Genomic DNA, 144,179 nt, shown 5'->3' with positions numbered 1-144,179 from the left:
GATAGATCTTGTAAGCGTCTCTGTCCTTCTGATGTTTGCTGGATATTGTTCGGTTGTACGATTAAAGCCGTAAATCACCATGGCGGTTGAGTTTTCTCCCTTTCTCTAGCACAATAATCAGTCCCAGAGTTATGATGAGCCCCTCTCAGTTCTCGCTTGAATCCTTTCAGATACATCTTGTAAGAGTCGCCTATCCTCCTGAGCTCTTCTGGATATTGTCCTTCTAAGTTCTCGTTTATATCTTCTTAGATTCATCTTATAAGCATCCCTATTTTCCGGAGCTCTGATGAACACTAACTACCCTGTCAAAGAGACAGTTTTCCCCATATTACCATTAGGTCTGTAGGCCACCATGGCGGTTTCCCCATTGGTTTTTCTCAAGGACAATAATTAGTCTCAGAGTTGTGCTGAGCCCTTTCGCAGTTCTCGCTTGTAGCCTCTCAGATTAATCTTGCAAGCGACCCCGTCCTCCGGATCTCTACTGGATATTGCCCTCTCATCTTTCCAACTCCAAGATACCAACATTTCAGTACCGCCTACAGAAAAATTTTGCCTTCTTTGCAGTACGTGACTAGTTCTGCCTTGGATCCATAAAAAGTTATGCTAAATATTGTTAATGTTAGACCCTTTTCTGATAAAGCCCCCATATAAAGCATGTCTTGGGTTCGGATTCAATATCAAAAATCCTACAAAAAATGAACTTTAATTCCTGTGTAGGTTAGGTGGTAGGCTCACTTAGATGTATCAGGCTCACTTAGACTATTCAGTCCATTGTGATACCACATTGGTTTTTCTGTGTAATAATAAACTCTCAAAGTCGCCCCATAAGATTCCTCTCGAATGATGATTCGTTTCCGTTTATCAATAACCTCCCACAAAGGGTCATTGAAACTGTGACTTCCTAAATGCATTGGGAATTTATGATTTTCCATATTCTAGGAATATGCTTTTGATATGTCATCATCGTGAATTTATGGCAAAGTCCATCATACACCATGTCACCCATTACCCTGAACTCGGATTGAATCATGAAGACATGGCAAAATAATCATTGCCTGGACTTTGATAGGGTCTACTTGTCATCACATGAACTTTTAAGAACACTTCAAACGTTTTGGGATTTCTCATGAGTATCAATGGAATACGCCGCAGAGCTGTGGAGCTTTCGGGGTAATTAAATATGAAACCGAAACCAAAATGAGATAAGATGATCTTAGTCAGCAGTTTTGAAGTCCACCATCGCGATCAGCGTGCCTGCTGTCAGGGACTACTTGGCTACACTTAGCTGGCATAAACAAAAACAATTTACTGAAATTGATTTTGTTGGTGTTGTTGACTGGGCGAGGGAATTGCTGGTCTTTGTGCCATGCAGTGGAAAATAAATCCTCCACCCCTTGTTGGCCATTTAAGGTGTCGTTGTTGTGTTTTTGTTTCGTCTTCATGTGGTAAACACAAGGTCAAGTTTTTTCGCACTTGTGTATTGTGGCTGCTGGTTTCGGATCTTGTTTACTTTTGTGGCATCTTCCTGAAACGTTGGCATCATCTACCCAACGGATTCAGGCAGCTAAGCTTATAGTGAGGGGTAGAGTACTTTAATTGCAGCAACTCCTTTGTTTCAGATTGGAAGTGGTTTCTTTATGGACCCTGTAAGTGTTTGTGTTTCATTTTTCACCTCCAGTTTTATGTCCGTATATTTTTTGTTAGTTTTTTGTTTTACTTTCTCGATTCTGTTCTTGTGGATTGATGGTGGTGGCGGGGGATTATATTCACTCACCCGTGATACATAAAAGCAAGAGGGTATAACTTCATCAGCCACTTGTGTTGTATATGCATCGTTATCTACAAATTGGTCTCAACCAAAGGGTTAACGAATGCATCACAAATAACGATAACAAGGCGGTCGAACACTTCATTCAAATCATAATAATCATTAGTGAACAGTGTTTTAATGGAGAATTTTTGGGGGATTGTCATTTCATATGGTGGGGCAAAGAGAATTTTTAGAAAAAAAAAATAAACTCTTCTATGCTTTTAAAAAGCAAATTTCAGGGAATTCAGGTGATCATGGATTCATGGTAAACAGCTTGTACCTCAAATTTTAATATCTGATTGGAGAGGGTGACATAATTTATGGTATCTATTGATTGTACATTTCATGGTGGTTAGGTTAGCTTAGTTAGGTGGCAGCCCGATGTATCAGGCTCACTTAGACTATTCAGTCCATTGTGATACCACATTGGTGAACTTCTCTCTTATCACTGAGTGCTGCCCGATTCCGTGTTAAGCTCTATAACAAGGGACCTCGATTTTATAGCCGAATCCGAACGGCGTTCCACATTGCAGTGAAATCATTGAGAGAAGCTCTCAATGAAACTCTCAGAAATGTCACCAGCATTACTGAGGTGGGATTATCCACAGCTGAAAAACTTTGGTCGGTCGAATCAGAAATCGAACCCACGACCTTGTGTATGCAAGGTGGGCATGCTAACCATTGCACCTCGGTGGTTACTTAGATATTGATGTCTTGTGACGATGGGAGCCTAAGTTCCCCCTGGCCAGACCTTTTCCGAAAACCATGGAGATATATTGAGTGATGTAGAAAATGGGAACAGTTGGAGTAAAAGAACGATAGTCTGGAGGGCCATGTGAATCATTTCCTCGCCTAGAATTATGGGGTCCAAGAGAATAAGAGAATCAGAAGTAGTGGAATAAGATGTTTGTAGAAAAAGATTCAGTAAATGGTAGGTCAATTGAAGGAGACGCTAACACTGATAGAGAAAAATCTCTAAAATTGGACGAAAAACACAAATTGAAACATAAAGGGTGATACGGTCAAAATTTGGTCAATATAAACTTGACGTATTTCTTTCAATATTGCATTTTAAAAACCTGAACCTGTAGAATGTTGCTCCTATTTTGATTTTGGAATTCACTCTTCAGTTGTCAAAATTCCGTCCAAGCAAGAAGAGCAGCGTATCAAAATTTTGCTCGCGCATCGCGAAAATCCGAGCTACTCGCACGCAAAGCTGGCAAAATCGCTAAAAGTTGCCAAATCAACCGTTACAAATGTAACGGGTTTGTGTTTGGGAAACGTTTGTCGACAGCCAGGAAGTCTGGATCGGGGGGAAATCGAAAACCGGAAGCCGCTGAGACGACAAAGAGAGTTGCCGGTAGTTTCAAGCGAAACCCTAACCTCTCTCTCCGAGATGCCTCAAATAAGCTGGGTGTATCGTCTACAACCGTGCATCGAGCCAAAAACCGAGCCGGACTATCGACTTACAAGAAGGTAGTGACTCCAAATCGCGATGATATACAAAATACGACGGCCAAAGCGCGATCCCGGAGGCTGTACACGACGATGCTGACGAAGTTTGACTGCTTGGTAATGGACGACGAAACCTACGTCAAAGCCGACTACAAGCAGCTTCCGGGACAGGAGTTTTATACGGCAAAAGGAAGGGGAAAGGTAGCAGATATTTTCAAGCACATAAAACTGTCAAAGTTCGCAAAGAAATGTCTGGTTTGGCAAGCCATCTGTACCTGTGGCTTGAAAAGCAGCATTTTCATAGCTTCCGGGACTGTCAACCAAGAAATTTACGTGAAAGAGTGTTTGAATAAACGTCTGCTGCCTTTCCTGAAGAAACACGGTTGTTCCGTACTGTTTTGGCCGGATTTGGCATCTTGCCATTACGGTAAAAAGGCCATGGAGTGGTACGCCGCCAACAACGTGCAGGTGGTTCCCAAGGACAAGAACCCTCCCAACACGCTAGAGCTCCGCCCAATTGAGAAATACTGGGCTATTGTCAAGCGGAACCGAAAGAAGACCAAAAAAACTGCTAAGGACGAGCAGCAATTCAAGGCAAACTGGCTTTCTGCGGCGAAGAAGGCGGACAAGGTGGCTGTACAAAATCTGATGGCAGGTGTCAAGCGTGAGGCCCGGCAATTCGGATTTGGAAAAGCGAAAGCCTAACTGAATATTTTTCCTGAATTTTATACTAATTGAACTTGAAAAAGAAATTTGATTTTTTAAAAAAACGATTTCACCGATTTACACGCGTTTTCCCTTGACCAAATTTTGACCATCACCCTTTATGGAACACAAGGCTGATATTTCGAAGACCAAGGCCGAAGTTCAATCTGAAGAAATCTCCTTCGAAGACCAAATCCAAAATGTAGTTTCTCGAGATATCGAACCTACTATGCAAAAGCCTCAAATTGAGGTAACTAAGACAGAAATTCAATTTTTCTTAAGCGAAATATAACAAAGTTTAATAGAAATGACCCAACAATATTGAAACTCATGGAAAAGAATCAAGCTATGATAGTCCAATGAAAGCAAACTTTAAGGATAGTTGAAAATGCACTCGAAGGACCAAAATCATCAAAGAACTTGAGATGGTACTCTTAAGGAAGAACTCTTAGAGAATGTGAAAACTAATTTGAAAATACTGCAATCCCAAGAATTTTCCTCGGAATATCACTCATATCCCAGCTATGAAGTATAAGCCTAAAATTTTGGAGATCAACGATCAACTCTTTTAAACAAAATGCCAGAATGTAAAAAATAACCCTACAGCATTGAAGGATACTCTAGTTTTGGCATAGCAAGACTGGAAGCACCGTAATAGGCTCTTATTCATCTAATTGCAAAACTTTTGAAAACTCTAAAATCAAGTTTGGAGACAATAAAAGTAGAGGAGGTCTCCCTACACCTTCAAACCCAAAACGTAATTCTTCAAGATCTTCCAGCCATAAAACAAAAAACCGAAATATCAGAAATTAAGAGTGAGGCTCAACTATTCTTAAGATAAATGCATGAAAGTCTAGTAGAATGTAATCGCAACGCTGTGAAACTTATAGAGGAAATCAAACAATAGTAAAGCATGAGATCGAAGGACCAAAATCATCAAAAGTTGCAAGTTCCTTTTATGACAGAAATTTTGGGATAATTGAAAGACAAATGAGGAGAAAATGCAATCCGAAGAACTCTCAAAAGTAAGAACTCTCAAAATCCACAAAGTAATTTCCCAAGATGTAGAATTTTCGTAGCATTACCCTGAAATTGTGGAGATTAAGACTGAAGCTCAACTCTTCCTAAGAGAATTCAAGGCAAATAACCAAGTTACGGTAGTCCAATTAACGGAAACCATAGCAAGCCATACGAGTAGTTAAAAATTCACTCGAAGCACCAACGTCATCCTGGAAAACAGAATTCAAGGATGTTCTCTGAGAGAATGTGAAATTAATTTGGAAGAAATTTCATAAGAATATCACTCACAGATGTCTCATGATGTCCAAGCTATGAAACACAAGTCGGATATTTCGGAGATCAAGGCCGAAGTTCAATCTAAAGAAATTTCCTTCGAAGACCAAATCCAAAATGTAGTTTCTCGAGCTATCGAAAGGGTGAAATTGAGGTAACTAACAGGTTGACTGATAAGTCCTCGGTCTGGCACATAGGTGGCGTCGCAAGTATTAAATGCATATTATTTTTATATGGTACCAACCTTCAAATGATTCGTGTCAAAATTTGACGGCTGTAAGTCAATTAGTGTGTGAGATAGAGCGTCTTTTGTGAAGCAAATTTTGTTATTGTGTAAAAAATTGAAAAAAGGAATTTCGTGTTTTGATAAAACACTGTTTTCTGAAGGGAAAAATTACGGTGGAAGCAAAAACTTGGCTTGATAATGAGTTTCCGGACTCTGCCCCAGGGAAATCAACAATAATTGATTGGTATGCAAAATTCAAGCGTGGTGAAACGATCACGGAGGACGGTGAACGTAGTGGACGCCCGAAAGAGGTGGTTACCGACGAAAACATCAAAAAAATCCAAATGATGAAAAAATGATTTTGAATGACCGTAAAATGAAGTTGATCGAGATAGCAGAGGCCTTAAAGATATCAAAGGAACGCGTTGGTCATATCATTCATCAATATTTGGATATACGGAAGCTCTGTGCAAAATGGGTGCCGCGCGAGCTCACATTTGACCAAAAACAACAACGTGTTGATGATTCTGAGCGGTGTTTGCAGCTGTTAACTCGTAATACACCAGAGTTTTTCCGTCGATATGTGACAATGGATGAAACATGGCTCCATCACTACACTCCTGAGTCCAATCGACAGTCGGCTGAGTGGACAGCGACCGGTGAACCGTCTCCGAAGCGTGGAAAGACTCAAGGTTAGGTTAGGTTAGGTTATGTGGCAGCCCGATGTATCAGGCTCACTTAGACTATTCAGTCCATTGTGATACCACAGTGGTGAACTTCTCTATTATCACTGAGTGCTGCCCGATTCCATGTTAAGCTCAATGACAAGGGACCTCCTTTTTATAGCCGAGTCCGAACGGCGTTCCACATTCCAGTGAAACCACTTAGAGAAGGTGGGATAATCCACCGCTGAAAACTTTCTTGGTGTCGGTCGTAGCAGGAATCGAACCCACGACCATTGCACCACGGTGGCTCCCGTGGAAAGACTCAAAAGTCCGCTGGCAAAGTAATGGCCTCTTTTTTGTGGGATGCGCATGGAATAATTTTTATCGATTACCTTGAGAAGGGAAAAACCATCAACAGTTACTAGTATATTGCGATATTGGAGAGTTTGAAGGTCGAAATCGCGGCAAAACGGCCCCATATGAAGAAGAAAAAAGTGTTGTTCCACCAAGACAACGCACCGTGCCACAAGTCATTGAGAACGATGGCAAAAATTCATGAATTGGGCTTCGAATTTCTTCTCCACCCACCGTATTCTCCAGATCTGGCCCCAGCGACTTTTTCTTGTTCTCAGACCTCAAAAGGATGCTCGCAGGGAAAAAATTTGGCTGCAATGAAGAGGTGATCGCCGAAACTGAGGCCTATTTTGAGGCAAATCCGAATGAGTACTAACAAAATGGTATCAAAAAATTGGAAGGTCGTTACAATCGTTGAATCGCTCTTGAAGGGAACTATGTTGAATAATAAAAACGAATTTTGACAAAAAAAAATGTGTTTTTCTTTGTTAGACTGGGGACTTATCAGCCAACCTGTTAAGACAGACATTAATTTTTTCTTAAGCGAAATATGTACAACAAAGTTTAATAGAAATGACCCAACAATATTGAAACTCATGGAAAAGAATCAATCTATGATAGTCCAATGAAAGCAAACTTTAGTTGAAAATGCACTCGAAGGACCAAAATCATCAAAGAACGAAAGTACCCTTAAGGAAGAACTCTTAGAGAATGTGAAAACTAATTTGGAAATACTGCAAACCCAAGAATTTTCCTCGGACTATCACTCATATCCCAGCTATGAAGTACAAGGCTGAAATCAACGATCAACGATCTTTCTAAACAAAATGCTAGAATGTAAAAAATAACCCTACAACATTGAAGGAGACTCTAATTTTGGCAGAGCAAGACTGGAAGCACCATAATTGGCTCATATTCCTCTAAATGCAAAACTTTTGTAGACTCTAAAATCAAGTTTGGAGAAAATGCAAGAAGAAGAGGTCTCCCTACACCTACAAATGCAAAACCTTCAAAGTTGCAAGTTCCTGTGATGACAAAGGTTTTTATTATTTAAAGGCGAAAAATGCAATCTGATGAAATCTCACCAGGACAAAGTAATTTCTCTAGATGTCGAACCTTCGAAGCAAAACGCTGAATAGGGCCGAATCGCAACTCTTCCTAAGCGAAATGTAAGAATTTATTATTAGAATTTATTGAATTTCGAAGATCAAGGCCGAAGTTCAATCTGAAGAAATCTCCCCAGAACACCAAATCCAAAAACTAACTTCTCGAAATATCGAAACTACGATGTAAAAAGCTGAAATTGAGGAGATTAAGACAGAAGTGAAATGCACCATTTAAAGAAAACCTGAACCGTATTCGGAAAGGCCTTCGAAGGACCAAAGTTAATTGTTAAGTAAGTACTTGCTAAATATATCCTCGCCTTCGACCCAATGTCTCTTGGATACCAAAGAAAACCTTTCACATTTGATTTAACACCTTCCAGATGCAACATTGATTATTTCTAATGATAATGACTTGAACATTTGACATCAACATTGAATATGACCAAAAACTTTGCATATTACTAAGAAGGAAATGATTTTTTTTTTTTCACTTACAGTAAATTGCTGTGTTGTATTGTAAATTGTTGTAAACCTAAATCATTGATAATGTCACATTTGTGGTGATTAATGCTTAATTTGTCAACACAATTGTCTATGGTTTGTTTTTTGTATCAAAAATGTGCCAATAAAATTTATGTTAAACACTTTGGGTGATGGGGCACTGCTCGCTCAATGGAGCTGGCACTAAAGTGATTTATCAAAGTGATTTGCTAATTTCATTGAAAGTGTCGATTTCAAATTGCCACTCATGCAAATTTTCAATATGAACTAGGCTAGTAATTGTCAATCATATAAATCAGTGTGTTCTTGGCCCGTGGTCACGCCTCTCATAAGTCACTCCTGTAATGACTGGAATAAATTTATATAATGATTGTTATAATTGGTATTTGGTTTAATTAATATTGTTTTCAAAATCAATTATTAGAGGATTTTTCGCTACCATAGATCTGACTGGACACATTCATCAATTGTAACATGGACAGAATAGTCTAACTGAGTCTGAAACTTAATCGGGCTGCCACTTTAACCTAACATGTATTAAGTTCTGACAGACCGAATCTCATGTACCCATCACAGGGAGCCACCGTGGTGCAATGGTTAGCATGCTCGCCTTGCATACATACACAAGGTCGTGGGTTCGATTCCTGCTTCGATCGAACACCAAAAAAGTTTTTCAGCGGTGGATTATCCCACCTCAGTAATGCTGGTGACATTTCTGAGGGTTTCAAAGCTTCTCTATGTGGTTTCACTGCAATGTGGAACGCCGTTCGGACTCGGCTATAAAAAGGAGGTCCCTTGTCATTGAGCTTAATATGGAATCCGGCAGCACTCAGCGATAAGAGAGAAGTTCACCAATGTGGTATCACAATGGACTGAATAGTCTAAGTGAGCCTGATACACCGGGCTGCCACGTAACCTAACCTAACCATGTACCCATCACCGTGGCTTATTTCGGAACCGATATTGACCAATTTCTGCACGGTTGTTAGAGAGCATATACAACTGACATCACGTACCAAATTTCAATCAGTTAGGATGAAATGTGCTCCTTCTGCGGGAATCAAATTTTGGAATCGGTTACTATGGGACTATATATAATTACGGACCGACGGACGAATTTTTGCATGATTGTTAGAGGGCGTACACTCACATCACTTCGCCTCGAAAAGGGTCGGGAAGTCAAATCTGGGGATTGGTTACTATGATAGCTATATAACAGGTTGGCTGATAAGTCCCCGGTCTGACACATAGATGGCGTAGCTAGTATTAAATGCATATTATTTTTATATAGTACCAACCTTCAAATGATTCGTGTCACAAGTTGACGTCTGTAAGTCAATTAGTTTGTGAGATAGAGCGTCTTTTGTGAAGCAACTTTTGTTATTGTGAAAAAAATGGAAAAAAGAGGAATTTCGTGTTTCGATAAAATACTGTTTTCTGAAGGGAAAAAATACGGCGGAAGCAAAAACTTGGCTTGATAATGAGTTTCCGGACTCTGCCCCAGGGAAATCAACAATAATTGATTGGTATGCAAAATTCAAGCGTGGTGAAATGAGCACGGAGGACAGTGAACGCAGTGGACGCCCGAAAGAGGTGGTTACCGACGAAAACATCAAAAAAATCCACAAAATGATTTTGAATGACCCTAAAATGAAGTTGATCGAGATAGCAGAGGCCTTAGAGATATCAAAGGAACGTGTTGGTCATATCATTCATCAATATTTGGATATGCGGAAGCTCTGTGCAAAATAGGTGCCGCGCGAGCTCACATTTGACCAAAAACAACAACGTGTTGATGATTCTGAGCGGTGCTTGCAGCTGTTAACTCGTAATACACCCGTCGATATGATGAAACATGGCTCCATCACTACACTCCTGAGTCCAATCGACAGTCGGCTGAGTGGACAGCGACCGGTGAACCGTCTCCGAAGCGTGGAAAGACTCAAAAGTCCGCTGGCAAATTAATGGCTTCTGTTTTCTGAGGATGCGCTTTTTATCGATTATCTTGAGAAGGGAAAAACCATCAACAGTGACTATTATATGGCGTTATTGGAGCGTTTGAAGGTCGAAATCGCGGCAAAACGGCCCCATATGAAGAAGAAAAAAGCGTTGTTCCACCAAGACAACGCACCGTGCTACAAGTCATTGAGAACGATGGCAAAAATTCATGAATTGGGCTTAGAATTGCTTCCCCACCCTCCGTATTCTCCAGATCTGGCCCCCAGCAACTTTTTATTGTTCTCAGACCCCAAAAGGATGCTCGCAGGGAAAAAATTTGGCTGCAATGAAGAGGTGATCGCCGAAACTGAGGCCTATTTTGAGGCAAAACCGAAGGAATACTACAAAAATGGTATCAAAAAATTGGAAGGTCGTTATAATCGTTGTATCGCTCTTGAAGGGAAAGGTGTTGAATAATAAAATCGAATTTTGACAAAAAACTGTGTGCTTTCTTTGTTAGACCGGGGACTTATCAGTCAACCTGTTATAATTAAGGGCTCACATTGAACTATATTGTTGGAAAGAACATATTGATAGTATGTACCAAAATCCAACCTAATCGCATGAAATTTTCACCACAAAGGGCCACCTGGAGGTAAAAATCTGCGGATCGGAATATATGGGGGCTGTTCCTAAAAGTGATCCGGTATAGCCCATTTGGAATACTATTCGATCTACAGTCATTTCATCGGTTAGTATACATCGTATATTTTTTGTTGCTCTAATATTACATCGTTTAGTATACATCGTATATTTTTTTCTAATATTTAGTGTTCAAAATTAAAGAGTCAAAATTTTAAAAAATAGTTTAGATTTGTTCAAATCGGCACGAATTATGGCCTTAAAAGTGCCGACATAGCCATCACGGGTAGCACTACGTTATTTTGGTCCTATCCCTGCGAAGCCGTCTTGAGATGACCAACACTTTGGTCTTTTTTAGTGCCAAACTCGCTCTCCAATATGACCCATACGCAAAAGTCCAACGGGTTGAGATCCGGAGATTTTGTTGCCATTGTGTGGTAGAGATGAATCAAGGAACCTCACTTTTTTTAAGCTATACTTGATTGGAGAGTACTGAGTGCGATATTGCTAAGTCCTGCATTGCCTACGATCGAGATATTTGTCTGCCCTGATTCGGCATTTACCTTGACCCCAAGGTCGATATTTATTTCCAAGACATGAGATCAGAGAAGATGAGATAGCGATACAGAAGCGCTCACAAACATCCTTGTCTGTACAACAGAGGAACTGCGAGACCCTATTTGCTTAACCAAAGGCTAAGACTATCTTATCATCAAAGGCGACCAAGCGTCGGCATCGTCGTAAAGATCTTTGTGCAAGCTGGAAAACTGTTCGAATGACTCATCAAACCAAGACTTGGGGGGTCTGTCCGCGAGACAAGGAGGACGCACCCCCAAGGATTTAGACCTGGAAAATCGACACTTGGAGCTCTTAAGGAAATATCAGATGCCGTCCAGCCGACAGAACAGGGCAGTCTCGCTTGAAGATCTACAATTCTACTGGCGACTTAGTTAAAACTGTTCAAGAGGCTTTGCAGCATATACTGAATTTTACCGTATAATTTTTTTCTTGTTTAGTTTTCTTGCTTTTGTATCGTTAACATTGAATTTTTAATCAGCTGCCAAAAAATTGGGGCATTAGAGGATTAAGAACGCTTTCTACAGCCTAAGGTGAGCAGACGTAATATACACCCTAGAGCCGATATTTCAAATACCGAAATACTTAAATATTGAAAGACTATCGTAAGGATCGAAGGAGCCACCGTGGTGCAATGGTTTGCATGCCCGCCTTGCATACACAAGGTCGTGGGTTCGATTCCTGCTTCGACCGAACACCAAAAAGTTCTTCAGCGGTGGATTATCCCACCTCAGTAATGCTGGTGACATTTCTGAGGGTTTCAAAGCTTCTCTATGTGGTTTCACTGCAATGTAGAACGTCGTTCGGACTCGGCTATAAAAAGGAGGTCCCTTGTTAACCATTGCACACAAGGTCGTAGGTTCCGTTCCTGCTTCGACCGAACACCAAAAAGTTCTTCAGCGGTGAATTAACCCACCTCAATAATGCTGGTGATATTTCTGAGGGTTTCAAAGCTTCTCTTAGTGATTTCACTGCAATGTGGAACGCCGTTCGGACTCGGCTATAAAATGGAGGTCCCTTGTTATTGAGCTTAACATGGAATCGTGCAGCACTCAGTGATAAGAGAAAAGTTCACCACTGTGGTATCACAATGGACTGAATAGTCTAAGTGAGCCTGATACATGGGGCTGCTACCTAACCTAAGGATGACCAAGAATGAAGGTAACCTCAGGTGCCGCACAAGGCTCAAGCGGAGAACCAGATCTCTGGAAAGCAACATACCAAGGAGGCCTAAGCATGTAACAACATGTTGTCAAAGCAGTACCTCTTGGGTTACCATCGAAGTTGTCATCCGAATCACCATCTTGTGGATAGACAACCTCCACCCAGGAATGTACGAGTTGATCTTCATCTTCTAGAGCCCGAGATCCAGCGTTACAAAAGAGAGCCTCTAGATCAGGCAGCATACCAGACAGGTATTAACAGGATTCATGAGTATACTGTAGCTGAAGCGGTGAGAAGCTACAAGGTTAATCCTGTTCTCGGAGTCCGAGCGCCGCCCATAGCTCCGAAGGAGAAAGACCTCCCACGGCAGACCAGGGTAGTTTTGGCCCAACTAAGATCAGGCAAGTGCAGCTGCCTCAATTCATACTTATCAGTAATTGATAGCAGCGTAGCTGACGTGTGTCCCATCTGTAATCAAGGGCCACATGACACTCGTCACCTTTTTGCTTGCCCAGCTAAGTTTACCCGACTCACTACCAGATCATTCTGGACACACCCCATCCTTGTCGCAGAGTTCCTTGATCTGGCTGCCAGCTGAACTACACAAGCATTGAACAAAATGGATGAAACTACATTAAAAACTGTTACAGCAACAACAACAACAACAACAGGACTAAGGATCACTTCAGCATACCGCATAGTATCAGGGGAAGCTGCGTTAGTAATAGCAGGAACGTTCCCAATAGACCTCCAGGTGATTAAGCGGCAAAAGGTTTTCGAGGCCAAATAACGAGGTGTGATGGAATTGATACCGAACACCCGACACGAGAGCAGAAACGATGGAGTAACGAGACAAAGGGTAGATGGACACATCGACTTATACCCTACATATAATTATGCCGAGAGAGAGGATACGGGGACTCATCACAAATACCTTCGAAAGTATCTGCACCGTATGGGGAAATGTAGGTCAGAGAACTGTATTTGCTGAGACGTCACGGATGATGCCGAGAATACATTCTTTAGATATAGCCGGCGGACCGAATGACAGACTGCGCTTGAAGATTAAATTTGACGTTCCGAAAAATATAATCCAGTAAAATAACAGGTTGGCTTATAAGTCCCCGGTCTGACACATAGATGACGTCGCTAGTATTAAATGCATATTATTTTTATATATTTAGTACCAACCTTCAAATGATCCGTGTCAAAATTTGACGTCTGTACGTCAATTAGTTCGTGAGATAGAGCGTCTTGTGTGAAGCAACTTTTGTTATTGTGAAAAAATGGAAAAAAGGAATTTCGTGTTTTGATAAAACACTATTTTCTGAAGGGAAAAAATACGGTGGAAGCAAAAATTTGGCTTGATAATGAGTTTCCGGACTCTGTCACAGGGAAATAAACAATAATTGATTGGTATGCAAAATTCAAGCGTGGTGAAATGAGCACGGAGGACGGTGAACGTAGTGGACGCCCGAAAGAAGTGGTTACCGACGAAAACTTAAAAAAAATCCACAAAATGATTTTGAATGACCGTAAAATGAAGTTGATCGAGATAGCAGAGGCCTTAAAGATATCAAAGGAACGTGTTGGTCATATCACTCATCAATATTTGGATATGCGGAAGCTCTGTGCAAAATGGGTGCCGCGCGAGCTCACATTTGACCAAAAACAACAACGTGTTGATGATTCTGAACGGTGTTTGCAGCTGTTAACTTGTAATACACCCGAGTTTTTCCGTCGATATGTGACAATGGATGAAACATGGCTCCATCACTATACTCCTGACTCCAACTGATAGTCGGCTGAGTGGACAGCGACCGGTGAACCGTCTCCGAAGCGTGGAAAGACTCAAAAGTCCGCTGGCAAAGTAATGGCCTCTGTTTTTTGGGATGCGCTTGAAATAATTTTTATCGATTATCTTGAGAAGGGAAAAACCATCAACAGTGACTATTATATGGTGTTATTGGAGCGTTTGAAGGTCGAAATCGCGGCAAAACGGCCCCATATGAAGAAGAAAAAAAGTGTTGTTCCACCAAGACAACGCACCGTGCCACAAGTCATTGAGAACGATGGCAAAAATTCATGAATTGGGATTCGAATTGCTTCCCCACCCACCATATTCTCCAGATCTGGCCCCCAGCGAGTTTTTCTTGTTCTCAGACCTCAAAAGGATGCTCGCTGGGAAAAAATTTGGCTGCAATGAAGAGGTGATCGCCGAAACTGAGGCCTATTTTGAGGCAAAACCGAAGGAGTACTACCAAAATGGTATCAAAAAATTGGCAGGTCGTTATAATCGTTGTATCGCTCTTGAAGGGAACTATGTTGAATAATAAAAACGAATTTTGACAAAAAAAAAATGTGTTTCTTTGTTAGACCGGGGATTTATCAGCCAACCTGTTACACACACAGTGAGAGGAACAGGGAGGCTATAAGGCGTTTTGTAGAACACGTCCTCCGCAGGAAAAACTTTATATGGACTCGACGACATGAGTAATATAAGCTTTAGTCTGGATGTGAGCTAAAAGGAGATGGTCATGGACCTCGTGGTAGAGGTGTGCACGTGACACGAAATTGTCATGACTCATGAAAATTTTTGTGACTCACGCGTGAGTCACGCTGACCGCAACGTCGTGAGTGTGCGTGAGCTTGATTAACCAATCAAATGTCGTGCGTGAGCCACGAAAATAATATCCTCGTGAGTGTGCGTGAGTAACGAATTTCGTAAAAACACGCTCATGAAAGGTGGTAAGAGTTTTAAAGGGTGGTTAAATTGTAAGGGTCGATGTTGAATGTGAACCACACTTAAACGCCAAGTTTTTTCCGAATTTTATTTGACATTTCTCTATGTCAGACTTACTCAATTTGAACCATGGAGAGATACACAATCCAACAACGTGTTAAATGGTTCCAAAAAATGGCAACAGTGGATGATCAATTTTCGAAGAAAATCATCTTCAGTGATGAGGCACATTTTCACCTCAGTGGATTCGTCAATAAACAGAATTGCCGCATTTGGGCGAATGAGAATCCAAGAGTGATTGTCGAAAAACCAATGCACCCACAAAGAGTGATTGTTTGGTGCGGTTTATGGGCTGGCGGTATCTTCGGGCCGTATTTTTTCCAAAATGAGTTCGGTCAGGCAGTTACTGTGAATGGTGTTCGCTATCGTGAGATGATAACGAACTTTTTATGGCCCGAATTGGAAGATATGGATATGGACGATATGTGGTTTCAGCAGGACGGTGCCACTTGCCACACAGCTAACTAAACAATGGATCTTTTGCGCAACAAATATAATGGCCGTGTTATCTCACGTAATGGCGATGTCAATTGGCCGCCAAGATCATGTGATTTGACACCGTTGGACTTTTTACTTCGGGGTTATTTGAAAGAAAAGGTATACGTCGATAAGCCAGCAACAATTCAAGAGCTAAAGGATGAGATAATTCGGCACATTAACGGCATAGAACCTCCATTATACCTCAGCGTCATCGAAAATTTGGACCATCGGATGGAGGTGTGCCACCGAGGTCGCGGCGCACATTTGGCCGATATTTTGTTCCATACATAATTGAGTAATACCAATATATCATCTATATATATAAAATTCAATCTATGTTTGTTTATTTGTTTGTGTGTTTGTTTGATTGTTTGTTTGTATGTACCGAGTTGGCTCCGAAACGGCTGATCCGATTTACTTGAAACTTTCAGAGATCGTAGGGGGCGTTCATGTGGTGAAAATAGGGTACCTCATTTTTTGACAGCTGGTCGCGTAGGGGGACCTCCCCTTTGGCGGACTTTTTGAAAATTGGACCAAAGTTGACCGATTTGCTTGAAATTTTCATTGAAGGTTGGGGTTGGTATCTAGACAAAGATCCGCTACTTTATATTTCGATATTTGGTGGCGGAGGGGGACCTCCCCTTTGTTCGACTTTTTTTAAAGTACAGTGAAAAAACTAAAATTCTCTAAATTATCTGAGATTTACAGAGAACAATCGGTGAGGTTATGGAATTAATATGGGGTACCTGATGATTTCATATGTGGACGAGGGAGGTACCCCCTTTCCCTACTTTTTGAAACTTGGAACAAAATTATGCGATTTGCTTTAAATTTTCATAGAATGTTGGGGTTGGCATCTAGACAAAAATCTGCTACATTATTTTTCGATATTTGGTCGGGGAGGGGCGCCACCCCTTTGCCCGACTTTTTTTAAAGTACAGTGAAAACAAAACTAAACTCCCCCGACTGAAATTTTACGGAACAAATGGGTGAGGTTATGAAATTTATATCAGGTTCCTGATTTTTTAATAAAAATAAAAGGGCATAGGGAGACATCCGCTTCTCTTAAGTACATACAGAGAAACAATTAAACTTTACCGAGTTACTTGAAATTTACAGAGGACTGGAGAGAGGTTACGATATTAATAGTTGATACCTGATTTTGTGATATTTGAATGGAAGAGAGGTCGCCCCTTTAGGCTTATAATTTGCTTTACATTTTCTGGGACGTTTACAAAAGATACGCTACATCACCTTTCGATATTTGGTCGGGGAGGAGGTCCTTCTCTAAAGCTACAAAAATTCTTAAGTTTTCTTGAAATTAACAAAAGCAGTGGGGGAAGGTTATGAACGAAGAGGCAACCTTCCTTGCCCCACACTTGAAGGAAAGTTTCAAGAATTTTCAGGGAAAGTTAGGGATGCTATTCACTACGGTGTTTGTCGATATTGTATCGGGAAAAGTGACGTCCCTTTAAAACAATAGAGCAAAATTTAAACATCTCCGATCTACTTGAAATTTACAGGGACGTGGGAGGAGGTGATTAAATGTATACATGATTGATGATTAGTAGGTATATGATTTTTCGATATCTGGTTGGGGAAGGGGAAAATTGAAATAAACTTTGTCGATTTACTTCGATAGAATTTATAGGGACCATTGAATAGTTTGTGAAATTAATATAGAGTACGTGATAGTTCGATATCAGGTCGGAGTAGAGCGATGGTGGGGAGAGGGTTCCCTTTTGTCCGTTTTTTTTTCTTAAACTGAAAGTAGAGGGTTTTCTGTAAATGGGAACTCGATACATAATTTTATGACATATTTTATGCACAGGCTTCTGCCTGACTTTTTTTGGTAAAGAACTCAAATTTACATGAAATTGGCAGCCAACGTAGAGGGTGCATCATTTTCCAACATTTTAGCAAATATTAATGTGGTAAAATTTTTTACTACTTTTGCTTTTTCCGATTTATTGGATGGGAAACAGTAATTCTTTATATGTTATTATAATGTAGTGCTCAATTTTCAGATATGTTGAGAAGAAGGATACCTTTCCTTGACAAACCACACTTAAAATTCACAAGAAATATAGAAGATTGTCCAACTACTTGAATACAGAACATTATTTAAAAAAATTGGAGGAAAGGGTACACCCTCTCCCCGACATTTTTTAAGACGAACCGTTTTACATATGCATATCCGTCGTATTTGTACCTATAAACGAAAAAGCACGTAGTCGGATTTGTTTGAAAGAATTCAAATCTTTTCGAATTTGTTTTCAGCACGAAGGATATGGTTGACTAACTTAACGCAAAATATTCCTACAAATACGCTTTGGAAGGCGTAGCGAAGCGGGCCGGGTTACGCTAGTAATAAAATAAAATTACTATAATTTCCTAAATAGTTTTGTGTTTTATTCAAAATCAACATCGGCCCTTGAAATTTTAAACACCCTTTATAACGCACTCGATTTTTACCATACTCATGTTTTCAATCAGGTTCTATAGGTATATCACCCATACAATTATTCGTGAGTCACGAGGTTTTTCGTGAGTCACGACATTTAAAAGATTTTCGTGCGTGAGTACAAATTTTCTTTTCGTGAGCGTGAGTCCTACCAAAAAATATCGTGTGCGTGAATAAGATTTCTCCGTCGGGAGTGTGCGTGAGCGTGACCAAAATATTACACACGTGCACATCTCGTGGGGTCCATCTCGAAGTAATGCGAAAGCGGATCCGAGGTAGTAATCATACCCCGAGGGAAAAGGGATGGGTTTTAGCCGGTATAATCCATTGTGATGAGATTCCGGTGCACTGTCCACAAAGCATTTCCCACCCTAACCCAAGTAAACCTGATCACTTTTTTCACAAACTTCTCAATTTGGAATGTCTTTTCATGCGAGAAAGCCAAATACGTTAACTAGCCCCTTTCGTACAAGCAAAGGAACATCTTGGCTCATTCCAGCCTAACTTATTTTATGCAACGATGAACTCTTACACTTCTTGCATCCGTTCACGAGAGATATTCAGCCAACGAATAAGTTTTCTACCACAGCCTCGAGTTTTGGATTTATTGCTGGTGTTGTTACCGTTTTGTTTTTTGAACACTATGCAACACTGTCAGTATTACAGTAACGAGCAATGGTGGGAGAAACTAAGACAAATTTACTATACTTCCATGACCATCTTAAAGGAGGAATATGTTTGTTTGTTTGTTTTATTGCACTCAAATTTCTGCTTGTTGAAAATTTACAAGATGACAAGAAGGGTTCTTATAAAAACTCACTGCAGAAGCTAATAATTTTTATTGATTTAATTGCAAACAAAGTAATTTCCACTGCATGCCACCACAATGGCGTATTGAATTTAATTATTCTTTCAATAATCACTCATCCTTTGATTTTGTTTTTGTTGTTTATGCCTTTGTTTCAACTGGAATTGGAGCGTGTATGGCCTACAACACCACCTGATGACTACCACCCCATAAGGTCGCACGTTCGCAACAAGTGATAAACATCTTTAATAATGAGAATTTGCATGAAATTGGACATCTTTTGCATACTTCCGTGCCGCAGACCTAAGGTCCAGTGAAGATAATACTTCAGATATTTCCATAACAAAAAATAAACAGCCCATATCCAACCATACATTATGGAAAATTTATATTGAATTACAATTTGTTTGATGGCTTTTGATTGTTACCTATTTCATTTGTCTTTATTGTCCTCCAGAATATTTCCGTAATTCTTAAACGTATTCCCAGTCCAAGCTGGCAATGATTGTTCTTTTGTTTCGCTTTTATTTTGTTTTCTTTTTGCGCGATTTTATTCTACCATTTATTAGCCATATTTGTCGATGACAACTCATTGGAATGCATTTATGGCAATAGCAGATCATTTCAATTTAGCCATTGTTGTGCTTTGTATGAGACATAATCAGAGTCTTTTGGGGTAGAAGTTTGAACGATGTAATTATATGGAACTGCGTTAAAATCTAGAGATGACAAAGAGACTCTTCCATTTGGCTATGTTAGGTTAGGACGTTATGTGGTGTAATGGTCACAATCTCGAGACAGACACATAGAAAATCATTTTTCAGGGGTAGTTAAATCCATTAATAATGCCAGGTTGATGTGTAAAAGTCTCATCCACAACTATAAACTCTCGTCTATAAATATTAGCTAACTTGTCATTTTTATTTAATTTTATTATTTATAAAGCCCTAGACATACATTATTCCCACCATCATAGGATGACAGTGCGGGTATAATAAGATTGCCATTCCATCGAAATAACGATAACGATAGAAATTCTAAGAAGATTCTACGTAACGATGTCCGTATGTCTGTCTGTCTGTCGATTTTAATCACACTCTAGCCTTCAATAATGGAGCTATCGCTCTGAAATTTGGCACAGTTTTATTGTTTGTCTGTGTGAAGGCAAAGTTGTTTTTTTTATATAGCCCGCCATAGTAACAAACCCCCGATTTGATTTCTAGAGTATTGAGCAGCCACCTTAATTTGTATACGAAAATCGGTCCATGTTTTTGTATATCCGCCATATAGATCCATCTCCCGATTTGGTTTCTTGAGCTTCGAGACATCACATTATTTTCCTATTTGTCTGAAATTGGCAGTGGAACTGGGATAGTGCATATGTTTGCATTATCAAAAAAAAGAAGAGATGGACACATTGTGGTGTGACACATGCTCAGGACCGACTCCTAAGCACGGTTGCCACACCCAGCAAAAAAAGCGTACCCAAAAAGGTAGTGAAAATGTGATTTTTGGATTCGGAAGTTGTGCAAAATTGGCACAGAAGCGATGCATTTAACATGGGCTTATCATAGAACGGATGTCCACCATTTCCACAGCCGTTGCACTGAATTTGCATCACTTCTTAGGGTGTGATCCGAATTAAGTGTTTTGGATGTGAATTAGAAAAAATTGTGATATTTTGCCAAATAAATAATTTTTTATAATTTTTTATGCTGTTTAAAATGCACTCTAACGCTTGCCTGAAACATTTGACATCAAATGTTTTCACAAATTCCCAATTTTTCTAGAATGGATTTTTTTTTTTGACAAAATTTAAATATTTTGTACCATTTTATTAAACCTTACTCTGTTTTTAACATATTTGAAACAAAAAAAGTTAAACTTACCCTTTAAAACTACGAAAACACGAGTTATAAAAAATTGAATTAAAAGATCTTCCTGAGTAGTTCAAATAAAGAACATCTTTGGATGACATTTTTTGGAAGTGCTTTTAAAGTTGTGCTCTTAGAAGTACTTCCAAATTTTTTGCTGGACAGTTGGTAAAATTCGACCAAAAATGGTAGATTTTTTACTGTTAGGGTAGATTGGTAGAATTCTTGATGTTTTGGTAGATTTTACAATTTATTCCTCTCCAACTAAGAGGTACTTCACAAATTTTCTATAGAAATAAAATTTTGACAAAATTTTCTATAGAAATAAAATTTTAACAAAATTTTCTATAGAAATAAAATTTTGACAAAATTTTCTATAGAAATAAAATTTTGACAAAATTTTCTATAGAGATAAAATTTTGACAAAATTTTCGAATAGTAGCAGAAGAGGATGATGCATGTTGGACGTGTTTTAAGGATGTTGAGACCTTGGAATACTACCTTTGTCAACACCTTGCCTTAACTAGGCAAAGATGTACCCTTATCGGTGTAGAGACGATATCTTTAAATCCAAAATGTACTTCGGAAAATTTTACTTCCAATTTTATTTCTGTAGAAAATTTTGTCAAAATTTTATTTCTGTAGAAAATTTTGTCAAAACTTTATTTCTGTAGAAAATTTTGCCAAAATTTTATTTCTATAGAAAATTTTGTCAAAATGTTATTTCTATAGAAAATTTTGTCAAAATTTTATTTCTATAGAAAATTTTTGTCAAAATTTTATTTCTGTAGAAAATTTTGTCAAAATTTTATTTCTATAGAAAATTTTGTCAACATTTTATTTTTATAGAAAATTCTGTCAATAATTTATTTCTATAGAAAATTTTGTCAAAATGTTATTTCTATAGAAAATTTTGTCAAAATTTTATTTCTATCGAAAGTTTTGTCAAAATTTTATTTCAATAGAAAATTTTGTAAAAATTTTATTTCTATAGAAAATTTTGTAAAAATTTTATTTCTGTAGGAAATTTTGTCAAAATTTTATTTCTATAGAAAATTTTGTCAAAATGTGTTTTTTATAGAAAATTTTGTCAAAATGTTATTTTTATAGAAAATATTGTCAAAATTTTATTTCTGTAGAAAATTTTGTCAAAATTTTATTTTTGTAGAAAATTTTGTCAAAATTTTATTTCTGTAGAAAATTTTGTCAAAATTTTATTTCTATAGAAAATTTTGTCAAAATGTTATTTTTATAGAAAATTTTGTCAAAATGTTATTTTTATAGAAAATTTTGTCAAAATTTTATTTCTATAGAAAATTTTGTCAAATTTTATTTTTATAGAAAATTCTGTCAATATTTTATTTCTATAGAAAATTTTGTAAAAATTTTATTTCTATAGAAAAGTTTCTATAGAAAATTTTGTCAAAATTTTATTTCTATAGAAAATTTTGTCAAAATTTTATTTCTATAGAAAATTTTGTCAAAATTTTATTTCTATAGAAAATTTTGTCAAAATTTTATTTCTATAGAAAATTTTGTCAAAAATTGTATTGCTATAGAAAATTTTGTCAAAATTTTATTTCTATAGAAAATTTTGTCAAATTCCAGGTGCCCGGTCATTATACCAACTATCCTCCTAAATTTTGTACTACTCTGCTTGTCGACTTATTTTCTTATCTGGATCACCGTATAGTATTTTCGTCATCCATTCGACTGTTGCATTGGCCCACACGTTTTATGTGTCTCGCGTGTCCTTTTATCCAACTCGGTCAGCGTCGCTACTATTGATTTTGCGTGCTCCAAGTTCACATCCGCCTTAACGTTTTCTCTTACTCCGGCATGTCCCGGCGCCCATATGATGCGGATACTACCGTATTTCGAGTATTTGTTGATCATGCTCTTGTATACGGTTCGCGATCAAAACGTAATGTCTGCTATGGCCTTAATGCCCTCCGGCAATCTGTGCAAATGTTTATGTTATGTGGCTTCATGTTATTTCAAAGCCATTCAACACATTCCGCTATGACACGCACTTCTGCCTTCAGAATTGTGCTGTGCTGTCCGGTAATCGGAATAGGATCTCGGTGTCTGGGTCCTGGGTCCACATATGTCCCCAGTCTCGTTATCTCATCCATCTTCGTTCTCTCACCCTTCCTCCGGGATACACCGAGAAAAAAGTGAACTGTTTTATAGGAACAATGAACTACCTCGTACGAAAATTGAACTAAATTTTACTCCACATTTTGAGATTTCCACAAAGCGTTGTTAAAATCAGGAATTTTTAATGCTCTGTTGTTCTTTTTAATTGCAGTTCACGAAATTACATCATCTCATAGAAGAAAAAATTAACTAAAAGTAAGGAAGAAAATCATTGGCGCCAAATCATGATCATTTTAACCATACAGTAGTTCATTCTTACTATTTTTGCGAATCGTACGAAAATCTTCTTTCGCTTTAGTTCATTTTGAACTGATGTGTACGATCATTGAACTTTATACTCACGTTTAGTTCATAAAACTTGTGAGACATACTTAAAAAAGTACGATTTCATTAAACTGTGGAAAATTTCGATAAAAATAATAAAATTTAACTACAAGCAAATAATTTTTTTCCAATAAAAATAAGTTACATTTAGCGTTAGTTTAACTACGGAAATTTTTTTCTGTGTACGATCATGAATTGTTGCAGCATCCGCCATTTCTCCCACTGTCTCTCCTATTATCCTTTGATAATTGGAGATTCGTGAGGTTTCGAGCTTCCGTCCATTCTCCCAACATATTAAATCTCATCGCAACCATGGTGACTACGCTTTTGACCTGAACCACTATAGGTCTTAAGTCCATTATCGTCTCTAAGGCACTGTTTGACCTGGTCTTCATTGCCCCAGTTATGTTCAGCAAAAATTTCCGTTAGACCCTTTGTAAAATTTCTATTTTGCACTTCTTCTCCACTTCCGCCCACCTTATATGTCAAGATTGGCCTTATTATGTACGCTCTCATACAACCAATACGTAACCTTTGGATTCAAGCCCCATTTAGAGCCCACCGCTCTTTTGCATGGTTAGGTCAGGTGTAGTGGTAACCCGATATTTCAGGCTCATTAAGACTATTCTGTCCATTGTGATGCCACAATGGTGAATGGCGCTCATCTGCATAGTGTCCAACTTCTTTGGGCTTTTGCAGTCCTTTCTTTGATGTGGATCTTCCAATTCCGTTTCCTGTTCAAGGTTACTCCTAAGTAATTTATTTTAACATATCAGACACTTGTATCGTCTTGCTCAAAAACTCGGTTCGATATATTTGGCAATTTTAGTCCTTCTAGTGTCTTTACCGGTTTAACATTCAGGACCCATATTCGCTTACTTCACATCTTAAGTTCATTTGTCTGCTATGAATTCTTTGAATTTTCTTATACCTAGGGGATGTTATTGTATTGTAATCTTCAAATATTAATACAATATTGTGATAATCTGCATTAGCATAACAAGGCAAATATATAATTCCTGAATAATTACTTAACAATAATGTCAAGGATGATAAATCATTAAAATTGTTATGGAGATGAATGGAAATGCCAAAAAAATAATTAACATCTGCATTGAACTAGAGAGAGTGAGAGAGAGAGAGCAACGAGCGAGAGATAACTAACGATAAACACATAACGACATACACAAACCATCCCAGTAAAACGCTTAGTTGAATTCTCATGTCTCCTTATTAATATTTATTATTATTCCATGTTTTTGTCATTTTTTCGCATATTTCTTTTCGTTTTCGTTTATTTTCCGCATATTTTTCATGTAATAATTCTACAACAACAAAAAAATAAAATACAATAAGATAGATGACATCTTCATTCAGCCATGCTGCCATGATGATTGGTTGGGTGTTATGGGAGAGCGAGAGTGAGTGATTTGTAGACTGAGAGGGAGAGCATAAATATTTCCCTCAAATCTCCATACACTAACTACCTCAATAACCAAGGAAATTAAAGCCGCATAGCAATTTATCCGGTCGCCGAATACGCAAGATACCAAATTGAAAGACAGACATATCATCGGCCACATTCATATCCAATGCCATTAATTTCTCTGCAGCCAAGGGATGCCAAGCACCAAATGTACAGGCCGAATTGATCTGTCACCGGAGTATGGGATGAAAAAATCCAACAGAAATGGTCATATAAAAACCAATAAAATTTGGAGGGAGAAAAAAGAAAAATAAGAAAATTCAAATAATTAATAATGTATGAGAACAGCCAAGAAATAATGTGAGCGGAGATAAATATGTATGTGAGGAATTTGTGCTTGTATGTGTATGCAGATGAAAGGTCATTCATTGCCAAAGATAAGAGCAAGCTAATCATTGCAACACTCAGGTTGGGGGGAGTACAAAGAGTTTGTCGCGTCGTTTGTCATATCTAGAAATATGGATTTTGGTCATTTATTCCCCGGCTGGGCCGATAGCCTCTAGTAGTTAGTGCCCGTATAAATAAGATTATTATAATTTGTAATTATAAAAAATAAATAATTTCTAGTCAGGACCAGACGATTAAATTGATAATTGTTTTTATTTTTCATGTGAAATAGCCTGTTATTTCGTATGAAATTAACAATGTTCCATGAAATTTCTGACAACATAATAATGTGCAAAAACAACTTGATCTTTGCCTTAAGCTTTTTCCTGGAATGACCCATACCAAAAGCTCAATGGCATTCAAGATCCATGTTTCGCAAGTATTTCAAAACTTTTGGGGCAGCTGCCTATGTCCCATGGATAATATTAAAATCAGGCTATTAATTATAATTGAAATAACTTTAGAGACCACCCACCACGAAGCAAATAGGCTATCATCCAATCATGAGAAATACATTTAAAAGAAATCACTGACTGATATCAAATACTGATATGGCAAAAGGACCTTTGACTGTGGGTCTGTGTGCATGTAGATGCTGGGTGTGCTTGTGTGTGTGTGTGTGTGTGGGGGGTTATAATGTAATTTATTAATGATGATAGGGGAGGCTTAACTTACCTCCTTGCTATAGTAATGGCAACGTCCATTGAGACGTGTCGATGGCATATATTCGATAAAATCCACCACGGGACAATGAGGTAGTAGTAGGGCCAATCCTATAAAGCAATCAAAAGAGAAAGAAAAAAAGAGAAAAAGGAGAAGAGAACGTTATAAAAAAAAAAAAAATACATTGTAAACCAGTCAAGTTAGGTCGATGAGTTTTGTGATAAATTTATTGAGGCAATCCAAAACAGATATTTGCGGTAATTAATGACCACAACTTAATATGTTCATTGATGGCCTAATGAGGCGCTGTTACCTCATAAAGGCTATGAGCAAAGGGTGAACCTAAATAAATGCGCGATAAGAAAATAATTTATAAGGACAGCGTTTAAAATTTATCTTTTTGATTGGCTCATTTAAAAAATTTAATTGATTGGGTATGGAAAAATGCAATTATTTTTTTTTATTGAGGTTACCAATAATTTATTATATTATTTATAATTATTTCTCATTTGAATAATATAATTTTTACAAGAGTTTGTACATGTAACATATTATGCATTTTCCCGTTATAATTATGTCGAATGAATCTAACTATTTTGGAATCAAATTTTCAATTATTTTTTAATTGGAAATAATTTTTTTATTTAATTGAAATGTTAATTGAGACAACCAATATTTTAATTAAAAATGTAAAAATATTCAATAATTAGCTTAAATGAATTTTAATTTGATTTAGATTTAAATTTGTTTAAAAATTACAACTTTAACTTTAATTAACTTTTTAAGTGGAAATATTTTGGAGATGTTTTTTTGTGTATGGGTGAGTATTAAGTTCGAGTTTAGCCGCTAATTTTCACAAAGGGAAAACTAAATCAGTAAAAAAAAGTCATAAAATTATACATATTTGTTGCAGATTTCATTATAACTTAATGGGAATATCCCAAAGCAAATTTTCACAAAGTTTGTATTCATTAAAATGGATTATTAAAGAAAATTAATCGTGAAAAAATGACGATTTTAGTGGCTAAACTCGAACTTAATACCCACCTTATGGGTGAAACCATTTAGAGGAAGGAGCCTGGTAATACCATTCGACTTTTGCAAACGTCGCTTTTTCGACTATTCACAAGATTGTAAATGTTGGCGTTTGGACTTTGTAAAACTGTTGAGAATTTTAGTTTCGACTCTGGGGATTATTAAAGGGCGATTTTTGTTTTGATGTTTGAAGAGTAAGCATAAAAATATCTATCAAATTTTCAATTTATTTCAAAGTCGACTTTTTGTTTTCGTAAAAGTCAATTAGACGATTTTGGTCACTATTAACTCTCACAAAAATGTCAACGAAAATTTCTACAACAAAATTAGCTCAATTTATTTAAATTTAAATTGAAGAATGTTTTTCTTATTTTCCAATTTCCAAGAAAATTGTTCAGAATTTCCTAAACTTTGTAAATTTTACGAAACCTGTGCCCATCTTGAACTTCGTACGACGCTAAAGACATTTTTGCAATTTTTTCTCTAACTTTTTACTTTAGAATTTGAAATTTTCTTTAACAATTGAAATTGGTTAATTTACTTTGATCAAATTTCTTCAATATGTCGAAAACAATTTAATTATATTTATCATATTGGGGTTTGTAATAATGTAAATGGCTAATATCTATTGCTACCAACTTCAGGTTGCTACCATTTCTTTCGCATCCAAAAAGTGGTACGACCTTGTTGTATTTTAAATGTTTGCGCGATATTAGCTTGCCACAAAAGAGAAAGTTACTATGTCTACCAAAAAGGGAGAACTTATTCACAACGACCTTCAATAGTATGACCTTACACGAAAATATAAATTTTTAAAGATATTGAGAAAATGTTGTCAAAATTTTATTTCTATAGAAAATTTTTGTAAAAATTTTATTGCTATAGAAAAGATTGTCACAACTGTATTTCTATAGAAACTGTTTTCAAAATGTTATTTCTATAGAAAATTTTATCAAAATTTTATTTCTATAGAAAATTTTGTCACAATTTTATTTCTATAGAAAATTTTGTCAAAATTTTATTTCTATAGAAAATTTTGTCAAAATCTTATTTCTATAGAGAATTTTGTCAAAATTTTATTTCTATAGAAAATTTTGTCAAAATTTTATTTCTATAGAAAATTTTGTCAAAATTTTATTTCTATAGAAAATTTTGTCAAAATTTTATTTCTATAGAAAATTTTGTCAAAATGTTATTGCTATAGAAAATTTTGTCAAATATTAATATTATGAGCTGACACGAAAATATAAATTATTATTTATATTGAGAAAATGAGAGAAAATGTTTTCAAAATTTTATTTCTGTAGAAAATTTTGTCAAAATTGTATTCCTATAGAAAATTTTGTCAAAATTTTATTTCTGTAGAAAATTTTGTCAAAATTTTACTCCTATAGAAAATTTTGCAAAATTTTATTTCTATAGCAAATTTTGTCAAAATTTTATGTCTAAAGAAAGTTTTGTCAAAATTTTATTTCTATAGAAAATTTTGTCAACATTTTATTTCTGTAGATAACTTTGTGTAATATTTATTTCTATAGAAGATATTGTTACAATTTTATTTCTTTAGAAACTTTTGTCAAAAATTTATTTCTATAGAAAAATTTTTAAAATTTTTATTTCTATAGAAAAATTTGTCAAATTTTTATTTCTATAGAAAATTTTGTGAAATTTTTATTTGTATTGAAAATTTTGTCACAATTTTGTTTTTATAGAAAATTTTGTCAAAATTTTATTTCTATATAAAATATTTATCAAAATTTTATTTCTATAGAAAATTTTTGTCAAAATTTTATTTCTATAGAAAATTTTGTCAAAATTTTATTTTATGTAGAAAATTTTGTCAAAATTTTATTCCTATAGAAAATTTTGTCAACATTTTATTTCTATAGAAAATTTTGTCAAAATTTTATTTCTGTAGGAAATTTTGTCAAAATTTTATTTCTATAGAAAATTTTGTCAAAATTTTATTTCTATGGAAATTTTTGTCAAAGTTTTATTTCTGTAGAAAAGTTTATATATATAGGAAATTTTGTCAAAAATTTTTTTCAGTAGAAAATTTTATTTATATAAAAAATTTTGTCACAATTTTATTTCTATAGTAAATTTTGTCAAAATTTTATTTCTATACATAATTTTATCAAAATTTTATTTCTATAGAAAATTTTGTCAAAATTTTATTTCTATCGAAAATTTAGTCAAAATGTTATTTCTATAGAAAATTTTGTCAAAATCTTATTTATGTTCAAAATTTTGTCAAAATTTTATTGCTATAGAAAATTTTGTCAAAATTTTATTTCTATAGAAAATTTTGTCAGGATTTTATTTCTATAGAAAATTTTGTCAAAATTTTATTTCTATAGAAAATTTTGTTACAATTTTATTTCTATAGAAATTTTTGTCAAAATTTTATTTCTATAGAAAATTTTGTCACAATTTTATTTCTATAGAAAATTTTGTCAAAATTTTATTTGTATAGAAAATTTTGTCAAAATTTTATTTCTATAGAAAATTTTGTCAAAATTTTATTTCTATAGAAAATTTTGTCAAAATTTTATTTCTATAGAAAATTTTGTCAAAATTTTATTTCTATAGAAAATTTTGTCAAAATTTTATTTCTATCGAAAATTTTGTCAAAATTTTATATCTTTTTTTGTTGATATTGTTGACCTTTTATTTTAGTTTTTATGATTTTTATCTCATAATCTCCAAATTTGTAGCCTTGAAAACGGTCTGACGAAGTCAACCGAAATATCGGAAAAAAAAAAAACTAGAAACCAACAATTTCGAGTTTAATTTATAGACCTACAGCCGAGATTATGTGATAAAAAGCATAAAAATTTTATATCTATAGAAAATTTTGTCAAAAATATGTTTCTATTGATAATTTATTCTACCAATCTGTCAACTAGTAAAAAATCTAAAATTTTTGGTAGTATTCTACCAATTGCGGCAACCGTGATCTAAATCCGTAGGACTTTTGCACCTAGTGCATTTCGTTTGTGTGCTAAATTTTAAACGTCGGCTTTTTGACTTTCTACAATTTTGGAAAAGTCGACGTTTCCAATTAATTTCTAACGTTGTATTTTGGTCACTATCAATCTTCAAAAAAAAATTTATGAAAATTTCTTTAGCTGATTTAACTTTATTTTAGTTCATGAAAATTATTTGATTTTATTTAAATTTTGCCATAGCTAACATTTTCACTTTCACATTTGACATATTTTAGGTATGTAGTTGATTTATTTCTCTTACTTTTTTGACTATCTAAAGTGACCAACTAAACTAGCAAAAAATTGGAAAAACGCTTTTTGAAATCGAAGTGAACAATTGCACTAAATTCGAATAAAATATTTTTCTAAAATTATTTACTAATTTAATTAAATGGTGTCTATCGTCGTGTAGAGCTAAAAACAATTTAAAAATGTGTAACTGCAAAAATTGTATTATTTTCAATTTGTTTTATTCAATTTTTCCTTCCCAATATGAATTTTTATTATAATACAAAAAAATAAATAATAATTAAAAATAAATAAAAATAATTTTTCATAATTTATTATGGTTTTAAATTCTTTAATAAATAAATAGATAAATACATAAATAAAAAAAATATTAACTTTAATAACGTTTTTTTTTTTTTTTAGTTTGAAGAAAATTTAGTACTGAGATTTTTTTAAATTTTTCGATAATGAACCTACATTTCCACCACGTAGGTGGTTTACCTTTTTTTAGGTAAAAAGCTACCAACATAAAAATATCAAATTAGGCGTTTTTTTTGCCCTATTTTCAAAAAAAAAAAAACTAATCAACAGTCGATTAGTTAAATTTAATTATTAAATAAAGACGATTTTATATTTTTTAGAAAACGTAGAGTTAAAGTTAATTTTCGAGTTTTGAACATTTTCTTATCGATTCCTTATTTTATTTTTTTTTATTATTTTCCTATTTTTTCAGTGTGCAATTTTATTAATCGAACTTCGACTTCACTTGTTTTCCAAAACAGAACTTTGTCAAAATTCCTTATTACATATTTGAAATTATTGACAAGCGTTATCTTACCTATAAATCCCGAACTGGGTGGATTTTTCCGTAATGGACGATTGCCAGCGAACATTTGTAAACTTTGCCATAGACGCCATATCGAATGCGGATCGATTAGAAAGGCACGTGATTTTGGATAACGCCGCCTATAAATTTCATAATTCGTAAATAAATCATAATCCGATGTTGTCAACCAATCCTCCAGAGTTCCATTGTATTTGCCGGGATCCCAAGCGGCAATGGTGACATTTTGAAATATGGGTGCATGAGTGAAATCAAATTCAGGCTTTGTGACAACCTAAAAGGAAGTGAAAAATAAATCTTTTGTTATGCATTAAAAACAACAAATGGATATAGATGGATGTATGCTTGGATGGATTGATGAACACAATAAAAAAACAGGTAAGAGAAAAATGACGAATATAAAAAATAATTCAAGCGTAAAAAAATACAAAGGAAATTAAAAAAACAAATAATAATAAAATGATTGTAATGACCAAAACTAAAGGAAATATAATAAAATAATTTTTATTTGCATATTCGGTAGGATTTCATTATTTTCACTCAGTAGGCTAACATTTAGTCTACCACTTGCTTCAGAGCCACTCAATTTTTTCCATTGGCTTGCAGTCGGTAGTCACAAACGACTCTGTGTTATACTTACTTGTGAATTCACCACACGTATGGTTGTTTTGCTGCCCACATCAACTTCATATCCCTCAGTTGGAGCATGATTAAATCTCATTACGATGTCATGACTGTCTAAATAACGAAATTAGAGTAGAAACAAAATGATAGTTATTAAAACGAGAGTACACCCATTTAAAAATAGAGGAAGAGAGAGAGAGAGAGCATGAGATCAAGAGATGGAGACAGTTATAGGGGTCTATAAAAATTAAGGATGCTCAAATGAGCAATACAGTTAATGAAACTTAAATGATGTTCTCCCATGAAATGAAACAAAGCGAACGTCAATACGTGAATATTTTAAAATGTTGTCGTTCCATTTTGGGGATTGTCCTTACAAACACACACACACACACACAAGGAAATAAAACAAGTCATGGAAAATTAAAATGAAAACCTGATTTGCAAATGAGAAACGTGTTTCAACATTTAATTTTAAACTGGGTTGAAAATAATTGTCCAAAAATGTAAATAACAACCTTTGAGCAATTATAGACCCATTGTTTAAGGACATGAATTAAAACTAGGTTATATATTAAGATGGATGTTCTAAATGTTCCTTTTCGGGAGTATGCTAGATACGATTCTTTGGCACAGTGATTTCTAAGATACCAAGGACATAGAGTTCCTATAATAGGATGACATTAAAAAGAAAGGACAACATAGAGCTCATAACAAGCAGAAATTGAAGTAGACAGCTGAATTGATTTTCCCATTTAGAAAACTAAATTAATAAATGAATACATACTGCCACAGCAAATATATTTTAAAGAAGTCCATGGGCAAGTTAAGGATTCGGATGGAAAAGAAAAATATAGCGTTTTTTTTTGAAGAGTTTTATATTGAAAGAGTATTTCATAGTGAATTTTTTATAAATGTTTTTGGGGATTTTTTTCACTTTTGGAGAATTTTTATACCCTCCACCACAGGATGGGGGTATATTAACTTTGTCATTCCGTTTATAACACATCGAAATATTGCTCTAAGACCCCATAAAGTATATATATATTCTGGGTCGTGGTGAAATTCTGAGTCGATCTGAGCATGTCCGTCCGTCCGTCTGTTGAAATCACGCTAACTTCCGAACGAAACAATCTATCGACTTGAAACTTGGCACAAGTAGTTGTTATTGATGTAGGTCGCATGGTATTGCAAATGGGCCATATCGGTCCACTTTTACGTATAGCCCCTATATAAACGGACCTCCAAATTTGGCTTTCAGACCCTCTAAGAGAAGCAAATTTCATCCGATCCGGCTGAAATTTGGTACATGATGTAAGTATATGGTCTCTAACAACTATGCAAAAATTGGTCCACATCGATCCATAATTATATATAGCCCCCATATAAAACGATCCCCCGATTTGGCTTGCGGAGCCTCTAAGAGAAGAAAATTTCATCCGATCCGGCTGAAATTTGGTACATGGTGTTAGTATATGGTCTCTAACAACTATGCAAAAATTGGTCCACATCGGTCAATAAATATATATAGCCCCCATATAAACCGATCCCCCGATTTGGCTTGCGGAGCCTCTAAGAGAAGCAAATTTCATCCGATCCGGCTGAAATTTGGTACATGGTGTTAGTATATGGTCTCCAATGATCATGCAAAAATGTGTCCACATCGGTGCATTATTATATATAGCCTCCATATAAACCGATCCCCAGATTTGACCTCCGGAGCCTCTTGGAAGACCAAAATTCATCTGATTCAGTTGAAATTTGGTACGTGATGGTAATATATGGCCTCAAACACCCATGCAAAAATTGGTCGAAATCGGTCAATAATATATATAGGCCCCATATAAACCGATCCCCAGATTTGACCTCCGGAGCCGCTTGGAAGAGCAAAATTCATTCGATTCGGTTGAAATTTGGTACGTGATGTTAGTATATGATATCCAACAACCATGCAGGAATTGGTCCACATCGGTCCATAATTATATATAGCCCCCATATAAACCGATCCCTGGATTTGACCTCTGGTGCCTTTTGGAGAAGTAAAATTCATCCGATCTGGTTGAAATTTGGTTAGGTTAAAGTGGCAGCCCGATTAAGATTCAGGCTCACTTAGACTATTCAGTCCATTGTGATACCAGATTAACTAAAAGTACCTATTACATATGGGCACTTCTAGTTTTAACCGCTGAACCTTCTCGATTATTTTTCTTCGCTGAACCAACCAGATTGTTCCAAAAACATTAGCAGACTGCTTCAGTTAACGTTTTCCAGATCCACCAGTAATCTGAAGCTATATGCTCCTAAAAGTTACTTGCGCTTTACACAAAATGCAGTACACTCACACAAGAGGTGTTTAATTGATTCCTTTTCCTCCGCATCATTACAGCTCATACAATAGTCATTATACTTCGCGCCAATAGTTTTTGCAAAATCGCCTATCAGGCAGCGACCCGTTATAGCAGATATCAGGAGTGATATCTGACGTCTCGAGAACATTAGCATATCTAGTGTGCGGTTTAAGTTTAAATGGGGCCATATTTGCTTGGTGTCGTTACAACCCTTGCAATTCTCCCATCGAACATTTGCCATCATAACAGCCTTCTCACGCAGTATGAGCTTGCAGGTAGCTAGGGGCATACTAGCAAATTCTAGTTCCCTTGGAATATGTAAGGTAGTCCCTAGCCTTGCCAACTCATCCGCTTCGCAGTTCCCCGGTATGTTCCTATGGCCAGGCACCCATATTAGGTGAATGTTGTACTGCTCAGCCATCTCATTGAGAGATTTGCGGCAGTCGACGGTACGTGGTGGTAGTATATGGTATTTAACAACCATGCCAAAAGTGGTCCATATCAGTCCATAATCATATATAGCCCCCATATAAACCGATCCCTAGATTTGGTTTTGGAGCCTCTTGGAGGAGCAAATTTCATCCGAGTCAGTTGAAATTTGGTACATTGTGCTAGTATATGGCCGTTAACAACCATGCCTAACTAGGTCCATATCGGTTTATAGTTATATATAGCCCTCAGATAAATCGATCGCCAATCACACAAAAACTGGTCCATATGAAGTTCATTATTGTATATAGCCCCCATATAAGCGACCCCCATATTTCAATTCTGGCTCTCTACGTACCGTGCAAAAATCCATATCGATTCGTAATTATTTGTAGACCTACCTATACATACCTTTTTTGTCTAATATATATCACGTATGGACTAACTAACAATTTAGAAAACGATGTTAAGAAGTTTTAAGATACCACAACCCAATTAATTCGATTGTAGATGACAGTCTTTCGTAGAAGTTTCTACACAATCCATGGTGGAGGGTACATAAGATTCGGCCTGGCCGAACTTACGGCCGTATATACTTGTTTGGGACTATGTTAGATACGATTATTTGGCACAGTGATTTATATGATGCCAAGGGCACAGAGCTCCCCTCTAATAAGAAAATTTAAAAAAAAAGAAAAAACAAGTTATAGCTAATAACAAACAGAAAATAAGTCTAGAGAGCTGAACTGAAATGAAAAATCCTTTTATACGTCTAGATTTTCCCATTTAGAAAATAAATAAATAAATAAATGATGACATGGAGCCCCAAAAAAAAAATCCATGGACAAAATAAAGATGAAGAATCGGATGCAAACGAAAAATCTTTACATTATATCGGGGCAATATTTCATAGGGGATTTTTATACCCTTCACCACTATGTGGTACAGGGTATAATAAGTTTGTGCATTTGTATGTAACGCCAAGAAGGAGTAATCATAGACCAACCTTTTATATACGGATCGGCTTAGAATTAAATTCTGAGTCGATTTAGCGATGTCCGTCTGTCTGTCTGTCCATCTGTCTGTCTGTCTGTTGATGTATTTTTGTGTGCAAAGTACAGCTCGCTGTTTTAGTCGGATTGTCCTAAAATTTTGTATAAGGTCCTGTTTCGGCTCAAGGACGATCCCTATTGATTTTGGAAAAAATCGGTTCAGATTTAGATATAGCTGCCATATATATTTTTCACCGATCTGGTCATAATTGGCGTGTATATCAACCGATCTTCCTCAAATTCCGTACATCCGAATATTTTATGAGTCTCGAAAAACTTGCACAATATCAGCCAAATCGGTTCAGATTTAGATATAGCTCTCATATATAGCTTTCGCCCGATTTACACTCAATTGCCCACAGAGGCCAATTTTTTGCTCCGATTTAGTTGAAATTTTGCATATGTTTTTTTCGCTTAGGGTTTTCATAGTAGATCCACTTTTCATTACGTAGTAACGATGCGGGAGCCACCGTTGTGCAATGGTTAGCTTGTCCGCCTTGCAAACATAGGGTTGTGGCTTCAACCCCAGTTTCGACCGAACACCAAAATAATGTTTTCAGCTGTGAATTATCCCCTCTCAGTAATGCTGGTAACATATCTGAGTATTTCAATAGCTTCTCTAAGTGGTTTCACCGCAATGTGGAACACTGTTCGGACTCGGCTATAAAAAGTAGGTTTCTTGGCATTGAGCTTAACATAGAATTGAAGAAGTTCACCACTGCAATATTATAATGGACTGAATAGCCTAAGTGAGCCTGAAATATCAGTGTTGCAAACATATTTTTCTTTGGAGCAGCTGATTGCAAGTGAAAACACGTAAGGAAAGTCTAAAGTCGGGCGGGGCCGACTATATTATACCCTGCACCAATGTTGGTATTTTGACCATTTTTGTCGAAATCAGAAAAACATAAAGGGTGATACGGTCAAAATTCGGTCAATATAAACTTGACGTATTTCTTTCAATTTTGCATTTAAAAAACCTGAACACCCCTCATTTTGAAGGTGTGTGTGTAGAATGTTGCTCCTATTTTGATTTTGGAATTCACTCTTCAGTTGTCAAAATGCCGTCCAAGCAAGAAGAGCAGCGTAACAAAATTTTGCTCGCGCATCGCGAAAATCCGAGCTACTCGCACGCAAAGCTGGCAAAATCGCTAAAAGTTGCCAAATCAACCGTTACAAATGTAATTAAAGTGTTTCGGGAACGTTTGTCGACAGCCAGGAAGTCTGGATCGGGGGGAAATCGAAAACCGGAAGCCGCTGAGACGACAAAGAGAGTTGCCGGTAGTTTCAAGCGAAACCCTAACCTCTCTCTCCGAGATGCCGCAAATAAGCTGGGTGTATCGTCTACAACCGTGTATCGAGCCAAAACAAAACGAGCCGGACTATCAACTTACAAGAAGGTAGTGACTCCAATTCGCGATGATAAACAAAATACGACGGCCAAAGCGCGATCCGGGAGGATGTATACGACGATGCTGACGAAGTTTGACTGCGTGGTAATGGACGACGAAACCTACGTCAAATCCGACTACAAGCAGCTTCCGGGACAGGAGTTTTATACGACAAAAGGAAGGGGAAAGGTAGCAGATATTTTCAAGCACATAAAACTGTCAAAGTTCGCAAAGAAATATCTTGTTTGGCAAGCCATCTGTACCTGTGGCTTGAAAATCAGCATTTTCATAGCATCCGGGACTGTCAACCAAGAAATTTACGTGAAAGAGTGTTTGAATAAACGTCTTTCCTGAAGAATCACGGTTGTTCCGTACTGTTTTGGCCGGATTTGGCATCTTGCCATTACGGTAAAAAGGCCATGGAGTGGTACGCCGCCAACAACGTGCAGGTGGTTCCCAAGGACAAGAACCCTCCCAACATGCCAGAGCTCCGCCCAATTGAGAAATACTGGGCTATTGTCATGCGGAACCTAAAGAAGACCAAAAAACTGCTAAGGACGAGCAGCAATTCAAGGCAAACTGGCTTTCTGCGGCGAAGAAGGTGGACAAGGTGGCTGTACAAAATCTGATGGCAGGTGTCAAGCGTGAGGCCCGGCAATTTGGATTTGGAAAAGCGAAAGCCTATCTGAATATTTTTCCTGAATTTTATACTAATTGAACTTGAAAACGAAATTTAATTCGATTTTTTAAATAAACGATTTCACCGATTTACACACGTTTTCCCTTGACCAAATTTTGACCGTATCACCCTTTATATATGGGAGCTATATCTAAATCTGAATCGATTTCAATCAAATTTTTGCACACATGACTATATTACTAATTGTACTCCTAGTGCAAAATTTCAACCAAATTGGGCCAAATCTCTGGCTTCTGGGGCCATATAAGTCCATATCGGGCGAAAGATATATATGGGAGCTATATCTAAATCTGAATCGATTGCAACCAAATTTTGCACGCATAGCTACAATGCTAAATCTACTCCCTGTGCAAAATTTCAACCAAATTCGGCCAAAAATCTGGCTTCTGGGGCCATATAATTCCATATCTGGCGAAAGATATATATGGGAGCTATATCTAAATCTGAACCGATTTCAATCAAATTTTGCACACTTGACTATACGACTAAGTATTATGTTTGTACAAAATTTCAAGCAAATCGGTATAAAACTCTGGCTGCTGGGTCCATATTAGTGCATATCGGGCGAAAGATATATATGGGAGCTATATCTAAATCTGAACCGATTTCTTCCAAAATCAATAGGGTTCTATTCTGACCAAAATTAGGAACATCTGCCAAATTTGAAGGCGATTGGACTTAAATTGCGACCTAGACTTTGATCACAAAAATGTGTTCACAGACAGACGGACGGACGGGCAGACGGACATGGTTATATCGACTCAGGGACCCACCCTGAGCATTATTGCCAAAGACACCATGTGTCTATCTCGTCTCCTTCTGGGTCTTACAAACATATGCACTAACTTATAATACCCTGTTCCACAGTGTGGCGCAGGGTATAAATATCATTTGAAGTCTCTCGGCTTCAATCCGTACGGTATCAAATGGCCTTGCTTTTGCATCATTCCAAGTTCTTCTTTAATTTGATAGGAGTCCTCATCGAGTACTACATCCAATTCTGTATCTTCAAACTTATTCGGCTGCCATGAACGTACTTTGCGTTCCGTATCAAAATCATAGCTTCTGAAACGCACAAAACCACTTGTCGCACGTTGAAGTGGAAAGAACCCATTCCGGATAAGCTTCGGGGAGTAATCGATACGATTCAGCTGCACTTTTCTTTAAGCTAAAGAGGTAAATCAAAACTTATTGCTGTCCCATGGGAAATAGATAAAACCCAGGACCGGCACAAGCCTGGTCCCTGATCAAAACGTATGGAAGCTACCGGTAACTTCACCATTTGTTTGTCATTGACGGATTAAATTAACTCTTTAGGACACGACTAGGACTCATTCCAAAGGACATGTCCTAAGACGACTTAGTTGGACTACCTATAGAACCCGTTTCAATTTGAGCATTCGAATCGCACCAGAAAGGAAAAGATTTTGAGATACATTGAACAATAGATTATTTTGATAATTGTATTTTAGTAAAATCTAAAAAGTTTTTAATATCAAGATAGTATAGAAATCAATAAATTATATATAGAAATTGCAACTATACTGTGACAGATCCGTTAGTGGCAATTTGCATTAATTTCCCGTACGGTGGTTTGTGGGACTAAAACTGGACATATTGAGAGCAAAAGAAAAACTATGTTGTATATAATTCGAGCCAATGACACATATTAAAAATAAAAACTATAGAATGAGGTTATGGCAGGTACAGTGACCCACATAAGTATTGGCACACCAAACAATTTTGTTTAAAACCCATATTTTAAAAGTGATATGAAGCTATTTTAAATTAAAAAATATTTTTATTTGGATTAATCTATCATCATTTCCTATCATTTTTTAATCTAGATGATTTTTATACCCTCCACCATAGGATGGGGGGTATATTAACTTTGTCATTCCGTTTGTAACACATCGAAATATTGCTCTAAGACACCATAAAGTATATATATTCTGGGTCGTGGTGAAATTATGAGTCGATCTGAGCATGTCCGTCCGTCCGTCCGTCCGTCTGTTGAAATCACGCTAACTTCCGAACGAAACAAGCTATCGACTTGAAACTTGGCACAAGTAGTTGTTATTGATGTAGGTCGGATGGTATTGCAAATGGGCCATATCGGTCCACTTTTACGTATAGCCCCCATATAAACGGACCCCCAAATTTGGATTGCGAGGCCTGTAAGAGAAGCAAATTTTATCCGATCCGGCTGAAATTTGGTACATGGTGTTAGTATATGGTCTCTAACAACCACGCAAAAATTGGTTCACATCGGTTCATAATTATATATATGGCCCCCATATAAACCGATCCCCCGATTTGGCTTGCGGAGCCTCTAAGAGAAGCAAATTTCATCCGATCCGGCTGAAATTTGGTACATGGTGTTAGTATATGGTCTCTAACAACCACACAAAAATTGGTTCACATCGGTCCATAATTATATATAGCCCCCATATAAACCGATCCCCCGATTTGGCTTGCGGAGCCTCTAAGAGAAGCAAATTTCATCCGATCCGGCTGAAATTTGGTACATGGTGTTAGTATATGCTCTCTAACAACCATGCAAAAATTGGTCCACATCGGTCCATAATTATATATAGCCCCCATATAAACCGATCCCCCGATTTGGCTTGCAGAGCCTCTAAGAGAAACAATTTTCGTTCGATCCGGCTGAAATTTGGTACATGGTGTTAGTATATGGTCTCTAACAACCAAGCAAAAATTGGTTCACATCGGTCCATAATAATATATAGCCCCTATATAAACCGATCCCCCGATTTGGATTGCGGAGCCTCTAAGAGAAGCAAATTTCATCCGATCCGGCTGAAATTTGGTACATGGTGTTAGTATATGGTCTCTAACAACCATGCAAAAATTGGTTCACATCGGTCCATAATAATATATAGCCCCTATATAAACCGATCCACAGATTTTACCTCCGGAGCACCTTGGAAGAGCAAAATTCTTCCAATGATGTTAGTATGGGGTATCCAACAACCATGCAGGAATTGGTTCCTATCAGTCCATAATAATATATAGCTCCCATATAAACCGATACCCAGATTTCACCTCCGGTGCCTTTTGGAGAAGCAAATTCATCCGATCTGGTTGAAATTTGGTACGTGGTGGTAGTATATGATATTTAACAACCATGTGAGTTGAAATATGTGGATGACAGTCTTTCGTAGAAGTTTCTACGCAATCCATGGTGGAGGGTACATAAGATTCGGCCTGGCCGAACTTACGGCCGTATACACTTGTTTATTTTAGAAAAATTGTTATTCTTTCAATATTTAAGTTATAAACAATTAAAACAAGGCACTTTTTTGAGGAACAAAAGTATTGGCACATGTGGTACATTTAAATTAGTTTTTTGGTACATTTAGTACTTTTGGATGGGGGGTATATTAACTTTGTCATTCCGTTTGTAACACATCGAAATATTGCTCTAAGACCCCATAAAGTACATATATTCTGGGTCGTGGTGAAATTATGAGTCGATCTGAGCATGTCCGTCCGTCCGTCCGTCCGTCTGTTGAAATCACGCTAACTTCCGAACGAAACAAGCTATCGACTTGAAACTTGGCACAAGTAGTTGTTATTGATGATGTAGGTCGGATGGTATTGCAAATGGGCCATATCGGTCCACTTTTACGTATAGCCCCCATATAAACGGACCCCCAAATTTGGATTACGAGGCCTGTAAGAGAAGCAAATTTTATCCGATCCGGCTGAAATTTGGTACATGGTGTTAGTATATGGTCTCTAACAACCACGCAAAAATTGGTTCACATCGGTCCATAATTATATATAGCCCCCATATAAACCGATCCCCCGATTTGGCTTGCGAGGCCTGTAAGAGAAGCAAATTTTATCCGATCCGGCTGAAATTTGGTACATGGTGTTAGTATATGGTCTCTAACAACCACGCAAAAATTGGTTCACATCGGTCCATAATTATATATAGCCCCCATATAAACCGATCCCCCGATTTGGCTTGCGGAGCCTCTAAGAGAAGCAAATTTTATCCGATCCGGCTGAAATTTGGTACATGGTGTTAGTATATGGTCTCTAACAACCACGCAAAAATTGGTTCACATTGGTCCATAATTATATATAGCCCCCATATAAACCGATCCCCCGATTTGGCTTGCAGAGCCTCTAAGAGAAACAATTTTCATCCGATCCGGCTGAAATTTGGTACATGGTGTTAGTATATGGTCTCTAACAACCATGCAAAATTTGGTCCATATCAGTCCATAATTATATATAGCCCCCATATAAACCAATCCCCCGATTTGGCTTGCGGAGCCTCTAAGAGAAGCAAATTTCATCCGATCCGGCTGAAATTTGGTACATGGTGTTAGTATATGCTCTCTAACAACCATGCAAAAATTGGTCCACATCGGTCCATAATTATATATAGCCCCCATATAAACCGATCCCCCGATTTGGCTTGCAGAGCCTCTAAGAGAAGCAAATTTCATCCGATCCGGCTGAAATTTGGTACATGGTGTTAGTATATGGTCTCTAACAACCATGCAAAAATTGGTTCACATCGGTCCATAATAATATATAGCCCCTATATAAACCGATCCCCCGATTTGGATTGCGGAGCCTCTAAGAGAAGCAAATTTCATCCGATCCGGCTGAAATTTGGTACATGGTGATAGTATATGGTCTCTAACAACCATGCACAAATTTGTCCATATCGGTCCATAATTATATATAGCCCCCATATAAGCCGATCACCAGATTTGACCTCCAGAGCCTCTTGGAACACCAAAATGTATCTGATTCAGTTGAAATTTGGTACTTGATGTTAATATATGGCCTCAAACAACCATGCAAAAATTGGTCGATATCGGTCCATAATTATATATAAGCCCCCATATAAACCGATCCACAGATTTTACCTCCGGAGCACCTTGGAAGAGCAAAATTCTTCCAATGATGTTAGTATGGGGTATCCAACAACCATGCAGGAATTGGTTCCTATCAGTCCATAATAATATATAGCTCCCATATAAACCGATACCCAGATTTCACCTCCGGTGCCTTTTGGAGAAGCAAATTCATCCGATCTGGTTGAAATTTGGTACGTGGTGGTAGTATATGATATTTAACAACCATGTGAGTTGAAATTTGTGGATGACAGTCTTTCGTAGAAGTTTCTACGCAATCCATGGTGGAGGGTACATAAGATTCGGCCTGGCCGAACTTACGGCCGTATACACTTGTTTATTTTAGAAAAATTGTTATTCTTTCAATATTTAAGTTATAAACAATTAAAACAAGGCACTTTTTTGAGGAACAAAAGTATTGGCACATGTGGTACATTTAAATTAGTTTTTTGGTACATTTAGTACTTTTGGATGGGGGGTATATTAACTTTGTCATTCCGTTTGTAACACATCGAAATATTGCTCTAAGACCCCATAAAGTACATATATTCTGGGTCGTGGTGAAATTATGAGTCGATCTGAGCATGTCCGTCCGTCCGTCCGTCCGTCTGTTGAAATCACGCTAACTTCCGAACGAAACAAGCTATCGACTTGAAACTTGGCACAAGTAGTTGTTATTGATGATGTAGGTCGGATGGTATTGCAAATGGGCCATATCGGTCCACTTTTACGTATAGCCCCCATATAAACGGACCCCCAAATTTGGATTGCGAGGCCTGTAAGAGAAGCAAATTTTATCCGATCCGGCTGAAATTTGGTACATGGTGTTAGTATATGGTCTCTAACAACCACGCAAAAATTGGTTCACATCGGTCCATAATTATATATAGCCCCCATATAAACCGATCCCCCGATTTGGCTTGCGAGGCCTGTAAGAGAAGCAAATTTTATCCGATCCGGCTGAAATTTGGTACATGGTGTTAGTATATGGTCTCTAACAACCACGCAAAAATTGGTTCACATCGGTCCATAATTATATATAGCCCCCATATAAACCGATCCCCCGATTTGGCTTGCGGAGCCTCTAAGAGAAGCAAATTTTATCCGATCCGGCTGAAATTTGGTACATGGTGTTAGTATATGGTCTCTAACAACCACGCAAAAATTGGTTCACATTGGTCCATAATTATATATAGCCCCCATATAAACCGATCCCCCGATTTGGCTTGCAGAGCCTCTAAGAGAAACAATTTTCATCCGATCCGGCTGAAATTTGGTACATGGTGTTAGTATATGGTCTCTAACAACCATGCAAAAATTGGTCCATATCAGTCCATAATTATATGTAGCCCCCATATAAACCAATCCCCCGATTTGGCTTGCGGAGCCTCTAAGAGAAGCAAATTTCATCCGATCCGGCTGAAATTTGGTACATTGTGTTAGTATATGCTCTCTAACAACCATGCAAAAATTGGTCCACATCGGTCCATAATTATATATAGCCCCCATATAAACCGATCCCCCGATTTGGCTTGCAGAGCCTCTAAGAGAAGCAAATTTCATCCGATCCGGCTGAAATTTGGTACATGGTGTTAGTATATGGTCTCTAACAACCATGCAAAAATTGGTTCACATCGGTCCATAATAATATATAGCCCCTATATAAACCGATCCCCCGATTTGGATTGCGGAGCCTCTAAGAGAAGCAAATTTCATCCGATCCGGCTGAAATTTGGTACATGGTGATAGTATATGGTCTCTAACAACCATGCACAAATTTGTCCATATCGGTCCATAATTATATATAGCCCCCATATAAGCCGATCACCAGATTTGACCTCCAGAGCCTCTTGGAACACCAAAATGTATCTGATTCAGTTGAAATTTGGTACTTGATGTTAATATATGGCCTCAAACAACCATGCAAAAATTGGTCGATATCGGTCCATAATTATATATAAGCCCCCATATAAACCGATCCACAGATTTTACCTCCGGAGCACCTTGGAAGAGCAAAATTCTTCCAATGATGTTAGTATGGGGTATCCAACAACCATGCAGGAATTGGTTCCTATCAGTCCATAATAATATATAGCTCCCATATAAACCGATACCCAGATTTCACCTCCGGTGCCTTTTGGAGAAGCAAATTCATCCGATCTGGTTGAAATTTGGTACGTGGTGGTAGTATATGATATTTAACAACCATGTGAGTTGAAATTTGTGGATGACAGTCTTTCGTAGAAGTTTCTACGCAATCCATGGTGGAGGGTACATAAGATTCGGCCTGGCCGAACTTACGGCCGTATACACTTGTTTATTTTAGAAAAATTGTTATTCTTTCAATATTTAAGTTATAAACAATTAAAACAAGGCACTTTTTTGAGGAACAAAAGTATTGGCACATGTGGTACATTTAAATTAGTTTTTTGGTACATTTAGTACTTTTGGATGGGGGGTATATTAACTTTGTCATTCCGTTTGTAACACATCGAAATATTGCTCTAAGACCCCATAAAGTACATATATTCTGGGTCGTGGTGAAATTATGAGTCGATCTGAGCATGTCCGTCCGTCCGTCCGTCCGTCTGTTGAAATCACGCTAACTTCCGAACGAAACAAGCTATCGACTTGAAACTTGGCACAAGTAGTTGTTATTGATGATGTAGGTCGGATGGTATTGCAAATGGGCCATATCGGTCCACTTTTACGTATAGCCCCCATATAAACGGACCCCCAAATTTGGATTGCGAGGCCTGTAAGAGAAGCAAATTTTATCCGATCCGGCTGAAATTTGGTACATGGTGTTAGTATATGGTCTCTAACAACCACGCAAAAATTGGTTCACATCGGTCCATAATTATATATAGCCCCCATATAAACCGATCCCCCGATTTGGCTTGCGAGGCCTGTAAGAGAAGCAAATTTTATCCGATCCGGCTGAAATTTGGTACATGGTGTTAGTATATGGTCTCTAACAACCACGCAAAAATTGGTTCACATCGGTCCATAATTATATATAGCCCCCATATAAACCGATCCCCCGATTTGGCTTGCGGAGCCTCTAAGAGAAGCAAATTTTATCCGATCCGGCTGAAATTTGGTACATGGTGTTAGTATATGGTCTCTAACAACCACGCAAAAATTGGTTCACATTGGTCCATAATTATATATAGCCCCCATATAAACCGATCCCCCGATTTGGCTTGCAGAGCCTCTAAGAGAAACAATTTTCATCCGATCCGGCTGAAATTTGGTACATGGTGTTAGTATATGGTCTCTAACAACCATGCAAAAATTGGTCCATATCAGTCCATAATTATATGTAGCCCCCATATAAACCAATCCCCCGATTTGGCTTGCGGAGCCTCTAAGAGAAGCAAATTTCATCCGATCCGGCTGAAATTTGGTACATTGTGTTAGTATATGCTCTCTAACAACCATGCAAAAATTGGTCCACATCGGTCCATAATTATATATAGCCCCCATATAAACCGATCCCCCGATTTGGCTTGCAGAGCCTCTAAGAGAAGCAAATTTCATCCGATCCGGCTGAAATTTGGTACATGGTGTTAGTATATGGTCTCTAACAACCATGCAAAAATTGGTTCACATCGGTCCATAATAATATATAGCCCCTATATAAACCGATCCCCCGATTTGGATTGCGGAGCCTCTAAGAGAAGCAAATTTCATCCGATCCGGCTGAAATTTGGTACATGGTGATAGTATATGGTCTCTAACAACCATGCACAAATTTGTCCATATCGGTCCATAATTATATATAGCCCCCATATAAGCCGATCACCAGATTTGACCTCCAGAGCCTCTTGGAACACCAAAATGTATCTGATTCAGTTGAAATTTGGTACTTGATGTTAATATATGGCCTCAAACAACCATGCAAAAATTGGTCGATATCGGTCCATAATTATATATAAGCCCCCATATAAACCGATCCACAGATTTTACCTCCGGAGCACCTTGGAAGAGCAAAATTCTTCCAATGATGTTAGTATGGGGTATCCAACAACCATGCAGGAATTGGTTCCTATCAGTCCATAATAATATATAGCTCCCATATAAAACGATACCCAGATTTCACCTCCGGTGCCTTTTGGAGAAGCAAATTCATCCGATCTGGTTGAAATTTGGTACGTGGTGGTAGTATATGATATTTAACAACCATGTGAGTTGAAATTTGTGGATGACAGTCTTTCGTAGAAGTTTCTACGCAATCCATGGTGGAGGGTACATAAGATTCGGCCTGGCCGAACTTACGGCCGTATACACTTGTTTATTTTAGAAAAATTGTTATTCTTTCAATATTTAAGTTATAAACAATTAAAACAAGGCACTTTTTTGAGGAACAAAAGTATTGGCACATGTGGTACATTTAAATTAGTTTTTTGGTACATTTAGTACTTTTGGATGGGGGGTATATTAACTTTGTCATTCCGTTTGTAACACATCGAAATATTGCTCTAAGACCCCATAAAGTACATATATTCTGGGTCGTGGTGAAATTATGAGTCGATCTGAGCATGTCCGTCCGTCCGTCTGTTGAAATCACGCTAACTTCCGAACGAAACAAGCTATCGACTTGAAACTTGGCACAAGTAGTTGTTATTGATGATGTAGGTCGGATGGTATTGCAAATGGGCCATATCGGTCCACTTTTACGTATAGCCCCCATATAAACGGACCCCCAAATTTGGATTGCGAGGCCTGTAAGAGAAGCAAATTTTATCCGATCCGGCTGAAATTTGGTACATGGTGTTAGTATATGGTCTCTAACAACCATGCAAAAATTGGTTCACATCGGTCCATAATAATATATAGCCCCTATATAAACCGATCCCCCGATTTGGATTGCGGAGCCTCTAAGAGAAGCAAATTTCATACGATCCGGCTGAAATTTGGTACATGGTGATAGTATATGGTCTCTAACAACCATGCAAAAATTTGTCCATATCGGTCCATAATTATATATAGCCCCCATATAAGCCGATCACCAGATTTGACCTCCAGAGCCTCTTGGAAGACCAAAATGTATCTGATTCAGTTGAAATTTGGTACTTGATGTTAATATATGGCCTCAAACAACCATGCAAAAATTGGTCGATATCGGTCCATAATTATATATAAGCCCCCATATAAACCGATCCACAGATTTTACCTCCGGAGCACCTTGGAAGAGCAAAATTCTTCCAATGATGTTAGTATAGGGTATCCAACAACCATGCAGGAATTGGTTCCTATCAGTCCATAATAATATATAGCTCCCATATAAACCGATACCCAGATTTGACCTCCGGTGCCTTTTGGAGAAGCAAATTCATCCGATCTGGTTGAAATTTGGTACGTGGTGGTAGTATATGATATTTAACAACCATGTGAGTTGAAATTTGTGGATGACAGTCTTTCGTAGAAGTTTCTACGCAATCCATGGTGGAGGGTACATAAGATTCGTCCTGGCCGAACTTACGGCCGTATACACTTGTTTATTTTAGAAAAATTGTTATTCTTTCAATATTTAAGTTATAAACAATTAAAACAAGGCACATTTTTTGAGGAACAAAAGTATTGGCACATGTGGTACATTTAAATTAGTTTTTTGGTACATTTAGTACTTTTTGGTTATTCTTTTTTGTTTGATAACATCATCAAGCAGTGTAGACAATGAATGGACTTATTTTTTGTTTTATTTTTACCTATATTCCCCCTTTCTTCCATCAACACTGTACCAAATTTCATCAAAATCGGTTAATAATAGTAGCCTGAATACTGCAAACAACAAATACATGGTCAGGCGGACGGACACCAAGGGCTAAACTGACTCAAGAGGTGGTTCTGAGTCGATCAGTATATATATTATAGAGCTTAAAATCAATACTTCTGTTAGGCACATTTTTTCGCAGATACCCTGCCCACTATGTGGTTTAGGGTGCTGTGTCAATACTTATGTGGGGCACTGTATATAGCTTAAGTATTGTCTGATGAATATAGGTCGTCGAACTACGCCATATGTAGTCAATTCTGTCATCATCAATTTGTCCCCTCTAAATAATTTAATTTATTCACAAGTTCATTCAGTAAAAGTCCAATTTACTTACCTATAAATCTTCCCAATTTCGATCCGGCCATAGAACCAGCACTTGAAACTATCGCACATGTCTTTATGTTCTTCTTTTGCCGGAAAAGTTTCTGTTTGGGAAATAGTTTGCCAAATTGCAACTGATCAAATGGAGAATCTCTGCGCTTTAATACTTTAACACCTGCCTCCATAACCAAACAGGTGGATGGATAATATTGCTCTTCAAAACTATCACCAAATACCGGTTTAAAATCCACATTATAATAATTCGATTCATTGACCGATTCCAATAGAGATTTTTCGAAATTCTTTAGAATACGCTCTTTAAAAGCCAACGTCTTATTAGCACATATTGGTGAGAGTTTATCATGGCAGAGATAATGTTTGGCATTTAAATTAAGTTTAGTGTTCTTCGATACTTTCAAGCGGGGATGTGGGGCAAGTTTGGAAGAATTTATAGCTGGATTTTCATTCGATTCAACAATAAAACGTTCATTGGGATTCCAACGCACGTGGAAAACACTACGTCTTTGACGATAAGTGGCTATAGGTTAACGAAGAGAAAACAGAAAAGAGCAAGAGAGAGGAGAGAGAGAAACAATAACATTTATGAGAAAAGTAAAAATTTTCCAAATAACAGGCCACTTGTTGCATATGAGTGGCTAGTTTACATTTCATATCAATGTTATTAAAAAAGAGTTGTTTATGTTATTTTATTTTAACATAATTCCAAACCACCTACCTTTATCATGTTTTCGTAAATTCACCACATCTCTGTTATTGCTTTGCTCTTGCTGTTGCTTTTGCTCTATTGCCTTTAGTGTTGGTGAGAAATGTTGATATGGTTGTGAACTTAACTGAGCTTTTTTATTGGCTTGGCTGTTAACATTGACCTTAACATTATACTGTTGTTGGCGTCGTTGTGTTGTATGAAACTGCAGTTGCTGCTCTTGGTGCTGCTGCTGCTGTAGTTGTTGTTGCTGTTGTTCTCTACGTATGAATAACTGTTGATATGCATTGATGTTATTATTATCGTTGTTATTGTTGCTATTGCTCTGGCTATGGTCTTGGCTATTGCTTAGGGTTTTAATGTTACGTTTGTTAAGCTGTCTCTTGATTTCTGTGATTGTTTTGGCGCAATTTGGTTGAATTTGAATTTGAAGTACGGCAATTAGCAATGTTAAGTATTTAAGCGTTTTCATAGACGGTTTTAGCATTTTAAGTGTTTTTAAGCACACTAATGGCAGCTTTTGGATCTCTTTTTATATGTTTCGAACGCTTATTATTTTTTTCTCGTTTTTCGTTTGCTTTCTTTTTATTTTCTATATTTATAATTATTTCTCAAAAAGGTCATATTTAATTAAAGTTTCCAAGTTTGTTATTTTTTTGTGTGTTTTCGGGTTGTTTCCGTTGTGTTTCCGTTGTGTTTTGTACTGAACATTTATAGTTGATTGTGCGCTAAAGAAGAAGAACAAGTTAATTGGTAATGTGGAACAATTCGAAAAAGAATTAAATTCGACAGTTGGGTTGAAGTTTGTGTATAATAGGGTGGGTCGTTACAATTGGGATACAAAAATATCTTTTATTGGGAGCTTGGGAGTATTGGAAGTGGGAATTGCTTAATGAAAATAACATAATGAACTCAAATGATAAATGTTTTGCTACCACAGGGTAGATGACACAAATCGCTTCTAATTTCAATGAGTATTGTTTTTGGTGGTTATAGCCTTTTTATTGATTTTAATGCCATAAATGCAAGGCCGTAGCCAGGATTTTAATTCGGGGGGGGGGTTCAACTTTAAAATAAAATATTCATACACCCTCAAAAAAAATCGCCTCTCTAACATATGTTCCAAACATATTTTGCAGGAAGCACATATATTATTGGATACTGCCGAAACATTAATATGTTTGTTTTATGTGAACATATTCTATTTTTGGAAGCATTTTGAGCCAAAAATATTATATGCTTGGAAGAATTTTCCCCAAAGAAGATTGTGCTCATTCCCTAACATAATTTTCACTTCCACGAAATTTTTTAGTTCTTGGCACCTTTTTCTGTAATACAAATAATGTTGAAGAAATTATTCAATTTTATAATTTTTTTAAATTTTACCTTTCGCCTGGACGGAGAATCGAACCGAGGACCATACAGTTTGTAAGCCAACACACTACCACTGAGCTACGTAGCTGTTATAGTCACCAGAAGACAATTATCGTTATAAGTTACATTTATATAGCATAGTTTGCAGCGCCCACGAGCCCATGCAAACATAACATTATTTAACAGAAACATACATGTGTTGGCAACGTGGAGCAGTGGTTAGCATGTCTGCCGTACATGCAAAGGGTCGTGGGTTCAATCCCTGCTCCGACCAAACACCAATTGTTTTTTTTTTTTTAATTTACGCATTTATATTTATATTATATTAAATTTTTATAATGAAACTTCGAAATGTGGTTTATTAAAGATTTACAGTCAGAAACAGTGCTTGATATAAACGAAATGGACTGAGCTTTTGGATAAAATATGATTTTTTTATTGCAAAAATAACAATTTTGTAATAAAAAACTGGTTTTGGTATAAAAGTTTGATATTTTGGAAGGAATTCAAAAACTCTAACAAAGGAAGAACGTGGGGTCGAGTATAAACATACATAAATAATTTTATAATATACACAAATTAAATAATATTTAGAATTAATTTAAATAATATTTAGACTTAAGCGTATAAACTTTTTGTCCTTATCATAAAGCAGTTTCCGAAACAACATATAAGCGGTTTCACAGAAATTGCTCTCTTTCGATTCTCTCGCTGTGTTAATTTGATATCTTTCGTCAACCCTCCCGGTTTTTATCTCTATTTCTTTCTCTATACTCTCTCTCTCTCTCTCTCTCTCTTTCGCTCTCTGAATAAAATATCACAACATATATATGTTTACTCGAAATTTGTAAATTTATATATGTTTACATTCACACATATAATTTTTATGAAACATGCATGCCCCAAACATAATATATTCTAACATATTAACATATGTGTTCCAAACATTTAGTGTTAGTTTGAGAACATTACATGTTTGCACTTAAATATATTGTGTTTAAAAATTGTGCCCGAAACACATTTTGTTTATATCGAAACATATGAAAAACATATTTTTCTAACAGTGTATAATCTCATGTGTAGAAAATTTTATTTATGCATAGGTATGTATACAATATTTTTATACCCACCACCATACCCACGTCTTTTGTCTGCAGCAGGTCAAGTTAGAAGATGGGCTATATCGGTCCAGGTTTTGATATAGTCCCCATATAAACCGACCTCTCGATTTGGGGTCTTGGGCTTATAGAAATCGAAGTTTTTATCCAATTTGCCTGAAATTTGAAATCTGGAGGTATTTTATGACCATAAAGAGGTGTGCCAAAAATGTTTTGGTATAGCCCCCATATAGACCGATCTCCCGATTTTACTTCTTGGGCTTATAGAAACCGCAGTTTTTATTCAATTTACCTGAAATTGGAAATTTAGAGGTATTGTAGGACCACAAATACGTGTGCCAAAAATTGTGAGTATCGATCCATATTTTGGTATAGCCCCCATATAGACCGATCTTCCGATTTTACTTCTTGGGATTATAGAAACCGCAGTTTTTATTCAATTTACCTGAAATTGGAAATCTAGAGGTATTGTAGGACCACAAATACGTGTGCCACAAATTGTGAGTATCGGTCCATGTTTTGGTATGGTCTCCAATAAAACGACCTCCCGATTTGGGGTCTTGGGCTTATAGAAACCGTAGTTTTTATCCAATTTGTCTGAAATTGGAAATCTAGAGGTATTTTAGGACCATAAAGAGGTGTGCCGAAAATGGTGAGTATCGGTCCATATTTTGGTATAGCCCCCATATAGACCGATTTCAAGATTTTACTTCTTGGGCTTCTAGAATCCGAAGTTTTTATCTTATTTGCCTGAAATTGGAAATCTAGAGGTATTTTCGGGTCAATAAGAGGTGTGCCGAAAACGGTGAGTATCGGTCCATATTTTAGTATAGCCCCCATAAGAACGATCTCCCGATTTAACTCCTTGGGTTTCTAGAAACCGTAGTTTTTATCTGATTTGCCTGAAATTGTAAATGTTCTGATATTTTAAGCTCACAAAAACGTGTATCGGATTAAGTTTTTATCGGTCCATTTGGTAATGCCTCCATATAGACCGACTTCACTTCTTGAGGGTGTAGAAGGCGCACTGATCATGAAAATTGCTTGAAACTCAATGTAAAATTTCCAAATTTTACTTCTACAGATTTAAGATTTCAAATCAAGACTTTATTTTATAATTTTCTTGTACACTTACAAGAGATGTTAATGATTCCTTTAAAACTCAAACAAAAATGGTTCTTATAAATCCAGAATCTGATATAGTCCTCATAGGTGAAATCTTTAAATTTATCTTCGGGAATATCCTCAAGTCCTCAAGCCCTCCTGAAATTTCAAAGGAAACCGTAATATTTGGTTCATGGTGGTGGTGGTTCACCTCATAGGTGAAATCTTTAAATTTATCTTCGGGAATATCCTCAAGTCCTCAAGCTCTCCTGAAATTTCAAAGGAAACCGTAATATTTGGTTCATGGTGGTGGGTATTTATGATTCGGCCCGGCCGAACTTAGTGCTGTATATACTTGTTATAATATTAAATTGAGCCGACGGGCTTTTTGGGCAGCAAATAAATCAATGACTTCTTCAGTCGGCACATTTATTCGGCGATGAACCGACATTAATGCTAATCCTTTGAGTCTACTCTCACTAGTCGAATTTCTAAGATACGTCTTTAATCTCTTCATTGTTGAAAATGAACGTTCGGATGAGCACGTAGTAACTGCAGGGATGGAAAATGCAGTACTATAGTACTTTTTTCAAACCTTTTTCACCCCGGTCAGTACCGTAGAACCCCCGCGAATGATTTTGTACCTTTTGTGTAGACATTTTTGAGTCGATATCAGATTTATGGTACAATAGCTTTGACAAAATATTTTAATATTTTGAGAATGTCTTTATCAACCTTATTTGCTAATAGTCTTTTACAAATATGGCAAAACAGACATGTTCATGTGGGAAGAAAATCTCGATTTTGTAAAAGACATAGTCAAAAACAGGATTTTATTGAACTTCAAGAAAGTTTTAGTCGAAAAAAGAATGCGATTCTATATTATCGATTTTTTATTTTATTTATTTTTATTTTTTTATTTTGTAAAAATTTTATTTCAATTGAAAATTTTGTAAAAATTTTATTTCTATAGGAAATTTTTGCAAAATTTTATTTCTATAGAAAATTTTGTCAAAATTTTATTTTCTTTAAAATTCAGTCTCTTGGCAATAATCTTCCAGTGAAATTTTTGTTGAAATTTAGTAAAAAGTACCTTTCCGCTCAAAAAATACCTTTTTTGTACTTTCTTAAAAATTGTATTTTCCATCCCTGAGTAACTGGCAAAGTGACCAAAATTTTTAAAAGAATATGCACGTTTGGAAAAATCTCTTTATTGCTACCATCGCTGATTTAGGCAGGTTCTTTTCGCAGGTTTTGCGCCATTTCATTTACACATGTGTGTTTGGCTGTTTCGTTGTTGAACAACAAACACACATAAAAAGCAGAAATATATTTTCCAAAAATGAAATTTGTGGTGCGAGAACAAAAATCGTCGTTTGACGGGCTTTTCAACTAGTATTCTATGATTTGTGCAAGTTTTATAGGCAAGCGTTTTTCAAAATAAAACCTCCAGCTTTTCTTCAACATCTTCGATAAGATTTTTCTATGCAGCTAAAAATATATATTTATTTATATAAAAATATTCATTCATTTCGGGGGGGGTTTGATCCCCCTCATCCCCCCCCCCCTGAATACGGCCTTGCATAAATGTATGGTAGTATTTTTATAACTGTTTTTAACTGTAGTGTTGAACTCTAGACATTCAGTCATTCTTCGTCAAAATGACGACGCGTAATTTCATTTTTGATCTACAATGTATTTTAGTCGATTGGGAAATGATAAATTAAAATTATACTAATTCAACCATTTTATGAATTTTTGTTTTAAACAAAATTCATAAAAAAAATCATAAATGAATAGGAAAATAAACACAAGTTTGGTTATCACTTTTGCTCACAATGCAAATTATAGCGTCTTGAAATACACCGTAGTGTACAATATTTTTGGAGAAATTTTCATATTAGTGGTGTTCCTTTCAGGGATCCGGAGCGGTCCATTTTTTTCGCTCCGCTCCGCTCCCGCTCCGGAGAAAAAAAAAACCGCTCCGCTCCGAGAAAAAAAAATCGCTCCGCTCCACGCTCCGCTCCGCTCCTCTTCGAGAAAATTATAGTACAAACATTGTATTATTTGTTCAATTGAGTTTTATTTTATTTAGAAAAATCGGGCGGTACATATATGGGAGCTATAGCTAAATCTGAACCGATTTCGATGATTTTTTGCACATATAGTTAGTGCTATAGAAGATTACATTTCGCCAACTTTGAGTAAGATCGGTTGATAAATAAGGGTTTTATGACCTAATTTGACAAAATCGGGCAATACATATATATGGGACCTATATCTAAATCTGAACCGATTTCGATGAAATTTTCAGACTTAACGGCTGATACAGAAGATTATTTTGTGCTAAATTTGACGACGATCGGTTAGTAAAAAAAGTGCAACGTGACCCCATTTGTCGAAATCGGGCAATACATATATATGGGAGCTATATCTAAATTTGATCCGATTTCTTCCAAATTCAATAACGTTCGTCCTTGTGCCCAAAAAAAAACTCCCTGTACCAAATTTCATCAAAATCGGTTAATAATTGCGACCGAAATCCTGTGAACAACAAATACATGGACAGACGGACGGATGGACGGACGGACGGATGGACGGACGGACGGACGGACGCCAAGCGCTAGATCGACTCAGGAGGTGATTCTGAGTCGATCTGTATATATTTTATGGGGTCTAAAATCAATATTTCTTGTAGGCACATTTTTTGGCAGATCAAACTTATTATACACTAACCACTATGTGGTTTAGGGTATAATGACTTTAAAACAATGTGTTGAAATATTTTATTAATTTTGAAGATATTTTCAGAAATATTAAATCCATTTTGACTTCATTAAAACGAAATTTGCATTCATGTTAGGAATGCAAACAGACTTCATTGAAAAGTTTAGAGACTTTTAGACAAGGAAAAACTTTTTTTCAGAGAAATACGTCTTCTATTCTAAGCAAAATTCGTATTCGTATTTTAAGCATGTGAAATATTTGGCCTCCCGACAATATACTTTGCGGTGCACCATCTACTATTTAATATGTGATAGAAACCAAATTTATGAAAATGGACCAAATTTAAAAATTAGAAATCTTTTGGACCAATTTTGGACCGATCGGACCAAAACGGCAACGCTGATTGGAATTGAAAGTCTATACACAGAGAAAGAAGTAACTACTCTCCGAAAGTTTTTTTTGTTTTTCAACAGACGTAGAGAAGAGGTTTTGTTATATTTGTAATGTGTGTGTGTATGTTTATGTTTGCAACAACCTCCATCGACATCAGTCCGTGGTATACCTACGAATATTCTTACTCAGATCTAGTGTTACCTAATTTCGCTTTTCTCCTATATTGTATAATAAATGTATATGCGCACATTTTTCAACCAAAATTGAAACTATCCATAATTTTAATTAAATTTTCGAGAACTAATATCAGAAATAAGAGAATGCTAGGTATAGTACAATAGTAAAGCAAATGTGAATGGAAAAAAGCATGCCCGGTTCCAAAGATTTTGTCTTTACTTTAACAGTATGGGTATTAATTCCGAGCCAAAGAAGCGGAGAATACAATTAAGGATACTTTAAAGACGTAATTATCTTTTAAATTTGGGGGTTATGTACTTGCTTCTAGGAAGCAAATGTTAATTTTTAATTTTTTTAGATTTTTTCGTCAGTTGTTATCAAAATCCTTTAAAAACGAGTTATTTTTTTTTTCCATATTAAGACTCAACTTCCAGTAGAAATTATGCTATGTTTCAAGTAAAAAGCGTCTTTAAAATAAAGTGTCTTATTTTTTAACGATTTTCTGTTTTGTAGGCAAGATGCAAAAAGGAAACAAATTTAAAGACAATTTTATTAATTTTAAAGAATTTTTCTTAATTATTAAAGTCACGTTGACCTTACCTCAAAAATTTTATCTTTCATGTTATGATACACATTTTTAAGTAAAATCACTTAATTATAAGGACATTACAACTTCATTCAAAAGTTTATTGCCTTTTGGACAAGAAAAAAAACTTTATTTTAGAGAAATGCGTCTTCCATGTTAAGTAAAATTTGCATTCTTATTCTAAGGACATGGAATCTTTGACTTCACGACAATATTTTTTTCAGTGTAGAAAACTAAAAAATTAAATATAAATAAGATCGTTTAATTGCATTTATTTGACGTTCATTACAAACATCTTTGTAGTAATACGGGATGAAATTGATCGAAAGTACTGTTGTTACTTTTACAACACATACTAGATATATATTTTGACATTTGCCGTTTTTGAAAAAAATTACTAAAAAACACGTTGTGTTTTCCCCAATGTACGTACGTACAAAAATACATATCGTACATTTTAAACGTTTGCTAGCTAAATTTGAAATTACCTACACAGTGTAATTTCAAAGTTACACATTTCATTCAAGTAATATTTTATTCGGAGCGGAGCGGTTTTTCATTTGGAAACCGCTCCGCTCCCGCTTTTTAATGGATTAAGATATCATCATAATTTTTTCTTTGTGCCAAAGCTGAAATGTTTTTCTGTATATTTAGAGGTTTGTAGGTCCCTAGTGGATTCACGGGCTGGTCTATAGACGTTGGAAGTTGGACACCTCGGATGTATGCAATTTAGTGTTACTTGGCAAACGCGCAATTATGCACCGATTTTCATGATTTTTGCTTTGCTGGATAGAACTTATAAACTACCATAAAAAGATTGTGTATGTGTGCGAATATATATAATATTTGCGAGATAGGGCCTTACAATTTATTTTTTTGCAAAATTTGAACAAAGTGGGGTCTGTATTTTGAGAACGTGTAGACTCGACAATTTGGAATTTCAAAACAATGCCGAACCAATACCACTTGTTTCGAAAAAAGTACCAAAACATTGACCGACTCACACCAAATTCGGCACACCCTTTAATGGACCAAAAGTACCTCTACGTTTTGAATTTCATGCAAATCGGATAAAAGTTTTAATGTCTATGTCATGAAGACCCCAATTCGGGGGTCGGTTCATATGGAACCAAAATCGAAACTTAGGCCGAAGTAGTCCCATCTTCAAAATTGACCTGCATGTAGAAGAAAAACGTGTCTGTTAAAATTTCAGCACTATAGGTTCATTATTAAAGGAAGTAGCCTGATTACAACAGATAGCCAGACAGAGAGACATCGTCTTATAATTCCTCCCTGATCAAGACTATATATACTTTCTATAGTCAGAATTCGTTATTTGTATGTGTTACAAACGGAATGAAAAACCCCACCTTATAAGATACTGATAATATGCGCTATTACTATACTTTATGGCCCAGAAGCCAGAGTTTTACTTTGATTAAAAATTTTGCAAACGTATAACAAAGTAAAAACCATAGTTTCTTTCTATCGTAATAAGTTTCTTGCAAAAAATCTGCCATTTGTCAAAAAAAATTTTTCGATATAAAAGTATTTAATTTACCTACATGTTTTGAAAATATGCTGAAGAAAAATGCCCTTGTTTTCGTTGATTTTTTCATCGGTGTTAGGGGTATACTTCATTAGGGATTTTTACATAAATGATTCTAAAGAGATTTTAATACACCAAGCAAAAAACGAGCTTCCAAACAAGTAAAGGGTGGTTATATTGTAAGGGCCGATGTTGAATGTGAACCACACGTAAACGCCAAGTTTTTTTTCCGAATTTTATTTGACATTTCTCTATTTCAGACTTACTCAATTTGAACCATGGAGAGATACACAAGCCAACAACGTGTTAAATGGTTCCAAGAAATGGCAACAGTGGATGATCAATTTTCGAAGAAAATCATCTTCAGTGATGGGGCACATTTTCACCTCAGTGGATTCGTCAATAAACAGAATTGCCGCATTTGGGCGAATGAGAATCCAAGAGTGATTGTCGAAAAACCAATGCACCCACAAAGAGTGACTGTTTGGTGCGGTTTATGGGCTGGCGGCATCATCGGGCCGTATTTTTTCCAAAATGAGGCCGGCCAGGCAGTTACTGTGAATGGAAGTTACTGTGAATCGCGAGATGATAACGAACTTTTTATGGCCCGAATTGGAAGATATTGATGTGGACGATATGTGGTTTCAACAGGACGGTGCCACTTGCCACACAGCTAACGAAACAATGGCTCTTTTGCGCAACAAATTCAATGGCCGTGTTATCTCACGTAATGGCGATGTCAATTGGCCGCCAAGATCATGTGATTTGACACCGTTGGACTTTTTTCTTTGGGGTTACTTGAAAGAAAAGGTGTACGTCGATAAGCCAGCAACAATTCAAGAGCTAAAGGATGAGATAATTCGGCACATTAACGGCATAGAACCTCCATTATGGAGGTTGGACCATAGGATGAAGGTGTGCCACCGAGGTCGCGGCGCCCATTTGGCCGATATTTTGTTCCATACATAATTGAGTAATACCAATATATCATAATAAAATAAAATTACATTAATTTCCCAAATAGTTTGTGTTTTATTTAATATCAACATCGGTCCTTGAAATTTTAACCACCCTTTAGTTTGAATACCCAATTTGAGATCCGGAAGTAATGCAAACTTGGATCATCTTCAATGAATTTTACATGGGCTTGTCATAAGACGAAAGTACTCCATTTTGCATTCTTTGCATTGCTTTAGAAGTTGTGCCTTGGAAGTTCATTTGGATGACGAAATAAAACAAAAAAAAATAATTAACAAAAAATAGAAATAAAATTTTAACAAAATTTTCTATTGAAATAAAATTTTGACAAAATTTTCTATAGAAATAAAATTTAACAAAATTTTCTATTGAAATAAAATTTTGACAAAATTTTCTATAGAAATAAAAGTTTGCCAAAATTGCCTATAGAAATAAAATTTTGACAACATTGTCTATTGAAATAAAATTTTGACAAAATTTTCTATGGAAATAACATTTTGACAAAATTTTCTATAGGAATAAAATTTTGACAAAATTTTTTATAGAAATAAAATTTTGACAAAATTTTCTATAGAAATAAAATTTTGACAAAATTTTCTATAGAAATAAAATTTTGAGAAATTTTTTATAGAAAAAAAATTGTCGTAAAATTTTCTATAGAAATAAAATTTTAACAAAATTTTCTATTGAAATAAAATTTTGACAATATTTTCTATAGAAATAAAATTTTCTATAGAAATAAAATTTTGAGAAATTTTTTATAGAAAAAAATTGTCGTAAAATTTTCTATACACACAAAAAATTATCACCAAATTTTTTTCAATTAAACATTTAACTGAATTTGGAAACGGATTCAATTAATATGTTAATTGATTTAATTAATTATTTAATCAAATCCGAATAAAAACCAATTAAAAAAATGATTGATATTTGTTACGTTTCCAATTAAAATATTAATTGATTCAATCAATTCGTTAATCAATTCGGAAATAATTTTCAATTACAAACGTGATTGAAAAATTTTCCGTATCCAATTACACATGTGATTGATCCAATCACCTTTGTGATTGAAATTGAATAATTTTGAGCAATGGAAAGAGCGAAAAGAGAACAAGAGAATGGGTATTTATAAAAAAATGTGTGATGGAGAGATTAGTCTGTGGAAGTAACTCGTAACGAACGGTTGGGTTTTTGTTTTTCGCATAAATTGAAAAACATGATTGGCGACATTCTGTCTGCTGCATTCAAAATGTGTGCATAAATATTTTCAACGCAACAACAAATCATAGCAAAGGGTTGAAATAAATAAAGTGTGCAACAACAAATGGTCACGTGGTAAACGTTTGAAAAAATATATGAGAGATCGCATTAGAAATTACCTGTGTTTGTGTTTTGTGGTATTGTAAAAATGGAAAACAATCAACGTTTATTGAAGGTAAGACATTGTGAAATGTGAATACCGTTTTCTATTGAAGCCTGTTTACATTAAACAAACTAAAATAATATATTTTTTATTCATTTATTTTAGTGAGCAATTTTATTTCGTGAAATTGGTCAATCAATCAACTCCATCATTTTATCAAATATATAAGAATATAAGAATATGTTTGCAATCAAAAGGTGGGTACCATATTGATCTTTTAAAATTACTCCTAGTTTTCTTAAAACCAAGAGCGGTATGGGTTTGTTGGGTCTTGTTGTTGTTGGGTCTTGAAGTTGCGAAGTAGCGTTGGCATTAGATTGAATTTTTGTTTTACCTGCCTTTTTCAGTTTGAACCCAAGTAGATAGCAGTATATCTGATATATAAACTAATGAGCTGAATTATGTAATGGTAAAAAAGTTCTTTCTTTTGAATTTAAAAATATGAAAAATATCCGAAAATAATAAAAAATATGTATTTTCCATTTATATTTTTTCTATTTCCAGAATTTGCAAAGTATCATCAATATAATACCAAATATTACATTGCTTTCCAATTATTTTTGTCTTTGATTGGTTCAAATTTTAATAGACGATTTTAATGTGTGGAAATTTTGGAAAGGAATTGTTACTAAAATTAAATTACCTTAATACACCTTTTTATGCTAAAAGACTACAACTGCAAAAGAAGATTATAAATCTGCAACCTGGAACTAAGAATTGAACTTGATATTCTATGCACACGGATGAAAAAGGCTGTTTTTCATATGTTTGGCTATAAACATTATATGTTTGGAACACAAATTTTTAAACACAATATTTTTGAGTGCAAGCATATAATGTTCATAAACTAGCATAACATGTTTGGGACATATATGTTAATATGTTAGAACATATTATGTTTGGGACATAAAATGTTTGTAAATATAATATGCTTGGATGCAAACATATATTAATTTAGAAATAGCCTATAAACATATATGTGTTTAGTAGCTTGGAGCGCTATTTAACAGGGAGCGATATTGAATTAAGTTGGTGGTTGTTGCTTGTTATTACAAAATTAACATTTTATTTTTCCTTGGGCAATTGATCAGCTACTTCTTTGATCCTTACAAATTGTGTGGTCCGCTGTTCGAATCCCCGTCCGGCAAAACGTAAAATTAAAATAAAAAAAAATCATACAATTGAATAATTTCTTCTACAATGTTTGTATTACAGAAAAAAGTGCTAAGAACTAAAAAATCTCGTGGAAGTGAGAAAGATGTGGGGGAATATACAATTGGGCAGAAACAAAATTTTGAGCATTCAGGTCGAAAACCTATGTTGTTAGCACCTATATTACCTGTTTATTTTCATAATTCATTATGATTGTAAATATATAAATAAATAAATAAAATTTTGAGCACAATATTGCTTGGGAGAATTTTTTTTAAGCATATAATATTTTTGGGTGCAAAATGCTTCCAAACATATTATATGTTCACATAATAACATATTGTTTTGTGGAAGACAACATTATTGAATTTGGATGCAAAAATACAAAATGTTTGGAACTTAGACTACCCAAACATATATTGTTTAGACCAATATGCTTTCAAACATATTATATATTGGAAGAGATCAAACATATAAATGTTTGGGCAATAGCCAAAAATGTATATGCTTGAAGCAAAATATGTTTGGGAGTATATGTTACAGAAGCGATTTTTTGTGAGCGTGCAGGTAATGTTTAACAAAATTAACTTTTAATTGAACAAAATTAAATTCGAATTATTCTGTTTACTTTCAGAAAAACTAATTTAGCTTACAGGCTGCTGAATTATTGGAAATCTAGGCGCATCTACATATTAGAAGGAACATGCTAACATGGTTATTATTATTAGGAAGGTAATGATTTATATAATTTATTTTTTCACCCTATAGTTGTTATTGATAGTAGTTGTATTTGTAAGTTATGCTAGAACAAAACACAAATGACAAGAACCAAATTTATTTATCTATTGCATAATTCAAAAAATAATGTTTTATAAGAAACACATATTTTCTTTTATTTCAAAAGAAAAAAACTAAATACGATTTTGTGTTCGCAATATATAAATTTTTTGATCGAAATTTATAGCCAATTTCAATTAATTATTTAATTTTTAATTTTTTTAATTTTTTTTTAAATTATTTAATTTGATTCAAATAGTTGATTGATTTTTGTCGCGAAATTAATTAAAATTTTAATTGATTCAATTAAAACTGTGATTGAATTTTATGTTAAAAATCAATCACGTTTTTAATTGATTCAATCACACAATTAATTGATTCCGTGACAAAAGTCAATTAAATTTTTAATTAAAAATCGTGTTGGTTTTCAAACAAAATGGGTGATTGATACTATCATTTTCGTGATTGAAGACATTTCAATTAAAAAAATGATTGAATCCGCGATTTTCGTGATTGAAATCAAAAAAAAATTTTTTTGTGTGTAGAAATAAAATCTTGACAAAATTTTCTATGGAAATAACATTTTGACAAAATTTTCTATAGGAATAAAATTTTGACAAAATTTTTTATAGAAATAAAATTTTGACAAAATTTTCTATAGAAATAAAATTTTGACAAAATTTTCCAAAGAAATAAAATTTTGAAAAAATTTTCTATAGAAATAAAATTTTGACAAAGTTTTTTATAGAAAAAAAAATTGAGAAAATTTTTTACAGATATAACATAAAATTTTGAGAAAATTTTTTACAGAAATAAAATTTTCATAAAATTTTTTACAGAAATAAAATTTTGACAACATTTTCTATAGAAATAAAATATTGACAAGCTTTTCTATAGAAATAAAATGTTGACAAAATTTTTCGTAAAAATAAAATTTTGACAAAATTTTCTATAGAAATAAAATTTTGGCAAAATTTTTCTATAGAAATAAAATTTTAACAAAATTTTCCCAAGAAACAAAATCTTGACAAAATTTTCTATAGAAATAAAATTTTGACAAAGTTTTTTATAGAAAAAAAAAATTGAGAAAATTTTTTACAGATATAACATAAAATTTTGAGAAAATTTTTTACAGAAATAAAATTTTCATAAAATTTTTTACAGAAATAAAATTTTGACAAAATTTTCTATAGAAATAAAATATTGACAAGCTTTTCTATAGAAATAAAATGTTGACAAAATTTTTCATAAAAATAAAATTTTGACAAAATTTTCTATAGAAATTCAATTTTGAGAAAATTTTTACAAAATTTTCTATAGAATTAAAATTTTGACAATATTTTCTACAGAAATAACATTTGGACAAAATTGTCTATAGAAATTCAATTTTGAGAAAATTTTTGCAGAATTTTCTATAGAAATAAAAATGTTGACAACATTTTCTGTAGAAATAAAATTTCGACAAAAATTTCTAAATAAAATTTTGACAAAATTTTCTATGGAAATAAAAATTTTAAAAAATTGTCTAAACAAATACAATTTTGAGAAAACTTTGACAAACTTTTCTAAAGAAATAAAATTTTGACAAAATTTTCTACAGAAATAAAATTTTGACAAAAATTTTTATAAAATTTCCTATAGAAATAAAATTTTGAGAAAAATTTTTATAGAAATAAATTTTTTATAAAATTTCCTATAGAAATAAAATTTTGAAAAAATTTTCTATAGAAATAAAATTTTGACAACATTTTCTACAGAAATAAAACTTTGACAATCTTTTCTATAGAAATAAAATTTTGAAAAAATTTTATATAGAAATAAAATTTTCATAAAATTTTCTATAGAAATAAAATTTTGACAAAATTTTCTATAGAAATAAAATTTTGACAAAATTTTCTACAGAAATAAAATTGTGATAAAATTTTCTATAGAAACAAAATTTTGACAAAATGTCCTATACATATACAATTTTGAGCATATTTTCTACAGAAATAAAATTTTGACAAAATTTTCTATAGAAATAAAATTTTGAAAAATTTTTCTATAGAAATAAAATTTTGATAAAATTTTGACAAAATTTTCCATAGAAATAAAATTTTGACAAAATTTTCTATAGAAATAAAATTTTGACAAATTTTTCTATAGAAATAAAATGTTGACAAAATTTTCTATAGAAATAAAATTTTAAGCATTGTTGTTTTTTATATTGCAGCTTAAAACCATACATTGACTAAACTACAAGTGTAGCTTAACCAACAGAGGAAAAGAATGTTTGTCAAATTTTTTTTTGGGCAAAGTCCTATAGACTGCAAGATGGTTGGATGGACGCACGTTTCGGAATTACCAAATTCCTCATCAGCATCCTCTACTTGCAGTAAAACTATCAACCAATTATCAGAATAAATTCAGGCAGTTCATTAAACCCAACAATGAACCACACTTGAACCCTCCGAAAAAAGGTTTTGTATGATAAAATTTTCACAAAATTTTCTATAGAAATGAAATTTTGAAAAAATTAAATTTTGACAAACTTTTCTATAGAAATAAAAATTTTGACAAAATTTTCTATAAAAATTAAAATTTGACAAAAATTTCTCGAACTTGACTAATCATTTCATTATATATTGATAAAAGGTCGAATAAAAAGAAAATTAATAAATTGAAATAAAATTTTGACAAAATTTTCAATAGAAATAAAATGTTCATAAAATTGTCTATAGAAATACAATTTTGAGAAAATTTTGATAAAATTTTCTATATAAATAAAATTTTGACAAAATTTTCTATAGAAATAAAATTTTGACAAAAATTTCTAAAGAAATAAAATTTTCATAAAATTTTTCTATAGAAATAAATTTTTGACAAAATTTTCTATAGACATGAAATTTTGACAACATTTTCTAGAGACATGAAATTTTGACAAAAATTTCTTTAGAAGTTAAATTTTGACAAAATTTTGTATAGAAATAAAATTTTGGTAAATTTGGTAAAAAAATGGTAAAATAAAATTTTGGTAAAATTTTCTATAGAAATTTTTATTGTTTCTAATTTAAACAGTTTCTAAAGTTTGATAATATTCTCAACAATTAATTTGTTTCTTTATGTTTCTGTCCTTATTGAGTCGGAAATCGATATTTCCGTGTGTTACAAACTATCCTCTGGTTGTTTGGTATAAAAGGTTTATAAGCTTCAGTACTATGTTTTGAATTTGATTCATGCTAAATTACAAGCACGCAAGTTAAATTAATTATTGTATTGCAACAAAAGTAAAACTTTCGCTACGATTAATGCCTACAAAAAAGCTATAGAAAAATTATATGTCAAACACATACTAATGAATAAGTTTCAGACATGTTCTAAATGAAGCCTATTCTTTTCTTTGGTTCTATTTTAAGGAAATTCTACATCAGCTTTGTATATATCGTAAGGCATAATGTAGGAAATATGTCCTTTAACTAAATGAAAATCTATGCTTAGTGTTAAGAAAATCTAAGTAATTCACAATTTCAAGCGAAATGTAAATCACTTGGTGTGCTCTTTGTTTGTGTAGTCTTTGCTGTTTGGGGTCATATTAAAAAGGGTCCTTAACAAAAATTTGCTAAATGAGACATAATGGTATTATATTACACAAAGCAATTATGTAGATCAGGCTTAAACAAAACAAAATATATTCACAAATATGCCATGTGGAAATGAAACCAAAGTTTCATTATTTCGAAAATGACATTCCGTAATGTCTTCATTACTTGCTGGTGGTGTTCATTAAATGACATCTGACATTGGATTATTCATGGTTTACCCATGCAGATATGAAAACAATATACACACAAACACACACGCATACACTTTATATTCCTATATATGAATAAAGAAGCAAACATATAAGCATGTGTGTGTGTGTGTGTGTGTTTGTATTAACCACACTTATTATGATACTCGTACTCAAGGATATTATTACATGTATTGTGTGTGTGTGTGTATGTGGGTTTTTTTGGTGTGTACTTGTCTTTGGCTTTGTACATGTTCTTGTTATCGAGATGCTTGCTCTCGGTGTATGTATGTGCTTGAGTGTTGAAGCCTTTTTTCCTCTCTCTCCCCCAAAATTCAACTCTTCTCACAATGTTAAGCCCCCTCAAAAGATTTTAGGCTCCATTGAATGATTGTAATTTAATCGAACATTAAGTCCTGGGATATTCTGGGATACTCTTACGTGTAGATCACATCTTCCATTTCTCAACCAACTGAAATGCAATGCCACGATGATGAGCTCTCTTTGAGTGAAGTTCCCAGAGAAATTATGAGAAAAGCTCTCAGGGGAGTTTTGAAGTGTGCAGAGAGATGTTGAATGTGCAGTAGTAATAAAAGTGAAGTACGTGCCATGAAGCAGTGTTTTTGCACAGCAATATAATATTAGGGTGGTGCTGACCAAAAGAAAAGCTAACAATGAAAGTCGAAGAAAAAATTTAAATTTCCCCTTTGTAAGCCAAGTTTATACTTTTAGGGAAATTTTTGGTTACGGGTTCAATCGCAATTTCGACCAAATACCAAAAAGTTTTTCAGCGGTAGGTTATCCCCATCTCAGTAATGCTGAGGACATTACCGAATGTTTCAAAGCTTCTCTAGGTAGTATTTACAGTATTTTTCCAACTCTAATCCTTAAACTGGGACCCTTTTGGCCCAAAAATTCCCAATTTAAATTAACATTTTATATCATTTTTTTATGAAAAAAACATATATATAGAAATAGGCTCTGCTGTAGAAAATCAGGGATAATTTAAAAAATTAACACAACATCTTTTGGTATCTGTTCTGGGGTCCCATTCTCAGAGAACCATCTTACTTTGAATAACATAAAATCAAATATCATATGCAGGAGATCAATCCAATGTGTCTATTATAGAAAAATTTCTTTGCATACTTTTAGGCATCGAATGAAACTGAGAAAAGCGAAAGCTGTTTCGGAAAAGAGCGACACTTCCTCACATATATAGTAAACAGGACTCGTAACCACGATTGCCACTCAAGCCAAATATAATCTACCAAAATGTGGAGAAAATTCTACTAAAATTTGGAGGAACTTATACCAAAACACTACCAAACAACAAAATCTATAGTCAACATTTTATTTCTATAGAAAATTTTGTTAAAATTTTATATCTATAGAAAAATTTTATTTCTATAGAAAATTTGTAAAAATTTTATTTCTACAGAAAATTTGTCAAAATTTTATATCTATAGAAAATTTTGACAAAATTTTATTTCTATAGAAAATTTTGTCAAAATTTCATTTCTATAGAAAATCTTGTCAAAATTTTATTTCTATAAGAAATGTATTTTTATAGAACATTTTTGCAAATTTTTATTTCTATTGTAAATTTTTGCAAAATTTCATTTCTATAGAAAATTTTGTCAAAATTTTATTTCTATAGGAAATTTTGTCAAAATTTTATATCTATAGAAAAATTTTATTTGTATAGAAAATTTTGTCAAAATTTTATTTCTATAGAAAATTTTGTCACAATTATATTTCTATAAAAATTGTATTTTTATAGAACATTTTTGCAAATTTTTATTTCTATAGAAATAAAATTTTGACAAAATTTTCTATAGGAATGAAATTTTGCAAAAATTGTTGTCAAAATGTTATTGCTATAGAAAATTTTGTCAAAATTTTATTTCTATAGAAAATTTTGTTAATATTTTATTTCTATCGAAAACTTTGTGATCACTTTATTTCTATAGAAAATTTTGTTAACATTTTAATTCTATAGAAAATTTTGTCAAAATGGTATATATAGAAAGTTATGTCAACATTTTATTAATATAGAAAATTTTGTCAAAATTTTATTTCTGTAGAAAATTTTGTCAAAATTTTATTAATATAGAAAATTTTGTCAGAATTTTATTTCTGTATAAAAGTTTGTCAAAATTTTAGTTCTATAGAAAATTTTGTCAAAATGTTATTGCTTTAGAAAATGTTGTCAAACTGTTATTGTTATAGAAAATTTTGTTAAAATTTTATTTCTATAGAAAATTTTGTCAAAATTTCATTTCAATGGAAAATTTTGTCAAAATTTTATTTCTATAGAAAATTTTGTCAAAATTTTATTTCTATAGAAAACTTTATCAATATTTGATTTCTATAGAAAATTTTGACAACATTTTATTTCTATAGAAAATTTGGACACAATTTTAAATCTATAGAAAATGTTGTCAAAATGTTATTGCTATAAAAATTTTTGTCAAAATTTTATTGCTATAGAAAATTTTGTCAAAATTTTATTTCTATACACAATTTTGTCAAAATTTTATTTCTATAGAAAGTTTTGTCAACATTTTATTAATATAGAAAATTTTGCCAAAATTTTATTTCTGTAGAAAATTTTGTCAAATTTTTATTAATATAGAAAATTTTGTCAGAATTTTATTTCTGTAGAAAAGTTTGTCAAAATTTTAGTTCTATAGAAAATGTTGTCAAAATGTTAGTTCTATAGAAAATTTTGTTAAAAGTTGTCAAAAGAAAATGTCAAAATTTTATTTCTATACAAAATTTTGTTGAAATTTTATTTCTATAGAAAATTTTGTCAAAATGTTATTTCTATAGAAAAGCTTGTCAATATTTTATTTCTATAGAAAATTTTGTCAAAATTTTATTTTTGTAGAAAATTTTGTCAAAATTTTATTTCTATAGAAAGGTTTGTCAACATTTTATTAATATAGAAAATTTTGTCAAAATTTTATTTCTGTAGAAAATTTTATCAAAATTTTATTAATATAGAAAATTTTGTCAGAATTTTGTTTCTGTAGAAAAGTTTGTCAAAATTTTAGTTCTATAGAAAATTTTGTCAAAATGTTAGTTCTATAGAAAATTTTGTTAAAAGTTGTCAAAAGAAAATGTTTTCAAAATTTTATTTCTATACAAAATGTTGTTGAAATTTTATTTCTATAGAAAATTTTGTCAAAATTTTATTTCTATAGAAAATTTTGTCAAAATTTTATTAATATAGAAAATTTTGTCAAAATTTTATTAATATAGAAAATTTTGTCAAAATTTTATTTCTGTAGAAAATTTTGTCAAAATTTTATTTCTATAGAAAATTTTGTCAAAATTTTATTTCTATAGAAAATTTTGTCAAAATTTTATTAATATAGAAAATTTTGTCAAAATTTTATTAATATAGAAAATTTTGTCAAAATTTTATTAATATAGAAAATTTTGTCAAAATTTTATTAATATAGAAAATTTTGTCAAAATTTTATTTCTGTAGAAAATTTTGTCAAAATTTTGTTTCTATAGAAAATTTTGTTAAAAGTTTATTTCTATAGAAAATTTTGTCAACATTGTATTCCAATAGAAAATTTTGTTAAAATTTTATTTCTATGGAAAAATTTGTAAAAATTTTATTTCTGTAGAAAATTTTGTCAAAATTTTATTTGTATAGAAAATTTTGTCAAAATTTTACTTCTATAGAAAATTTTGTCAAAATGTTATTTCTATAGAAAATTTTGTTAAAAGTTGTCAAAAGAAAAAGTTGTCAGAATTTTATTTCTATACAAAATTTTGTTGCAATTTTATTTCTATTGAAAATTTTGTCAAAATTTTATTTGTATAGAAAATTTTGTCAAAATTTTATTTGTATAGAAAATTTTGTCAAAATTTTATTAATATAGAAAATTTTGTCAAAATTTTATTTCTGTAAAAAATTTTTTTAAAAATTTTATTTCTATAGAAAATTTTGTCAACATTGTATTCCTATAGAAAATTTTGTTAAAATTTTATTTCTATGGAAAAATTTGTAAAAATTTTATTTCTGTAGAAAATTTTGTCAAAATTTTATTTCTATAGAAAATTTTGTCAAAATGTCAGTTCTATAGAAAATTTTGTTAAAAGTTGTCAAAAGAAAATGTTGTCAAAATTTTATTTCTATACAAAATTTTGTTGCAATTTTATTTCTATTGAAAATTTTGTCAAAATTTTATTTGTATAGAAAATTTTGTCAAAATTTTATTAATATAGAAAATTTTGTCAAAATTTTATTTCTGTAGAAAATTTTTTTAAAAATTTTATTTCTATAGAAAATTTTGTCGACATTGTATTCCAATAAAAAATTTTGTTAAAATTTTATTTCTATGGAAAAATTTGTAAAAATTTTATTTCTGTAGAAAATTTTGTCAAAATTTCATTTCTATAGAAAATTTTGTCAAAATGTTATTGCTATAGAATATTTTGTCAAAATTTTATTTCTATAGAAAATTTTGTCAAAATTTTATTTCTATAGAAAATTTTGTCAAAATGTTATTACTTTAGAATATTTTGTCAAAATGTTATTACTTTAGAATATTTTGTCAACATTGTATTCCAATAGAAAATTTTGTTAAAATTTTATTTCTATGGAAAAATTTGTTATTACTTTAGAATATTTTGTCAACATTGTATTCCAATAGAATATTTTGTCAAAATTTTATTTCTATAGAAAATTTTGTCAAAATTTTATTTCTATAGAAAATTTTGTCAAAATGTTATTACTTTAGAATATTTTGTCAAAATGTTATTACTTTAGAATATTTTGTCAACATTGTATTCCAATAGAAAATTTTGTTAAAATTTTATTTCTATGGAAAAATTTGTTATTACTTTAGAATATTTTGTCAACATTGTATTCCAATAGAAAATTTTGTTAAAATTTTATTTCTATGGAAAAATTTGTAAAAATTTTATTTCTGTAGAAAATTTTGTCAAAATTTTATTTCTATAGAAAATTTTGTCAAAATTTTATATCTATAGAAAATTTTGTCAAAATGTTATTACTTTAGAATATTTTGTCAACATTGTATTCCAATAGAAAATTTTGTAAAAATTTTATTTCTATGGAAAAATTTGTAAACATTTTATTTCTGTAGAAAATTTTGTCAAAATTTTATTTCTATAGAAAATTTTGTCAAAATTGTATTTCTATTGAATTATTAAAGGCTAGTTATACCATCCCTGCTATCCTTAATCTGAGGTTAATCTCTGTCTTACATTTCAAAATTCTTATCTTATTTCTAAAGGTTCTTCTTATATTCTTGTCATTGTTGTGCTTCATTTTTTCCACCTTGCTTATTAAATTGCTAACAATGGTGTTATCTTTTCCACTTTATCCGTATGAGAATTTATTTTGGATTTTTTAGTTGGTTGTGTCATGCTGTCGATTCTTTTTAAATGCAGGTTTCGTTGGAATTAACTTTAGCTTCAGTTATGTAAAAAAAATGAAAAAATAATTTGTAAGTGTAGGTTTTCTAATTTTTAAAGAAGTCGTAAAGTCGTTTTCCTGCAAGAAAAATCCCTCAGTGCGACCGTTCTACGACAATCCCAAGGTAAATTCATCGCTTCTGCACCATTTAAAGACCATAAAAAATTATAAAAATTATTCATTTGTAAAAATATCACAAAATTGTTTAGTTCACATCCAAAACACTGAGTATGGATCACACCTTAAGAAGTAATGTGAATTCAATGCAACGACTGTTGTAATGGTGGACATCCGTCCTATGACAAGCCCATATTAAAGTCATCGCTTCTACGTCAATTTAGCTCCACTGCGGGATACACACAGATAATTTTCACTACCTTTTGACCACTTTTTTTTTGTTTTTGTTTTTTGTTTTTTTTTTTTTTTTTGGAAATATTAAGCCCTAAGACTCAATTATTGCCACTTTGTTAATTAAATTGCCAACAATTTGAACTGGGTCAAATTTTAATGGCCAAATATTTTCTACGATCAATATGACTGCTATAATCTTCAACTTTATTCAATGAAAGTTATAGAAATTTGTCAAACATTTCTTTTTTATCCAACATTTTGGATATTATTTCAAGGGCATTGTCTTACATTTCACGATTTTTATTTTAGCATTATGTTCTAATCTCGAAGGATTCTTAACAAATTTATGTAGTTGCCATTGTTGTGCTCCACTTTTGTCACCTTGCTAATTAAATTGACAACAATGGAATTTTTGTCAGTTTATACTTATGAGAATTTGTTGACGATGATGCAGTTGTTAGCGATGTAACATACACAGAAAAAATTTTCACGAAAATTTTTCCAATTAAAGTCTTAATTGAGTTTAAAAACTAAAAATTTAATTGAACCAACAAATGTTTTAATTGAAATAAAAATCAATCACACAAATTAATAGTATCAATTAATTTTTTAATTGAATCAATTAATTTTTTTAATTGACTGTCAATTAATTTTTTAATTGATACTATCATTTCTGTGATTGAAGACATTTCAATTAAAAATTAATTGGATCAATTAATTTCGTGATTGAATCACAAAAAAATTTTTTGGTGCGTGGTTGTTCTGTGTAAATCGGAATTTCATTTGTATTAACTTTATCTGTAAATGGCAAAGCCAAGATATCGTAAAAATGGTATGAAGAGGTCGGTTCTCGTTGCGCAGTAAATGCTTAATAAAAGGGAGGACCTGAGAATTTTACCAGAAAGTCAAATCAATCAAATTTTCTAAATGAAATATCAAATATCGATTTTTTTAAAACATAAATTTGATCTCGATATTAAATCTGAAAGACCCAAAAAACATAGATTTGAAATTACAGTGAAATCTCTTTAACTTGACCGCTATGAAAACCGGTCACCTATCAAATTTGGGCAATTGTCGTGAGACGTTGCCTATCCCAGCACAAAAAAAGCGTCGTCAAAAACGAAGTGAAAATTATCTTTTTGGATCCGGAAGTTGGCGTCGAAGCGATAAATTTAACATGGGTTTGTCATAGGACGGATGCACAGTTGCCACAGTTAGTACACTCAAAAAAAAAAGTTTACTTCTATCCAAAGATTTTGACCTTCCTTTAAGGATTTTGGTATTGATTCCGAGCCAAAGATGCGACTTCTTTAAAATAAAGACATTTTTTAGGGACCTCCCTGGCTTTAAATCTAGGAATCGTAAAATTAAAATTGGATACAGATCTCATTCATCGAATTTGTATTCGATGTATTAATAAAGGTATTCATGTAGAAAGAAATTCCAGTTTCAAAATCCAAATTATGCCAAGTACTTCAAAGTAAAAACTGTTTTCTTAATGCTAAAAAAAAAAAAACTTTAAACCAAAGATGCAAATCCTTAAAATAAGTCTTAGCCTATATTTGAAGCATTTGTATCTTAAATTTAAAAATTCTATATGTCAGTTGAGTTAAAGACGATTTCTTTAAATTAAAAATGTTTTTCTTTATTTTAAGGAACATTTGCCTTACTTCAAAGATCTACAACTTCAACAGAGGGACGCAAAATTTCAAGATTTGTGTCCTAAATTTAATGAAAATTATAAACTTTTTTTTAAGTAAAATGTCATTATTGTAAAGAATTTTGTCTTTAACATTGCGTAAATTTCGAGTCCTAAAATTTAAGTTGCATAATCTTCCATATTAGGTCAATATTTTTTTCAGTGTAGAACTTTACCAAAAATGGTAGATTTTTTACTGTTTGGTAGAAATCTTCATGTTTTGGTAGATTTTGCAAAGTATTCCTCACCAACTAAGAGCTAATTCATAAATATTATCTAGATATAAATTGTTGACTAAATTTTCTATAGAAATAAAATTTTGACAAAATTTTCATTAGAAATAAAATTTTGACAAAATTTTCATTAGAAACAAAATGTTGACAAAATTTTCTATAGAAATAAAATTTGAACAAAATTTTCTATAGGAATAAAATTTTGACAAAATTTTCTATAGGAATAAAATTTGAACAACATTTTCTATAGAAATAAACTATTGGCAAAATGTTCTATAGAAATAAAATATTGACACAATTTTCTGTAGAAATAAAATTTGAACAAAATTTTCTATAGAAATAAAATTTGAACAAAATTTTCTATAGAAATAAAATTTTGACATAATTTTCTATAGAAATAAAATATTGGCAAAATGTTCTATAGAAATAAAATATTGACACAATTTTCTGTAGAAATAAAATTTGAACAAAATTTTCTATATAAATAAAATTTGAACAAAATTTTCTATAGGAATAAAATTTTGACAAAATTTTCTATACAATTTGATTTTGATAAGTATGTTATTTCTATAGAAAGAAAATGTTGACAGAAATTTCTATAGAAATAAAATTTTGACAAAATTTTCTACAGAAATAATATTTTGACAAAAATAGAAATAAATTTTTGATGAAAAACTAAACTGTTGACAAAATTTTGGGAAAATTTTCTATAGAAAAAAATTTGAACCAAATTTTATTTCTATAGAAAATTAAAGAAATAAAATTTTGACCAATTTTTCTACAGAAATAAAATTTTGACAACACTATCTATAGAAAAAAAATTTTGACAAAATTTTCTATAGAAATAAAATTTAAAAAAAAATTTGATTAAATTTTCTATAAAAAATTAATTTTGACAAATTTTCTATAGAAATAAAATTTTGACAGAATTTTCATTAGAAATAAAATTTTGACAAAATTTTCTGTTGAAATAAACTTTTGGCAAAATTTTCTATAGAAAAAAAATTTTGACAAAATTTTCTATATAAATAAAATTTTGACAAAATTTTCTATATAAATAAAATTTTGACAAAATTTTCTATATAAATAAAATTTTGACAAAATTTTCTATATAAATAAAATTTTGACAAAATTATCTATGTAAATAAAATTTTGACAAAATTATCTATGTAAAAATTTTGACAAAAGTTTCTATATAAATAAAATTTTGACAAAATTTTCTATAGAAATAAAATTTTGACCATAGAAATAAAATTTTAACAAAATTTTCTATATAAATAAAATGTTGACAAAATTTTCTATATAAATAAAATTTTGACAAAATTTTCTATATAAATAAAATGTTGACAAAATTTTCTATATAAATAAAATGTTGACAAAATTTGCAATAGAAATAAAATTTTGACAAAATTTGCAATAGAAATAAAATTTTGACAAAATTTTCTATATAAATACAATTTTGAAAAAATTTTCTATAGAAATAAAATTTTGACAAAATTTACTATATAAATAAAATGCTGACAAAATTTTATATAGAAATAAAATTTTGACAAGATTTTCTATAGAAATCAACTTTTCTATGGAAAGAAAATTTTGACAAAATTTTCTATAGAAATAACATTTTTATAAAATTTTCTATAAAAATAAAATTTTGACCATAGTTTCTATAGAAATAAAATTTTGACCATATGTTCTATAAAAATAAAACTTTGACAAAATTTTCTATAGAAATTTTCTATAGAAATTTATACAAAATTTTCTATAGAAATAAAATTTTGACAAATTTTTCTAAAGAAATAAATTTTTGACAAAATTTTTTCTAGAAATAAAAGTTTGAGAAAATTTATTATAGAAATAAAATTTTGACAAAAATTCCTATAGAAATAAAAGTTTGGCCATATTTTCTATAGAAATAAAATGTTACCCATATTTTTTATAGAAATAAAATTTTGACAAAATTTTCTATAGAAATAAAATTTTAACCGTATTTTTTATAGAAAATTTTCTATAGAAATAAAATTGTGAGAAAAAATCCTATAGAAATAAAATGTTGACCATATTTTCTATAGAAATAAAATGTTGACCATATCTTCTATAGAAATAAAATTTTGACAAAATTTTCTATAGAAATAAAATTTTAACCATATTCTTTTATAGAAAATTTTCTATAGAAATAAAATTTTGACAAAATATTCTAAAGAATATTTTGTCAAAAAAAAAAAATCTAAAGAAATTAAATTGTGACAAAATTTACTATAGAAATAAAAGTTTGAGAAAATTTGTTATAGAAATAAAATGTTGATAAAATTTCCTATAAAAAAGTATTGTTAAAATAGAATCTATATTCTATTGAAAATTCTATAGAAAAAAATCTATAGAAAAATAATTTTGACAAAACATTATATTTTTGTTTGGTAGTTTTTTGGTAAAATTTTTCCTAAATTTTGGTAGATTTTTTTTTTGATGGAGTGGCAAGCGTGGACGGATGCCCACCATTTCGACAGCGGTTGCACTGACCATCAATCAGTTCCTAAAGTTTGATCCGTATTCAGTGTTTTGTATGTGAATTAAAAAAAATGTGATATTTTGTAATAAATGATTTTTATATATTTTTTAGGATTTTTAATGCATTGTTATGCTTGTCTGAAACATTTGATCACAAGTAATTTCAATTCGCAATTTTTCCAAAATTAAATTAGCATTTTGTTTGTATGACAAAATGTAAATATTTTATACCATTTTATTAATTCTTACCTATTTTAAATAAAAAAATTACCCATTAAAAATATGAAAAAGCGATTTCTAAAACAAATATATTCACCCTTATTCCTGAAGTCGCCCTCGCTCTCGCCGTCGCTTTTTGTCGTCTGTCGCTTTTAAGTCGTCTCGTCATTCATTTTGTATTCCTGTGGAGTGGCGACGGCGAGACGACGATTACATTTTGTACCAATTACAATACTCGGTAATAAAAGGCCGATATCACTAGAAAACAATCAGCTGATGTGCAAAAAATGAATTTTAATTTTTATTTTTAAAATATTTTTATTTCTGACGCAATTCTGTGCCGGCAAATCAAGAAAAAATATTTAATTTGACGCGGGAAAAAATGTGGATATATATTCAAGGACAGTAAAAGCTTCCAAAACTATAAAAATGGCGACGACGCTGAGATCAATGGCACAAGGATCATCGTGAAAGAAAGCAATCAGCTGATGTGCAAAACTGAATTTTAATTATTTGCTTTTAAAAATAATAAATGATAAATTTGACTCGGGAAATGATTTACATTATCTAAGTTTGGTGCTAAATAAAATATATTGGCCTTGAAGGGTTTCTATTAAAACTAAATGGAAAAATCAACACGTTTACTTTAATTGTGCAGTTGTCTTGTCTATGATGTGAATGTGATGACCATAATTAGTATATATACAGATCAATTTGGTATAAATAGCTCATTTTTATATCAATAGATTTGTAATCGTGGTCAGCTCAGAAAATGAGACCCTCAAAGAGTGGAAACTGGAATAAATACTTGAACAGTATAGATTTTTTTTTAATAATAGTTACAGCTTTTCTATCATTTGTTACAATTTTTCTCTAAAGTTCAAAGACATTAAACTACAAACCATTTGTTCCAACCGGTTTTAAATCGTTGGAGTCAGTCTAGCTCATCTAATGGCTGATCTCTAGTTCCTTTTATTCCCATTTTTTTGTAAGTGTTGAAGATTAGTCACTTTACCTCTTACAAATTTCCATTTATTAAATTTATTTTTCAATTATTCGATTAATAAAGTCTAAAAAACTTCCTCAAAAATTAATCACTAAACTCACCGATGGTAAATTTAACGGCGACAAAAAGCGACGATATTGGCGACAAAAAGTGACGCCAAGAATACCGATTTTCGTCGATAGCAGAATATATCGACGAACGGAATACCAATTAGTGGCGACAGATGAAAAGCGACAAAAAGCGACGGCGAGGGCGACTTCAGGAATAAGGGTGATTAAAATAACTTCCTGTTTAGTTACAATGAATAACATCTTTGGGAGGACATTTTGGGAAGCGCTTTTAAAGTTGTGCCTTTAGAAGAACTTCCACATTTTTTTTTCTGGGCTATTAAAATTAACCTCTCATAGCTGGACACATCCCATATGTGGTCCCAATTTGGGGAACTGTGGTTGTCCACTCCTGAAAGGTTTGTCAGTAGACAAAGTCCGAAATGCTGCATTGACCACCACAATATACAAAACATTGTCTAGATTTTAGTTTTAATTATCAGATAAATGCTGTGATTTAAGTTTCTTAAATTTTTATACCCTTCACCACTACTGTGGTACAGGGTATAATAAGTTTGTGCATTTGTATGTAACGCCAAGAAGGAAAAGTCTGAGACCCATTTAGTATACCGACCCGTTTAGTATACCGATCGTCTTAGAATTAAATTCTGAGTCGATTTAGCGATGTCCGTCTGTCTGTCTGTCTGTCTGTCTGTCCGTCTGTCTGTCTGTTGATGTATTTTTGTGTGCAAAGTACAGCTCGCAGTTTCAGTCCGATTGTCCTAAAATTTGGTATAGGGTCCTGTTTCGGCTCAAAGACGATCCCTATTGATTTTGGAAAAAATCGGTTCAGATTTAGATATAGCTGCCATATATATTTTTCACCGATCTGGTCATAATTGGCGTGTATATCAACCGATCTTCCTCAAATTCCGTACATCCGAATATTTTATGAGTCTCGAAAAACTTGCAAAATATCAGCCAAATCGGTTCAGATTTAGATATAGCTCCCATATATAGCTTTCGCCCGATTTACACTCATTTGCCCACAGAGGCCAATTTTCTGCTCCGATTTAGTTAAAATTTTGCACAGGGAGTAGAATTGGCATTGTAGCTATGCGTGTCAAATTTGGTTGAAATCGGTTCAGATTTAGATATAGCTCCCATATATAGCTTTCGCCCGATTTACACTCAAATGACCACAGAGGCCAATTTTTTGATCCGATTTAGTTGAAATTTTGCACAGGGAGTAAAATTAGCATTGTAGCTATGCGTGCCAAATTTGGTTGAAATCGGTTCAGATTTAGATATAGCTCCCATATATAGCTTTCGCCCGATTTACACTCATATGACCACAGAGGCCAATTTTTTGCTCCGATTTAGTTGAAATTTTGCACAAGGAGTATAATTAGCATTGTAGCTATGCGTGCCAAATTTGGTTGAAATCGGTTCAGATTTATATATAGCTCCCATATATAGCTTTCGCCCGAGGCCAATTTTTTGCTCCGATTTAGTTGAAATTTTACACAGGGAGTAGAATTAGCATTGTAGCTATACGTGCCAAATTTGGTTGAAATCGGTTCAGATTTAGATATAGCTCCCATATATATGTTTTTCTGATTTCGACAAAAATAGTCAAAATACCAACATTTTCCTTGTAAAATCGCCACTGCTTAGTCGAAAATTTGTAAAAATGACTCTAATTTTCCTAAACTTCTAATGCATATATATCGAGCGATAAATCATAAATAAACTTTTGCGAAGTTTTCTTAACCACCATGTACCAAATTTCGGTTGAGATTTAGATATAGCTCCCATATATATCTTTCGACCGATTTGGACTTATATGGCCCCAAAAGCCAGAGTTTTGCGCTCATTTGCTTCAAATTTTGCACAACGAGTACGTTTAATAGTATCGTTAAGTGTGCTTAATTTGGTTAAAATCGGTTCCGATTTAGATATAGCTCCCATATATATCTTTCGTCCGATTTGGATTTATATGGCCTCAAAAGCTAGAGTTTTGCCCTGAGTTGCTTGAAATTTTGCACAAGGAGTACGTTTTATAGTATCGTTAATTGTGCAAAATTTAGTTGAAGTCGGTTCAGATTTAGATATAGCTCCCATATATATCATTCGCCAGATTTGGACTAATATGCCCACAGAGGCAAAAGTGCTACTCTGATTTACGTGAAATTTTGCAGAGGAAGTAGAATTGAACTTGAAACTTTGCACAGGCAGTAGAATTAAGGTTCTGCATAGGCGTGTTTATTTTGGTTGAAATCGGTTCAGATTTTGATATAGCTCCCATATATATCTTTCGCCCGATTTTCCGTCATATGACCACAGAGGTCAAAGTTGTTAGACGATTTACGTGAAATTTTGCACAGGGAGTAGATTCAACATAGTAACTATGCATGTGAAATTTGATTGCAATCGGTTCAGATTTCGATATAGATTCCATATATATGTTTTTCCTATTTAGGCAAAACTGGCCGAAATACCTACATTTTCCTTATCAAATCGCCACTGCTAAGTCGAAAACTTATCAAAGTGACTCAAATTTTCCTACTACTCTATTACACATCTATCGGCCGATAAATCATAAATACACTTTTGGGAAGTTGCCTCAAAATTGGTTCATATTTAAATGTTTCCTATATTTTTTTACTAACATTTTGTTCCACCTCAGCGCATTAGCCGACTTAAATGTAAAATCTATAAGTATGGTAGAACTCTGTACAGATCTGCTCAGATATACAGAATATATGTGTATGGATTCATATAGCATCCAACACATTGGACGAATTTGATATGGTATCGAAAATGTGGACTTACAAAGTGGTGAAGGGTATAATATAGTCGGCCCCTCCCGACTTTGGACTTTCCTTACTTGTTTAAATAAAGGGATGTTCCTACTAATATGCACCATCTATGTTGACTTTTCCTTCTTTATTTCTGCTTATAAAAATATGTATTTTTTGTTTAAACTAAACAATTAAACAAATTAAATTTAAATTTCGTTCAGCCATATATTTACTATTCCACCGGCATTCTTCGCTAGCAGTTGAGACCCCGTTGCGTATACGTAATGTGTGTTCTAATGACGTTGTTCATGCTGAGTTATTATGTGTGCACTTTCACCATAACCTGTTATCCTTAATCATACATTTAAATGAAAATGGGAGAAAGAATAGAGCTAAACTTTTGGGTTATATGAGGTTTTAGAAGTAAATTAAATGTCTTGGGTATTACAAGCATCCCCTTTTCAAATATCGAGAAATTTCTAAGGCTTCTTCTTAACAAATTTATATTGTTGTCATCGCTGTGTTCCATTGTTGTCACCTTGCTAATTAAACTGAATTTTCTTTGTTACTTTACGCTTATGAGAATTCGTTTTTTTTTTGCGATAATTCAATTGATATTCATTCGTTCGATTCTCTTTAAATGTGGGGTTTCAATTGAATCAACATTAGATTTAGGAAGAAAGGAGACAAAAGGTTCATAGACACAGCTTTCAATGGTTTTCCATTAATATGGTTCACTATGAAATATGTTGATAGTTTTAAAATAAATAAAAAAAGTCCCACTTTGAAAATTTGTTGATTTTTTTTTGGTTTTTAAACAAATAAGAAATTAAAATATTTGTTCGTCTAACCTAATGCCAAATACCAAACCATAGCAAAGCGTTTGCTATTCCATTTCCTCCATCCAGCATTAATAGAGACTCCGTTACGTATACGTAATTTTTATTCAAATCAAGTTGTTCATACGCCTATTTGTACTGTATTGAGTTTTAAAGGTCACTTATACATAATAATAAACTCATTAAGGATGGTAGGGATATCCTTAATATGAGTTTATTATTAACATCCCTGGCTTAGATTTCAAAATTATTATATTATGCTTTATTTTTAAAGGTTCTTAAATTTAAATTTATGGTTTTGTCATTGTTGTGTGTTGAAGCATAAATCGAGTTTTAATAATTAATATTTGTTTTTGTTCTCTCATCCCGAAATATAAAAGGCAACCTTCCTAGTCATTATTACGTGATGACTCCTCATATTCATCTCCACTAATCAACGCAATATGTCCAATTCTTTTAACATATATAGTAATATTTTATGTAAACTAATATGAAGAAATTAGTAATATTTTATGTAAACTAATATGAAGAAAATTTTCCGTACTATTTTCCCGGAAAAGTGGGATTGAAAATATAGCAAAATTCTAGGATTTTGTTTTTTCTATAGAAAATTTTGTCAAAATTTTATTTCTATAGAAAATTTTGTCAAAATTTTATTTCCATAGAAAATTGTATCAAAATTTTATTTCTATAGAAAATTTTGTCAAAATGTTATTTCTATAGCAAATTTAGTCAAACTTTTATTTCTATAGAAAATTTGGTCAATATTTTATTACTATAGAAAATTTTGTCAAAATTTTTATTCCATATAACATTTTTCACAATTTTTGCTTCTATAGAAAATTTTGGCAAAATTTTATTTTTATAAAAATTGCGTCAAAATTTTATTTTTATAAAAATTTTGTCAAAATTTTATTTCTATAGCAAATTTTGTCAAAATTTTATTTCTATAAAAAATGTCATCAGAATTGTATTTCTATAGAAAATCTTGTCAATATTTTATTACTATAGAAAATGTTGTCAAAATTTTTATTCCTAGAACATTTTTTCAAAACTTTTGTTTCTATAGAAAATTTTGGCAAAATTTTATTTTTATAAAAAATTTTGTCAAAATTCTATTTTATAAAAATTTTGTCAAAATTTTATTTCTATAGCAAAATTTTATTTCTATAAAAAAATTTTATCATAATTGTATTTCTATAGAAAATTTTATCAATTTTTTTATAGAAAATGTTGTCCAATTTTCATTTCGATAGAAAATTTGTATTTCTGTAGAAAATGTGGCCAAAATTTTATTTCTATAGAAATTTCTATAGAAAATTTTTTCAAAATTTTAATTTTATAGAAAATTTTGTCAAAATTTTATTGTTATAGAAAATTTAGTCAATATTTTATTACGAAAGGAAATTTTGTCAAAATTTTTATTCCATAGAACATTTTTTCAAAATTTTTGTTTCTATAAAAAATTTTGGCAAAATTTTATTTCTATAGAAAATTTTGTCCAAATTTTATTTCTATAGAAAATCTTGTCAAATTTTTATTGATATAGAAAATTTTGTCAAAATTTTTGCTATAGAAAATTTTGTCAAAATTTTATTTCTATATAAAATTCTGTCAAAATTTTATATCTATATAAAATTTTGTCAAAATTTTATTTCTAAACAAAATTTTGTCAAAATTATATTTCATTCGTTTTGTTTGTTATTGTTGGCTTCTCTTCAATCGTTATTGTTGTTTTTTTTTTTTTTTTTTTGATCTCAGCTTAAAGCCATGCATTGACTAAACTACAAGTGTAGCTTAACCAACAGAGGAAAAGTATGCTTGTCAAATTTATTTGGGCAAAGCCCTATAGACTGCAAGATGGTTGGATGTACAGCTGTTTCGGAATTACCACATTCCTCATCAGCATCCTCTACTTGCAGCAAAACTATCAACCAATTATCAGAATAAATTCGGGTAATTCACTCAACCCAACGTGAACTACACTTGAACCTCCCGAAAAAGGGTTTGATAGTCGGCTACTGCCGACTATCGGGAGGTTCAAGTGTAGTTCACGTTGGGTTGAGTGAATTACCCGAATTTATTCTGATAATTGGTTGATAGTTTTGCTGCAAGTAGAGGATGCTGATGAGGAATGTGGTAATTCCGAAACAGCTGTACATCCAACCATCTTGCAGTCTATAGGGCTTTGCCCAAATAAATTTGACAAGCATACTTTTCCTCTGTTGGTTAAGCTACACTTGTAGTTTAGTCAATGCATGGCTTTAAGCTGAGATCAAAAAAAAAAAAAAAAAAAAAAAAAACAATAAAATTATATTTCTATCGAAAATTTTGTCAAAATTTTTTTTCTATAGAAAATTTTGTCAAAATTTTATTTCTATAGAAATTTCTATAGAGAATTTTTTCAAAATTTTATTTCTATAGAAAATTTTGTCAAAATTTCATTTCTATATAAAATGTTGTCAAAATTTTATTTCTATATAAAATTTTGTCAAAATTTTCAATAGAAATAAAATTTTGTCAATATTTTATTTCTAAACAAAATTTTGTCAAAATTTTAGTTCTATTGAAAATTTTGTCAACATTTTTTTTCTATAGAAAATTTTGTCAAAATTTTATTTCTATAGCAAAGTTTGTCAAAATTTTATTTCTATAGCAAATTTTGTCAAAATTTTATTTCAATGGAAAATTTTGTCAAAATTTCATTTCTATAGAAAATTTTGTCAACATTTTATTTCTATAGAAAATTTTGTCAAAAATTTTTTTTCTACAGAAAATTTTGTCAAAATTTTATTTCTATAGAAAATTTTGTCAAAATTTTATTTCAATGAAATATGTTGTCAAAACAACAACAATTTTCATTTCTATAGAAAATTTGGTCAACATTTTATTTCTATAGAAAATTTTATTCAAATTTTATTTCTATTTCATCACCTCTACTTGCAACAAAACTATCAACCAATTATAAGAATAAATTCAGGCGGTTCACTAAACCCAAAGTGAACCACACTTGAACCTTTCGAAAAAAGGTTTATGATAGCCGCCCTTTGCCGAAATAAATGTGTACAAAATATCTCTTTTCCTTTGCCACTGAAATTTCTGTAGAAAATTTTGTCAAAATTTTATTTCTATAGAAAATTTTGTCAAATTTTTATTTCTATAGAAAATTTTGTCAAAATTTTATTTCTATAGAAAATTTTGTCAAAATTTTATTTCTATAGAAAATGTTGTCCAAATTTTATTTCTATAGAAAATGTTCTCCAAATTTTATTTCTATAGAAAATTTTGTCAACATTTTATTTCTATAGAAAATTTTGTCAAAATTTTACTTCCATAGAAAATTTTGTCAAAATTTTATTTCTATAGAAAATTTTGTCAAATTTTTATTTCTATAGAAAATTTTGACAAAATTTTATTTCTATAGAAAATTTTGTCAAAATTTTATTGCTGTAGAAAATTTAGTCATAATTTTATTTCTGTAGAAAATTTTGTCAAAATTTTATTTCTATAAAAAATTTTGTCAAAATTTTATTTCTATAAAAAATTTTGTCAAAATTTTATTTCTATAGAAAACTTTATCAATATTTTATTTCTATAGAATTTTTTTTTCAAAATTTTATTTCTATAGAAAATGTTGTCAAAATTTTATTTCTATACAAAATTTTGTCAAAATTTTATTTCTATTCAAAATTTTGTCCAAATTTTATTGATATAGAAAATTTTGTCAAAATTTTATTGCTATAGAAAATTTTGTCAAAATTTTATTTCTATAGAAAATTTTGTAAAAAATTTATTTCAATAGAAAATTTTGTCAAAATTTTATTTCAATAGAAAAATTTGTCAAAAATTTATTTCTATAGGAAATTTTTTAGTTTACTAAACTAGGGTACTGAGTACTGAGTACAACATTTGTGAGAGTTGATACCTCTCGTTACGCTGGTGGTGTAAGCCCTATCGTTACGCTGGTCTTACACCACCAGCGTAACGAGAGGTATCAACTCTCACAAATGTTGTACTCAGTACTAAACGAGAGCCACCGTATTAATGGCCAATTTCATCACTCAGCTGTTACTGATCTGAGTTTAAAATGAGATAGAATGTTAGTAACAGTAAAAGTAAGAGATGTATTGTTCTAGTGGGAGCGTTAAGGAGAAGGTCCATTGTAATATATTGGATTTTATGAAAATCCCTGCCTCGCATTTCGTGATTTTTATCTTAGACATAATTTTCTAAATCTAAGGATTCTTTTTAACAAATCTATTTCGTTGTCATTGTTGTACTCCATTTTAGCCACCTTGCTAATTAAATTGAGAACAGTGACAGTTTATTTGGCATTTTATGCTTATGAGAGTTTGTTTAGGACAATGCAGTTTATAGTGTTGCTGTCGATTCTCTTTAAATGGGGTTCTCATTTGAATTAACCTTAGTTTCATTTAATAGCAAAGTTATGATAAGAATGAAGGGATGGGTCTTGGCGCGCGAAGGGTTTGGGACATACGTATATGTCCTGGGAAAATAGGGTAAGCACCTAACCATTAAACGAAGTTTTGTTTTTTGTATTCTTTGTATAGCAAAACAAAATAGTAAAAACAACAACAACAACAACAGCTACGAAAATAGAAACAAAACAAACAATCGGATCTTTATCATTTCTCCTTAATGTCTGTGTGTGGCGTTTTTAACCTTTTTTGCGTGTAGTTGTTTGTGTGAGCTTGTCTTGTATGGTTTGTGTTCTAGAATGATGATGATGGTTGTTGTTGTTGCTGTTGTTGTCGTAGGCAATGCTTAAACGTGCTTAGGCATAAGACCTTCTTGTTTTACATTGACATTGCCAAGAAACTGATGTTAACCCCCTTAGGACAACCTTGTTGTTTTTTGTATTTTTTTTTTGCTTGCTGGCTTTCTTGTTTCTTCCTCCATTTCCATTTGAGTTAACATTAATTATTTATTGGATAACTTTTGTTTTTGTAATGTTGTTGTTTTTTGGTTTGTTGCTGATGTCGCTGTATCTTAAGTGTTGTGTTGCTACTGATGCTGATGATATTTTGACATTATTTTTAATCCAAACATTGTGTTTTTTTTGTGTTAAAAGCTTTTTTTTAGCTGACTTTTGCATGTGTGGGTTTTAAGAGTGGATTAAATACAGTGGACTCAATTAAAAGGTTTTGTTAGTTCCATTGATGTTAAAAGGGCTTGGAAAATCATCCATCACAACGACACATCAATTTTTGAGGGACATATACTTCATGTATTCCAAACCAATGCATGATATTTGGTATGAAAATGGTGATTGAGTATTGATGACTGACCCAATAGAAAATATTCAGCATTGCTAATGGAATCCCAATCCAGTTGCTAGTTGAATATTTTGTAGAACATTTTGGTTGTATGTTATACAACCTAACCAATACCAAAAACAAGTATATACGGCCGTAAATTCGGCCAGGCCGAAGCTTATGTACCCTCCATCATGGATTGCGTAGAAACTTCTTCTAAACACTGCCATCCACAATCGAATTACTTAAGTTGCGGTAACGCTTGCCGATGGCAAGGTATCTTAAAACCTCCTAACACCATCTTCTAAATTGTATGTAAGTCCATACCACATATATTAAATCAAAAAAGATCGATCTAATACGTATATAATTCAGTTTGACAAAGTAGACATAAAATTTTGACAAAATTTTCTACAGAAATAAAATTTGAACAAAATTTTCTATAGAAATAAAATTTTCACAAAATTTTCTATAGAAATAAAAATGTTGAAAGAAAGAAAATTTTGACAAAAATTTCTACAGAAATAAAATTTTAACAAAAAAATAAAATAAAATCTTGGTAGATTATTTTTGGCTCGAGTGGCAACCATGATTATGAACCGAATAAAATTTGAACAAAATTTTCTATAGAAATAAAATTTTGACAAAATTTTCTATAGAAATAAAATTTTGACAATGATGAAAATTTTATTACGAACGGAATAAAATTTTAACAAAATTTTCTCTAGAAATAAAATTTTGACAAAATTTTCTCTAGAAATAAAATTTTGACAAAATTTTCTATAGAAATAAAATTTTGACAAAATTTTCTATAGAAATAAAATTTTGGTAGATTATTTTTGGCTCTAGTGGCAACCATGATTATGAACCGATATGGACCAATTTTTGTGTGATTGGACCAATTTTAGTATGGTTCTTAGCGACCATATACTAACACCACGTTCCTAATTTGAACCGGATCGGATGAATTTTGCTCCTCCAAGAGGCTCCGGAGGTCAAATCTGGAGAACGTTTTGTATGGGAGCTATATGAAATTATGGACCGATATGGACCAATTCTGGCACGGTTGTTAAAGATCATATACTAACACCATGTTCCAAATTACAACTGGATTGGATGAAATTTGCTTCTCTTGGAGACTTCGCAAGCCAAATCTGGGGATCGGTTTATATGGGGGCTATATATAATTATGAACCGATGTGGACCAAATTTTGCATGGTTGTTAGAGACCATATATCAATATCATGTACCAAATTTCAGGCGGATCGGATGAAATTTGCTTCTATTTGAGGCTCCGCAACCCAAATCTGGGGATCGGTTTATATGGGCGCTATATATAATTATGGACCGATGTGGACCAATGTTTGCACGGTTGTTAGAGACCATATACCAATACCATGTACCAAATTTCAGCCGGATCGGATGCAATTTGCTTCTCTTTGAGGCTTCGCAAGCCAAATCTGGAGATCGGTTTATATGGGGTCTATATATAATTATGGACCGATGTGGATCAATTTGTGCATGGTTGTTAGAGACCATATACCAACATCATGTACCAAATTTCAGCCAGATCGGATGAAATTTGCTTCTCTTTGAGGCTCCGCAAGCCAAATCTGGGGATCGGTTTATATGGGGGCTATATATAATTATTGACCGATGTGAACCAATTTTTGCATGGTTGTTAGAGACCATATACCAACACCATGTACCAAATTTCAGCCGGATCGGATGAAATATGCTTCTGTTAGAGGCTCCACAAGCCAAATCTGAGGGTCCCTTTATATGGGGGCTATACGTAAAAGTGGACCGATATGGCCCATTTTCAATACCATCCGACCTACATCGATAACAACTGCTTGTGCCAAGTTTTAAGTCGATAGCTTGTTTCGTTCGGAAGTTAGCGTGATTTCAACAGACGGATGGACGGACGGACGGACGGACGGACGGACGGACGGACGGACGGACGGACATGCTTAGATCGACTCAGAATTTCACCACGACCCAGAATATATATACTTTATGGGGTCTTAGAGCAATATTTCGATGTGTTACAAACGGAATGACAAAGTTAATATACCCCCATCCTATGATGGAGGGTATAAAAAATATATTAGGTAGAGATTTTTCTAAGATTTTTCATGGAATTTTTAACTATTAGACATGTTAACATCCTCTTCGCTGCAGGACATATATTCGTGGAATTTTTGAATATTTTGAATAGCCTTTACCGAAACGAGGTAAAGATAAAGATTTTTTTGAAGATTTTTCATAGAAATTTTGACTATGACATTTTAACCTTCTTTACGCTTTCGGGCACATATTCGGGGAAATCATTTTAACCGAATTTTCGCTTTAGGGCACATGTTCAGGGAAATATGAACTGTTAACGTAAGAAAAAGACAATGTTATTTAAGTAAAAGTATTGGAGACACTGACGGCATTAAAATGTATTGTGTGAAGTACAATTCAGGAGCATTTCTTTCACCTGTAACAGTTAGCTTTTAAGAATCTCTTTAAGTGGGTAACTACGATATAATCCCATCCCTATGTAATGAAATCTCGTCGCAGAATTTAATGTATTGTTTTCGATATTATCTGATATCCACTAGTCCAGACTTGGGGTCACGTTAGCATATTTGCTCAAAGTGTCATGGGCTCTCCATATATGTAACGTACACATACCAATAAGAAAATTAATCTAAAATATATCTGTCCCTATAGGTGGTAAAGGGATTTGGGATTCCCGCAAGGATTAGGGGAACCATTGAATTAAGCTAGCAAGCAGTTGTCGCGGGGTTCGAATCATTTCCTTGGGTGGATTATTTACCAGTACAACATATGAATATTTTTGTAGACTCCCGAGTTTATTTAATCTAATAGTAACAATGGATGAACAATAGTCTGAAAAAAAATTAAAAAATACCCCGAAATAAAATAAAACGTTCTGATGACGATCAAAATTGCCTAGAGGAATCCTTGATGTACTAGATGTCCCCAGTGTTACCAGGGAAATTTTTCGGTTTACCCTACAAGAACAAAAAGAGTCCCCTACTTTCCCCTACAATCCCATAAAATTTTCTCTTCAATTTCCCCTACAATGTTTCCGTTAAATTTAAACAATCATTACAAAACAAAAATGCACTTTATTATCTGAAAACATATGAAAATGGAACGTATATTACGTAAAAATTTGTATTACCACCACGGCTGGTAGAATTCTACCAAAAATAGTATATTCTTTCTGTTGGGAGATTGGTAGAATTCTTAATGTTTTGGTAGATCAAATTTCTATAGAAATAAAATTTTGGAAAAATGAAATAAAAAAAGCTGACAAAATTCCTATAGAAATTAAATTTTGACAACATTTTCTATGGAAATACAATTTTGACAAAATTTTCCATAGAAATAAAATTTTGACCAAATTTCATATAAAAATTAAATTTTAACAAAATTTTCTATAGAAAAAAAATTTTGACAAAATTTTCTATAGAAATTAAATTTTGACAATATTTGCTATAGAAATAAATTTTTGACAAAATTTTCTATAGAAATAAAATTTTGACAAAAAAAAATTCACAAAATTGTCTATAGAAATAAATTTTTGACAAAATTTTATACAGAAATAAAATTTTGAACAAATTTTCTATTTTTTTTTTATAGATATTAAATTTTGACAAAATTTTCCATAGAAATAAAATTGTGACAAAATATTCTATAGAAAAAATTTTTGACAAAATTTTCTTTAGAAATTAAATTTTGACAAAATTTTCTATAGAAATAAAATTTTGACAAAATTTTCTATAGAAATAAAATTTTGACACAATTTTCTATAGAAATAAAATTTTGATATAATAAAATTTTGACAAAATTTTCTTTAAAAATAAAATTTTGACAACATTTTCAATAGAAATAACATTTTGACAAAATTTTCTATAAAAATAAAATTTTAATATAATTGTCTATAGAAATAAAATTTTGTCAAAATTTTCTGCAGGAATAAAATTTTGACCAAATTTTCTATAGAAATAAAATTTGAACAAAATTTTCAATAGAAATAAAATTTTGAGAAATTTTTCAATAGAAGTACAATTTTGACCAAAATTTCTACAGAAATTAAAAAATAAAATTTTGACAAAATTGTCTATAGAAATCAAATTTTGATATAATTGTCTACAAAAATAAATTTTTGACACAATTTTCTACAGATATAACATTTTCACAAAATTGTCTATAGAAATAAATGTTTGACAAAATTTTCTATGGAAATAAATTTTTGACAAAATTTTCTATAGAAATAAAATTTTGAGATAATTTTGAAACATTTTTGCAAAACTAAAATTTTTACAAAAAAAGTGACAAAAATTTTTATAGAAATAAAATCTTGACCACATATCCTACAGAAATTATGTTGTGACAACATTTTCTGTACAAATTAAATTTTGACAAAATTTGCTATAGAAATAATTTTTTAACAAAATTTTCTATGAAATAAAATTTTGACAAAATTTTCTATAGAAATAAAATTTGGACAATATTTTCTACAGGAATAAAATTTTGACATAATTTTCTGTAGGAATAAAATTTTCACAAAATTTTCTATAGAAATAAAATTTTGACGAAATTTTCTATAAAAAGGAAATTTTGACAAAATTTTCTATAGAAATACAATTTGAACAACATTTTCTACAGGAATAAAATTTTGACAAAATTCTCTACGGGATTAACATTAAAATAGATTTTTTTTTTGGCACAAGTGGTAACTGTGGATACCACACATTGTTAAAGATCAAGCCTTGCCGGCTTCTAATTTCCTCCTCTGGAGCCACCAAAATGTAAAAATTATTAACAATTGTGTTTTGTGAAAAAATCCCTGCAAGATGCTAAATATTAGAAAAAACCTACTTTTGACAACACTGGCTCAAATGGGATTGTGCTTTGCATATGTTATAGATAGGGCGGTGGGTGAGTATAGTGGGGGATGGGCTGTTAAAATTATCAAACGTTTGTAAAGTCATTAAAAATAATAATTTGATTCACGAAGATTATATTGTTGCTGCCTTTTAAGTCACTGTGAGTGATTGAAATTGCAGGGATTAAGCCAAATTGGCGAATTTTCCTCCATGGACTACAAACGTTTAATGTCATATTGCCCAGCACCACAACGTATTAATTGCTCAATGCTTTCGGGGTTTTTTGTACTCAAAAATTCAGTTATTCAAGACGAGATTTGTGAGAGCTCGCATTGTCTTGATGAAGAGAGATCTGCCTTGGGCATTTGATTTTCCTTATTTTTTGGAAGTCAACGGCCAAACAAATGGTTGTATACCACTCAGAATTAACTGTTCAGCGTTGTTCCACACAGAAAAAAATTCATGAAAAATTTTCCCATTAAAGTCTTTATTGGCTTTTAAAAAATATTCAATTAAAAATCTAATTGATTCAATAAATTTTTTAATTGAAACAAAAATCAATCAGAAAAGTTAATAGTATCAATTTTTTAATTGGATCAATTAATTGACCTTCAATTAATTTTTTAATTGATACTATCATTTCTGTGATTGAAGACATTTCAGTTAAAAAATTAATTGGATCAATTAATTTCGTGATTGAATCAGATATTTTTTGTGTGTGTAGTGGTACGATTGTAACGTGTCCTTGTTTTCAGATCATTTGCTCAGAAGTGCGCGAAATTCACATGATCTACCCTTACTTCTGCTGGAAAAGATTCCTGTCATCGATTCTTTGTGGATGATACCTAAATCTCGTCTTTGCCCAATACCATCATTTGTGTAAAAAAAATCATAAATGTAGGTATGATGATCTCCTGATTACAAATCAATAAATTTTCTCCCTTTCTGGAGAGCTGGGAATAAATCAATAAATTTTCTCCCTTTCTAGAGAGCTGGTTCAGTGTAACTTTTCTCTCTTTTAAGGAAGAAGTGCTAATTTATGAGCTCTCTTTTTCTCGCCTCTGAACCCAATGTCTCAATCTACATTTTGCAACAATAACAAAAAAATAAAACTTCAAACTGTCACTACCATTAACTGACGATTGTTAGTTTATCAAAATCGCATCCTCCATTAGCTGAAATGAACTTCGAGCACATACCCCGACAGTATGAGTGTGGTTACGATTGACTGTGGTTGTGTTTGATTTTCCAGAACTCTGTTTAAACAACCTGTCCGAGAGAACAAGAGAAACACTCATCACTGTGAAGGAGAAAAAAATAAAAACACACACACATTCACGTACTCCCATTCTCCCCACTCATAGCAAAGTTCACATTTACTCACATGTAAACAAGTTAAGATTTCTTCATGAAAAATTCTTTGAGAGGTAGTTTTGAAAAAAAAAAAAAAAAACAAAAATGAAAGGAAATTAGGCCATTCCCCACGGATGATTTCTAGCCGACCATTACGAAAAAAAAAATGATTTTTTTGTTTTTGTTTTCTTTATATTTTCAGCTATAGGCCATCAATGTCTATGAAAGGTCATTTAAAGACATTTATTAGCACGAAAAAAATAACCAAACGATTAATCAAACTGAGAAGTTTTGGGTTTTTTTTCGATAACCTAGACAGGCTTGTGTAGATGTGGGGAAAATAAAAATCACGATAATAGAAATTGAGCTGACAGGATAATGTGGAAGGAAATGGAATTTCTGAATTGAATGAAGAAATTCTTTGCCAAAATATCTTTATAACAGGCAATGGAATTTGTAACTTAAGTTTATAAGTAATCCAATCGAGGATTAATTTTCTAAAAGGCTTTAAATATAAATAAGCCTATTGCGATATAGTGTAAATAAGTCTATTGCGATTATATTTAAAAGTATTTGTGTTGAACATCTGTGCAAGATTGAAGGTAGTTAAGAGAGGCGTTTGCGAGGAAACAATGTGAAAAGAATTTATTCATAAAATTCGTGGAAACTTTTTGTCAATAATAGGCTTTGATAGGCAAAACAACAGAAGGTGATAAGGGGTAAAACACTTAGCCTACGTTACGGAGAAACAGGCAAAACCACTCGTGTAAAAATTGGGAAATCTAATTAGATACGATTAGATTTCAAAATTGGCCCCTTCAAAAGTAAGCAGAAATACCCAATTATGATAAGATCATAAGCGTAGGAAGGCCTCTGGGGAGGGGGCTTAGACCCCCCCAGAAAAAATTTAGCCCCCCCCAGAATTTGAAACTCTTTTTATGATTTTCCATTTTTCAATAAATGTCAATAGTTTTTTTAATTTTTATAAAAATTAAACAAGTATATACAATCGCACAAAGTTCCGCTAAAGACTTTCATGAACAATCGAATTACTTGGGTTGTGGTAGCAGTTGTCGATGGCAATGTTTGAAATCAGATATTTATGAAATAAAGCTGTGGTTGAACTTATGACTGATTTAGTTTAGTCAATTTAATTAAAAAAATAGTAATTGATATTAAAACTATTCTTTCATAAATTAATATCTTAATAATGCGGCGAGAAAGCGTCGCCAAAAAAGTAGTGAAAATGTTCTTTTTGGGTCTAGAAGTGGTTCAAAATTGGCGGAGAAGCAATGAATGTAATATGAGCTTGTCATAGGACAAATGTCCACCGTTTCAACAGCCGTTGCAATGAATTTGCATCACTTCTTAAGGTGAGATCCGAATTCAGTGTTTTGAATGTGAATTAAAAAATTTTGTGATATTTTACCAAATAAAAAATTTTTATATTTTTTTATGATTTTTAATGCATTCTGACGCTTGTTTGAAACGTTTTTCGTCGAATAATTTCCAAAATTATCGATTTTTCTATAATGGATTTAGCAGTTTTGTGGCAAAATTTGAATGATTTGTACCAATTTATTTATTCTTACTCTTTTTTTTAAACTATTTGAAAAAAAAGAAACAACAAATTACACATTAAAATATGAAAAAAGAAAAAATGAAGTAAAAAAACTTTCTGTGTAGTTAAAATAATTGAGGACATTTTTGGAAGTACTTTCAAAGTTGTACCTTTAGAACAACTCACATTTTTTTTGCTGGGAAAAGTGTGGAACTACTTTTAGTTGCTTTATTATAAATTAATTGTCGAGTTATTTTTATGTCTAATTTTTTATTCAATTTTATGAAATAAAACATTAATTGAACCTATAAGTTCAGTCTATAAATTTTTAGCTAGGGGGGCTATAGCCCCCCCTAGGAAAATTGTCTAGCTACGCTAATGGATAAGATGGAATCAGACATAATTATATATAATTTCAAGTATGACAAGGCCTAACATCATATCCAACTATATATACAGTGATAAATATAATTATGATTATATCGAAGAATTTCCATCTAGATCTAATTCCTTACAATTTTTCGAATCTATTTAAATCTAATCGTATCAAATTAAAACCCTCAATTGTACTTGGTCAGTGATAAGTTTTGACTACCTAGGAATTGTAATGGGCACAAAACATTCGACATTTTCAAAATTTTGAAAATTTCTTTTTCTACAAGATTTAAAAAAGTCCACATTTCGACTTTAGTTAAGTTTTCGACTTCACTATTTGTTAAAAAATTTGAAATTTGGAATTTCGATTTTTACGATGACAAAAAAATTCATCGTTAGACTTTGCGACTTTCGACATTTTTATGAATTTATCCTTATAAGAGAAAACAACTATAACAAACAAAAGAAAACTCGAAAGCTTCGATTCCCAGAAAAGCAATTAATTTTAAACGTGTATTTCACAGTCAAAAATTCAATTCATTAGAAAATTTATTTTGAACCCTATGAACGATGAATACGACCATCGGCGATTACGGCTGCCCACCACAATTGCCACAGTGGGCTGAATTGATTGTAGATACATGGTAGATTTTTTATTGTTTGTTAGATTGGCAGAAATAAAATTTTAACAAAATTTTCTGTAGAAATAAAATATTGACAAAATTTTCTATAGAAATAAAATTTTGACAAAATTTTTTATAGAAATAAAATCTTGACAGAATTTTCTATAGAAATAAAATTTTGACAAAATTTTCTATAGAAATAAAATTTTGACAAAATTTTCTATAGAAATAAAATTTTGACAAAATTTTCTATAGAAATAAAATTTTGACAAAATTTTCTATAGAAATAAAATTTTGACATAATTTTCTAGAAAAATAAAATTTCAACAAAATTTTCTATAGAAATAAAATGTTGACATAATTTTCTAGAAAAATAAAATTTCAACAAAATTTTCTATAGAAATCAAATTTTTACAAAATTTTCTATGTTAACCAAATTTTCTAGAGAAATAAAATTTCAACAAAATTTTCTATAGAAAAAAAATTTTGACAAAGTTTTCTATAGAAAAAAAAATTTGACAAAATTTTCTATAGAATTAAAATTTTGACATAATTTTCTATAAAAATAAAATTTTGACAAAATTTTCCCTAGAAATAAAAATTTGCCAAATTTTCTGTAGAAATAAAATTTTGACAAAATTTTCTATAGAAATAAAATTTTGACAAAATTTTCTATAGAAATAAAATTTTGACAAAATTTTCTATAGAAATAAAATTTTGACAAAATTTTCTATAGAAATAAAATTTTGACAAAATTTTCTATAGAAATACAATTTTGACAACATTTTCTATAGAAATAAAATTTTGACAAAATTTCCTATAGAAATAAAATTTTGACAAAATTTTCTATAGAAATAAAATTTTGACAAAATATTCTATAGAAATAAAATTTTGTCAAAATTTTCTATAGAAATAAAATTTTGACAAAATTTTCTATAGAAATACAATTTTGACAAAATTTTTTACAGAAATAAAATTTTGATAAAATTTTCTATAGAGATGAAATTTTGACAAAATTTTCTATAGAAATAAAATTTTGACCAAATTTTCTATGGAAATAAAATTTTGAAAAATTTTCTATAGAAATAAAATTTTGACAAAATTTTCTATAGAAATAAAATTTTGACAAAATTTTCTATAGAAATTAAATTTTGTCAACATTTTCTATAGAAATAAAATTTTGACACAATTTTCTATAGAAATGAAATTTTGTCAGAATTTTCTATAGAAATAAAATGTTGACAAAATTTTCTATAGAAATAAAATTTTGACCAAATTTTCTATGGAAATAAAATTTTGAAAAATTTTCTATAGAAATAAAATTTTGACAAAATTTTCTATAGAAATAAAATTTTGACAAAATTTTCTATAGAAATTAAATTTTGTCAACATTTTCTATAGAAATAAAATTTTGACACAATTTTCTATAGAAATGAAATTTTGTCAGAATTTTCTATAGACATGAACTTTTGTCAGAATTTTCTATAGAAAGAAAATTGTGACAAAATTTTCTATAGAAATAATATTTTGACAAAATTTTCTATGGAAATAAAATTTTGAAAAATTTTCTATAGAAATAAAGTTTTAACAAATTTTTCTATAGAAATGAACTTTTGTCAGAATTTTCTACAGAAATAAAATGTTGACAAATTTTTTCAAATTTTTCAGATTAGTAGTTGAGTTTTGCTTCTATGACAATGCGTAAACGCCGATTCGTGAGATTATTAAAAAATGGGGGATACACATTTTTGTCTATAGTACCCGTTGCTTCGTATGTTTTTAACAAACCTAGTTTACCCCGAAAACCAAAATAACTTTAACAGGAAAAAAATTTTGGTGGTCAACAATTTTGTTGTCCATAGAAGAAATTAAATTCCAGCTTCTATGTCAAAGCCAAAAAACGGATTATTTAGATTATTTAAAAATTTTTACAAAATAATGGCATAAAAAATTTTATTTATAGTAGCCCTTGCCTCGTTTGTTTTCAAAAAACTTTGTCCTGAAAAAAAAAAAACAAAACAACAAAAGAAAACGTCGCACAGTGCTTCGAAGGCCGCAAAAATAAAGGGTGATTTGTTAAGAGCTTGATAACTTAAAAAAAAAAAAAACGCATAAAATTTGCAAAATCTCATCGGTTCTTTATTTGAAACGTTAGATTGGTCCATGACATTTACTTTTTGAAGATAATTTCATTTAAATGTTGACCGCGGCTGCGTCTTAGGTGGTCCATTCGGAAAGTCCAATTTTGGGCAACTTTTTCGAGCATTTCGGCCGGAATAGCCCGAATTTCTTCGGAAATGTTGTCTTCCAAAGCTGGAATAGTTGCTGGCTTATTTCTGTAGACTTTAGACTTGACGTAGCCCCACAAAAAATAGTCTAAAGGCGTCAAATCGCATGATCTTGGTGGCCAACTTACCGGTCCATTTCTTGAGATGAATTGTTCTCCGAAGTTTTCCCTCAAAATGGCCATAGAATCGCGAGCTGTGTGGCATGTAGCGCCATCTTGTTGAAACCACATGTCAACCAAGTTCAGTTCTTCCATTTTTGGCAACAAAAAGTTTGTTAGCATCGAACGATAGCGATCGCCATTCACCGTAACGTTGCGTCCAACAGCATCTTTGAAAAAATACGGTCCAATGATTCCACCAGCGTACAAACCACACCAAACAGTGCATTTTTCGGGATGCATGGGCAGTTCTTGAACGGCTTCTGGTTGCTCTTCACTCCAAATGCGGCAATTTTGCTTATTTACGTAGCCATTCAACCAGAAATGAGCCTCATCGCTGAACAAAATTTGTCGATAAAAAAGCGGATTTTCTGCCAACTTTTCTAGGGCCCATTCACTGAAAATTCGACGTTGTGGCAGATCGTTCGGCTTCAGTTCTTGCACGAGCTGTATTTTATACGGTTTTACACCAAGATCTTTGCGTAAAATCTTCCATGTGGTCGAATAACACAAACCCAATTGCTGCGAACGGCGACGAATCGACATTTCACGGTCTTCAGCAACACTCTCAGAAACAGACGCAATATTCTCTTCTGTACGCACTGTACGCATTCGTGTGGTTGGTTTAATGTCCAATAAAGTAAACTGAGTGCGAAACTTGGTCACAATCGCATTAATTGTTTGCTCACTTGGTCGATTATGTAGACCATAAATCGGACGTAAAGTGCGAAACACATTTCGAACCGAACACTGATTTTGGTAATAAAATTCAATGATTTGCAAGCGTTGCTCGTTAGTAAGTCTATTCATGATGAAATGTCAAAGCATACTGAGCATCTTTCTCTTTGACACCATGTCTGAAATCCCACGTGATCTGTCAAATACTAATGCATGAAAATCCTAACCTCAAAAGAATCACCCTTTATGTGCTCCAGTGTTTATTCTAATTTCTGGTTTTATTAATCTATAATATCGAGCATCGAAAACAAAAAAAATGCTATAATTGACTAGAACTATTTTTAAACAAGTAAGGAAAGTCTAAAGTCGGGCGGGGCCGACTATATTATACCCTGCACCACTTTGTAGATCTAAATTTTCGATACCATATCACATCCGTCAAATGTGTTGGGGGCTATATATAAAGGTTTGTCCCAAATACATACATTTAAATATCACTCGATTTGGACAGAATTTGATAGACTTTTACAAAATCTATAGACTCAAAATTTAAGTTGGCTAATGCACTAGGGTGGAACACAATTTTAGTAAAAAAATATGGGAAACATTTAAATCTGAAGCAATTTGAAGGAAACTTCGCAAAAGTTTATTTATGATTTATTGCTGGATATATATGTATTAGAAGTTTAGGAAAGTTAGTGTCATTTTTACAACTTTTCGACTAAGCAGTGGCGATTTTACAAGGAAAATGTTGGTATTTGGACCATTTTTGTCGAAATCAGAAAAACATATATATATGGGAGCTATATCTAAATCTGAACCGATTTCAATCAAATTTGGCACACATGACTATATTACTAATTGTACTCCTAGTGCAAAATTTAAACCAAATTGGGCCAAAACTCTGGCTTCTGGGGCCATATAAGTCCATATCGGGCGAAAAATATATATAAAAGCTATATCTAAATCTGAATCGATTTCCACCAAATTTGGCACGCATAGCTACAATGCTAAATCTACTCCCTTTGCAAAATGTTAACTAAATTGGGCCAAAACTCTGGCTTTTAGGACCATATTAGTCCATATCGGGCGAAAGATATATATGGGAGCTATATCTAAATCTGAACCGATTTCAATCAAATTTTGCACACTTGACTATACTACTAATTGTGCTCCTAGTGCAAAATTTCAATCAAATTCGGCCAAAAATCTGGCTTCTGGGGCCATATAAGTCAATAATGGGCGAAAGATATATTTGGGAGCTATATCTAAATCTGAACCGATTTCAATCAAATTTTTCACACTTGACTATACGACTAAGTGTTATGTTTGTACAAAATTTCAAGCAAATCGGTATAAAACTCTGGCTACTGGGTCCATATTAGCGCATATCGGGCGAAAGATATATATGGGAGGTATATCTAAATCTGAACCGATGTCTTCCAAAATCAATAGGGTTCTATACTAACCCAAATTAGGAACATGTGCCAAATTTGAAGGCGATTGGACTTAAATTGCGACCTAGACTTTGACCACAAAAATGTGTTCACAGACAGACGGACGGACAGACGGACATGGTTATATCGACTCAGGGACCCACCCTGAGCATTATTGTCAAAGACACCATGTGCCTATCTCGTCTCCTTCTGGGTGTTACAAACATATGCACTAACTTAAAAGACCCTGTTCCACAGTGTGGCGCAGGGTATAAAAATATTAGAATTTTACGCTATTTTGGTGTAAATTGAAACTAAATTATGTGGATGGTGTAAAAGAACGGATGCCAAAAAATTAAATCTCTCAATTTTGTTCTCAGTTTTTTTTTTGAATTCTTGTTGATTAGAAATATTTTTGAAAATATTTTTACTTTTGGAGTATATATTTGGAAGAAATCCCTCATTTATAACAACGAAAGGAGTTTGAATGAATGGTTTGTTATTAACTGTCATCCACAAAAGTAAACTTATGTGAGCTTTAGAAATATACTTTGTTTTGATTGTTTTTTAATTTTAACACATTTACCTATTTGGCCAATTTGGTGGTACATTGAGGACTTGAAGCAAAAAACTATAATTCTGAATTTCATTTTCTTTTATTTTGTTTTGTATTTGTTACATAAAACAAATATTTTTTGCTAATTTTAAAAAAGTAACGTTTTGAAAAGTAACAAAAAAAAATTAAAAATTTCAAATATTTTACAAATTTCTGAAAATAAATTTTTTTAATGTAAAACTTATAACAAATACAAAATGAAATCAATGATAGGAATGAAGTTCGGAGATAAATATTTTTGTAAAAGTCCTCAAAGTACGACCAAGATGGACAAAAGGAAAAAAATGAAATTTTCACCTGCTTTGTCTTGCAAAAATTTTACTTTTTTTTTTTTTTTTGAATGGAAAACTAACCACAAATATAAAACAAATTTATTTAACAAAACGAGTCAAAATTCAAAAAAGAAAAACAAAAATTGAAAAGTTGATAAACTTTTCCAATAGCCGAGGGACAACTTTGGAGGCTTATCAGTCAATTTCCGGTCCGCCACATAGGGTCTCAAAATTTGGCTCACTACTTGGTCAATATCTTGGCTCTAACCATACAAAATTTCAAAGAGTGTTCTATAACCGTTCCCACATGATAGGCATTTTGTTATTTCATCTGATGGCAGATATTTTTGATCCCTTTGTATTGGAGATACGTCAAGGAGTGGTCCGCTTATAACGGAACCAAACCAAAGAACCAAACAAGGCCCTTCAACGTTTCGCTTTCTTACGATGCCTCCTTTTACTTTTGTCCATTCGTTGTATGGGATCAATGCACTGTGCGTCGGTGGTCTAAAATTTCGTTGCTCAGAAAAGAAATAATTTTTTTTTGCTTTTATGTCAAAGTCAAAAATTCGATTATCTATATTATAAACAATTTTAAAATTTATTTATTTATTTTTTTAATTTTAAAGTAAAATTTAAAACGTTTTTAAATTTTGCTGTCAATTTCTAATCCCCAGGGCTCAATTTTTTAATTTTCTCTCATTGTCAAAAGTTACTTTGAAATACATATATAAATTGCTGCTAATTTCAATTCAATTTTCCTCAAAATATCACACACAATTTTTTTTTAATTAAAATCATATTTGCTTGAGGATATTCCCTCATAAAGATGGCAATATGGTTCATATGCTCGTAGGACTTTATTGTCACCCATAAACTTTATGATAGCCCAAACGAAATTATGAAATAAAATGTCTTTTACGTGGTCAAGGGGTTTCTGCTGTGTTATGGGTCCTTATTGTCGAATATTTAGAGAATTTTATAAAAACCATGTTGTGTTTGGGATCACTTGACTGAAAATGGCTAGAAACCGAAATTCACAGACAATTTCAAACACTCTTACAAACAACAAAAACTTGACCATTTCATTGTTCAACATGCCAACCCAAAGACCACAATAATAGCAAAGGAGACACACACACCAATACACTTGTATATATTTCCATGTACATTGATTCAGTGAAAACCCAAATATTAATGAAATCTCAAACGAATTTTAAATGAGTTCACGCTAAACCGATGAAAACGAAAACAAGTTCGTTATTATTTTGAAACGTTTTTTTTTCAGTCCATGGGGGGTAAAGTGGCAACAGAAGAAATTATTTCAGTTGTTTGGGTTTTTTTTTTAGTTTTGTATTATTGCTGTTGTTGCTTTTATTTTCATATTAATACAATAACATCACTTGTATATAGTATGGGTTTTTTTTTAATATACTAGGCACGTACTTTATTTTCATTTTTTTTTTGTTTTTTTTTTTTTTATATTTCTATGTATTGTGTATAAAAAATGTGTAATTATTATAAAGGCATATTCATTCACACAACGGCCCAAAACCACGGTTGCCATTCAAGCCAAAAAAATCAACCAAAATTGGGAGAAATTGTTACCAACAATCTCCTAAACAAAAAATCTCAATTTGCAAAATTTTATTTCGATAGAAAAATTGTATCAACATTTTATTTTTACAGGAAATTTTGTCAAAATTTTATTTTAATCGAAAATTTTGTCAAAATTTTATTTCTATAAAAAATTTTGTCAACTTTTATTTCTATAGAAAATTTTGTCAAAATTTTATTCTTACAGAAAATTTTGTCAAAATTTTATTTTTATAGAAAATTTTGTCAAAATTTTTATTTTATAGAAAATTTTGTCAAAATTTTATTTCCATAGAAAATTTTGTCAAAATTTTATTTCTATACAAAATTTTGTCAAAATGTTATTTCTATAGAAAATTTTGTTTCAATGTCAAAATTTAATTTTTATAGAAAGTTTTGTCAATTTCTTATTATTTTCAATAGAAATTTTTGTCAAAATTTTAATTTCTCTAGAAAATTTTTTATTTCTATAGAAAATTTTATAAAAATTTTATTTCTATAGAAAATTTTGTCAAAATTTTATTTGTATAGAAAATTTTGTCAAAATTTTATTTCCATGGAAAATTTTGTCAAAATTTTATTTCTATAGAAAATTTTGTCAAAATTTTATTTTTATAGAAAATTTTGTCAAAATTTTTGTTTCTATAGAAAATTTTGTGAAAATTTTATTTTTATAGAAAATTTTGTCAAATTTTATTTCTATAGAAAATTTTGTCAAAATATTATTTCTAATGAAAATGTTGTTAAAATTTTATTTCTATAGAACATTTTTTTTTCAAAATTTTGTCAATATTTTATTTCTATAGAAAATTTTATTTGTATAGAAAATTTTGTCAACATTTTATTTCTACAGAAACATTTGTCAAAATTTTATTTCCATTGAAAATTTTATCAAAGTTTTCTTTCAATGTCAAAATTTTATTTTTATAGCAAATTTTGGCAAAATTTAATTTTTTAAAGAAAATTTTGTCAACATGTTATTTCTATAGAAAAACTTGTATTACTATAGAAAATTTTGTCACAATATTACTTTTATAGGAAATTTTGTCAATTTCTTATTTTTTTTATAGAATATTTTGTCAAAATTTTATTTCCATAGAAATATTTTGTCAAAATTTTATTTTTATAGAAAATTTTATTGTCATAGAAAATTGTTTCAAAATTTTATTTCTATAGAAAGTTTTGTCAAAATTTTATTTCTGTCAAAATTTTATTTCTATAGAAAATTTTGTAAAAATTTTATTTTTATAGAAAATTTTGTGAAAAATTTATTTTTATAGAAAATTTTGTGAAAATTTTATTTTTATAGAAAACTTTGCCCAAAGTTTTTTTTTTTTATAAAAAATTTATTTCTATAGAAAATTTTGTCAACAATTTAGTTCTATCGAAAATTTTGTCAAAATTTTATTTCTATAGAAAATTTTGTCAAAATTTTATTTCAATAGAAAATGTCAAAATTTGATTTCTATAGAAAATTTTGTCAAAATTTTATTTCTATAGGAAATTTTGCCAATATTTTATTTCTATAGAAAATTTTGTCAAAATTTTATTTGTATAGAAAATTTTGTCAAAATTTTATTTCCATGGAAAATTTTGTCAAAATTTTATTTCTATAGAAAATTTTGTCAAAATTTTATTTTTATAGAAAATTTTGTCAAAATTTTTGTTTCTATAGAAAATTTTGTGAAAATTTTATTTTTATAGAAAATTTTGTCAAAATTTTGTTTCTATAGAAAATTTTGTCAAAATTTTATTTGTATGGAAAATTTTATCAAAATTTTATTTGTATGGAAAATTTTGTCAAAATTGTATTTCTATAGAAAATTTTGTTAAAATTTTATTTCTATAGGAAAATTTTGTCGACATTTTATTTCTATATAGAAAATTTTGTTAAAATTTCATTTCTATAGAAAATTTTGTCAAAATTTCATTTCTATAGAAAATTTTGTTAAAATTTTATTTCTATTGTCAAAATTTTATTTCTATGGAAAATTTTGTCAAAATTTTATTTCAATAGAAAATTTTGTCAAAATTGAAAATTTTGTGAACATTTTTTTTCTATGGAAAATTGAGTCAAAATTGTATTCCAATAGAAAATTTTCTCAAAAATTTAAATAAATTTTGTCAACATTTTATTTCTATGGAAGATTTTGTCAAAATTTTATTTCTATAGAAAATTTTGTCAAAATTTTATTTCAATAGAAAATTTTGTCAAAATTTGATTTCTATAGAAAATTTTGTCAAAATTTTATTTCTATAGAAAATTTTGTCAAAATTTTATTTCTATAGAAAATTTTGTCAAAATTTTATTTCTATAGAAAATTTTGTCAACATTTTATTTCTATGGAAAATTTTGTCAAAATTTTATTTCTATAGAAAATTTTGTCAAAATTTTATTTCAATAGAAAATTTTGTCAAAATTTTATTTCTATAGAAAATTTTGTCAAAATTTTATTTCTATAGAAAATTTTGTCAATATTTTATTTCTATAGAAATTTTTTCAAAATTTTGTTGCTATAGAAAATTTAGTCAAAATTTTATTTGTATGGAAAATTTTGTCAAAATTGTATTTCTATAGAAAATTTTGTTAAAATTTTATTTCTATAGAAAAATTTTGTCGACATTTTATTTCTATATAGAAAATTTTGTTAAAATTTCATGTCTATAGAAAATTTTGTCAAAATTTCATTTCTATAGAAAATTTTGTTAAAATTTTATTTCTATAGAAAAATTTTGTCGACATTTTATTTCTATAGAAAATTTTGTCAAAATTTTATTTGTATAGAAAATTTTGTCATAATTTTATTTCTATGGAAAATTTTGTCAAAATTTTATTTCAATAGAAAATTTTGTCAAAATTTTGTTTTTATAGAAAATTATATCAAAATTTTTATTTTATAGACAATTTTGTTAAAATTTTATTTCCATAGAAGAATTTTGTCAAAATTTTATTTCTGTAAAACATTTTTATAAAATTTTATTTGTACAGAAAATTTTTATAAAATTTTATTTGCATAGAAAACTTTATCAAAATTTTATTTCTATAGAAAATTTTGTCAAAATTTTATTTCTATAGAAAATTTTGTCAAAATTTTATTTTTATAGAAAATTTTGTCAAAATTTTATTTCTATAGAAAATTTTGTAAAATTTTATTTCCATAAAAAAAATTTGTCGACATTTGATTTCTATACAGAAAATTTTGTTAAAATTTCATGTCTATAGAAAATTTTGTCAAAATTTCATTTCTATAGAAAATTTTGTTAAAATTTTATTTCTATAGAAAAATTTTGTCGACATTTTATTTCTATAGAAAATTTTGTCAAAATTTTATTTCTATGGAAAATTTTGTCAAAATTTTATTTCAATAGAACATTTTTATAAAATTTTATTTGTATAGAAAATTTTTATAAAATTTTATTTGTATAGAAAACTTTATCAAAATTTTATTTCTATAGAAAATTTTGTCAAAATTTTATTAAAATTTTATTTCTATAGAAAAATTTTGTCAAAATTTTATTTTTATAGAAAATTTTATCAAAATTTTTATTTTATAGACAATTTTGTCAAAATTTTATTTCCATAGAAGAATTGTGTCAAAATTTTATTTCTATAGAACATTTTTATAAAATTTTATTTGTATAGAAAATTTTAATCAAAATTTTATTTGTATAGAAAACTTTATCAAAATTTTATTTCTATAGAAAATTTTGTCAAAATTTTATTTCTATAGAAAATTTTGTAAAATTTTATTTCCATAAAAAAAAATTTGTCGACATTTGATTTCTATACAGAAAATTTTGTTAAAATTTCATGTCTATAGAAAATTTTGTCAAAATTTCATTTCTATAGAAAATTTTGTTAAAATTTTATTTCTATAATAAAATTTTGTCGACATTTTATTTCTATAGAAAATTTTGTCAAAATTTTATTTCTATGGAAAATTTTGTCAAAATTTTATTTCAATTGAACATTTTTATAAAATTTTATTTGTATAGAAAATTTTTATAAAATTTTATTTGTATAGAAAACTTTATCAAAATTTTATTTCTATAGAAAATTTTGTCAAAATTTTATTAAAATTTTATTTCTATAGAAAAATTTTGTCAAAATTTTATTTTTATAGAAAATTTTATCAACATTTTTATTTTATAGACAATTTTGTCAAAATTTTATTTCCATAGAAGAATTGTGTCAAAATTTTATTTCTATAGAACATTTTTATAAAATTTTATTTGTATAGAAAATTTTAATCAAAATTTTATTTGTATAGAAAACTTTATCAAAATTTTATTTCTATAGAAAATTTTGTCAAAATTTTATTTCTATAGAAAATTTTGTCAAAATTTTATTTCTATAGAAAATTTTGTAAAATTTTATTTCCATAAAAAAAAATTTGTCGACATTTGATTTCTATACAGAAAATTTTGTTAAAATTTCATGTCTATAGAAAATTTTGTCAAAATTTCATTTCTATAGAAAATTTTGTTAAAATTTTATTTCTATAATAAAATTTTGTCGACATTTTATTTCTATAGAAAATTTTGTCAAAATTTTATTTCTATGGAAAATTTTGTCAAAATTTTATTTCAATTGAACATTTTTATAAAATTTTATTTGTATAGAAAATTTTTATAAAATTTTATTTGTATAGAAAACTTTATCAAAATTTTATTTCTATAGAAAATTTTGTCAAAATTTTATTAAAATTTTATTTCTATAGAAAAATTTTGTCAAAATTTTATTTTTATAGAAAATTTTATCAACATTTTTATTTTATAGACAATTTTGTCAAAATTTTATTTCCATAGAAGAATTGTGTCAAAATTTTATTTCTATAGAACATTTTTATAAAATTTTATTTGTATAGAAAATTTTAATCAAAATTTTATTTGTATAGAAAACTTTATCAAAATTTTATTTCTATAGAAAATTTTGTCAAAATTTTATTTCTATAGAAAATTTTGTCAAAATTTTATTTCTATAGAAAATTTTGTCAAAGTTTTATATCTATCGAAAATTTTGTCTCTATAGAAAATTTTGACAAAATGTTATCTCCTCCTATCTACCAAACAGTAACAAATCTACCATTTTTGGTAGAATTCTTCCAATTGTGGCAACCGCGTTCAAAACACGCACGCACACACTTCTTCATATATACCGCAAAATGTTTAAGGATATTTCTGACTGATGTATATTTGTATTTATATTTGAATGGGTTTGTGTATATGAGTTTGTATGTTGTGTTTGGACATCTACAATATGAAATGTGATTTTATAATTAGCATCGCGTGCCGTTTGACTTCACCACCAATCATTTTTCACTTTTTCTATTCCATTAAAACTAAGTACAAATAGCGATTTGTGTTGGTTCTATGTGGATATTTCTTTGTTGTATTGGTGTTAGTGTATTGGCCCAGCACTTGACCAAGTCTCAATTAGATGGTCAAGAGTAACATTGATTCTAAGCTTCTTGTAGTGTTGATGTTTGCTTTGGGGTTTAATTTGATTTGTTTGTTTTTGTTTTTACTTTTTTTTAGCGGTTTTCACTTTCTCATCACACGTTCACATTGTTAATATCGGTTTAAATGAATTTTTCTTTAACCGTTCACCGTTCGTTTAGACTTAGTTTTTCTCGATGCGCACCCGACAACTTTCCCTTTCGCCAGCCGAAACGTGTCTGAGAAAATTCTAACGATATGGAGATAACTTCGTAAGCAAATAACATAGACCTTTGCACAGAAATGTTAATGTAAAGCTATTAACAGAACTGTTTTGTTGTACACACAAATAACATACCTATGAAAATATCCTTTGGATAACAGCACAGTAGGATAAAAATATAGAAAACATAAAAAAGGTCAAAGACCAAATTTTCTATAGAAATAAATTTTTCACAAAATTTTCTATAGAAATAAAATTTTGAGAAAATTTACTACAGAACTAAAATTTTGGCAAAATTTTGTATAGAAATAAAATTTTGATAACATTTTCTATAGAAATAAAATTTTGATAAAATTTTCCATAGAAATAAAATTTTGACAAAATTTTCTATAGAAATAAAATTATGACAAAATTTTCTATAGAAACAAAATGTGCAAACATTTTCAATAGAAATAAAATTTGCAAAAATTTTCTATAGAAATAAAACTATGACAAACATTTTTATAGAAATAAAATGTTGACAAACTTTTCAATAGAAATAAAATGTTGAAAAAAATTTCTTTAGAAATAAAATTTTGGCAAATGGTTAGGTGCAATGGTTCGTGGGTCGTGGGTTCGATTCCTGCTTCGACCTAATACCAAAAAGTTTTTCAGCGGTAGATTATCCCACCTCTGTAATTCCGGTGACATTTCTGAGGATTTCAAAGCTTCTCGAAGTGGTTTAACTGCAATGTGGAACGCCGTTCGGACTCGGCTATAAAAAGGAGGTCCCTTGTCATTGAACTTAAAACAGAATCGGGCAGCACTCAGTGATAAGAGAGAAGTTCACCACTGTGGTATCACAAGGGACTGAATAGAGTCTAAGTGAACCTGAAACATAGGGCTGCCACCTAACCACACCTAACCTTATAGAAGTAAAATTTTGACAACATTTTCTATGAAAGTAAAAATTTGACAACAGTTTCTATAGAACAATATTTTGACAAAATTTTCTATAGAACATATTTTGACAAAAATTTCTTTAGAAATAAAATTTTGACAAAATTTTCTATAGAAATAAAATTTTGACAAAATTTCCTATAGAAATAAAATTTTGACAAAATTTTCTATAGAAATAAAATTTTTACAAAATTTTCAATAGAAATGCAATTTTGACAAATATTTATTAGAAATAAGGGAGCCACCGTGGTGCAATGGTTAGCATGCCCGCTTTGTATACACAAGGTCGTGTGTTCGATTCCCACTTCGACCAAACACCAAAAATTTTTCAGCGGTGGATTATCCCACCTCTGTAATTCTGGTGACATTTCTGAGGGTTTCAAAGCTTCTCGAAGTGGTTTAACTGCAATGTGGAACGCCGTTCGGACTCGGCTATAAAAAGGAGGTCCCTTGTCATTGAACTTAAAATGGAATCGGGCAGCATTCAGTGATAAGAGAGAAGTTCACCACTGTGGTATCACAATGGACTGAATAGTCTAAGTGAGCCTGAAACATAGGGCTGCCACCTAACCTTATAGAAGTAAAATTTTGACATTCTCTATAAAAATAAAACTTTGACAACATTTTCTATAGAATTATATTTTGACAATATTTTCTATAGAAATAAAATTTTGACAAAATTTTCTATAGAAATAAAATTTCGTTTTGTTTGTTATTGTTGGCTTCTCTTCAATCGTTATTGTTGTTTTTTTGTTTTATGATCTCAGCTTAAAGCCATGCATTGACTAAACTACAAGTGTAGCTTAACCAACAGAGGAAAAGTATGCTTGTCAAATTTATTTGGGCAAAGCCCTATAGACTGCAAGATGGTTGGATAGGGGAAGCACGCTCAAAAACAAACCCAGCCAAATACATACAAATCGATGATTTGAGTTTGGCAAAGGAAAAGAGATATGCTGGCAAATTTGTTTAGGCAGTAGCCGACTATCAAACCCTTTTTCGGGAGGTTCAAGTGTAGTTCACGTTGGGTTGAGTGAATTACCCGAATTTATTCTGATAATTGGTTGATAGTTTTGCTGCAAGTAGAGGATGCTGATGAGGAATGTGGTAATTCCGAAACAGCTGTACATCCAACCACCTTGCAGTCTATAGGGCTTTGCCCAAATAAATTTGACAAGAAATAAAATTTTGACAAAATTTTCTATTGAAATGAAATTTTGACAACATTTTCTTTAGAACTAAAATAAAATTTTGACAAAATTTTTTATAGAAATAAAATTTTGACAAATTTTCCTATAGAAATAAAATTTTGACAAAACTTTCTATAGAAATCGAATATTGCCAAAATTTGCAATAGATATAAAATTTTGACAAAATTTTGTATAGAAATCGAATATTGACAAAATTTCTATAGAAATCGAATATTGACAATATTTTCAATTTTCATAACATTTTGACAAAATTTTCGATAGAAATCGAATATTGACAAACTTTACAATAGAAATATAATTTTGACAAAATTTTCTATAGAAATCGAATATTGACAAAATTTGCAATAGAAATAAAATTTTTACAACATGTTCTATAGAAATCGAATATTGACAAAAGTTTCTATAGGAATAAAACTTTGACAAAATTTTCTATAGAAATAAAATTTTCTATACGAATAAAATTTTGACAAAAGTTTCTATAGAAATAAAATTTTGACAAAATTTTCTATAGAACTAAAATGTTGACCAAATTTTCTATAGAACTAAAATTTTGACAAAATTTTCTATAGAAATAAAATTTTGACAAATTTTTTTATAGAAATAAAATTATCCCAAAATTTTCTATAGAACTAAGTTTGGGCTAAATTTTCTATAGAAATAAAATTATGAAAATATTTTCTATAGAAATAAAATTTTGACAAAATTTTCTATAGAAATAAAATTTTGACAAAGTTTTCTATAGAAACCAAATGTTGAGTAAATTTTATATAAAAGTAAAATTTAGAGAAAGTTTTCTGGGCAAAGCCCTATAGACTGCAAGATGGTTGAACGGACGCACGTTTCGGAATTACGTCATTCCTCATCAGCATCCTCTACTTGCAGCAAAACTATCAACCAATTATCAGAATAAATTCAGGCAGTTCATTAAACCCAACAATGAACCACACTTGAACCTCACGAAAAAAGGTTTTGTATGATAGCCGGCTTATGCCGAAATAAGAGGAAAAGATATATGTATGGTTTAAATTTATTTCGGCATAAGCCGGCTATCATATCATAGGAATAAAATGTTGACTACATTTTTGATTGAAATTCAATTTTTACAAAATTTTCTATAGAAATAACATTTTGACCAAATTTTCTATAGAATTAAAATTTTGTTACAAAATTCTAAAGAAATAAAAATTTTGACAAAATTTTCAAAAGAAATAAGATGTTGGCATAATTTTCTATAGAAATAAAATGTTGACAAAATTTCTTATAGAAATTAAATTTTGACAAAATTTTCTATAGAAATAAAATTTGACAAAATTTTCAATAGAAATAAAATTTTGACAAAATTTTCAATAGAAATAAAATTTTGACAAAATTTTCTACAGAACTAAAATAAAATTTTGACAAATTTTTTTATAGATATAAAATTTTGTCAAAATTTTCTACAGAACTAAAATAAAATTTTGACAAATTTTTTTATAGATATAAAATTTTGACAAAATTTTCTATAGAAATAGAATTTTGACAAAATTTTCTATTTTCATAAGATTTTGACAAAATTTTCCATAGAAATGAAATTTTGACAAAATCATAGATATAGAAATCGAATATTGACAAAATTTGCAATAGAAATAAAATTTTTACAAAATTTTGTATAGAAATCGAATATTGACAAAATTTTCTAAAGAAATCGAATATTGACAAAATTTTCAATTTTCATAACACTTTAACAAAATTTCGATAGAAATCGAATATTGACAAAAGTTTCTATAGGAATACAACTTTGACAAAATTTTCTATAGAAATAAAGTTTTGACCAAATTTTCGATAGAACTTAAATTTTGACAATATTTTCTATAGAAATAAAATTTTGACAAATTTTTTTATAGAAATAAAATAGTCCCAAAATTTACAATAGAACTAAATTTGGACGAAATTTTCTATAGAAATAAAATTATGACAATATTTTCTATAGAAATAAAATTTTGACAAAATTTTCTTTGAAAATAAAATTTTAACAAAATATTCTATAGAAATAAAATTTTGACAAAGTTTTCTATAGAAAGCAAATGTTGAGAACATTTTATATAAAAGTAAAATTTAGAGAAAATTTTCTAAAGGAATAAAATGTTGATTACATTTTTGATTGAAATTCAATTTTCACAAAATTTTCCGTAGAAATGACATTTTGACAAAATTTGCTTTAGAAATAAAATTTTGACCAAATTATCTATAGAAATAAAATTTTGTCACAAATTTCTAAAGAAATAAAAAATTTGACAACATTTTCAAGAGAAATAAGATGTTGGCATAGTTTTCTATAGAAATAAAATTTTCACTAAATTTCCTATAGAAATAAAATTTTGACAAAATTTCCTATAGAAATAAAATTTTGACATCATTTTCTATAGAAATCAAATTTTGACACAAATTTCTATGAAATAAAATTTTGACAAAATTTTCTATAGAAATCAAATTTTGACGAAATTTTACATTGACATAAAATTTTGACAAAATTTTCCATAGAAATAAATTTTTGGGAAAATTTTCTACAGCAATAACATTTTGACAAAATTTTCTATAGAAATAAAATTTTGAAAAATTTTCTATAGAAGTAGAAATTTTGACAAAATTTTCTATAGAAATAAAATTTTAACATCATTTTCTATAGAAATAAAATTTGGACACAATTTTCTATGAAATAAAATTTTGACAAAATTTTCTATAGAAATCAAATTTTGACAAAATTTTACATTGACATAAAATTTTGACAAAATTTTCCATAGAATTAAATTTTCAGAGAATTTTCTATAGAAATAAAGTTTTGACAAAATTTTCCAAAGAAAAAAAATTTAAAGAAACTTTTCTATAGAAATACGATTTTGACAAAATTTTAAATATAAATAATATTTTGACTATAGGATAGAAATTTTGAAATAAATAAAATAAATGGAAATTTTGACAAAATAACATTTTAACAAAATTTTCTATAGAAATAAAATTTTGACAAAATTTTCTATAGAAATAAAATTTTGACAAAATTTTCTATAGAAATAAAATTTTTACAAAATTTCCTATAGAAATAAAATTTTGACAAAATTTTCTATAGAAATAAAAATTTTTACAAAATTTTCTATAGAAATAAAATTCTGACAAAATTTCTCTTACCAGTGTGCAATAACTCACCGCCCTAGTGATTGACATCGAGTAACATTGGACTTTGTTAACATTTCGTGTAAACCATAGAACTCAACAACATTTGCGGTAGACCTAACATTCACCAATACCGGATATGAAAGAAAGAAGAGTACAACTTGGCACAGGAATTGTGGTAGGTTTCGAAGGAAGAGCTTTCAGTTTTTTGTTATTCCCATTTTCCATTACTTTAACGGCAATTGGATAACAAATAACTGAGTGCTATGCAATTACCGATGAGTTTACTGTTCTTTGGCTAGCAAACTTTGGCTTGGTAACTTTTTTCTGTTTGGTATTGGTTTTTGTGGTAACAGAAACACCATTATCGGTGGTCTGCAAGCAAAGAAGTTGAAAAACGAATTGTATTGAGAATGCTGCACCATTATCATGCGGCATGTGTGCATGACATTTTCTATGGTGAACTTTTATATGTTATTTTTTGTTTATTGCATATGAAATTTTAGTGGTTTTATGGAGCATTTAAGTTTCTACTCAAAAACATTTCAACATTTATTTAAAAATTAACAATAATACCATGAGTCGATTAGTGTAAGGGTTAATGAAAGTATTACAACGTTGTGTGTGGTAATAACATAGATCTATTCGAGAGAAGAAGATCGGCTCAAATGAAACGTTTCTCGAAATTTAAGTTGAAATAGGAAATATGGATGGTGCATCCACAAACATTGCTTTCCAATGCACAACTTCTAAAACAATGCCATGGCATCGAAAACGAAGTACTTCCGTTCTATTACAAGCCCATGTAAAATTCAATTTGGAGATCCAAACTATTTTTTTTTAAATTTAAATTCTCGAACGAGAACTCGAAAAACCGGAATTTTATTTAAAAATTATAAATTTCTAATTTTAGGTAAATCGGCTAAAATTTGATACAAACAAATTAATTGATACAATTAACTTTTTAATCTAGGTAGAAACATTAACTTAATTAAATCAATGATTGAATTTTTAATTAAAAAATTATTTGATATAATTAACTTTTTAATCAAACTCGGAAGACCAAGTCAGTTCAAAAAAAAGTAATGGATCAACCCCTACATTCCTGGGTGGAGGTTGTCTATCCACAAGATGTTGATTCGGATGACAACTTCGATGGCAACCCAAGAGGTACTGCTTTGACAACATGTAATTGTGTCGACGCACTGGGATGATCTTGGTCTCCACATAAAGGTGATCCAGGGGTGTACTGCGGAGACATCCTATTGCGGTTCTAAGGGCAGCGTTCTGACAGGTCTGTATGTTATTCCACTGCGTATCGCTCGTTTGAGGTGTCCACACTGGCGCTGCATAGTTTACCACTGACCGGCCAATTGCCTTATATGTAGTGAACAAGGTTTCTTTGTCCGCACTCCAAGTGCTGCCGGCAAGCGACTTGAGGACCTTGTTTCTACCGCGGAACTTATCACAAATTGCAGTGGCATGAGCGGACGACTTAAAAAGGCTGTCGAATGTGACCCCGAGAATCTTGGGGTAATTTGTTGTCGGAATCGTTTCGCCATCAACTCTGAAATTCAACTGCCTGCGTACTTCCGCCGTCCATGTAGTGAATAGTGTGGCTGAGGATTTAGTGGGAGATATCCTCAAATTCCTAGCAGTGAAATAACTGATAAGATCAGCGAGGTAGACATTCAATCGATCGCAAATGTCATCAACAATGGGCCCGGATGCCATGATTGTGCAATCGTCTGCATATGACACCATTTCGACGCCGTCAGGAGGGGGTGGAATCGAGGACAGGTAGAGGTTAAACAGTGCCGGAGATATCACCCCGCCCTGGGGAACTCCCTGTTTAACTCTACGGGGTTTTGACTTCCTGTCCCTGAGTTCCACGTACGACTGGCGTCCACACATATAATTCAGAACCTAACGCTTCGTTCCTGCCGGTAGGGACGTATACTCGATGTCCTCGAATAATGTGGCCTGAAGTGTCTTGGCTACTGGCGAGAGAAGGTATATCGGTCTGTACGATTCACCTTTACTCGAATCTTTGCCTGGCTTCAGTAGTGGAATCACTCTTCCCATCTTCCAGACATCGGGTAAAATGAGTGATTCCAAGGACAAATTGGGGAGTCTGGTCAGGTACTCAGCTCCCAGTATTCCCAGATGCTTCAGCATTAGCATTGAAATTCCGTCGGGGCCCAGTGACTTGGATGGTTTCGCGCTGTTGATGACATTGGTAACTTCGGCTGCGGTAAATTGTGGTGTGTCGTCGGCTCGGAGACCACGTATGCGACGAGGGGCTCTCCTTTTCGCTCTATCACTCTCGGGATGCTCGACAAACTGTCGGTTGAAGTATTTGGCGCATCTCTTCGGTTCAGTCACGTCGCCAAAGGTGACTGAAATCCCATCATCCTTTGTAGCGGGGTTCGAGAGGCTCTCACTGTTGACCACAATTTACCAGTTCCTGTGCCTAAGTTACATTGCTTCAGGTGCTCTAACCAAGTGTTCCGCTTGTGCTCGTCGACTATCTTACTAATCTCTGGATTAAGTTCTCCGATTCTAGGATCAGCAGGGTTAGCACGACGACGTTCATCACGCTCCTCTGCGAGTCCCGCCGCTTCGGCTGGGAAGTTGGGCCTCATTTTGGCAAATGGCGGGTATGAAGCGAGCGGCTGCTGCGTTGATGATGTCCCGGAATGCCCTCTGGGCAACATGAACATGAGAGGGGGACGGGAGCTCACTGAAACGGCGATCGGTGTATTCTCTGAAGTCTTCCCAGTTGGCTTTCTTTTGATTGATAAACGTCCGGCGTTCAGAGGTTATGAAATCGGAGGGTCGTTTTATGGTGAGAATTATGGGGAGGTGGTTCGATCCCAATGAAATGACGGGTTGCCAGGAAACGTCGTTTATCAGACCAGGCGATGCTAAAGATAAATCTGGCGAACTGCTGCAGTTACTCATAATTCTCGTGGGCCTCTTCGTTCACCTTGCAAAATGTGGAGTCATCTATCTACTCTGCCAAAGCTATGCCTCTCTGGTCATTACCTGGGAGTGAATGCCAAAATTCATGGTGGGCATTAAAGTCTCCTAGAACCTATCGGTTATGCCCGCACAACAGCCACTCGTTGTTTGGCTATAACCTGAAGCACAGCTACCAACCGGCAGTACATACACATTGTATAGCTCTATCTCGGCAGTCCCAGACTTCACTGCTACCCCCATACATTCCATATACGGGTCACTAGTGTCGGGATAGGTCTATACTGCACGGAACGGTGTATTATAAAAGCCAGGCCACCACCTCCACTTCTTCTGCGATCCTTTCGAAGCACATTGTATCCATCAAAATGGCGTAGGCTGCAGGTGGAATTCAGCTTAGTCTCCTGGATCGCCGCGACCCCTATCCTTTTCCGATGGGAGCCACCGTGGTGCAATGGTTAGCATGCTTGCATACAGAAGGTCGTAGGTTCGATTCCTGCTTCGACCGAACACCAAACGGTTTTTAGCGGTGGATTATCCCACCTCAGTAATGCTGGTGACATTTCTAAGGGTTTCAAAGCTTCTCTAAATGGTTTCAATGCTAACCTACACAGAAATAAATATCACCAAAAAATTTCCAATTAAAAAGTTAATTGAAGTTGAAATTTGGGGTCGCATAGTCAGACGACCCACTGCTGCTATCGCTGGCACAGCATCCTGCCACGTAGTCAGTATGACTATATTCCCGCAGCGATGTTAAGCCGGAGCAGTTCCGGAAGTGCACCCACTCCAAGCACCGGTTACACCTGACCGAAACCGAACGGTGATGGATCAGGTTTCGGCAGACTGAACAATACCGGTGTTCTCCTCTATCCCGACTCGGACCAACAGCAATCGGAGAAGGCTCTTCGGGATGCACCTTCTCCAACACAAATATACGGACGAAACAACACGTACACTAATGTGGCAGCCGCTGGCCAATGGTTGGGGTCCATCAGGTCAATCCGGTACACAGAACCCGCCGCCGTGGGATTGGATTAATTTTTGTGATTGATTTTTGTTGCAATTAAAAAATTTTTTGAATCAATTAAATTTTTAATTGAATATTTTTAAAAACTCAATTAAGAATTTAATAGGAAAAATTTTCGTGAATTTTTTTTGGTGCACAAAAACTAATAATATCAATTATTTTTTTAATTGAAATGTCTTCAATCACAGAAATGATAGTATCAATTAAAAAATTTATTGACAGTCAAATCAAAAACAAGTATATACGGCCGTAAGTTCGGCCAGACCGAAGCTTATGTACCCTCCACCATGGATTGCGTAGAAACATCTTCTAAACACTGCCATCCACAATCGAATTACTTAAGTTGCGGTAACGCTTGCCGATGGCAAGGTATCTTAAAACCTCGTAACACCGTCTTCTAAATTGTATGTAAATCCATACGTGGTATATATTAAATCAAACAAGATCGATCAAATACGTATATCAAATACGTTTGACAAAATTTTCTATAGACATAAAATTTTGACAAAATTTTCTATAGAAATAAAATTTTAACAAAATTTTCTATAGAAATAAAATTTTCAAAAATTTTTTTATAGAAATAAAATTTTGACAAAATTTTCTTTAGAAATAAAATTTTGACAAAATTTTCTTTAGAAATAAAATTTTGACAAAATTGTCTACAGAAATAAAATTTTAACAAAATTTTCTATAGAAATAAAATTTTAACAAAATTTTCTATAGAAATAAAATTTTGACAAAATTTTCTATAGAAATAAAATTTTAACAAAAATTTTCTATAGAAATAAAATCTTGACAAAATTGTATATAGAAATAAAATTTTGACAAAATTTTCTATAGAAATAAAATTTTGGTAGATTATTTTTAGCTCGAGTGGCAACCATGATTATGAATCGATATGGACCAATTTTTGTGTGATTGGAGATCGGCTATATATAACTATAGACCGATAAGGACGAATTTGGTATGGTTGTCAGCGGCCATATACTAACACCACGTTCCACAATTGAATCGGATCGGAAGAATTTTGCTCCTCCAAGACGCTCCGGAGGTCAAATCTGGAGAACGGTTTATATGGGGGCTACATTATGGACCGATGTGGACCAATTTTTCATGATTGTTAGAGACCATATACCAACACCATGTACCAAATTTCAGTCGGATCGGATGAAATTTGCTTCTCTTTGAGGCTCCGCAAGCTAAATCTGGGGATCGGTTTATATGGGGGCTATATATAATTATGGACCGATGTGGACCAATTTTTGCATGATTGTTAGAGACCATATACCAACACCATGTACCAAATTTCAGCCGGATCGGATGAAATTTGCTTTTCTTTGAGGCTCCGCAAGCCAAATCTGGGGATCGGTTTATATGGGGGCTATATATAATTATGGACCGATGTGAACCAATTTTTGCATGGTTATTAGAAACAATATACCAACACCATGTACCAAATTTCAGCCGGATCGGATGAAATTTGCTTCTCTTTGAGGCTTTGCAAGCCAAATCTGGGGATCGGTTTATATGGAGGCTATATATAATTATGGACCGATGTGGACCAACTTTTGTATGGTTGTTAGAGACCATATACCAACACCATGTACCAAATTTCAGCCGGATCGGATGAAATATGCTTCTGTTAGAGGCTCCACAAGCCAAATCTGAAGGTCCCTTTATATGGGGGCTATACGTAAAAGTGGACCGATATGGCCCATTTGCAATACCATCCGACCTACATCAATAACAACTACTTGTGCCAAGTTTCAAGTCGATAGCTTGTTTCGTTCGGAAGTTAGCGTGATTTCAACAGACGGACGGACGGACATGCTTAGATCGACTCAGAATTTCACCACGACCCAGAATATATATACTTTATGGGGTCTTAGAGTAATATTTCGATGTGTTACAAACGGAATGACAAAGTTAATATACCTCCATCCTATGGTGGAGGGTATAATTAATTGATCCAATTACAAAATTAATTGATACTATTAACTTGTTTGAAATTTTGTTTCAATTAAAAAATTCTTTCAATCAATTAAATTTTTAATTGAATGTTTTTAAAACTCAATTAAGATTTTAATTGGAAAAAATTTCGTGAATTTTTTTTTCTGTGTAAGATATTTTAAATAACTATCTCATTAGTCTAAAAATCATTCTTTCCAATTTACTCATTAATTTGCCAATTTTCTAAACTTAACAAAATATTCAAATATAAATCTAAACTTGTATACAAATGTCAAAAAATGAAACAAAAAAAAAACGTAAATATTAAATTAAATAAATTTGTCACTAATGAAATTAAATAACAACCTAAGTAATAACTGCCAAGTGGCATTCAACTTCTGCTTATTCATATGTAAAATAAAAAAAAAAAATCCCAACTAATTGTGCGGCCATATAGAGTGAAGTAGTAAAGAGGTAGAGTGTGATAAACAACTTGACTTAATTTTAGTTAAAACCCTGAGTCCTTTTCTGCTTAAAAGTGAGGATAAATAAATTACGACCCACCAACTTTTTCGTGGTTAACACATTTCATCAGCATAATCAACAGTATTGCCACTACCGGCAATGGCAGTGGCAAAGAGCTGTTGTAAAAGTGAAAGTAAAAACGAACATAAAACTTGCATGAGTTAATAGTTTCATGGGATTTAGCTACAATCTCAGCCGCAAAATGAGTCTGTAATGGAAGGGTTTGTGTTTTTTGGTTTATGTTGTTAGACTCGACAACTAAATTAACATGTAAGTTGTTGGAGAATATAAAATTTATATGCAGAAAAAAAATTGATATAAACAAAATACAGTGGGTCTATAGAGGGTATCAATCTGGAAAAACGAAAAAAAAAACAAACTTGGAAGTTGTTCCCTGAACATTGCTTGTTAAGTACATCCAGGGATCTCCTGTTCGTGTACTGCATATTCTATGAAGCTTTTTGTGCATTTTTGCTGTTTTAAGCAAAAAATTAAATGTTTTTTATTTGAATCTCAAAAATATAGGAAAACAACTTCAGGTTGGTATCATTTCACATTTTCATATATATTTTTTCTGTTTTTTTTTTTTTTTTTTTTTTTTTTTTTTTTTTTTTTTTTTATAAATATATTTTCTTTTTTCTGCATTTTTCTTTCACAGAGACTATGTTTGGACCCTCGGAAAATATATTTTGAAACAGTCAATTCCGATGCAAAAGAAAAATGTCGTTTTTTCTTGGAATTTTTCATTGGTAAGTTTTTTTTGTAACTGATCTTAAAAAGCTATTTTTTGTGGAATTTTTTTTTCATACTACCCTGAAACAAGAGTTTCATTTCGGATAAACGAATTTCTACATAAAAAAAATTTCTTTTGATTAAAAATATTTTTTAAGGGAATAAATAAAATTAGAGATGATTGCCATAAATTCAAATTGTCATGCTCTTTCCAGAGGAAAGCATTTTTTTGTGTAGGTTTTTGGAGAATTTTTCCAATTTTTTTTGTCAATCTTCGTCAAAGTTTAATGACATTAAATATCAGGAAATAGATTTTGAATAATGCTAAAGATAAGTATGAAGATTCCAATATAGAAGAAAAATGTCCTGCTTTTGGTGTTTTTCTAATTTTTTTTTTGTTCGGGCAAATGATTTTAAAGAGTTGTTTTTATAATTTCCGGAATATGAACCTCCGCAAAATTAAGCATCCTTTACGTTGCCTGTAAAAACCATTTTTTAATTAAAAAAATTTGGCAAGGAGAAGCTTCCCCCAGAGATGGCAAATACAATTTTTAAGAATGTACAAAAAGGGTATTTTTTTCAGCGAAAAAGTACTTTTCACTAAATTTCAACAAAAACTCCATTGGAAGATTATTGTCCAGAGCTCCTTTCGCCAGAATTTTAAAGAAAACAAAATTTTGTTTGTCAAGACATGGTACTTCATAAATTTTCTGTAGATAAATAAAAATAAAATTTGAAAAAAAAAAATCTATAGACAAAATGTTCTATAGAAATAAAATTTTGACAAAATTTTCTATAGAAATAAAATTTTGACAAAATTTTCTATAGAAATAAAATTTTGAGAAAATTTTCTACAGAAAAAATTTTTTGACTAAATTTTCCATTTAAATAAAATTTTGAGAACATTTTCTATAGAAAAAAAAAAAAATGTTTACAAAATTTTCTATAGAAATAAAATTTTTCAAAATTTTCTATAGAAATAAAATTTTTATAAAATTTTCTATAGAAATAAAATTTTGAAAAAATTTTCTATAGAAATAAAATTTTTATGAAATTTTCTATAGAAATAAAATTTTTACAAAATTTTCTATAGAAATAAAATTTTGAGAAATTTTCTACAGAAGTAAAATTTTGAGAAATTTTTCTATAGAAATAAAATTTTTAACAAATTTTCTATATTAATAAAATTTTGAGAAAATTTTCTATATTAATAAAATTTTGAGAAAATTTTCTATAGAAATAAAATTCTAAGAAAATTTTCTATTGAATTAGAAGAAAATGAGAAAATTTTCTATAGAAATAAAATTTTGACAAAATTTATAGAAATAAAATGTTGAGAAAATTTTGTATACTAATAAAATATTGAGAAAATTTTCTATAGAAATAAAATTTTGACAGAATTTTCTAGTGAAAAAAAAAAAATTTGACAAAATGTTCTATAGAAATAAAATTTTGAGAAAATTTTCTATAGAAATAAAATTTTGAGAAAATTTTCTATAGAAATAAAATTTTGAGAAAATTTTCTATAAAAATAAAATTTTGACAAAATTTTCTTTAGAAATAAAATTTTGATAAAATTTTGAGAAAAAATAAACTTTTGACAAAATTTTCTATAGAAGTAAAATTTTGAGAAAAATTTCAATAAAAATAAAATTTTGAAAAAATGTTCTATAGAAATAAAATTTTGAGATAATTTTCTATAGAAATTAAATGTTGAGAAACCTTTCTATAGATATAAAATTTTGACAAAATTTTCTTTAGAAATAAACTTTTGACAAAATTTTCTATAGAAATAAAATTTTGACAAAATTTTCTACAAAACTAAAATTTTGAGAAAATTTTCTATAGAAATACAATTTTGACAACTTTTTCTATAGATATAAAATTTTGACAAAATTTTCTTTAGAAATAAACTTTTGACAAAATTTTCTATAGAAATAAAATTAAAAAGAAAAAATCTAAAGAAATAAAAGTTTCACAAAATTTTCTAGCGAAATAAAATTTTGACAAAATTTTCTATAGATATAAAATTTTGACAAAATTTTCTATAAAAATAAAATTTTCAGAAAATTTTCTATAGAAATAAAATTTAGACAAAATTTTCGATAGAAATAAAATTTTCAAAAAATTTTCTATAGAAATAAAATTTTGAGAAAACTTTCTATAGATATAAAATTTTGACAAAATTTTCTTTAGAAATAAACTTTTGACAAAATTTTCTATAGAAATACAATTTCGAGAAAATTTTCTATAAAAATAAAATTTAAACAAAAAATTCTAAAGAAATAAAAGTTTGACAAAATTTTCTAGCGAAATAAAATTTTGACAAAATTTTCTATAGATATAAAATGTTGACAAAATTTTCTATAGATATAAAATTTTTACAAAATTTTCTATAAAAATAAAATGTTGACAAAATTTTCTATAAAAATAAAATTTTGACAAAATTTTCTATAAAAATAAAATTTTGACAAAATTTGCTATAGAAATAAAATTTTCAGAAAATTTTCTATAGAAATAAAATTTTGAGAAAACTTTCTATAAATATAAAATTTTGACAAAATTTTCTTTAGAAATAAACTTTTGACAAAATTTTCTATAAAAATACAATTTTGAGAAAATTTTCTATAAAAATAAAATTTAAACAAAAAAATTTTAAAGAAATAAAAGTTTGACAAAATTTTCTAGCGAAATAAAATTTTGACAAAATTTTCTATAGATATAAAATTTTGACAAAATTTTCCATAGATATACAATTTTTACAAAATTTTCTATAAAAATAAAATTTTGACAAAATTTTCTATAGAAATACAATTTTGACAAAATTTTCTATAGAAATAAAATTTTGAGAAAATTTTCTATAGAATTAAAATTTTGAGAAAATTTTCTATACAAATAAAATTTTGAGAAAATTTTCTATATAAATAAAATTTTGAGAAAATTTTCTATAGAAATAAAATTTTGACAAATTTTCTATAGATATAAAATTTTGAGAAAATTTTCTATATTAATAAAATTTTCTATAGAAATAACATTTTGAGAAAATTGTCTAACAAAAATGAAAAAATTTCCAATAGAAATAAAATTTGGACAAAATATTCTATAGATATAAAATTTTGAAAAAAATTTCTATTGAAATAAAAGTTTGACAAAATTGTCTAGCGAAATTAAATTTTGACAAAATTTTCTATAGAAATAAAATTATGAGAAAATTTTCTATAGAAATAAAATTTAGATAAAATTTCTTATAGAAATAAAATTTTAAGAAAATTTTCTATTGAAATAGAAACAAATGAGAAAATTTTCTATAGATATAAATAGTTGACAAAATTTTCTTTAGAAATAAACTTTTGACAAAATTTTCTATAAAAATAGATTTTTCACAAAATTTTCTATAGAAATGTAATTTTGACAAAATTTTCTGAAGAAATAACATTTTGAGAAAATTTTCTATAGAAATAAAATTTTGAGAAAATTTTCTAGAAAATAATGGGAAAATTTTCGATAGAAATAAAATTTTGACAAAATTTTCTATGGATATAAAATTTTGAAAAACATTTCTATTGAAATAAAAGTTTGACAAAATTTTCTAGCGAAATTAAATTTTGACAAAATTTTCTACAGAAATAAAATTTTGAGAAAATTTTCTATAGAAATAAAATTTTGAGAACATTTTCCATAGAAGTAAAATTGAGAAAATTTTCTATAGATATAAATAGTTGACAAAATTTTCTTTAGAAATAAACTTTTGACAAAATTTTCTATAAAAATAGAATTTTGACAAATTTTTTTATAGAAATAGAATTCTGACAAAATTTTCTATAGAAATAAAATTTTGAGAAAATTTTCTATAAAAATAAAATTTTGAGAAAATTTTCTATAGAAATAAAATTTTGAGAAAATGTTCTATAGAAATAAAATTTTGACAAAATGTTATATAGAAATAAAATTTTGACAAAATTTTCTATAGAAATAAAATTTTTAAAAATATTTCTATAGAAATAAAGTTTTGGCAAAACTATCTATATAAAATTCTGCAAAATTTTCCATAGAAATAAAATGTTATTTATTGTTTTGATCTCAGCTTTAAAACCATTGTGTTGACTAAACTACAAGAGTAGCTTATACAACAGAGGAAAAGAATGTTTGTCAAATTTATTTGGGCAAAGCCCTATAGACTGCAAGATGGTTGGATGGACGCACGTTTCGGAATTACCACATTCCTCATCAGCATCCTCTACTTGCAGCAAAACTATCAACCAATTATCAGAATAAATTCAGGCAGTTCACTAAACCCAAAGTGAACCTTCCGAAAAAAGGTTTATGATAGCCGGCTTATGCCGAAATAAATTCATACAAACATTTCTCTTTTCCTTTGCCACCATTAAATCATCGATTTGAGTGGAGCTGGCTGGGTTTATTTTGAGCATGATTCCTCTTACTTCATTCGTGTTTTGTTTTTTATTGTGGGTTTGTACTTCATTCATATTTGTTGTTTTGATCTCAGCTTTACAACCATTGTGTTGACTAAACTACAAGAGTAGCTTATACAACAAAGGAAAATAATGTTTGTCAAATTTATTTGTATCACTTCTTAAGGTGTGAGGTGAATTCAGTGTTTTGGATGTGAATTAAGAATTTTTGTGATATTTTGAAGTTTTGAAGTTTTCAAGTAAATATTTTTTTTTTCAAAAATTTTTATGATTTTTAATGCATTATAACGCTCGTCTGCAATGTTTGTCATCAAATTTTTCGAAATTTTTCTAGAAAGGATTTAACATTTTTTTTCGGATAAATTTCAATAATTTGTACCATTTTATTAATTCTTAATTTATTTTAACCTATTTGAAACAAACAAAAAATAAATTTCCCATTAAAAATATGCAAAAAGCGGGTTATAAAAAAATTGAGTCAAATGAAGTTCCTGTGCAGTTAAAATCAAGAACATTTTTGGGAGGGCATTTTTGAAAGTTCTTTTAAGGTTGTGCCTTGAGAAGAACTTCCAACTTTTTTTGCTGGGCAGGTGTATGGTATTTATTAAAATAAAGTTTAAAAAATAAAATCGATTGTTCGAAATGTTTCAAATAAATTGTTATGGTGGGCAATAAAATGGATCGATTGAGCCCATTTGTTAGTCTAACATAACATTCTAGGAAACGTCAAAATTATATCCATAATTGTCATACATAACAGTCATACCGTACATTGATCGAATGAATAACGCAATGGAAACTAATTTGCGTAAAAACTTGTTTAGTTACAAAAATGTGAAAAGTTTTAAAAAATTTAGTTTAGCCGAAGTCGGAGTCAAGCTAAATTTTTAGGACTCCGACTCCAGCAAAATCTTCAGACTCCGACCCCACAGCCTTGAAGCAAATGTGGGGTGAGCATATTCCTTCTGTTTGAAGTGAAATTTAAGTCCATATCCATAAGAGCATTTTTGGATGTACATTAGGTAGAACTTCTTCAGCAGGACATTTGAATATTCGTCTTTTTCTACGAATACATAGCGACAGTATCTTTCCTCTATGTTTAATCATAAAAGCTAAAAACTTTGGAGTTTTAGTAGCGAATATAATACTCTTCCGTTGTTGGTTTCCTTTTATGTTAAGCCTTTAACTTTGACTGTAGATGACTGTCCGTCTCATTGTCATAGCATGGAAGCAAAAATTCCAAAGAAATTCTTGTTTAGTTTGCGTGTATAAAAATTAATTGATGTTGTAAACGCACTCTTAGATTATAAGCGTACACATAGTGTGTAATGTCCATTATTTGGAGAAGAAGCAGCAAAAAGCCTCATGAACATGAACCCTAAACATTGATGATTTTATACAAAAACCCCATCGAGTAACAAGAAAATACCGAGTGAATAAAAAGACGAAAAAGTAAATTACAAAAAAAAAAAAACTACAGAATTAATCATATTCCGCAAGAGAAATGAGAAATGTTTGCACCAGAGAAAATTCTGAAGAATGAAATTAATCGTATTCGAAAAGATATTTAAGGAGATATAAGCAACAGCCCTTTGCGCTGTATCAAAAATATTTATGGTGTTATGATCAAAATATGCATGGGATTTTTTTTACTTATAGGGGGTGTTGAAGAATTAATGTCCTTTTTGCACTTTTAAAAAGCTTATTACGCAGATATGAAAAAATTAAATTGTTCGTAAATATATATATATATATATATATTTATATAATTTTTATTATAATTTTTATAGAAATTATTTAAGGAGATATTGTATTTTTTCTAATTTTTTTATGGGTGTTCACAAATTTCCCTCAATTTTTTTTTGACAGTTTTCTTTGAAATTTTTTGGGGGTGATAACGAAATCGTTTTCGCCCTAGAAATAATGTTAGGGAGTTATGGGATCCAAATAAAGATTTTAGATTTAAAGATTTTTTGTTGGAATTTTCATTTCGATTTTTTAGAAATTTCATAAAATTTGGTAGGTTCTTGCAGATCAAGAAATAACAGCGTTTTTGTTCAAGGATGCATATTTAAACAGATTTGGATAAATTATTTTTATACCCTAAACAACATAGTGGTCAGGGTATAATAAGTTTGATCGGCCAAAAAATGTGCCTACCAGAAATATTGATTTTAGACCCCATAAAATATATACCGATCGACTCAGAATCACCTCCTGAGTCGATCTAGCGCTTAGTGTCCGTCCGTCCGTCCGTCTGTCCATGTATTTGTTGTTCACAGGATTCCGGTCGTAATTATTAACCGATTTTGATGAAATTTGGTACAGGGAGTTTTTTTGGGAACAAGGACGAACGCTATTGAATTTGGAAGAAATCGGATCAAATTTAGATATAGCTTCCATATATATGTATCGCCCGATTTCGACAAATGGGGTCACGTTGCGTTTGTTTTCAAACGGATGGTCACCAAATTTAGCAAAAAGTAATCTTTTTCATCGTACTTCAAGTCTGCAAAATTTCATCTAAATCGGTTCAGATTTAGATATAGCTCCCATATATATGTATCGCCCGATTTTCCCAAATTTGGCCATAAAAACCTTATTTATTAAGCGATCTTACTCTAATCTTTTGTGGTACTGACAATATGTGCCAAAAATAATCGAAATCGGTTCAGATTTAGATATAGCTACCATATATATGTATCGCCCGATTTTGCCAAATTTAGCCGTAAAACCCTTATTTATCAACCGATAGTGCTCAAAGTGGGCTAAATATAATTTTCTATACCTCTAACTGTATGTGCGCAATTTCCTCGAAATCGGTCCGATTTGGTCAAATTTGGCCGTAAAACCCTTATTTATCAACCGATCGCACTCAAAGTTGGCTAAATGTAATGTTCTATAGATCTAACTGTATGTGCGAAATTTCATTGAAATCGGTTCAGATTTAGACATAGCTCCCATATATATGTATCGCCCGATTTTGACAAATTTGGCCGTAAAACCCTTATTTATCAACCGATCGTAACCAAGGTTGGCTAAATATAATCTTCTATAGCACTAACTGTATGTGCAAAATTTCATCTAAATCTGTTCAAATTTAGATATAGCTCCCATATCGCCCGATTTTGAAAAACTTTCCCCTAATAACCTTATTTTTGACCATAGGGGCCTCATTTATTAACTGATCGTACACAAATTTTACACAAGGTAACCTTCTGGGGTATCATTCATACCTGCAAAATATTATACAAATTGGTTCAGGTTTAGATATAGGTCCCATATATATGTACCGCTCGATTTTGTCATATTTGGCCATAATACTCTTATTTATTAACCTATGTTATTCAAATTTTGATGTACTAGCTGTTCGTATTTAGACTTACATGTAGCTCTTACATAAATATATTGCCCTATTTGCAGAAATTTGGATTTATTACCCACAAATAATTGACCGGTTTCCTCTTTGTTAATAGTGGACTCAATATTAGTGGCTCCTAATATTAGACATTTCTGCTCAGATTGTGACAAGCCACCCATAAACATGTACCCCCCTTTATATTCTCCAAAACCTATACCAATGATACCCCACAAATGCTTATGTTTACTAATTCAGTAGGGGTTGTTTAGGGTATGATATAGTCGGCCCCGCCCGACTGTCTACTTTACTCACTTGTTTTCATATAGTTTTTTGGAATTTTTAGGAGTTTCATAGACATTTTAATTTTTTGGGGTTGGTTATATATTAACACATTTTTCTCTACCTACACTGAAAAAAATATTTACGTGATATTAAAGATTACGCAACCTAAATTTTAGTATGCACAATATACAAAATATTAACAAGTTTCTTTAAAATAATTAATTTTTAATTAAAATAAATTATTTTTAATAATAGTTTCGTATGCAAATTTGAACTGGATAGCTATGATAATTTTAATTTTTCTGTAATGGTGATAAATTAACGTTCCTTTCGTGTTAAAATGCATCTTTGAAGATATGTCGGCAAAAAAAAAAAATTTACGGGTAGCTGGACAAATTAAGGACTTTTCATAATAGGACGTATAGTTAAGGAGTTATGGACACAACGAATTAACGTCCTTATCGCTCTAGGACACATTTAAATAAATTTGGGAAAAAATAAATTTTTATAAATTGTTTTATTTTTATACCCTCCACCATAGGATGGGGGGTATATTAACTTTGTCATTCCGTTTGTAACACATCGAAATATTGCTCTAAGACCCCATAAATTATATATATTCTGGGTCGTGGTGAAATTCTGAGTCGATCTGAGCATGTCCGTTCGTCCGTCCTCCGTCTGTTGAAATCACGCTAACTTCCGAACGAAACAAGCTATCGACTTGAAACTTTGCAGAAGTAGTTGTTATTGGTGTAGGTCGGATGGTATTGCAAATGGGCCATATCGGTCCACTTTTACGTATAGCCCCCATATAAATGGACCCCCAAATTTGGCTTGCGATTGCTCTAAGAGAAGCAAATTTCACCCGATCCGGCTGAAATTTCATACATGGTGTTAGTATATGGTCTCTAACAACCATGCAAAAATTGGTCCACATCGGTCCATAATTATATATAGCCATATAAACCGATATATATATAGCCCATATAAACCGATCCCCCGATTTGACTTTCGGAGCTTCTAAGAGAAGCAAATTTCATCCGATCCGGCTCAAATTTGGTACATGGTGTTAGTATATGGTCTTTAGCAACCATGTAAACATTGGTCCATATCGGTCCATAATTATATATAGCCCCCATATAAACCGAACCCCAGATTTGGCTTGCGGAGCCTCTAAGAGAAGAAAATTTCATCAGATCCGGCTGAAATTTGGTACATGGTGTTAGCATATGGTCTCTAACAACTATGAAAAAATTGGCCCACATCGGTTCATAATTATATATAGCCCCCATATAAACCGATCCCCCGATTTGGTTTGCGGAGGCTCTAAGAGAAGCAAATTTCATCCGATCCGGCTGAAATTTGGTACATGGTGTTAGTATAGGGTCTCTAATGGCCATGCAGAAATTAGTGCACATCGGTGCATAATTATATATAGCCCCCATATAAATCGATCCCCAGATTTGACCTCCGGAGCCCTTTGGAAGAGCAAAATTCATCTGATTGATATTTGGTACGTGGTGTTAATATATGGCCTCAAACATCCAGGCAAAAATTGGTCGAAATCGGTCCATAATTATATATAGCCCCCATATAAACCGATCCCCAGATTTGACCTCCGGTGCCTTTTGGAGAAGCAAAATTCATCCGATCTGGTTGAAATTTGGTACGTGGTGGTAGTATATGATATTTAACAAACATGCCAGAAGTGGTCCATATCAGTCCATAATCATATATAGCCCCCATATAAACCGATCCCGAGATTTGGTTTTGGAACCTCTTGGAGAAGCAAATTTGTTGAAGTTGAAATTTGGTACATTGTGCTAGTATATGGCCGTTAACATCCATGTCTAACTAGGTCCATATCGGTCTTTAGTTATATATAGCCATCAGATAAATCGATCCCCAATCACACAAAAATTGGTCCATATCAAGTTCATAATTGTATATAGCCCCCATATAAACGACCCCCATATTTCAATTCTGGCTCCCTACGTACCGTGCAAAAGTCCACATCGATTCGTAATTATTTGTAGACTTACCTATACATACCTTTTGGGTAAAATTTCAAGGGCCGATGTTGATTTTGAATAAAACACAAACTATTTAGGAAATTATTGCAATTTTATTTTATTATCATATATTGATATTACTCAATTATGTATGGAACAAAATATCGGTCAAATGGGCGCCGCGACCACGGTGGCACACCTTCATCCGATGGTCCAAATTTTCGATGACGCTGAGGCATAATGGAGGTTCTATGCCGTTAATTTGCCGAACTATCTCATCCTTTAGCTCTAGAATTGTTGCTGGCTTATCGACGTATAACTTTTCTTTCAAATAACCCCAAAGAAGAAAGTCCAACGGTGTCAAATCACATGATCTTGGCGGCCAATTGACATCGCCATTACGTGAGATAACACGGCCATTGAATTTGTTGCGCAAAAGAGCCATTGTTTCGTTAGCTGTGTGGCAAGTGGGACCGTCCTGCTGAAACCACATATCGTCCACATCCATATCTTCCAATTCGGGCCATAAAAAGTTCGTTATCATCTCACGATAGCGAACACCATTCACAGTAACTGCCTGACCGGCCTCATGGTGGGAAAAATACGGCACGATGATGCCGCCAGCCCATAAACCGCACCAAACATTCACTCTTTGTGGGTGCATTGGTTTTTCGACAATCACTCTTGGATTCTCATTCGCCCAAATGCGGCAATTCTGTTTATTGACGAATCCACTGAGGTGAAAATGTGCCTCATCACTGAAGATGATTTTCTTCGAAAATTGATCATCCACTGTTGACATTTCTTGGAACCATTTAACACGTTGTTGGCTTGTGTATCTCTCCATGGTTCAAATAGAGTAAGTCTGAAATAGAGAAATGTCAAATAAAATTCGGAAAAAGACTTGGTGTTTAGGTGTGGTTCACATTCAACATCGGCCCTTACAATTTAACCACCCTTTATATACCACGTATGGACTAACTCACAATTTAGGAAACGATTTAAGATACCACAACCCAAGTAATTCGATTGTGGATGACAGTCTTTCATAGAAGTTTCTACTCAATCCATGGTGTAGGGTACATAAGATTTGCCCTGGCCGAACTTACGGCCATATATACTTGTTTTTTTTTCATTTTTATTTTATAATTTTTATATTTTATTTTTAAATACTTATCGCTTATGTTTTGTGTATAAGATTTTAATATAAAATTATATTTTTTTAAATTGTCGGTACAGTTTCGAATTAGCCCAAAATTTTGCTTTTCTATGCATCTTTATTTTTGTTTAATATTTATTTTCCTTTAATACTGAATATCTCGAGCTTGATTTTCCCTTATCACATTTTTTCTGTTTTCCAACTGTCTTTACAATGTGAACTTCATGTTACGAACTTAACATACTTACCTATTCCTGGTAATGAAATGGAGTAGCAAAATGTCACACTTATTTGAAAACATTAGAGCGAATTGAAAAATATTCAATGTTTCAAATAACATATCTTCTCTCTGGTTAACTTTAACTGAAAAATGTTCAGCTGTTAGGTTCCTAACTGACTTATTGAATATATAGGCAAGATGACGCATGTGACCATAGTACGGTTTAAAAGTTCGTTAGCTAATGTATCACTAACGGAGCTCCATGAATATGGGGGTAAAATTAGAAACTATTTTCGATAAAACACCTAAAAATCTGGACGTTGAATCTTTTAACATGTTTATCGCAGGGGAATTGATAAATATTTAATTTGTATTGTTTATATTATTTTTTCATTCTGTGCGTACCAATAAGTTCATTTTTAAGTAAATCCAAAAAAAAAATTTCGATGAATCTCAACGTTAGTATGAATTGGAATACAATCTACATATCTCGATTTTCATACAAAATAGTTTATTTCTTTCTTATATTAACACAATATCTGACCCACACAATTATTATTTTAGCCGAACCATCTGACGAACTACTTAAATGGGGTAATACTTATTTACTTACCACCCTGCCTTCAAATGCAAAAGGAATTTTTTTCTACCCCTCCATACATGTGGTGAACTTGCTATCCTTACCAATAAATGAGTAAGTGTCAATGTGGTGTGAGTTATTTACACTTACGTACATATATAGAGACCCACCTCATTGCTCCCTAGTAGTTGTATAGCGCTTTCTTCATATTTACTTGTCAAATAAAGTTCACATATACTCACATAAATGTGTTTGCTTTTTCGTAGTTATGGCTGGTCTTGCACTGATTAAGCTTAAGCCTACTTTTTGTACTTAATTATAATGTGTGCTCATTTCATGAACGCTCTCACACTCATGCATAAACGAGAGCATATTTAACGCATTAAGTCTTAGTTTTACAACAACAACAAAAACACTACGAGAGTAGAGACAGAAATGTTTTAGGACAACACACGAAAAGTATGTTTTTCATATGATGTGGTGTAAAAGTTAGGTTGGATATAATGGCAGCCCTATAATTCAGGCTCACTTTGACTATTCAGTCTATTGTGATTAAATTTTATTTCTATAGAAAATTTTCTCAAAATTTGACGTCTATAGAAAAATGTGTCACAATTTTACTTCTATAGAAAATTTTGTCAAAATTTTATTTCTATAGAAAATTTTGTCAACATTTTATTTCTATAGAAAATTTTGTCAAAATTTTATTTCTATAGAAAATTTTGTCAAAATTTTATTTCTATAGAAAATTTTGTCAAAATTTTATTTCTATACAAAATTTTGTCAAAATTTTATTTCTATAAAAAATTTTGTCAAAATTTTATTTCTATAGAAACTTTTGTCCAACTTTTATTTCTATAGACAATTTTGTCAAAATGTTATTTCTATTGAAAAATTTCTCAAAATTTTATTTCTGTAGAAAATTTAGTCAAAATATTATTTCTATAGAAAATTTTGTCAAAATTTTATTTCTATAGAAAATTTTGTCAAAATTGTATTTCTATAGAAAATTTTGTCAAAATTTTATTTCTGTAGAAAATGTTATCAAAATTTTATTTCTATAGAAAATTTTCTCAAAATTTTTTTCTATAGAAAATTTTGTCAAAATGTTATTTTATTCGAAAATGTTATTTCTATCGAAAAATTTCTCAAAATTTTATTTCTATTAAAAATTTTTGTCAAAATTTTATTTCTATTGAAAATTTTGTCAATATTTTATTTCGATAGAAAATTTTGTCCAAATTTTATTTCTATAGAAAATTTTCTCAAATTTTTATTTCTATAGAACATTTTGTCACAAATGTATGTATAGAAAATTTTGTCAAAATTTTATTTCTATAGAAAATTTTGTCAAAATTTTATTTCTATTGAAAATTTTGTCAAAATTTTATTCCTATAGAACTTTTGTCAAAATTTTATTTCTATACAAAATTTTGCAATATTTTATTTGTGTAGAAAATTTTGTCAAAATGTTGTTTCTATAGAATATTTTGTCAAACTTTTATTTCTGTAGAAAATGTATCTATAGAAAATTTTGTCAAAATATAAAAAAACATAAAATATGTGTATCTTACTTTTTTAAAATGTTAGAATGTATTATGGTTGAGACCTCTAAATATATATTTCTTAAAAATTTCGACAAAATTGAAATAAAATAAATAAAATTCTAATATTTTTCCTCCGACCTACTTAATACATTAAAATTATGTCCTTCGTAGACGAACTTTATAAATGATAAGCAAATCCTTACAGTTCTATTTACTCCATAAGGTTTGTTATGCGGGAATGGCGTTGTTGTTACCACCTTATTTGCCACCATCAAATACTCTTTTAGTTCGGTAAAAGTTTCTTGAACATTTTCCTTAATATCTTGATAATTTGTATAACTTAATAAGAGGATTAAGGCAAAGCATCAAGACACAACATACATACATGACATATGACACTGTCATCTAATAGGCCTTCATGTGATGGGCGAAAGGAGAAATTAATATTATATACATTTTAATTTTCGCTCTCATGTAGATAGCAAATTTCATAAAGGTTTGGGATAAATAGGTATAACTAAAATTATAAGAATTATTGCCAATAAGTTCTTAATTCATAATGTGAAAAATAAAAAGTGTAGTACTTTTTTGACAAAAAACGGTTTGCTTGGATCCACAGATGATGCGGCTTCTTTAAAATAAGGACAGTTTTTTTGGGACCTTTGTAGCTTTAAATCTAGGATAAATAAAATTATATTTAGGATGCAGATATCATTAATGGAATTTTCATAATTTTTTTGTGATATATTAATGAAACAATTCATATAAAAAAGCAAACGTCAGTTTCAAAATGCAAATTATAACGGATATTTCCAAGTAAAAAATTTGTTCTTGATCCAAACAACACTTTAAGTCAAAGATACAAAATCCTGAAAATGTGTCTTAGTCCATATTTGAAGCATTTTTATCTTAAATCTAAAGATTCAATATTTCAGTTTATATTAGGGGTGATTTCTTTAACTCAAAAATGGTCTTCTTTACTTTAGAGAAAATGTGCCGTAGTTTAAAGACGTATGACTTTTGTTCCCTAAATTTAATAAATAAAAATTTTGAAGCAAAGATTGTTAACTTTATTCTAATTGAAATTTTATTATTTTAAAGAAATTTGTCCATAATATTGTGTAAAATGCCCATCCTTAAATTGAGGTTGCGTAATCTTTAATACCACAAATATTTTTTTCAGTGTAGGCTGGCAAAATTTTCTATAGAAATAAAATTTTGACAAAATTTCCGAAAGAAATAAAATTTTGACAAAATTTTCTATAGAAATAAAATTTTCTATGGAAATAAAATTTTGAAAAATTTGTCTATAGAAATAAAATTTAGACAACATTTTCTATAGAAATAAAATTTTTACAAAATTTTCTATAGAAATACAATTTTGAAAAAATTTTCCATAGAAATAAAATTTTGACAAAATTTTCTATAGAAATAAAATTTTGACAAAATTTTCTATAGAAATAAAATGTAGACAACATTTTCTACAGAAATAAAATTTTGACAAAATTTTCTATAGAAATAAAATTTTGACAAAATTTTCTATAGAAATAAAATTTTGACAAAATTTTCTAAAGAAATAAAATTTTGACAAAATTTTCTTAGAAATACAATTTTGAAAAAATTTTCGATAGAAATAAAATTTTGACAAAATTTTCTATAAAAAGAATCTTTCGACAAAATTTTTTATAGTTATCAAATTTTGAGAAAATTTTCTATAGAAATAAAATTTTGAGAAAATTTTCTATAGAAATAAAATTTTGACAAAATTTTCTATAGAAATAAAATTTTGACAAAATTTTCTATAGAAATAAAATTTTGACAAAATCTTCTATAGAAATAAAATTTTGACAAAATCTTCTACAGAAATAAAATTTTGACAAAATTTTCTATAGAAATAAAATGTTGACAAAATTTTCTTAGAAATACAATTTTGAAAAAATTTTCTATAGAAATAAAATTTTGACAAAATTTTCTATAAAAAGAAACTTTCGACAAAATTTTTTATAGTTATCAAATTTTGAGAAAATTTTCTATAGAAATAAAATTTTGACAAAATCTTCTATAGAAATAAAATTTTGACAAAATTTTCTATAGAAATAAAATTTTGACAAAATTTTCTATAGAAATAAAATTTTGACAAAATCTTCTATAGAAATAAAATTTTGACAAAAGTTTTTATAGAAATAAAATTTTGACAAAATTTTCTATAAAAAGAAACTTTCGACAAAATTTTTTTATAGTTATCAAATTTTGAGAAAATTTTCTATAGAAATAAAATTTTGAAAAAATTTTCTATAGAAATAAAATGTAGACAACATTTTCTACAGAAATAAAATTTTGACAAAATTTTCTACAGAAATAAAATTTTGACAAAATTTTCTATAGAAATAAAATGTTGACAAAATTTTCTTAGAAATACAATTTTGAAAAAATTTTCTATAGAAATAAAATTTTGACAAAATTTTCTATAAAAAGAAACTTTCGACAAAATTTTTTATAGTTATCAAATTTTGAGAAAATTTTCTATAGAAATAAAATTTTGACAAAATCTTCTATAGAAATAAAATTTTGACAAAATCTTCTATAGAAATAAAATTTTGACAAAATTTTCTATAGAAATAAAATTTTGACAAAATTTTCTATAGAAATAAAATTTTGACAAAATTTTCTATAGAAATAAAATTTTGACAAAATTTTCTATAGAAATAAAATTTTGACAAAATTTTCTATAGAAATACAATTTTGACAAAATTTTCTATAGAAATACAATTTTGACAAAATTTTCTATAAAAATAAAATTTTGACAAAATTTTCTATAGAAATAAACGTTTGACAACATTTTCTATAGAAATAAAATTTTGACAAAATTTTCTATAGAAATAAAATTTTGACAAAATTTTTTATAGAAACAAAATTTGTTATAGAAATACAATTTTGACAAAATTTTCTATAGAAATAAAATTTTGACAAAATTGTCTATAGAAATAAAAATTCGACAAAATTTTCTATAGAAATAAAATCTTGACAAAATTTTCTATAGAAATAAAGTTTTTATTAAATTTTCTATAGAAATAAAATGTTGACAACATTTTATATAGAAACAAAATGTTGACAAAATTTTCTATAAAAATAAAATTTTGACCAAATTTGCTATAGAAATAAATTTTGACAAAATTTTCTATAGAAATAACATTTTGACAAAATTTTCTATAGAAATAACATTTTGACAAAATTTTCTATAGAAATAAAATTTTGACAAAATTTTCTATAGAAATAAAATTTTGACAAAATTTTTTATAGAAATAAAATTTCGAGAAAATTTTCTATAGAAATAAAATTTTGACAAAATTTTCTATAGAAATAAAATTTTGACAAAATTTTCTATAAAAATAAAATTTTGACAAAATTTTCTATAGAAATAAACGTTTGACAACATTTTCTATAGAAATAAAATTTTGACAAAATTTTCTATAGAAATAAAATTTTGACAAAATTTTCTATAGAAATAAAAATTTGACAAAATTTTCTATAGAAATAAAATTTTGACAAAATTTTTTATAGAAACAAAATTTGTTATAGAAATACAATTTTGACAAAATTTTCTATAGAAATAAAATTTTGACAAAATTGTCTATAGAAATAAAAATTCGACAAAATTTCCTATAGAAATAAAATCTTGACAAAAATTTTTATAGAAATAAAGTTTTTATTAAATTTTCTATAGAAATAAAACGTTGACAAAATTTTATATAGAAACAAAATGTTGACAAAATTTTATATAGAAACAAAATGTTGACAAAATTTTCTATAAAAATAAAATTTTGACAAAATTTTCTATAAAAATAAAATTTTGACAAAATTTTCTATAGAAATAACATTTTGACAAAATTTTCTATAGAAATAACATTTTGACAAAATTTTCTATAGAAATAAAATTTTGACAAAATTTTCTATAGCAATAAAATTTTGACAAAATTTTTTATAGAAATAAAATCTCGAGAAAATTTTCTATAGAAATAAAATTTTGACAAAATTTTCTATAGAAATAAAATGTTGACAAAATTTTCTATAGAAATAAAATTTTGACAAAATTTTCTACAGAAATAAAATTTTGACAGAATTTTCTATAGAAATAAAATTTTGACAAAATTTTCTATAGAAATGCAATTTTGAAAAAATTTTCTGTAGAAATAAAAGTTTGACAAAATCTTCTATAGAAATAAAATTTTGAAAAAATTTTCTATAGAAATAAAATTTGTACAAAATTTTCTATAGAAATAAAATTTTGATTGGAGAACAGCATTGAAGCATTTATTCGTGAGATATCGGCCAAAATTTGGCAAAGAGTATGTAATTTGCATTCATCAAACATTAAATTATATGGACCGTGCTGAGTTTTGTTTTCGTTTTGATAAACGTTTTCATATAGCTTTTAAAAAACCACAATTTTGGTAACCGTATCAAAAGTGCCATCTATATGTCAAATCTTATTCTCTTCGAAAATCGTTCTGTATAACATTGAGTATTCGATTCTGTTAAGTAAGCTTTAAAATACAAAGTGGAGTCATCAACCTTTTCAATGCTTATGAAAGCTTTAACATAACGAGTAACAGAGAGATTTCTCATTTTAGCAATAACATAAAGGAGCTGCTCTGCTATAAAGTAGTTAAAATGTAAAAAAAAAATCGTATATTTCATGAGAAGTGTAATTAAGCCAATGATTCCAAAATGTCCAACTATCAGATATTATTGTAATATTAAAAACAAAAACAGCTTCTTTAAAACAACTTTCGTGGCAATTCTTGAAATCCTTGTCCTTCCATCAAAACTTCTAGGATTTCCAGTATAACATTTAGGTCATACCCAGTAATTATCAGAAATTGTATAAAATGCCAAACGCTTATAAAACACCTCACAATGTACTTAGATATTTTCTAGAGACATAAAACGTTGCAAAAACAAAACTGACCTAATAGAGAAGAGAATAAAAACTGTACCAAAGTCAAGAAGAAATCCCTAGCAATTTCCGCCTCAATTGTTTGTTATAAATCAAAAAACAATGAATTTTTTGTCCGACATTTTGTTTCACACAATCACAATCCCTACTGCCAAATTCAGTCATTGTTTATGGAAACCAAAAACAGAAATCCTCTTACAACGTTTATGCACCATGGAAATAACAGAAAAACTTTATGAGAAAACAAATGAACAGAACTTTCTACTAGAATAAGCTGATACCGAGATATATAATTGCCATTTATTTGGTTTTCATGTGTTTGTGTAGATTTACTCATATATTAGGGTGGATGGGTAGAAAAAATATACACAGAAAAACAACACCATTATTATTAGTTTATTTAAAATCATAATAAATTATGAAGATAAATACAAAAAAATAAAGGTACTAACAACTAAGGTTTTCGACCTAGGTAACAACACCATGTAAAATTTTGATATTTGAATTTTGAAACACTTATTAAAAAATTATTCAAAATTAAATAAAATTGAATTGAATAAAATTGAATTTTTTTTATCGATTTTGTATTTGGTAAAAAAAACGTGGGATACCATAAGATATCAACGACTAAACGTACGAGTAATTTATCGAAATTCTTTGCATTTTTTTCTTATAAAAAGTACAGTAGAATTCATTTATAGCGACCTCGTTTATAACGACCATCCGTTTATAACGACGGATTTTCAAAGCAAGTTTGGTTCTTAATAGTTTGTACATGCGCAAGCATTCGCTTAGAACGACTCCGGTTTTAGCGACCATCTGCTTTTAACGACCAATTTGCACGTCTGCTTTGGAATGGATATTCGGTTATAACGACGATGTAAGTTCTGTGTACTAATTTTTATTTTTTTGCATTCCATTTTTTGTCGTCAGCCAATACTAAATAAAGAAACATATACTGCGGGGAATCACAGAATTTGTTTTCGACTATCCCAAACAGAGGTACAAATGACAAAGAAGAAATATTCAAACCAGTTTGGGATGAGTTCGAGTTCAAACCAGGACTGGGATGAGTTCGTAAATGTCGATGAAAATGTCGTGACATCAGAAGAGCCTTCATTGAGAGAAATAGTGGAGAACACAAAAGAAAATGATGAAACTCACAGCGAAAATGAACCAGATGACGCAGATGAACCAATCAAAATTCCAACTAGGACAAAACCTTGAGTGCGGTGCACACATTAAAACAGTATTTACGATTTGGGGGTTCTGATATATCAGAGAGTTTATATAGTTCCGTTGAAGTTATTGAAAGTAAATTATTAAAAGAAACTCTTGTAAATAGAAAACAAACCACAATTCTAAACTAGTTCCAATCTCAATAAATATGAATATACATCATAAAAAAAATTAAAAATATTGTGTACACTTATTTGGCGGTCGCTATAACCGAATTCTACTGTATATTAAATATGCTTTCACAAAATTTTAATACAAATATAGACCAATAAAATTAACCAAAATTAAATAAAAATTTAATATTTAGCAATTCTGTATTTTAAGAAAAACTATTCACGTACAAATAAATGTTAATTATAAAAAAAAAACTATAACATACACTAGAAGATGTTTTCTTAATTAAAAAAACAACTTTAAACCAAAGTGCAAAATTTTGCAAAATCTACCAAAACATAGAAATAAAATTTTGAGAAATTTTTCTATAGAAATAAAATTTTGAAAAAATTTTCTATAGAAAAACTTAGAAAATTTCTAAAGAAATAAAATTTTGAGAAAATTCTCTATAGTTATCATATTTTTAGAAAATTTTCTATATAAATAAATAAAAAATTTACAAAGTTTTCTATAGAAATAAAAATTTTACAAAATTTTCTAAAGAAATAAAATTTTGACAAAATTTTCTATAGAAATAAAATTTTAACAAATTTTTCTATAGAAATAAAATTTTCTACGGAAATAAAATTTTGAGAAAATTTTCTGTAGAAAAACTGAGAAAATTTCGAAAGAAATAAAATTCTGAGAAAATTTTCTATAGTTATAAAATTTTGAGAACATCTATCTATCTATATATATAAAATTCAAATTATGTTTGTTTATTTGTTTGTTTGTTTGTTTGTTTATTTGTATGTTCCGGGTTGGCGCGAAAACGGCTGAACCGATTTACTTGAAACTTTCAGAGATCGTGGGGGGCACTCATGTGCTGAAAATAGGGTACCTCATTTTTTGACATATGGTCGCGGAGAGGAACCTCCCCTTTGTCCGACTTTTTGAAAATTAGACCAAAGTTGACCGATTTGCTTGAAATTTTCATTGAAGATTGGTGTTGGCATCTAGACAAAGATCCGCTACTTTTTATTTCGATATTTGGCGGCGGAGGGGGGCCTCCCCTTTGTTCGACTTTTTTAAAGTACTGTGAAAAAACTAAAATTCTCTAAATTATCTGAGATTTACAGAAAACATGTGGTGAGGTTATGGAATTAATATGGGGTACCTGATGATTGCATATGTGGATGGGGAGGGGGACCTCCCCCTTGCCCTACTTTTTGAAACTTGGAACAAACTTATGCGATTTGCTTGAAATTTTCATTGAATGTTGGGGTTGGCATCTAGACAAAAATCCGCTACATTATTTTTCGGTATTTGCTCGGGGAGGGGGACCTCCCCTTTGCCGATTTTTTTTTTTTTTTTTTTTGAAAGTACAAACAAAACTAAACTCCCCCGACTGAAATTTTACGGAAAAACGGGTTATGAAATTTATACCAGGTTCCTGATTTTTTAATAAAAATAAAAGGGCATAGGGAGACATCCGCTTCTCTTAAGTACATACAGAGAAACAATTAAACTTTACCGAGTTACTTGAGGACTGGGGAGAGGTTACGATATTAATAGTTGATACCTGATTTTGTGATATTTGGACGGAAGAGAGGCCGCCCCTTTAGGCTTATAATTTGTTTGACATTTTTTGGGACGTTTACAAAAGATACGCTACATCTCTTTTCGATATTTGGTCGGGGAGGAGGTCCTCCTCTAAAACTGCAAAAAAAATTAAGTTTTCTTGAAATTTACAAAAGCAGTGGGGGAACGTTATGAACGAAGAGGCAACCTTCCTTGCCCCACACTTGAAGGAAAGTTTTAAGAATTTTCTGGGAAGGTTAGGGGTGCTATTCACTACGGTGTTTGTCGATATTGTATCGGGGAAAGTGACGTCCCTTTAAAACAATAGAGCAAAATTTAAACATCGCCGATCTACTTGAAATTTACAGGGAACGTGGGAGGAGGTGATTAAATTTATACATGATTTTTAAATTGGTATATGATTTTTCGATATCTGGTTGGGGAAGGGAAAATTGAAATAAACTTTGTCGATTTACTTCGATAGAATTTATAGGGACCATTGAGTAGTTGCGAAATTAATATAGGGTACGTGATAGTCCGATATCAGGTCGGAGTGGTGCGAAGGTGGGGAGAGGGTGCCCTTTTGTCCGTTTTTTTTTCTTAAATTGAAAGTAGAGGGTTGTTCATAAATGGGAACTCGGTACATAATTTTATGATTTTTGCACAGGCTTCTGCCAGACTTCTTTTTAGTAAAGAACTTAAATTTACATGAAATTGGTAGCCAACGTAGAGGGTACATCATTTTCCAACATTTTAGCAAATGTTAATGTGGTAAAATTTTTTACTACGTTTGCTTTTTCCGATTTATTGGATAATATAGTGCTTAATTTTCAGATTTGTTGAGGAAAAGGATACCTTTCCTTGACAAACCACACTTAAAATTCACAAGAAATATAGAAGATTGTCCAACTACTTGAATACAGAACATTATTAAAAAAATTTGGAGGAAAGGGTACACCCTCTCCCGCCGTATTTGTACCTATAAACGAAAAATCAAGTAGTCCGATTTGTTTAAAAGAATTCAAATCTTTTCGAATTTGTTTTCAGCACGAAGGATATAGTTGACTAAGTTAACGCATAATGTTCCTCCAAATACGCTTCGGAAGGCGCAGCGAAGCGGGCCGGGTTACGCTAGTTTTCTATAGAAATAAAGTTTTGACAAAATTTTCTGTAGAAAAACTGAGAATATTTCTACAGAAATAAAATTTTGAGAAAATTTTCTATAGAAATAAAATTTTGAGAAAATTTTCTATAGAAATAAAATGTTGTAAAAATTTTCTATAGATATAACATTTTGAGAAAATTTTCTATAGAAATAATATTTTGAGAAAATTTTCTATAGAAATATAGAATAAGAGATATGCTTGCAAATTTGTTTAGGTAGTAGCCGACTATCAAACCCTTTTTCGGAAGGTTCAAGTGTAATTCACTTTGGGTTGAGTGAATTACCCGAATTTATTCTGATAATTGGTTGATAGTTTTGCTGCAAGTAGAGGATGCTGATGAGGAATGTGATAATTCCGAAACAGCTGTACATCCAACCATCTTGCAGTCTATAGGGCTTTGCCCAAATAAATTTGACAAGCATACTTTTCCTCTTTTGGTTAAGCTACACTTGTAGTTTAGTCAATGCATGGCTTTAAGCTGAGATCAAAAACAACAATAACGATTGAAGAGAAGCCAACAATAACAAACAAAACGAAATAAAATTTCGACAAAATTTTCTATAGTAGTAAAAATTTTGACAAAATTTTGTATCGAAATAAAATTTTGACAAAATTTGCTACGGAAATAAAATTTTGAGAAAATTTGCTGTAGAAAAAATGACAAAATTTCTAATGAAAT

At 31.0% G+C, this 144,179-nt stretch overlaps 1 protein-coding gene across 1 annotated transcript; it reads right to left on the bottom strand.

Annotated features, from left to right (window-relative positions):
* Positions 1 to 24,565: 24,565 nt before the first annotated feature.
* SiaT (beta-galactoside-a-2,6-sialyltransferase) lies at positions 24,566 to 108,355 on the bottom strand. Its single transcript, XM_075312478.1, has 7 exons — positions 108,221 to 108,355; positions 49,266 to 49,981; positions 48,543 to 49,067; positions 31,622 to 31,719; positions 30,976 to 31,255; positions 25,897 to 25,994; positions 24,566 to 25,001 (listed from the first exon to the last, which is right to left on the bottom strand). Exons 2-7 carry the CDS (start codon positions 49,738 to 49,740, stop codon positions 24,837 to 24,839), a joined length of 1,641 nt encoding a protein of 546 aa, XP_075168593.1. The 5' UTR covers positions 49,741 to 49,981; positions 108,221 to 108,355; the 3' UTR covers positions 24,566 to 24,836.
* Between the last annotated feature and the right edge of the window lie 35,824 nt (positions 108,356 to 144,179).

Source organism: Haematobia irritans, chromosome 5 (assembly GCF_050003625.1).
Source record: "Haematobia irritans isolate KBUSLIRL chromosome 5, ASM5000362v1, whole genome shotgun sequence".
NCBI lineage: Eukaryota > Metazoa > Arthropoda > Insecta > Diptera > Muscidae > Haematobia > Haematobia irritans.
Note: the sequence above shows the minus strand (reverse complement) of the source record. Positions and strands in the feature narration are given on the sequence as shown.

What these genes read in the sequence shown, in the direction of transcription:
- SiaT (XM_075312478.1), bottom strand. Translation starts at nt 49,740, where the DNA reads ATGCTAAAACCGTCTATGAAAACGCTTAAATACTTAACATTGCTAATT. An exon ending in TACGTGTGGTGAATTCACAA is followed by an intron (nt 31,256 to 31,621) that starts GTAAGTATAACA and finishes ACTTCCTTTTAG; the next exon opens with GTTGTCACAAAGCCTGAATT. An exon ending in ACCCAGTTCGGGATTTATAG is followed by an intron (nt 25,995 to 30,975) that starts GTAAGATAACGC and finishes ATTGCTTTATAG; the next exon opens with GATTGGCCCTACTACTACCT.